At 46.6% G+C, this 144,179-nt stretch overlaps 1 protein-coding gene and 3 long non-coding RNA genes across 4 annotated transcripts; 2 read left to right on the top strand and 2 right to left on the bottom strand.

Annotated features, from left to right (window-relative positions):
* The first annotated feature begins 11,454 nt into the window (after nt 1-11,454).
* On the top strand, nt 11,455-13,247 carry LOC138663333 (uncharacterized). The gene is made up of 2 exons (XR_011318163.1): nt 11,455-11,573; nt 12,963-13,247. It is a non-coding gene; the product is annotated as an uncharacterized lncRNA (long non-coding RNA).
* A 25,618-nt stretch (nt 13,248-38,865) lies between these two features.
* Nucleotides 38,866-86,584, bottom strand: LOC138663323 (zinc finger protein 271-like). Its single transcript, XM_069749501.1, has 8 exons — nt 86,532-86,584; nt 82,534-82,715; nt 77,946-78,095; nt 77,637-77,816; nt 77,440-77,563; nt 77,263-77,360; nt 76,974-77,064; nt 38,866-42,235 (listed from the first exon to the last, which is right to left on the bottom strand). The coding sequence occupies exons 3-8, from the start codon at nt 78,021-78,023 to the stop codon at nt 40,122-40,124; spliced, it is 2,685 nt and encodes an 894-aa protein (XP_069605602.1). The 5' UTR covers nt 78,024-78,095; nt 82,534-82,715; nt 86,532-86,584; the 3' UTR covers nt 38,866-40,121.
* A 57-nt stretch (nt 86,585-86,641) lies between these two features.
* On the top strand, nt 86,642-114,399 carry LOC138663331 (uncharacterized). Its single transcript, XR_011318161.1, has 4 exons — nt 86,642-86,711; nt 110,613-110,754; nt 111,236-111,440; nt 111,762-114,399. It is a non-coding gene; the product is annotated as an uncharacterized lncRNA (long non-coding RNA).
* Nucleotides 95,195-99,072, bottom strand: LOC138663329 (uncharacterized). Its single transcript, XR_011318159.1, has 2 exons — nt 98,968-99,072; nt 95,195-96,355 (listed from the first exon to the last, which is right to left on the bottom strand). It is a non-coding gene; the product is annotated as an uncharacterized lncRNA (long non-coding RNA).
* Nucleotides 114,400-144,179: the final 29,780 nt, after the last annotated feature.

Raw genomic sequence — 144,179 nt, 5'->3', positions numbered from 1 at the left:
CAACAACGGTTTACAAAATACACTGGGGATGCCTTAAAGACACGTATTGACCCATTAAGTTTGCAATAGCTATTTTATCTGTTTTGACTGTATTAGCCTTAATTCTATGCCGCATTAAGAAAATGATGATGATAACCATGGAAACCACAGTGACCATGCATGCCAACTTTGAAGATCCCCTAGATGAAAGATGCTGCTGTTAATCCGTGAGAGGAATGCCATATCCACATCCCCCGGAATATGTCTGCCTGAAGCACACCTTGAGGGAGAAACCAGGATCTGACATCCTCCTGTGCAAAGCCCGTTAGGAGGGGGTCCATCTACTAGAGATGGGTCATCTCGTGTATACGGTGAAAATTAGTTAGTTAGATTCCAGCATTTTTTAGGCAGTTAGGCCGGGAGGACAGATCGATAGGCTCGATGAGATTAGGGTTTTGATTTTGCATATCTCCAAAGGGGGGACTGTTAAGGAGAGAATGTATGGCATATGAAGACATACTAAAATCAAACTTACATGGATGCTTTGCTTAATATTAGATTCATGTAACTTTAACCCCTTCATGACCAGGGGATTTTTCGTTTTTCCGTGTTCGTTTTTCGCTCCCCTCCTTCCCAGAGCCATAACTTTTTTATTTTTCCGTCAATTTGGCCATGTGAGGGCTTATTTTTTGCGGGACGAGTTGTACTTTTGAACGACATCATTGGTTTTAGCATGTCGTGTACTAGAAAACGGGAAAAAAATTCCAAGTGCGGTGAAATTGCAAAAAAAGTGCAATCCCACATTGGGTTTTTGTTTGGCTTTTTTGCTAGGTTCACTAAATGCTAAAAATGACCTGCCATTATGATTCTCCAGGTCATTACGAGTTCATAGACACCAAACATGACTAGGTTATTTTTTATCTAAGTGGTGAAAAAAAATTCCAAACTTTGCTAAAAAAAAAAAAAAAAAAAATTGCGCCATTTTCCGATACTCGTAGCGTCTCCATTTTTCGTGATCTGGGGTCGGTTGAGGGCTTATTTTTTGCGTGCCGAGATGACGTTTTTAATGATAGCATTTCGGTGCAGATACGTTCTTTTGATCGCCCGTTATTGCATTTTAATGCAATGTCGCGGCGACCAAAAAAACGTAATTCTGGCGTTTCGAGTTTTTTTCCCGCTACGCTGTTTAGCGATCAGGTTAATACTTTTTTTTATTTGATAGATCGGGCAATTCTGAGCGCGGCGATACCAAATATGCGTAGATTTGATATTTTTTTTATTGATTTATTTTGATTGGGGCGAAAGGGGGGTGATTTAAACTTTTATGTTTTTTTTATTTTTTTCACATTTTTTTAAACTTTTTTTTTTAACTTTTGCCATGCTTCAATAGCCTCCATGGGAGGCTAGAAGCAGGGACAGCACGATCGGCTCTGCTACATAGCAGCGATCTGCTGATCGCTGCTATGTAGCAGAATTGCACGTGTGCTGTGAGCGCCGACCACAGGGTGGCGCTCACAGCGACGGGCAATCAGTAACCATAGAGGTCTCAAGGACCTCTATGGCTACAATGGAGACGCATCGCCGACCCCCGGACATGTGACGGGGGTCGGCGATGACGTCATTTCCGGCCGCCCGGCCGGAAGCGGTAGTTAAATGCCGCTGTCTGCGTTTGACAGCGGCATTTAACTAGTTAATAGGTGCGGGCAGATCGCGATTCTGCCCGCGCCTATTACGGGCACATGTCAGCTGTTCAAAACAGCTGACATGTCCCGGCTTTGGTGCGGGCTCACCGCGGAGCCCTGCATCAAAGCAGGGGAGCCGGCATCGGACGGTATAGTACGTCCGATGCCGGTAAGGGGTTAAGGTTTTCTGATGCACTGTTATAAGACTTAATTCTATTTATTACCCTGTACCAGGATGTACCAAGATACACCTAGTATCCAGATAGACTTTAAAAGGCTGTGTAAATCCCCTAGTCTTATCAAGAGTAAATTTACCTGCACGTAGGTAAATTGATCCCCCATAAACCAAAGATCAGTAGAATGCGTGCATAGACAGATGTCAGCCTGACCTAAAGCAGCCATTAGGGCGATAACGGTACAGAAATAGACTAAAAGCAATAATCATTAGAATAATGGTCCTATAGTAATAACGATAATAACATAGAACATGTAAGATCAAAAGTGACTTGTGGTAATTATTAAGTTGGAAAAACCCATGATGTAATGTGCTGGGACTGCCTGATTTTTCTTATAAAAAGAGCGGTCCGACCAATAAAGATCAGGAATCTTTTGAGACACAATTGCTTGCATTTGTATCCTGATTTCTCCGGCCGTAAAAGCTCAATTTGGCGGCAGACAATGAAGATGAGAACACACGCATCCCGTGTGCCCTAACAATCTTACCACATGACCTTCTACATTGCCTCCTCTGGATCATCCAGATGGCCATTGGTGAACTTGTAACGGGCCTTGACATGTGCTGGCGTAAGCAGCAGGACCTTGCGTGCCCTGAAAATTCTTAATCCATGATGGCATAATGTGTTTTTAGCACTACTACGAGAACCGCTGCATGGTGTCCCCTTCCCCCTCCATGCTGGAACGCCGGCTTACTCACTGCCCCGGATCCTTGTAGCAATCATCTGCATTCTCCTGCTTCCCGGTTCTGTGAGTGCGGAAACAACCGGCGGCACACCTAGTACGCATGTGCACACACTCCCCCATTCTTAAAGGGGCACAGCAAGCATATACTAAATGCCCTCAGCTTGTTGTTCAGAGCTATTTAGTAAAATTACTACACCTATAAAATGGCTTCCAGCCAATTTCTGGGAGTCATCCTGTCTCTATTCTCTGTAGTCAGCCGTGTGTGTGAAGCTGTGGTAATAACCCCAGCGGCACTGAAAACACACTCTGACATCACACTAGCAGCAGGGCAGGCCTGCACCTCCAAGGCATATAAGGAGAGGTCTGGCCAACCGTGCAGCTTGGATAAGCGGTAATTAAATGGAACCGAAGCGTCAGGAAGGACACAGGCAGTAGCGTAGCTACTGGGGGGGCAGAGGGGGCCTTTGCCCCGGGCCTTGTCACATGAAGGGGCCCACTGGGAGCCGGCACTGCCACTTCCGTCATGAAGCACAATACAGCACAGGAGGGGAGAGCAGCAAAATGCCTGTTCTCCTGCCTGACGGAGATTCTGCACGCTGGTAGCACAGTGGCCTGTTGCAAATCTCTCTCCTGCACTGTATTGTGCTGACCTCAGGAGCTTCTCCAGGGCTGCAGGTTTCTTCCCTCTGTGTGCTCGCTGGGATTGGCTCAGGGTAGGCACGCTGGGTCCTAGTGCCCACCTGCATTTCACTCAGACACTTCCTGGTCCTGCTGCAAACGTCATTGGTAAGTGGGGATGACATGTACTAGATTGATAGACATGTCATAGTCACTGGGGGATAAATGTGAGAGGATGGGGGTATTGTGGGGCTTAGGTGGGGAGGGGGACAGGGCACTGGGGGGTGAATGTGAGAAGATAAGGGTATTGATAGGGCTGAGGTGGGTGAGGGGGCGACAGGCACTGGGGTGCTGATTATTAGATGGTTACCAGATTATATGCACTCCATCACATGTAATAGTTGCTCTCTGGGATGGGGAGGTAGCGGGCTTATTATACTAACCAGCTGGGTAAGCCATAAGCTACATCACATTTAAGCATCACTCCAACATTTTTTTTTATTTGACTGCTGGAGTGGCGCGATAAGGGTATGTGCACATATTGTGGATTTGGCTGTGGATTCGTAGCAGTTTTCCATGTGGTGTAGAGTATCATGTAAACCTATGGAAAACAAAATCCGCAGTGCATATGCTGCAGAAAATTCCGCGTGGAAACGCTGCCGTTTATTTTCCGCAGCATGTCAATTCTTTGTGCGGATTCCGCAGCGTTTTACACCTATTCCTTAATAGGAATCTGGAGGTGTAAAACCGCAGGTGAAATCCGCTCAAAACCAACAAAATCCGCAGTAAATCCGTGGGGAATCCGCAATGTGTGCACATACCCTAAGAGGTGCAGTTACAGCTGCTGCTCTATACTCAGAGCGGTGACTAAAACCGTGCCAGCGCCACCCCTGAGGCTGCAGTGAGGAATAAAGCTAATTTCCTCCTGGCAGTGTGACTCTCAGTGCAGGAGACACACAGTGTCAGAACACTGTTAACTATTATATTGTGTTTTGGGGGACCAATGGGGACATCATTCTATGTATAGGGGAACTCTAATGGACATCATACTGTATGTACGGGAGCTGTGGGCCCATCATACTGTGTATAAGAGTGCTGTGAGCACACCATACTGTGTATAGGGGAGCCGTGGGGGCATTATTCTGTGTATAAGGGAGCAGTTAGCTCATTATACTGTGTACAGGGGAATTGTGGGGGACATCATACTGTATATACAGGAGCTGTGGGCACATCATACTATGTATAGGGGAGCTACGAAGGCATTACACCGTGCATAGGTGAGCTGTTAGCCCATTATACTGTATATAGGTGAGCTCTGGGGGGCATTATACTTTCTATAGCGGAGCTCTGTCAGCATAAAACTGTGTATAGGGGAGCTGTGGGCTCACCGTACTGTGTATAGGGGAGCTGTGGGCTGATCATACTGTGTAGAGGGGAGAAGTAGGGCTCATCATACTGTGTATAGGGGAGCAGTGGTGACATACTGTGTATAGGGGAGCTGTGTGATCATTATATTGTGTATAGGGGAGCTGTGGGATCATCCTATTGTGTATAGGGGAGCAGTGGTGACATCATACTGTGTATAGGGAAGCAGTGGGGACATCATACTGTCTATAGGAGGGCTGTGGGGGCATTATACTGTGCATAGGAAAGCTGTGGGCCTACCATACTGTGTATAGTCGAGCTGTACACGGAGGCTACTTAGGGGACATTATTATATGTTAAGTGGGAACTTAAACATTATTGTTATATGGGCACTCAGAGTACTGAGACCATCAAAATTTCATGTGTGGTATTATTACTTTTTAGGGACAAAATGTGAAGAGCACCATCACAGGGCATTAATGTTTTCTAGGGGTGAATTTTATTATCTAGAGGGCACAAATGAGTCATTATTACTATGTAAGGGGCACAGTGGTGGCATTACTATGTGGGGCGGCACCATTATTGTACCACACAGCAGGTGCTGTAGGACACATATGGCAGCAGCAGCTCAGTATTGGGGTATCAGCAGAATGAGGAGTTTGTGCAGGTTGGGGATAGATGGGGACGGGGCAGGAAATGTGAGAAGTCTGATGTGTCATCATAATTTCTGCAGACGAGTCCTGGGTGGAGAAGTTGTCATGTCGGTCTGGGCCAGATGGAAAAGACGAGAAAAGTGAACAATTCTATCAGAAAGAACGTCATCTGTAAGTTATTATCTGTAACTGTGCTGTGATCTCTTATATGGTCTGTAGGACTGGTATCTACCAATATATGATCCTCATATAGTAGTATGAATGTTTATTTTTGTATATAGATATATTTTCTTTCAGTCACAGTGCGGTCAACTGCTGATATTCCCCTATGCTCACAATTAGGGTGCACCATGTAGCTGTAGTCAGGGGTACCTGGTTAGGGGCCCACTCAGATTTTTCGCCCCACCCTAAGCTGAAACCCTAGCTACGCCTCTGGACACAGGTATTGTCACTTAGATACTCATTGATCATGTTGTTCAACTTCTGCCTGCTTTACATTGTTACCAGTCCACATAGTCCTTGCTGATGAGCCGATTCATTGAAGATGGCCCAGTTTGTGGACATTTTCCCCCCACCTCTTTTGTATCTGCTGGGCGTGTCTCTCCGCATTAATGCATGCTGTTGCAAAAAGCTGGTACCTCTGCTGCCAGCGGTGTCTTAGTCTGATGTTGTCATCAAATGATCGACAACAGCCCTCTTGATGGATTCAATTGTGAAACCTCTTGGTGACTGCAACAGTAGCTAAGGAAATTTGTCCTTGTACTGTGGATCGACAAAGGTGGCCAACCAGTATAGGTTGCTGTTGAAAATGTGGATCACGCGAGGGTCTTGGGACAGACAATTAGACACGAACTGTACCATGTGTGCCAAACTGCACTGAGGCAAATGTTCTGTGGCCCCAGAAGGAGAAACAATACCCATCCTCTCCTCACACTGACTCTCCTCCTCCTCCTCTCCAGCCCATCCATGCTGGACAGACATGAAGCTGGGGTTGGGAGTCCCCTTTGTACCACATAAAAATAAGTTCTCTCCCTCCTCATCACCCAATCTTGCCTCATCATGATATTGGCTGGGCTGGGTAGGATCACCCAGTGTGTAATCTTGCTCCATACACTGATGATGGGCACTCAGATTGTATGCTTAGATTATGCAGTGATTCTTTCAACGTACATAGCATCGGGATGATAAAGCTGATAAAAGCCTGATCACCACTCACAAGGTTGGTGCAGTACTCAAAGTTATCAAGCACCTCACAAATGTCAGCGATCCACACCCACTCGACAGTTGTGTTTTGGCTGAGTCGCAGTCTGACGGGCATGTTTAAGCTGGTATTCAGAAAGTGCCCCCTTCTGCTCACTAATCCTTGCCAACATAAATGTTCAGTTCCACCATGTGGTCAGGTTGCAAATGAGTCGGTGATTTGGCAAATTAAATTGCTTTTGAAGCGCTGCAAGATCGGCAACAGCGGTAGAGGAATGGCGGAAATGGGCACAAATACAGCGCACCTTCTCAAGTAGGTATGGCAAGTCAGGGTATGTTTTGATAAATTTCTTAACCACTAGGTTCAGCACGTGAGCCATGCAGGCACGTGTACCAGCTTCACAAGCTTTAATGCCGCCACCAGGTTACGCCCATTATCGCAGACAACCAGACCAGGATCGAGCTGCAGTGGGGAGAGCCACTGATCGGTCTGTTGTTTTATTCCATTCCAAAGCTCTGCTGCAGTGTGTGATGTTTGACCTAAACAGATCAGCTTCAGCAGATCGTATTGCCGCTTTGCCGATGCCCTGCTGCACAGTTCACAACTTGGGAGTGATGTGGAGGGTAATTCAGCATAGGATGAGGAGGTGGACGAGTAGGAGGAGGAGGGGAGACGACGTATATAATGATGCAGAAACCATGAGCAAGTTTGTGCCCGCTATACGTGGCTTGGGTAGGATAACTGATGTTCTAGTTTGCGACTTTGTCCCACCCTCCACCAGGTTCAGCCAGTGTGCCGTGACAGAAATGTATCATCCCTGTCCACAACTACTTGTCCACGTGTCTGTTAGGTGGACCTTCCCAGTTACGGCATTGGTAAGAGCACGCTTTAGAACACGTGCTGGTGTAACACAGGGACGGCACACCAGGAAAAATAGTGCCGGCTGGGAACAGAGTATCGTGGGGCAGCCACAGCCAAGAGATCATGGAAAGACTGTTCCCACAAGCCTAAACGGCAAAATCTCCACGGCTAGCAACTTGGCAATGTGCGTGTTTAGTATTTGTGCTTGTGGGTGCATGGGTTGGTATTTACGCTTCCTTTCATAGATCTGGAATACGGACAACTGGACTCTTGGCTAGGACAAACAAGTGGATGGGATGGTTGTGTCCTGTGTCTCTGCAACCACAGCTTGTGAGCAGAAGGTATGAGCATCTGCTTCCTGGCCACCAGATTTGGAAGGATGGATCACAAGCGACATGGCAGTGGTTTGACCCGCACCCACTGATTTGGTACTCTGTTGTTCCGCCGATTACGGTGCTTGGCTGCCATGTGTTTACGCATACTGGTGGTGCTCTGTTTGCCTTTTCCTTGGCCTCTGCTCAGCTTCGTATGGAAGATGCTACAGATGGCAAGGTTTGGTTCAGAAGGACTATCCCAAAAAATTTCTAAACAGAGGATGAATGTCACCTTGCCTTGACTTGGGGCACAGAGGGATTGCTCTTGGCAACCATTGACACACTTCACACTCTGCTCAAACCAGTAGCCCTTGGTGCCTTTGTTGGTGCTACATATCCACCTTCTTCCTCTGTGTTGCTGTGTTGGCTATGCGTACCAACGGTCCAGGTAGGATCAGTGGACTCATCAAAAACCACTTGGTCGTACAAGTCATCCTCCTTCTGTGTTGACATTGTAGGCTGGCCAGATGGCCACTGTGTCTCATCATCAGCCTCCACCTCGAGCCGGTATAGCACGTGGCTGAAAGTGGCTTTCTTCTGACCGTGGGTTTTCAAATATTTGGCCATGAACGGACGATACCTCCTCACGTTCCCCTTCAATGTTGCGCATTGAGAGGCCAGACGCAACCAAAGGATCATATGTACCAAACATCATCGTAGTGGCCAAGCATGGGTCAAATGTTTCCTGTGACTGCTGAGGGGGGGAGGAAGTAGGAACAGGTTGAGGATTGGATGACCCAGCATTCTGTGTATCGACAGTAGATTGTGTGGTTGTGTAGGATTGGGTGCTACTAGAAAATTTCATTGAGGCCTCATCTGCCATCCAAGACTGTATCTGCTCTTGCTCTTCTGGCTTCCAGACACGTTTATGTTCCAGACTGGGAATTTTCGACAGGAACATAAGATGCATCAACCTTCTTCTGTCTCCCTGACTCAGCGCCTTGTCAGGCACCACTGACAACCTCACATCCACGTCCCTGTCCCTTCACAACAGGTTTTTTGGGAATTTGGGGTTTTTGTGACATAGGTTATAGACGTTCAGATGCAGATATTGGGGAACAAGGAACAGTTTGTGCTTTGTGGAAGGTAGCCCTACAGCCTAGTACTGCTTTGTGTTTTACAAACAGCACCGCAAGGGCAAAACAATTGAACTGAGTTTAACACCAAATATTTTGCTCGACAGTCACCACAGAAGACAACAAAGCTGGCTGCATGTCAGTTGTGCAGTAAAATGCCTGCTATTTGGTGTGCAAACAGCACTGTAAAGGCAAAAAAATTGAAATGAGTTTAACGCCGAATACTTTGCTCGACAGTCACCACAGAAGACAACGGAGCTGGCTGCGTGTCAGTTGTGCAGTAACGTGCGTGCTATTCAGTGTGCAAACAGCACCGCAAGAGCAAATAAATTGGCCTGCAGGGGTAAATGTGACCCAAAAATAGCTGAGAAAACTGTCACTACTCCTTGACCTTATACAGTACTTTCAGCAAGAGCAGAGATATTGAGGTTCTATGTATGTACTGCAACTCTCCTGCCTGTCTCCCTGTACTACTACAGTCACCTACTACTAGAATAGCTCTCACAAGAGCTTTTGCATTTTTTTAGATGATTTCTCTACGATTTCCAAAAGCACAACTCTCCCTAGCAGCTGCTCACACTCTCCCTATGCTAGCACTGGCTGTGTTTCAGATGCAATGTGCAGAAAATGGTGTCGGCAGGGCATGTATAGAGCTTATGAGTCATAGCCTACTATGATGACTCATCTATGATGCAGTGCAGCCAGCCAATCACAGTAATGCCACTCACAACTAAGAAGGCTGCGGCATTACTGTGGCTAATGCTGGGCGGAAGATACGAATATTGCAAGGCAAGTAGTGAAATACTCGCTAGGATTCGAGTACCGCATTACTCGCTGAGTACCGAATCCTAGCGCATATGCTCGCTCATCCCTAATAAGGAATCCCACCTTGACCCGATCAGAGGGGAAACTGGAAGCATTTGATTCGATGTACAGCAAGCACCGCTCCAGGAACCCTTGGCACTCCTTAGGATCTCCATAGTACTTTGGCAGATCCAAAGCGGTGTGCTTGTTGATTTCGTAAGCCAGAACTTGATTGAAGTTCACATCAGAAACTATGATTTGGGTAGATGCAGGAGTAGTCTGAACCACCATTGGGGAAACAAATTCATTCGGCTGCTCATGCAATAAATAATTATCTTGCTCCGAGAGCGAAGGACCTTGGGACTCAGAGGGGACCATGGCCTGAGCAAACTGTAAAGCTCGCGCCTGACTGGTTGGCACAAGCGTGGGGCGTGTGTTCCCACTGTGCCACAAACCAGACTACCCTGGAAGGGGCGTGACTAGGCAGCTACCTTGGTGTTCGCTGGAGCCTATGATGGTGAGGTCAGGCTTGTGCGGCAGGTAGCTGCCTGGTACCACTTCAGGGTGGTGTCTGGCTGTGGCTGCTGATCCCACTGGGAAACGGAACACTCGGATCGGTGCAGGCGAGTGTCAATAGGCAGGACTGGCAGGCAGGCAAGGCTTACACTCTGGCAAGACAGGGGAGCACAGCTGAGACTTTGGCAGGACAGACAGGCACGGTTTAGACACTGGCAGGCGGGCACAGCTAGCGGGACTGGAACTGGTACGGGTAGGGCAGGAACCTAGACAGGTATGCATGGTATATGGGATAGGTAGGGACTAGTGATGAGCGAGTATGCTCGTTGCTCGGGTGGTCTCCGAGTATTTGTTAGTGCTTGGAGATTTAGTTTTAGTTATCGCAGCTGCATGATTTAGGACTGCTGGACAGCTTGAGTACATGTGGGGGTTGCCTGGTTGCTAGAGAATCCCCACATGAAATCAAGCTGTCTGGCAGCCGTAAATCATGCAGCTGAGGTGGCTAAAACTAAATTTCTGAGCCCTAACAAATACTCGGAGACCACCCGAGCGTGCTCGGGAAAAGACGAGCAACGAGTATACTCGCTCATCACTAATAAGGACCTGTTCACACTGGATGTGCAGGATCTGATACAAGAGGGACTGGAATATGGACAGATAAGAGTGGGATACAGGAAGGGGTAGAGCAGGGACTGACTTGGAAAGGACAGAGACATGGACTGGAATGAGTGACTAATGGGGACAGGTAGAAACCTCTTCAGACTGGAGAAGCGAGGTCCTGCAGGGTGCGGGACAGGAGCAGAGCAGAACCACAAGGTTGCAGAGTGGAGAGTAGAACAGAGCCGCTGGTTGTGGAGCAACGAGCAGACCTGCAAGGAGCGGAGCAAGGCAGAACCGCAAGGAGTGGAGCAAGGCAGAATCGTAAGGAGAGGAGCAAGTCAGAACCACAAGGAGAGGAACTGAGAGCAGAGCAAAGCCGCAGTGTGCGGCGAACAAAGCAGAAATAAACACAGAGAGCGGAGCACAAGGATACACCCAGCAGGGTAGGAAAGGCTACAGACAAGGTTACAAGTACACACAGGTATAGGACTGAGTTCAGACTAGGTCAGGTACAGTAACAGATTTAGGATAGAGGGTACGGGCCAGGGTATGCAGCCCCCTGGAGGTGGAAACGAGAGTCACAACTACAGGCCAGGGTATGAAGCCCTCTGGGTGGCTAAAACAAGAGACACAGGAATACAGGACCTGGCAACTCAGCAGCAAGACACTAACTGGGAAAGAGCGTTGCTCAGGCATTCCCCTAGGGGTGGGAATGCCTTATGTACCTAAGGCCTCTTGGTAATTGGCTGGGTACATCTTAGGAAGGTGCACACTGACTCTATAAGAACCAGAAAGTACCGGCGCCGCCCCCCTATGCACACAGCCAGGAAGTATGCAAAGAACAGGCAGAAAACATGTGGCACACAGCATGGAGCCAGCAGAAGACAGAACTCACAGCATGGCCCGGAGTAGTTATGTGTAAGGTAGGTAGGGGATGGGAAGCCATGCAGTGATGCCGGCAGGATTGTTACATTGACTACTGTAATCATGTTATCCAGGTTCAGGAAGGAAGCACATGCAATGATTTCTTGTTGGTAGGTCAAATTTACCAATTGCTTGATATGTATTGGCTATGTGATGACATGAAAATTAGGCCCAGACTGTACACCCCTTGGAAAGGATGATGTGCTATGATAAAAGCCCTTATGCCCTTCCATATATTTGATCTATCCAGCTGGGATCAAGTACTCTGAGATGACCACCTACCCTAGAAGGTAAAAAGGGAACTACATACTCCGTGAGGGACCCCATATCTACATAGACACCTTTGGAGTCTCACAGGGAATACCTAATGAGTTCAAAGCTAGAAATGAGGTAACAGCTGGATTTGAATCAATCATCCCTATGATTGGGATAAACAAGAATGTAAAATGGATAAACTACCTATACTATAATCAGTAAAGGTTTGTTAATTTCACTAGTATGCTATAAGGGGACTCATTGAGCAACTAGGCCCACATCCATCATGGCCTTCCAGACCAGGATGGCCCTAGACATGATCCTGGTAGAAAAAAGTGGAGTCTGCAAAATGATAGATACTAACTCCTGCACTTACATACCTAACAACACAGCTTCAGATGGGAGCATATCCAGAACATTTAAAGGCCTTACTGACCTATCAGAATAACTAGCAGAAACTCAGGGGTAAAGGATCAATGGGTCACCTGGTTTGGGTGGTGGGATGGGTGGCAAAAAGCACTCACAAAATTTAGAATAGCTATTCTATGTATTTTGATTGTATTAGACTTAAGTCTATGATGCATATCTCCATGCCTTAAGAAAATTATGATAAAAACTAACGAAACCATGGTGATGACCATGCACACCAACTTCGATGATCTTCTAGATGAAAGATGCTGCTGTGAAACTGTAAGGAGAAGAATCCAGCTAGGTGTGCTTCCTCTGTGACAGGTCCAGGACCGTTGAGACTGTCACATATGTTGCAGGGGGGAAAGCTTAAGGCCCTGGACTGTTCCCGGTAGTTGAGAAAAGGGGGCGTGGTTAAGCTGAGGGAACTGCAGCGTGAGAATAATCTGACAGTTACGGCGGGTATGTGCAGCGTTCAAGAGGTCAGAGTAGAGGCTCCTAATGCGGAGTATCCGGAGAGAGCAGGCCTAAAACTTTAAGGCCAGAGGGCGATAAACGGAGACTGTCGTCAGAGCCTTGTACCGATATCGCTGACACTGCTGACCCTGAGACAAAGGGCCCGTGTACGGGACATAGCCTTGCAGACTGGAGAGTCGTATCACTCGTTGTGAATTTTATCCTGATAAGCTTCTAAACATTGCCTTGTGTATTCCTTCTCCTTCCAGACCCAAACCCGGCATCAGGACCAGAAGAAAACATTGCCCACAACAGGACCCAAGATGCCATCTTCTCCAGGACGCCATTCTCTCCAGGACAATACTGAATTTCCACTGCACCATTGCCTTGGCGCCTTTTGCACCCAGGGAATACACTGAGGACTGCGTCGGATTAATAAGTCTGTTTCCTCTGAACATATTGTCTTAGTTACTTGTTTTACTACAGTGTTCCTTCTTACAGTAATTTGTATTCAGAAAATTTCCACTGTAGAATTAAATCCCCTGTTAACCCTTGCTCTGACTACGTTCCGTTATTGCTTCCTATATGCCTGCTGTCTCCTTACAAAACCATGAGATGAATGTCATATCCACCTCTCCCGGAATATGTCTGCCTGAAACATGCCAAAGAGGGAGAGAGTAGGATCTGACTTCCTTCTGCACAAGTCTGTTAAGAGGGGGGGGTCTGTCTATCAGGGATGGGTCGTCTCATAAGCAGTGAAGAAAACAATTAAAAAAATACATCATGCAAAAGGACAGATCGATGGGCTCGACGAGATTAGGGTTTTGATTTTGCATATCTCCAAAGGGGGGCTGTTAACGATCTGTAAAGATTGAAGATATCCAAAAATGGACGTTTTGCTGAATATGTATAAGGCTAGGTTCACATTGCGTTAGTGGGTGTCCGCTGACGGAATCCGTTTCATAGCTGCACTAACGCTATGCAACGGATCCGTTAGCGCAACCATTGACCGCAATTATGTAGCGCATTGCTAACGCATGCCATTATTGGCATGCGTTAGTGATGTGCCGTTATTTTTGTGACGGACCTCGAACGCTGTCTGCAGCGTTTTTGGGTCCGTTCCCGCTAGCGCAGATAGAGCATCTGCGCTAGCGCGATTGCGTAACGCGATCCTTTTTGGCAATTGCGTTAACGCAGTCCGTTAGCGTATGCGCTAAACGGACTGCACTAACGCAATGTGAACCTAGCCTAAGAATCACAGATATTAATATGTGTATGTGCTCTAAGTCATACCTTTCAACAGGTTATATAACACTCAAGTGGACTCTGATATGACATGTCCACTCAGCTAATAAAGAATGAAGCAATACTTAGGAGAAAAACATTATCATAAAAGCCTATGAATATTAACTAAAGCCCTCCCAAAAGAAGGAGGACTTGGGGGTTTAACCACAGATTTACATTGATAACCTATAAAAGTATGTGCCTTCCGATCAATAAACGGATTTGCTGCTAGTGACTGTGTCGTCAATCACGAGTGGTTTTTCTCCATGCGCGTAAAATATCTCTCAGAGATACAATTTGGCCACAGATAATTAAGAAGATCACACCCTAGCGTGACCCCTTCAACAGTCCTGATGAAGAGGACTGCAGCACTTTGAAATGCGCTGACTGAATAAAGGATAAACTGCAAATACTTTCTGTCTGGACTTGGATCTATTATATGTGATATCAGCAGTGCAGATTATCAGCAAATTCTCGTTATCTGTGATTTCTTGGTCTGATGATCTGTTGGACCTGCAGCTGCTGGATTTATAAGCCATACAAATGTTGTTTATACACAGCTAAATCAGGTTAGCATAACCTTATTTATCATCTTCATCTCCTTCCGATTAAACGCTATTGCACTGTTTTTCTCCTCCTAGTTTTATCTACATCCCCTTTGGGAACCGCTTCTGCGATGTCTTGTGGTATGATCAATACAGGTCAAATGATATAAATAGGGGCAGTACACAAGCAAACTAATTATGATAACTGAACGGCAGATATTCTATTGTATACACATTATAAAAAAATAATATGAATACAGATTTCTCTGGAGTGTTACCGGAGTGTATTAGATTGAATGAAAAAAAATCAAATCCTTGGAAGATGACAACTTTATTGTATCTTATGTATAACAATAATGTACACTGCTCAAAAAAATAAAGGAAACACTTAACAGAATATAACTCAAAGTAAAATCAAACTTCTGTGAAATCAAACTGTCCACTTAGGAAGCAACACTGATTGACAATCAATTTCACATGCTGTTGTGCAAATAGAATAGACAACAGATGGAAATTATTGGCAATTATCAAGACACACTCAATAAAGGAGGGGTTCTGCAGGTCGGGACCACAGACCACATCTCAGTACCAATGATATCTGGCTGATGTTTTGGTCACTTTTGAATGTTGTTTGAGCTTTCACACTCGTGGCAGCATGAGATGGACTCTACAACCCACATAAGTGGTTCAGGTAGTGCAGCTCATGCAGGATGGTACGAAGGTTTGCTGTGTCTGTCAGCGTAGTGTCCAGAGGCTGGAGGTGCTACCAGGAGACAGGCCAGTACACCAGGAGATGTGGAGGGGGCCGTAGGAGGGCAACAACCCAGCAGCAGGACCACTACATCAGCCTTTGTGCAAGGAGGAAAAGGAGGCGCACTGCCAGAGCTCTGCAAAATGACCTCCACAGGCCACATTGTGCATGTATCTGCACAAACGGTTGGAAACCGACTCCATGAGGATGGTCTGAGGGCCCGACGTCCACAGATGGGGTTGTGCTCACAGCCCAACACTGTGCAGGACACTTGGCATTTGCCACAGAACACCAGGATTGGCAAAGTCGCCACTGACGCCCTGTGCTTTTCACAGATGAAGGCAGATTCACACTGAGCACATGTGACAGACAGGACATAGTATGGAGATGCTGTGGAGAGTGATCTGCTGCCTGAAACATACTTCAGCATGACCGGTTTGGCAGTGGGTCAGTAATGGTGTGGGGTGGCATTTCTTTGGAGGGCTGCACAGCCCTCCATGTGCTCGCCAGAGGTAGCCTGACTGTCATTAGGTACGGAGAAGAGATCCACACACCCCTTGTGAGACCATATGCTGGTGTGATTAGCCCTGGGTTCCTCCTAATGCAGGACAATGCCAGACCTCATGTGGCTGGAGTGTGTCAGCAGTTCCTGCAAGATTAAGGCATTGAAGCTATGGAGTGGCCCTCCCATTCCCCAGACCTGAATCCAATTGAGCACATCTGGGACATCATGTCTCGCTCCATCCACCAACTTCATGTTGCACCAGAGACTGTCCAGGAGTTGGCGGATGCTTTAGTCCAGATCTGGGAGGAGATCCCTCAGGAGACCATTTGCTGCCTCATCAGGAGCATGGCCAGGCATTGTGGGGAGATCATATATGCACGTGGAGGCCACACACACACACTACTGAGCATCATTTTGACTTGTCATGAGGCATTTCCACTGAAGTTGGATCAGGATGTAATTTGATTTTCCACTTTGATTTTGAGTATCATTCCAAATCCAGACCTCCATTGGATATTCATTTTGATTTACATTGAGAATTGTTATGTTTTATTGTTCTGAACAAATTCCACTATGCAATGAATAAAAATTTGTAACTGGAATATTTCATTCAGAGGTACCTAGGATGTGGTATTTGATGTTCCCTTTATTTTTTTTGAGCAGTGTATAACGATACCATGTAAAACTGAAAATATCAAAATATATGTTATACTGATGTCTCTTTGTAAAAACTGTGTAATTTTAATAAAATGATCTATTTAAAATAAATAAAGGAATTCGACCTACTGGTAATTCTGTTTCCAGAAATCCCTCAGGACAGCACCATGGAGGTAGTCCTTCCTTGACCTATAGCGTGACATGATCACAGAGAGGTTGAAAGGCCACTCCCTCGTCCACCCTCCAGTGTTTTTTCAAAGTACCACAGAAGGATGGATGGAAATGGTCTAAACTCACCCGTACAAACATCTATGTAAGAAACTCTTTAACTGCTCCATCTTAATATTGAGCCAATTTGACCTGATGGATGAACAAGTTGAGATAGAGAGGGACGGCACTCATACAATAAAAAGGGATTGAAGGTGCTCAAATAGGGTATACAGACCAAAATATCCAAAAATGGAAAAAACTTGGTACTCATATAGCAATAAAGCGTGAAAACGTTTTTTTTATTGTGCATCCATAAAGTGAATAGTTGAATGTTTTTGGTCCACATTCGGACCTTCATCAGAACTGGTTCAGTAGACAGAATGAAATCCTTGTTGTGTGTTGTCGTATCAACATTATTTTCAAGTTGCCCGGATAGGTCTTGTGTATTTCAGCTCACAGACTTGTGCGATTGAAGTCACGGAGGATATCTTCAGCGACTTCGGTCCCACAAGTCTGTGCGCTGACATAAACAGGACCTATCCTGGGATCCAGGCAACTTGAAATTACTGTTGATACGACAACACACAAGGTTTTCATTCTGTCTACTGAACCAGTTCTGATGAAGGTCCAGATGTGGACCAAAAACTGTCAACTATTCACTTTATGGATGCACAACAAAATAAACTTTTTTCACGCTTTATTGCTATATGAGTGCCAAGATGTTTTCTATTTTTTGATGGATGAATAATTTGCCAGAAAATCGATCTTGTGTAAGCCTAAAGACAAACATAAGGGAGGGAATGAGGGTGCTGTCCTGAGAGACTTCTGGAAACAGAATTATTGGTAGGTCTAATTCCCTTTTTCCATTACGTCCCTCCAGACAGCACCATGGAGAATACCAAAGAAATTTTCCCAGGGTGGATACAGAAGCCCAAGGACCAAAGTTCAAGTCAAAAACCAGGCTAGATATAGAAGTGATCTGAAAGATCAAAAGAAATATTGATATCTAAAGAAATCCAAAAAGATAAATCACCTAAGTGAGTGTCTCATATACAGCTCTGGCAAAAATTAAGAGATCACTGCACAGTTTTCTAAAAATCACCATCTCTACATGTCTGACAGCCATTCCATTCCATTTTCAGTTGAATTCCAACCAGAGTACACCTCACTCTACTTAATGTGCTTCTGATTAGGTGATCACCTGAACCAAATCTTATTTAACGAAGGAAAGTATAAAAAACACCGCTGTGGTGTTCATACTCCTCTTTGCAATAGGCAAGCAGGATAGTAAAACAAGTGCTACTAATATCCCAAAAGTAATAGGAATGAAAAAAAGAACTTTTAACTATGTCAAAGTAGTTGAAGAGTCTTGAGTGAGGAAAAGAAGGGCTCAATTCTGGCTTTACTAGCAGAGGGATACAGTGAGCGCCATGTTACCTCCATCCTTAAAATTTGTAAAATGGCAGTCCATTACAAGGTCAAGCAGCAGACATTGAGGACAACAAAGATACAGATCGACAGAGGGCAAAAGCGACTCTCCAGTGACTGGGCTGACCGTTATCTTATTTGAAGGTCACTCAGCAACCACAGGATGACATCAAGTGACCTACAAAAGGAATGGCAAATGGCAGCTGGGGTGAAGTGCATGGCAAGAACAGTTCTTAACAGGCTCCTAGAGACAGGCCTGAAGTCATGTAAAGCTAGCAAAAGCCTTTCATCAATGAGAAGCAAAGGAGAGCCAGGCTGAAATTTTCCAAAGACCACAAGGATTGGACCATAGAGGACTGGAGTAAGGTAATCTTCTCTGATGAGTCTAATTTTCTGCTTTGCACAACACCTGGTTATCTAATGGTTAGACAGAGACCTGGAGAGGCGTACAAGCCACAGTGTCTTGCACCCACTGTGAAAACTGGTGGTGGATCGGTGATGTTCTGGGGATGCTTTAGCAAGGTTGGAATTGGGCAGGTTAATCTTTGCGAAAGACGTATGAATCAAGCCGCATACAAGGTTATCCTTGAAAAACACTTGCTTCCTTCTGCTCAGGCAATATTCCCCAACTCTGAGGACTGTTTTTTTCCAGCAGGACAATGCCCCATGCACACAGCTAGGTAAATCAATGTGTGGATGAAGGAGCACAACATCAAGACCATGTCATGGCTAGCCCAGTCTCCAAACCTGAACACCATTGAAAACCTCTGGAATGTAATCAAGAGGAAGATGGATAGTCACAAGCCATCAAACAAAGAACTGCTTAAATTTTTGTGCCTGGAGCGGCATAAGGTCACCCAAAAGCAATGTGAAGACTGGTTGAAAGCATGCCAAAACGCATGAAAGCTGTGATTAAAAATCATGGTTATTCCACCAAATATTGATTTCTGAACTCTTGCCGAGTTAAAACATTAGTATTGTTGCTTCTACATGAATAAGAACTTGTTTTCTTTGCAATATTTGAGGTCTGAAAGCACGGTTTCTTTAATATTTTACTGATTTCTCATTTGCTGCAAATAAATACAACATTTTTAGCTTTAACCCCTTAGTGACATAGCCAATTTGGTACTTAATGACCGAGCCAATTTTTCCAATTCTGACCACTGTCACTTTATGAGGTTATAACTCTGGAACATTTTAACGGATCCCGCTAATTGATTGTTTTTTCGTGACATATTGTACTTCATGTTAGTCATAACATTTCTTCGATATTACTTGCGATTATTTATGACAAAAAACGGAAATATGGCGAAAATGTTTAAATTTTCGCAATTTTAAAATTTTAAATTTGTATGTCCTTAAATTAGAGATATATGTCACACAAAATAGTTAATAAATAACATTTCTCACATGGCTACTTTACATCAGCACAATTTTGGAAACAAAAAATTTTTTTTTGGTTAGGAAGTTATAAGAATTAAAAGTTGACCATCGATTTCTCATTTTTACAACAAAATTTACAAAACCATTTTTTTTTTTAGGGACCATCTCACATTTAAAGTCACTTTGAGGGGTGTACATGACAGAAAATACCCAAACTTGACACTATTCTAAAAACTACACCCCTCAACGTGCTCAAACCCACATTCAAGAAGTTTATTAACCCTTTACGTGCTTCACAGGAACTGAAACAATGTGGAAGGAAAAAATGAACATTTAACTTTTTTTTGCAAACATTTTACTTCAGAACCAATTTTTTTATTTTCACAAGTGTAAAAAGAGAAAATGAACCACAACATTTGTTGTGCAATTTCTCCTGAATACGACGATACACCATATGTGGGGGTAAACTACTGGGCACACGGCAGGGCTTGGAAGAGGAGCACCGTTTGACTTTTTCAACGCAGAATTGGCTGGAATGGAGATCGGACGCCATGATTTGCCTAAACAGTGGAAACCCCCAACAAGTGACCCCATTTTGGAAACTAGACCCTTTAAGAAACTTATGTAGATGTGTGGTGAGCATTTTAAACCCCCAGATGCTTCACAGAAGTTTATAATGTAGAGTCGTGAAGAAAAAAAAAAAAAAAAAGAAAAAAAAAAAATATCGCATTTTTTCTACAAAAATGATTTTTTTGCCCCCAAATATTTATTTTTACAAGGGTAACTGGAGAAATTAGACCCCAAAAGTTGTTGTGCAATTTGTCCTGAGTACGCCGAAACCCCATATGTGGGGGTAAACCACAGGTTGGGCACACGGCACAGCTTGGAAGAGAAGGAGTTCCGTTTGACTTTTTCAATGCAGAATTGGTTGGAATTGAGATCGGACGCCATGTCGCGTTTGGAGAGAACCTGATGTGCCTAAACAGTGGAAACCCCCCCACAAATGACACCATTTTGGAAACTAGACCCATTACGGAACTTATCTAGATGTGTGGTGAGCACTTTGAACCCCAAGTGCTTCACAGAAATTTATAACGTAGAGCCGTGAAAATAAAAAATCTTTTTTTCCCCTCAAAAATGATTTTTTAGCTCACAATTTTTTATTTTCTCAAGGGTAACAGGAGAAATTGGACCACAAAATTTGTTGTCCAGTTTGTCCTGAGTACGCTGATACCCCATATGTGGGTGGGGACCACTGTTTGGGCACACATCGAGGCTCTGAAGGGAAGTAGTGACGTTTTAAAATGCAGACTTTGATGGAATGGTCTGCGGGCGTCATGTTGCATTTGCAGAGCTCCTGATGTACCTAATCAGTAGAAACCCCCCACAAGTGACCCCATTTTGGAAACTATACCCTCCAAAGAACTTATCTAGATGTGTGGTGAGCACTATGAACCCCCAACTGCTTCACAGAAGTTTATAATGTAGAATCATGAAAATAAAAAATCATATTTCTTCCACAAAAATGATAATTTCACCCCCAAATGATTACTTTCAAAGGGTAACAGGAGAAATTGGACCCCAAAATTTATTGTGCAATTTATGCTGAGTACGCTGATACCCCATATGAGGGGGGGACCACTGTTTGGGCGCATGGCAGAGCTCGGAAGGGAAGGAGCGCCGTTTTGGAATGCAGACTTAGAATGGTCTGTGGGCGTTATGTTGCATTTGCAGAGCCCCTGATGTACCTAAACAGTAGAAACCCCCTGCAAGTGACCCCATTTTGGAAACTAGAGCCCCCAAGGAACTTATCTAGACGTATGGTGAGCACTTTGAAAGGCCAAGTGCTTCAAAGAAGTTTATAATGCAGAGTCATGAAAATAATTTTTTTTGCCCTCATAAATGATTTTTTTTAGCCCCCAATTTTTATTTTCCCAAGGGTAACAGGCGAAATTGGACCCCAAAAGTTGTTGTCCAATTAGCCCCGAGTACGCTGATACCCCATATGTGGGGGTAAACCATTGTTTGGGAGCACGGCAGAGCTCAGAAGGGAGGGAGCACCATTTGACTTTTTGAGCACAAAATTGGCTGTCACGTTTTGAGACACCTTGATGTACCTAAACAGTGGAAACACCCCAATTCTAACTCCAACCCTAACCCCAACACACCCCTAACCCTAATCCCAACCCAATCCATAATCCTAATCAAAACCCTAACCCCAAAACACCCCTAACCCTGATCCCAACCATAACCCTAATCACAATCCTAACGCCAAAACATCCCTAACCCTAATCCCAACCGTAACCCTAATCAAATCCCTAAACCCAACACACCCTTAATCATAATCTCAACCCTATCCTCAAACCTAACCCTAATCCCAACCATAATTCCAATACACCCCTAACCCTAACCTTAACCCTAATCCCAAACATAACCCTATTGCCAACCCTAATGCCAACCCTAACCCCAATACCAACCCTAACCCTATTCCAAACCCTAACCCCAACCCTAATCCCAACTCTAAACCTAACTTTAGCCCCAACCCTATCCCTAACTTTAGCCCCAACCTTAACTTTAGCCCTTACCCTAACTTTAGCACCAACCCTAACCTTAGCCCCAACCCTAACTTTAGCCCCAACCCTAACCCTACCTTTAGCCCCACCCCTAACCATTACTTTAGCCCCAACCATAACTTTAGCCCCAACCCTAACTCTAGCCCCAACCCTAACTTTAGCACCAACCCTAACTTTAGCCCCAACCCTATCCCTAACTTTAGCCCCAACCCTAACTTTAGCCCCAACCCTATCCCTAATTTTAGCCCCACCCCTAACCATTACTTTAGCCCCAACCATAACTTTAGCCCCAACCCTAACTCTAGCCCCAACCCTAACTTTAGCACCAACCCTAACTTTAGCCCCAACCCTATCCCTAACTTTAGCCCCAACCCTAACTTTAGCCCCAACCCTAACCCTTGCCCTAACCTTAACTTTAGCACCAACCCTTAACTGCCGCCGTTAAAAGGCGTATCGGCGGTCATTAAGGGGTTAAGTTTCGGAGACATGTTTTCAGTAGTTTATAGAATAAAACATCAATGTACATTTTACTCAAAAAAAATATACCTATAAAGAAAAAAAAAAATCAGAGAAACTTAAATTTTGCAATGGTCTCTTAATTTTGGCCAGAGGTGTAGGTCTATAATGGCAAACTTCAGTATGAATGTGGTAAACAAGTTATGCAGCAGAAACGGAGAGTGAAACACACCCGCTGCACCCCAACATCAATAATGAACCACAGTGAGTAATTGCAGTTATTGTGATAGATACCATATTTTTCGGACTATAAGACACACTCCAAATTTTGGGGTGAAAATAGCAAAAAAAAAAAAGATTTTTATAAGATGGGGGTCAGTCTTATTGTCTAAATATAAGGTATCTTACCTGAGGGCTGGTGGTGGTAGAGCGGGGTCACAGGATGCATGGTCCCTTATTCGGTGACGGAAGAAGTGGGGCAATGCTGCAGTCCGGGGGAATCCAAGCGGTGTGTTGCTGCGTGTCCGGTGTCGGCGGTATGGCAGATCAGAGTGCATTGCATAATGGAGCAGGGTCCCTTCCTCAGGATGCCGGTGACAAAAATGTGCCCATGCTGCGGCCCAGTGTCCATGGCGAGCAGAGACGAGTGCATCATTGGTTTCTCAGCTGCCATTTTCCTGAGGCCGCGCGTGTGCATATTGAGATCTCTGCGGCACTCGGCATCAGGAAAATGCCCGCCAAAATCTCAATCTGCGCTCGTACGGCCTCAGGTGGCCATTTTCCTGAAGCAGAGGGTCGCCGAGATCTCAGTATGCACATGCACGACACGGCTTCAGGAAGATGGCCCCAGCGAGACCAATGATGCACTCTGCACTGCTCAGCACAGACACCAAGCCTGTGTTCGGACTATAAGACGCACCACCCCCAATTTTCCTCCAAATTTTTTTTCTTATAGTCAGAAAAATATGGTACTTATAAACACTGCAGCCTCAAAATATGCCTGAAAAAAAACATATTGCCCAGCAAAAGTATGGTGATAGCCATCACCACAACACAATGAGGACTGTACCGATCAATATAGGCTGCATGTGCTTAGTAACATGGGACTACTCTCATCGGTTCTCCTGGGCTCAGATTAAACCTTGATTACAGACCAGCTTACCAATTCTACAAGGAAACAAGCAGGACAGAGACCCTGGACTTCTGGAAGATCAAACCAATAACAGTTAGTACATGGATAATGGGCAGAGCATTGGAATGCATGTACATTACTCATCCAGGAGATCACGTCTATTCCGAATCCTTAGATGTCTAGGCCTCAAGTAAGGGCGGATATTATGGAAACTAAGGAAATATGCAGTGTAGCAGGTAACATCTCCTGCCATTACCAACGTCAGGCTTCTCATTAGGACCACTGAAAGGGAAATGTGGATCATCACTCCTGTGTTAGCCCCAGGGAGACTTGACTCTGGAATTGATGAAAGAGGTGGGCGAGGGAGGTTGACACGAGATTATTTGAAACTGCCTCTGTACAAGTCATAAGTACAGACATTATACATGTTTATATATATATGTAAACATATTACCCAAACCCATACCCTCACACTCGGGGCGGGCAACACTTTCCTAAATATATCAACATACTGACCAACCAACTCGGTTATTAAACCGTGCGCTGAATCAAAAAATGTTTTTACTTTTTTTTTTATAAAAAGTTATAACTTTATTGAAACACAGATATTCACATACAAATAAATTTAAAACAATACCTCTAAACCAAATGGATAAGAATAGCTGACAGGTAAGCGTTTTACACAAATATTGTTTTAGCAGATCACTAATAATTTCATAAGAGAATTTTGATAAGCTCCTATAGTTTTGGAGAAAATATGCCACTCTTTTGTGACACTATACTATGCGAAAGGTATAGTCCCTTTGTATGCAACAAAGAATTGGCAATATACTTTAGACAAAAAATAGTCCAGACCGAAATCAAAAATACCTACAACCAAATAATAAGTAATGCAGTATTTCTAGTGCCAAAATACTTAAACTATTTTTGGGCGCTGACAAAACCATATATATGTATAGTGAGCTGGACTCTATACCGCAAAAAGCCATTCAACTGATGCTCTACTATATACGTACTCTCAAGCCAGTACATGCCATATCATCTGACAACTTATCGTCACTATAAACAGATGTTGTTAACCGCATGAGAGAAATGCATACAAAATCACAGTGCCAAATAAATCAGCTAAATGCATATTACCCCAAAGCTTGGTGATGCTTGCTAACAGCCGCGTGGCACGCTACTCCTTGCCAGACCCCGACGCGCGTTTCGCGACAGCTTCCTCCTGGGGGCCCCCAGCTTTTTGCGGTATAGAGTCCAGCTCACTATGCATATATATGGTTTTGTCAGCGCCCAACAATATTTGTGTAAAACGCTTACCTGTCAGCTATTCTTATCCATTTGGTTTAGAGGTATTGTTTTAAATTTATTTGTATGTGAATATGTGTGTTTCAATAGAGTTATAACTTTTTATAAAAAAAAGTAAAAACACTTTTTGATTCAGCGCACGGTTTAATAACCGAGTTGGTTGGTCAGTATGTTGATATGTTTATATATATGTCAATTATTTATGGTATTTATTTATTTTTACATAGCCAGGACAGGCTATCCAATCTGCGCTCAGCCGGGGTAAAAAATATAAAGGCCTAAAAGGCAATCTTCTCTGTGATATTTATACACCCAGCCTGCTATGGTACCAGGAACTCTATAGAGAAACTTAGGTTTCTTTCCATCACAGAGGGTGATTATCTACTGTGAAGCAGTGGGACTATGAGTTCTCAACTGTAAGAGTCCTGGATACAGATTCTTTATCTTAGGAGCCCTGACTGCTGTAAAAGCAGCGAGTATGGGATCCTCAGCCACATGACGCAGTGTTGCCAATTCGTGACAAGGTACAAAGAAGGCCATGATGCCGTCCCTCGTAAACATAATACTTATGGGACAAGAATCTGTCTACCGGATGTTGTTCAAGGAAACTAGTCCGATTGCCGTATGTGGAGTCAGGAAGGAGTATCTCTTTTTTTTCTTTCCATCTCGTGGGATTTCCTGCTCCTAGAACAGTAGTATATCCTTTTATAGGATGATCCCAAAAGACATAAGTCTCCCTTCAAAGCTAACTAACTATAAAAGAGACTTGCCCTTAGCACTCAAGGGCAGTAGCTCACTTGAGATTTCTGTTCCAAACAGAAGGAATACTAAATGACCAGGCCAATCTGAGCATAGCTGTTCCCTTGGTCAAGCCCAGTTGCAAAGAATGAAGCAACAGAAGCAGGATCTCAATCCAGAAACACAAGGACTCTATAACTGGAATTTAGGCCAGAAACAAAATGTGAAATGGTAGGGCAATGATACAAGGTGCGGCACAAGGCAGAATCTAAGCCAGAGTTTCACAGCTGAGGCAAAAAGGCACAAAGCCAGAGTTACTATGAAGCACAGAGGAAGTATGAAGCAAAGAGGAACCACAATGCACTATGAAGCAGAGGCATTATGATGAAAAATTATGCACAGAGGCTCTATGAAGCAATATGATGCACTATGATGTACTATGATGCACAGACAGACTAGGCCATTCTTAACGGTGCCAAAAAAGAGTCCAGGCCCACAGTTACATCAAAAGAGAGCAATATATCAGAATTAAGGATAATCCTCCACTCTGAATAGTACATCTCAATTGTCAGACTGGCCCCAACTGAAAGAGCTAATTTGTGAGCTGCAGCTGGAGGTCAGTCTTCATGAAGACAATGTGCTGCATTAACACCACGTGTTCTGCTATGGATGGAGTAGTTAAGTTTCAAAGAACAGTGAAGCACTTGTTTATTAAACCAAAAAAATGGGAAACGTGCTTCACAAGAGTCACTCTGAAGTCCAATCATAAGGCCCTTTGCAGACATGACATGCAACGTACTGAAGTCAAGTCATGAGATGTAGCCCGGACATATGGCCTTGTGTTATGATCCGGTGACCTTGGCGCAGCATGAAAACTTTCACTGGAGTAGGTGGTAACTATACTGACCGCAAATCCTGATCTTAACACCGCAACTAGAAGTAGCCGTGGGGTGTACCTAACAAGCCCTAGACACCTCGTCACAGCCGGAGGACTAAATACCCCTAAAGATGGAAATAGGAATACTATCTTGCCTCAGAGCAGAACCCCAAAGGATAGGCAGTCCCCCACAAATATTGGCTGTGAGTAGGAGAGGAAAAACACACACAGTCAAAAAACAGGATTTAGCACAAGAGGCCGCTCTAGCTAAAATAGGAAAGGATAGGACAGAGTTCTGTGCGGTCAGTATTAAAACCCTTCCAAAAATATCCACAGCAGACTATACAAAAATTCCTCCATCTAACTAAAGACGTGGAACGTATATCTGCAACTCCAGAGACTACAAAACTCAGAGCAGGAATACAATCAAAAACAAGCACACAGCTTGTGTGCAATAGAAAAAGAAACAGACACTTATCTTTGCTGAATTGGCAGCTAAGCAGTAGAAGCCAGACAGGGATCCAATACTTCACAAGAAACATTGACAACTGGCAAGGACTAATGAGTCCTGCAAACCTAAATACTCCAGTCAGAACTGCAATCAGCAGATACACCTGTCCATGACTGTAGCCCAGAGACAACTGCATTACCACCTACAACCACCGGAGGGAGCCCAAAAGCAGAATTCACAACAGTACCCCCCCCTTGAGGAGGGGTCACCGAACCCTCACCAGAGCCCCCAGGCCGATCAGGATGAGCCAGATGAAAGGCACAAACCAAATCGGCGGCATGGACATCAGAGGCAAGAACCCAAGAATTATCCTCCTGGCCATAACCCTTCCATTTGACAAGGTACTGAAGCTTCCGCCTCGAAAAACGGGAATCCAAAATCTTCTCAACAACATATTCCAACTCCCCATCAACCAACACAGGGGCCGGAGGATCAACAGAGGGAACTGTTGTGAATTCTGTGGCAGAGCTCCCTCCTGTGGTCACAAGTGGTACTTCGGCTGATTCTCTCTGTGAGCTTCTGTTGGTGGAGGGAAGTGGTACTGCGGCTTCTGAGTTTCCTCCCTCAGGTGATCTGGTGAGGTCGTTAGGTGCTTCTCTACTTAACTCCACCTAATGCTTTGATCCTGGCTTCCTGTCAATGTTCCAGTGTTGGACTTGCTTTTCCCTGGATCATTCCTGTGGCCTGCTGCTCTGCATAGCTAAGTTCTTCTTTGCTATTTTTTCTGTCCAGCTTGTCTAATTTGTTGCTGGAAGCTCTGGGACGCAAAGGGTGTACCTCCGTGCCGTTAGTTCGGTACGGAGGGTCTTTTTGCCCCCTTTGCGTGGTTTTCTTTAGGGTTTTGTGTAGACCGCAAAGTTACCTTTTCTATCCTCGCTCTGTTAAGAAAGTCGGGCCTCACTTTGCTGAATCTATTTCATCTCTACGTTTGTCTTTTCATCTTAACTCACAGTCATTATATGTGGGGGGCTGCCTTTTCCTTTGGGGTATTTCTCTGAGGCAAGGTAGGCTTATTTTCTATCTTCAGGCTAGTTAGTTTCTCAGGCTGTGCCGAGTTGCATAGGCAGAGTTAGGCGCAATCCACGGCTGCCTCTAGTGTTGTTTGGAGAGGATTAGGGATTGCGGTCTGCAGAGTTCCCACGTCTCAGAGCTCGTTCTATGATTTTGGGTTATTGTCAGATCACTGTATGTGCTCTGACCGCTATGTCCATTGTGGTACTGAATTGCCTTTCATAACAGGGAACAACGGGCTCCACATATTTCCGCAATAAAGATCTATGGAAGACATTATGGATAGCAAAAGAGGCCGGAAGCGCTAGTCGAAAAGACACCGGATTAATAATCTCAGAAATCCTATGAGGACCAATAAACCGAGGCTTAAACTTAGGAGAAGAAACCTTCATAGGAACATGACGGGAAGACAACCAGACCAGATCCCCAACCCGAAGCCGGGAACCAACACACCGACGACGGTTAGCAAAACGTTGAGCTTCCTCCTGGGACAACACCAAATTGTCCACCACATGAGCCCAAATCTGCTGCAACCTGTCAACCACAGAATCCACACCAGGACAGTCAGAAGGCTCAACCTGCCCAGAAGAAAAACGAGGATGAAAACCAAAATTTCAAAAGAAAGGCGAAACCAAAAGTAGCCGAACTAGCCCGATTATTAAGGGCAAACTCGGCCAATGGCAAGAAAGCCACCCAATCATCCTGATCAGCAGACACAAAGCATCTCAAATAAGTCTCCAAAGTCTGATTAGTTCGCTCGGTCTGACCATTTGTCTGAGGATGAAACGCAGAAGAAAAAGTCAAATCAATGCCCAGCCTAGCACAAAAGGCCCGCCAAAATCTAGAAACAAACTGGGAACCTCTGTCGGACACAATATTTTCCGGAATACCATGCAAACGGTCCACATGCTGAAAAAACAACGGAACCAAATCGGAAGAGGAAGGCAATTTAGGCAAAGGCACCAAATGAACCATCTTAGAGAACCAGTCACAAACAACCCAGATAACAGACATCCTCTGGGCAACCGGAAGATCGGAAATAAAATCCATAGAAATATGCGTCCAGGGCCTCTCAGGGACCGGCAATGGCAAAAGCAACCCACTAGCACGGGAACAACAAGGCTTGGCCCGCGCACAAGTCCCACAGGACTGCACAAAAGAATGCACATCACGCGACAAAGAAGGCCACCAAAAGGACCTACCAACCAAGTCTCTGGTACCAAAAATGCCAGGATGACCAGCCAACACGGAACAGTGAACCTCAGAAATCACTCTACTAGTCCATCTGTTAGGAACAAACAGTTTCCCCACAGGACAGCGGTCAGGTTTGTCAGCCTGAAATTCCTGAAGAACCCGTCGTAAATCAGGGGAAATGGCAGAAAGGACCACCCCTTCTTTCAGAATACCGACCGGTTCTAAGACCTCAGGAGAATCAGGCGAAAAACTCCTAGAGAGGGCATCAGCCTTAATGTTCTTAGAACCCGGAAGGTACGAGACCACGAAATCAAAACGGGAAAAAAAACAAGGACCATCGAGCCTGTCTAGGATTCAGCCGTTTGGCAGACTCGAGGTAAATCAAATTCTTATGATCGGTCAAGACCACAATACGATGCTTAGCTCCCTCAAACCAATGTCGCCACTCCTCAAACGCCCACTTTATAGCCAACAACTCCCGATTGCCAACATCATAATTGCATTCAGCAGGCGAAAACTTATGGGAAAAGAAGGCACACGGTTTCATTAAGGAACCAACAGGATCCCTCTGAGACAAAACAGCCCCTGCCCCAATCTCAGAAGCGTCAACCTCAACCTGAAACGGAAGAGAAACATGCGGTTGACGCAACACAGGAGCAGAAGTAAAACGATGTTTAAGTTCCTGAAAGGCAGAGACAGCCGCAGAGGACCAATTCGCCAAATCAGCGCCTTTCTTCATCAAATTGGTCAAGGGTTTAACCACGCTGGAAAAATTAGCAATGAAACGGCGATAAAAATTTGCAAAACCCAAAAATTTCTGAAGGCTCTTCATGGATGTGGGCTGAATCCAATCATGAATGGCCTGAACCTTAACCGGATCCATCTCTATAGACGAGGGAGAAAAAATAAAGCCCAAAAAAGAAACCTTCTGCACCCCAAAGAGACACTTAGACCCTTTCACAAACAGGGCATTGTCACAAAGGATCTGAAATACCATCCTGACCTGTTCCACATTAGACTCCCAATCATCGGAAAAAAATCAAAATATCGTCCAAATATACAAATCAAGAACTTATCAATATAAGTCCGGAAAATATCATGCATGAAGGACTGAAAAACAGATGGAGCATTAGTGAGCCCGAATGGCATCACAAGGTATTCAAAATGGCCTTCGGGCCATTCATCACCCTGCTTAATACGAACAAGATTATATGCCCCCCAAAGGTCAATCTTCGTAAACCAATTAGCTCCCTTAATCCTAGCAAACAAATCGGTAAGCAAAAGGTAAAGGGAATTGAAACTTGACCGTGATTTTATTCAAGAGGCGATAATCAATACAGGGTCTCAAGGAACCATCTTTTTTAGCAACAAAAAAGAACCCGCTCCCAACGGTGAAGAAGATGGCCGAATATGCCCTTTTTCCAAAGAATCCTTAATATAGCTCCTCATGGCGGTATGTTCAGGCACAGACAGGTTGAAAAGTCGACCCTTAGGAAACTTACAACCTGGAATCAAGTCAATAGCACAATCGCAGTCCCTGTGCGGTGGAAGGAAACTGGACTTGGGCTCATCGAATACATCCTGAAAATCAGACAAAAACTCTGGAATTTCAGAAGAGGAAGAAGAGGAGATTGACATCAAAGGATCATCATTATGAACCCCCTGACAACCCCAACTAGTCACAGACATAGACTTCCAATCCAACACAGGATTATGTACCTGCAACCACGGAAAACCCAGCACGATAGCATCATGCAAATTATGCAACACCAGAAATCGACAATCTTCCTGATGGGCTGGCGCTATGCGCATGGTCACCTGTGTCCAAAACTGGGGCTTATTTTTAGCCAAGGGTGTAGCATCAATGCCCCTTAAAGGAATAAGGTTCTGCAAAGGCTGCAAGGGAAAACCACAACGCCTGGCAAACTCAAAGTCCATTAAGTTCAAGGCGGCGCCTGAATCCACAAATGCCATGACAGAAAATGATGACAATGAGCAGATCAAGGACACAGATAACAGAAATTTAGGTTGTACAGTACTGATGGTAAATGAACTAGCGATCCTCTTTGTCCGCTTAGGGCAGACTTAAATGACATGAGAAGCGTCGCCAAAATAATAACACAACCCATTCTGACGTCTGAATCCTTGTCGTTCCGTTTTAGACAGAATCCTATCACACTGCAGTGGCTCAGGAGTCTGCTCTGAGAACAACGCCACAGCACGCACAGTTCTGCGCTCCCGTAAGCGCCGGTCAATCTGAATGGCCAGAGACATAGAATCACTCAGACCAGAAGGCGTGGGAAACCCCACCATAACATCTTTAACGGATTCAGAAAGACCCTTTCTGACAATTGCCGCCAAAGCATCATTATTCCATTTAGTCAACAGACCATTTTCTGAATTTCAGACAATACAATTCTGCCGCCTCTTGACCCTGAGACAGGGCCAACAAGGTCTTCTCAGCTTGATCCACAGAATTAGGTTCATCATATAATAATCCTAAAGCCTGAAAAAAGGAGTCTACATTAAGCAAAGCAGGATCCCCAGATTCCTGGGAAAATGCCCAAATAGTTTTCAGTTTTTAAAACTCAAAAATTTAGACCTGTCTCCAAAAAACAAATCAGGAGTAGGAATCTTCGGCTCTAAAACAGGAGTTTGAACAATATAATCAGAAATACCCTGTACCCTAGCAGCAAGCTGGTCTACACAATAAACTAATTCCTGAACATCCATGCTTGCACAAGGCTCCTCAGCCACCCAGAGATAAAGAGGGAAGAGAAGATAAAGCAGACTGAAGAAAAAAATGGCTCAACACCCTTCTTCCCTTCTTCTGAGATGCATTTAACTCATTATTGGCCAGTTGTACTGTTATGATCCGGTGACCTTGGAGCAGCATGAAAACTTTCACTGGAGTAGGTGGTAACTATACTGACTGCAAATCCTGATCTTAACACCGCAACTAGAAGTAGCCGTGGGGTGTACCTAACAAGCCCTAGATACCTCGTCACAGCCGGAGGACTAAATACCCCTAAAGATGGAAAAAGGAATACTATCTTGCCTCAGAGCAGAACCCCAAAGGATAGGCAGTCCCCACAAATATTGGCTGTGAGTAGGAGAGGAAAAACACACACAGTCAGAAAACAGGATTTAGCACAAGAGGCCGCTCTAGCTAAGATAGGAAAGGAAAGGATAGGACAGAGTTCTATGCGGTCAGTATTAAAACCCTTCCAAAAATATCCACAGCAGACTATACAAAAATTCCTCCATCTAACTAAAGACGTGGAACGTATATCTGCAACTCCAGAGACTACAAAACTCAGAGCAGGAATACAATCAAAAACAAGCACACAGCTTGTGTGCAATAGAAAAAGAAACAGACACTTATCTTTGCTGAATTGGCAGCTAAGCAGGAGAAGCCAGACAGGGATCCAATACTTCACAAGAAACATTGACAACTGGCAAGGACTAATGAGTCCTGCAAACCTAAATACTCCAGTCAGAACTGCAATCAGCAGATACACCTGTCCATGACTGTAGCCCAGAGACAACTGCATTACCACCTACAACCACCGGAGGGAGACCAAAAGCAGAATTCACAACAGTCTTGCAATAGCCTAGAGGTCCTAGGCCTAGATGCATATATGTGAAATCAAACCTTAGCACATGAGGCTCTAGGCCCAGCTTCAGCACAAAGGCATGAGACCAGCATTAGCCCAGAGGCCTAGGCCATGAACACAACATTCCACCATGCACTTACCTGTGCTGGCTCCACACCCATTAGAAAAACAGGGGGAGCTGGTAATGCCGAGAGCCCACCATGAAGGCAAGCTGCGTCACATCAGGAATGCTGCGTTACTGCCATTGATGCACAGGCTGGCTGTCGGACCTCTCTCAGAGAGGTTTCGGCCAAGGCCCGCTTGACAGGGGGAAGGGAAGGCCGAGATCCCCCTCAGGGTATGTGCACACGTCAGGATTTTTAGCGTTTTTTTTTTGCAGAATTTCGCTATAAAAACGCTATAAATCCGCATAAAAAACGCTAAAACGATGCATCCTATCATTTAGAATGCATTCCGCATTTTTTGTGCAGATGTATGCATTTTTTTCCACAAAAAAAACGCATACCGCAAAAAATCCGGACATGCTCTATCTTTTTGTGGATTTTTTGCGGATTTCTAAGCCAAAAGGACATTCCGGGAAAAAAAAAAAAAAAATCAGCAAAAAATCAGCGCAAATTCCGCGAGAAATCCGCGCAAAAAAAAAAACCGCGGATTTCTGGCAGAATTCTCAGGATTTTGTCAGGAAAAAATCCTGACGTGTGCACATACCCTCAGCCTGTGGACGCTGTATGCAGGGCTGTGAAGTCAGAGTCGTGGAGTCGGAGCCCATTTTGGTGGAGTCGGAATCGGTATAAAATGGACTGACTCATTCCTAAAATATATAATAAATTGGGTAAGTAGTTCAATACAGGTTTGTGGGGAATATTTTTTTTCAGAAGAATTTGGGAAAGTTATGAAATGTCCTGTCCCATTCCTGATCTAAGGTCTACACTTTTAGCTGAGATGAATCTGTGCTGCAGTTTATGTTCATGATAAGTAGTGAAGCTCTTCCGCTACAGATAAGGGGAAAAATAAACACACAGGGAAGGAAAGCCTACATTCATCTCAGAATTTCTGGAGTGAAAAGGAAAGCAGAATTACTTCTTAAGTACTTCTTAAAGCATATCTAAACTTGCAATAAACTGTGCATAAATCAATAGTCCAGTATATGTTGCATCTGTATGTTTGATGTTTTAGTTTGTTTTTCCTCTTAGCTCATGTTTGGAGAAATTAGATGCTCTGATGACTTATATACACTATACATAGAATATAAGGGGAAAAACGGTTTTCTAATATCTCAAATTCGGAAACACAGTAATAGGATCGATGAGGACATATATATTTGTCTGTGTGTTCTGGAATATGCTTCAGCACAAACATACTCCCTCCCTCCTCCCATATTCATAGACTGAAGAAACACCAAGGTTACTTACTGGTAGCCGTTTTTTCCGGAACCCATGACAGCACACCTGAGGGAGGGAATCCACCTGGTCAGGACTGGAACCCTACTGAAAATAAAAAGTCGGTACAGCTCCTTCACTTCAGTTGGTTCAGAGTATGAGAGGCCCCCATGGTTAGTACACTTGGCAAAACCATCACCACATTATATCAACTAAAACACCCAAACTATAGTGCACACCAAAGGAGTGATAAGGGGGAATATATGGGTGTCATGGGTTCCGGAAAAACCGGCTACCGGTAAGTAACCTTGGTATTTTCCCTTCCACCATGACAGCACACCTGAGAGACTTTTGTAGAATGAAACACCTTAGGGAGGGACCACCGCTTGCAGCACCCTTCTACCAAAGGTTAGGTCACCAGAGGATAGATCTAGCCTATAGTGTTTGAAAAAGGTCGAAGGTGAGGAAGAGGTAGCGGCCTTACAAATCTGATCAATCAATACCTCAGCCTTCTCTGCCCAGAATGTAGCCAAGACTCTGGTGGAGTGAACCTTGATGCTTTCAGGAACTCAGGAACTAGAGCACCACTCACAGCGTAGGATAAACTAATGGCCTCCCTGATCCATCTAGCAATGGTACCTTTAGCTACCCCGTACCCATTTCTGCTACGCTGGAAGGCTACAAAATGAGACTGATCTTTCCTCCATTGACTAGTCATGGACATGTATTGTAGCATGGACCTCCTCACGTCTATCTTATGGATCTTTTGCTCCCCTAGGTTCCTAGGAATATTGCAGAATGATGGTAAGGTGATCTCCTGACTCCTATGGAACTTAAGGACTACCTTGGGGAACTACTCGGTCTTTAAAAATTTGAGTATATGGAGGGCATATAGACAGGGCCTGTTAGTCACTCACCCTAGGGGCCGATCTTAAGGCTACCAGGAATACTGTTTTAAGTATGAATAACTTTGGTGATCACTCCTGCAATGGCTCAAAGGGCTCTCTGGTTAAAGCCTCCAAGACTAGATTCAGGTCCCAGGGAGGGATCTTCGGGATAATGACGGCCTAGACCTACTACAAGACTTTATGAACTGGGACAACCACCTATTGGATGCTAGGTTGCAGTTATATAGGGCCTCCAAGGCTGAAACTTGAACCTTGAGGGTGTTAGTTGCTAACCCGAGTTGAAACCCCACCTGTAGAAATTCTAGGATAGGTCCCACTGGAGCTACATTCCCTAAAGGTTCCCTCAGGAAGTCTAGGAACTTTTTCCATGTTCTACCGTAGATTCTGGATGTGATAGGTTTCCTACTCTTCAACAGGGTGGAGACTAAGCCTGGTGAGAATCCCTGGCGACTCAGTAGTGCCCTCTCAAATTCCAGGCTACCAGATGGAAGCCCTTCACTTGAGAGTAGTCGACTGGTCCCTGGGTAAGCAAGTCCGGAACCTCTGGCAAGATCCATGGATCTGTAATTGATATCTGCCTTAGAAGGGAGAACCATGGCCTCATCGGCAAAAAGGGAGCTATGAGATTTACTCTTGCTTGATCCTCTCTGATCTTCTGGACTACTGTTGGAATCATTGCGATCGGGAGGGGGACATGTAGGCCAGGGATAACTTCCAGGCTATTTGTAAGGCATCCACTGCAAATGGATGTCCCCTTGGATCTAGAGGGCAGAACTTTCTGACTTACCTGTTGTGTGAGGTGGCAAACAGGTCCATCTCTGGTTTGCCCCAAGCTTGCACTATTTGTTGGAAAACCTGAGGGTTTAAGGACCATTCCCCCTGTCTCAAGTCTCTGCGACTCAGGAAGTCTGCTTGTATATTTTCGATGCCCCGTATATGTAGTGCCGTGAGAGGTAACAGGTGTTGTTCTGCTAAATGGAATAGTAGATCTGATACCTCCATGAGGCCCCGGGACCCCATTGCTTGATTGTCCGTCATGACTCGAGTATGGCAGCCCCGAAGCAAAGGGAGAAAATGTCTCAAGGCCTTTTCCACTGCCCACAGTTCTTTCACAGTCGAAACGTGATTCCTTTCTAGTGAGGACCAGGTTCCTTGTACTGAGTGGGATCTCAGATGTGCCCCCCAACCTGTGCCACTTGCGTCGGTTGTGATAATGTCCTCAACTGTTTTTTGCCACAGGACCCCCGATATCAGATGCTCCTTTACAGTCCACCAGATTAGGGAATCTCTTACGGCCAAGGAAAGATATACTGTATATACTCGAGTATAAGCCGATCCCCCTAATTTTGCCACAAAAAACTGGGAAAACTTATTGACTCGAGTATAAGCCTAGAGTGGAAAATGCAGCAGCTACCGGTGAATTTCAAAAATAAAAATAGATGCTCCATACCGTTCATTATGGCCCCATAGATGCTCCACATAAAGCTGCCCCATATAGAATGCTCTGCACTGTTCATTATGGCCCCATAGACGCTCCATATAAATCTGTGCATCATATAATGCTGCTGCAATAAAAAAAAAACAAAAAACGACATACTCACCTCTCTTGCTTGCAGGTCCTCAGCGTCCCGTCTCGGCGTCTCTCCGCACTGACTGTTCAGGCAGAGGGCGGCACGCACACTAGTACGTCATCGCGCCCTCTGACCTGCACAGTCACTGTAAGAGGACGCGAAGACGGAGTGTCGCCCGGCGGGTGGAACGTGGACAGGTAGCGATGACATACTTACCTGCTCCCGGGGTCCCTGGCTCCTTCCCCCGGACAGCTGGTCTCCGGGTACCGCAGTCTCTTCCTCTGTCAGCGGTCACCGTTCATTAGAGAAATGAATATGCAGCTCCACCCCTATGGGAGTGGAGTCCATATTCATATCTTTAATGAGCGGTACAATGTGACCGCTGAACAGGGGAAGAGCTGCGGCACCGAAGACCGTGGGACGGGCAGGGGACAGCGCCAGGAGCGTCGGCACTAGGTGAGTATGCGACGCTCTCTCCCCCTCACCCACCGACCCCACCACCGACCGTGACTCGAGTATAAGCAGAGAGGGGCACTTTCAGCCCAAAAATTTGAAAATCTCGGCTTATACTCGAGTATATACGGTAGTTTTCCTTCTAAATGTCCTTTCAATGATTTCTATGCTGACAGAACTTCCCACTGCAGCTGTCTTAGGAGAAACTGTGCCCACTCTACATCTGGTAGGCATGATGTTAACGAACCTAGTAGGGACATTGCGTTCCTCAGTGTCATTGCTGGCTGTTGTATTGCTGTACGAGCCAGGCCCCTTATCTTGATTATTTTGCTCTCTGGCAGAAGGCAGAGCTGTTGCCCGGAGTCCAGTATTAACCATAGGAAGGATTGCACCTTTTCTGGCGCTAATCTTGGCTTGGGGGTATTCACTATCCATTCTAACTCTATTATAATTGACGTCACTTCTCTTACTTGATGTGTGCAGTGGGCCTCCGACCTCCTTACCACAAGGAGATTGTCCAGGCATGGGACGATCACTATGTCCCGGGATCGAAGGTATGACACAACTTTGGCCATCACTTTGGTGAAGACCCTGGGAGCTGTAGACAGGCCGAATGGAAGGGCTGTACACTGATGTTTGACCTGACCTTGGACATAGAGCACTACCCTCAGGTACTTTTGATACTCAACTCAAAGTTCGAGGTTTGGTTTACTGACTCCACAGCCCTGGTTGTACGGACTATCTTCACTCTAGCAGCAACCTCTCATACCACCATCCCCTGTAAGCACAGGGAAAAACCCTGGAGGGTGGAGGGGGGGTGCAACCTGTCATACAATCATCCCCTGTAAGGACAGGAAAAAAAAAAAAACTGGCGGGTGGAGGAGGGAGGGACCTTTTAAAATCTCTACAATCCTGTCCCGCTACAGGTCAAGGAAGGACTACCTCTATGGTGCTGTCTGAAGGGACGTAATGGAAAAGTGTCTCTTATAGTCCAAGAAATCTGATATTAAGTTCTAAAGTAATTTCACTTTCTCATTCAATAATACGTCTGGCTGTTCTATGTTTTTGTACAATTTGTCAATATCGTATATTGCTACTCTTGTACTCTTGTTATTTTTGATGGTCAACAACATAATATTTTCAGTAATTCAAATTTCACACTCTAGCTATGATGTCTTCTCCTCTGTGTGGAATTTTGACTTCTAATTCCTCATGTTTGGTCCCGTATAAACAAACAAACAAAACACTACTAGATACCGGTCATGAACCGGTGGTGTTTGGTTGCTCCCAGTTCCTTTATTTAGGGGATTTATTTATAGCCCACTTCCCAGTTCCGGTTTGGAACGTGCAGCTCTCTGGCACCCCCTTTACCCTCAGGTCAGACAGGGAATTGAACCTAGGATAATTAGTCGCCAGTGAGGCTGCCTTGCTATGTACTGGCTCTTGGGCACATTGCAGCGAGGGCGATAACTACTCCCACTCAAGCAGGAAAAATAATCATCAACACCGTCCGTCGCTGCCAGTTTCCCCAAAAGCTCAGGACACTTCCGCTGCCACCAGATCCTATTACTATGATTAATAGCGGGTCAGGAGCCAACCTAATCAGTAGCACTGGCTTAGGTCGGAGGACTTAAAGTACGTTTTAGAGCAAGGAAAACAACACTAGTAAATATAACTTTTACTCCAAAAAAAATTAGGCAGTGTTTACAAAAGTATATAAAAGATAATATAAAATGAGACAATTATCGTATGTACAGAGAATTACACAATAAAAGGGATTAAAGATGAAAATAAACTCACATTTGTCTTATATTATGGCTGGCCGTGCGGTGTGGGGGAGGGGAGATACATCACAATGCATCACAGAGAGTCTCTTAACTAGCTTCCTGGGCAAGGACTAAAGCAAAATGACGTTGCACTGTCTTATACCCCTGGTCATGAAATCACTGAGTGGGTTGATTTATGGAATGCACTTCTACTTTCCAAAGAGACTCAGAACTTTATTAAAACTCATATCCCTCATAGCTTAAGCTGAAAACCTTGTAGAGTGACGACGAAAGTATTACATGTCTTCTCACAAGGTTAGCTTCCATTCAAGTCTAAACATGAAGTAGGTGTATGATCCGATTAAGTAGAAATCTATATCTCGGATTCTGTTGGTATGGGAAATTAGAAAACGCACTGGTGTGTAAGTCTATTGGTGAACATTCAGTATATGTAACTGTTATATCTCTATCACTAATTGGGGTCAAGTTATTCCCTACTATTAAGTTTTACATGAACAAAAGAGCACGTTTCTAGAACTGCCTTCAACCAGCTACATCCGGAGGGAGGGGGATCAGTGGTTTAAATTACACAGTGGTTGAATTACACAGAGCTGACACGCAGAGGAGAAGTGTATTCACCCACAGGCAGCTGGGGGGGGGGGGGGGGAAGAGGGAGGTCAGAAAGCCCACAGCGTGTCTGTAAAGCCATTGAACCTTCTAGAAGTATACTCAGAATATGGCATATTTTTAGTATCTTGACAAAACCTCCAATGCTGGCGCAGATCCAGCAGTGTCAGCACTTGCGTTTTGGGGGCTCAGGTTATTATGTCACGTGAGCCCTGCTTCCAATTAACGCTGGCTTCACTGTTCTCACCTTCAGACAAAAATCGAACAATAAGTGTAAAGTCAAATAAGTTGTAGCCCTGGCTTCCTGCTGATGTTCAATACGTCTGAGGGCAGTGACAGTGAAGCTGGGTTTGATTGGGCACAGGCCTCATTTGATGTAACAACCTCATATGAGCCCCAGGAACGCGATTGCCGATATCGCTGGAACAGCAGTGGCACGGAAGGTGAAGATGATTTTTTTTTTTTTTTTTGTTTTTTTAACAAGGCCAAACATGAAAACAACCCATTTAAGAAAATACCATTTCAGTTTAAAAGATTTCCTACATTAAGAACATGAAGAAGGCTTCTCCCCTGTGTGAGTTCTCTGGTGGCTAGCCAGATGCGTTTTACGGTTAAAATATTTCCCACATTCTGAACAGGGAAAAGGCTTCTCCTCTGTGTGGGTTCTCTTGTGGTAATCAAGAACCGATTTTCGGTTAAAACATTTCCCACATTCTGAACAGGAAAAAGGCTTCTCCCCTGTGTGAATTATCTGGTGCTTAAGCAAATCTGATTTCAGGTTAAAACATTTCCCACATTCTGAACAGGAAAAGGGCTTCTCCCCTGTGTGAATTCTCTGGTGGTAATCAAGAACCGATTTTCGGTTAAAACATTTCCCACATTCTGAACAGGAAAAAGGCTTCTCTCCTGTGTGAATTATCTGGTGCTTAAGTAAATCTGATTTCTGGTTAAAACATTTCCCACATTCTGAACAGGAAAAAGGCCTCTCCCCTGTGTGAGTTATGTGGTGTATAACAAGATGTGATTTCTGTTTAAAACATTTCCCACATTCTAAACAGGAAAAGGGCTTCTCCCCTGTGTGAATTCTCTGGTGCTTAACCAAGTCTGATTTCTGGTTAAAACATTTCCCACATTCTGAACAGGAAAAAGGCTTCTCCCCTGTGTGAGTTCTCTGGTGGCTAGCCAGATTCGTTTTACGGTTAAAATATTTCCCACATTCTGAACAGGAAAAAGGCTTCTCCCCTGTGTGAATTCTCTGGTGCTTAACCAAGTCTGATTTCTGGTTAAAACATTTCCCACATTCTGAACAGGAAAAAGGCTTCTCCCCTGTGTGAATTATCTGGTGCTTAAGTAAATCTGATTTCTGGTTAAAACATTTCCCACATTCTGAACAGGAAAAAGGCTTCTCCTCTGTGTGAATTATCTGGTGCTTAAGTAAATCTGATTTCTGGTTAAAACATTTCCCACATTCTGAACAGGAAAAAGGCTTCTCCCCTGTGTGAGTTATGTGGTGTATAACAAGATGTGATTTCTGTTTAAAACATTTCCCACATTCTAAACAGGAAAAGGGCTTCTCCCCTGTGTGAATTCTCTGGTGCTTAACCAAGTCTGATTTCTGGTTAAAACATTTCCCACATTCTGAACAGGAAAAGGGCTTCTCCCCTGTGTGAATTCTCTGGTGCTTAACCAAGTCTGATTTCTGGTTAAAACATTTCCCACATTCTGAACAGGAAACAGGCTTCTCCCCTGTGTGAATTATCTGGTGCTTAAGTAAATCTGATTTCTGGTTAAAACATTTCCCACATTCTGAACAGGAAAAAGGCTTCTCCCCTGTGTGAATTATCTGGTGCTTAAGTAAATCTGATTTCTGGTTAAAACATTTCCCACATTCTGAACAGGAAAAAGGCTTCTCCCCTGTGTGAGTTATGTGGTGTATAACAAGATGTGATTTCTGTTTAAAACATTTCCCACATTCTAAACAGGAAAAGGGCTTCTCCCCTGTGTGAATTCTCTGGTGCTTAACCAAGTCTGATTTCTGGTTAAAACATTTCCCACATTCTGAACAGGAAAAGGGCTTCTCCCCTGTGTGAATTCTCTGGTGCTTAACCAAGTCTGATTTCTGGTTAAAACATTTCCCACATTCTGAACAGGAAAAAGGCTTCTCCCTTGTGTGAATTATCTGGTGCTTAAGTAAATCTGATTTCTGGTTAAAACATTTCCCACATTCTGAACAGGAAAAAGGCTTCTCCCCTGTGTGAATTCTCTGGTGTATAACAAAATCTGATTTCTGGTTAAAGCATTTCCCACACTTGGAACAAGAAAATCTATTGTCTGCTGTGTGAATTATTTGATGTTCAAGAAAAGACTTTTCAAGGGTTAAGCTATTTCCATATTCTGAAGGTGAAAACGGCTTCTTTGATTTAGGAGCAGTTCGTTTTTTAATGCTTATTTTACTAATTTGATGTTCTTTAGTAGTCGGTAATGAATCAGAAGACAGGACCTGTTTCAAAGGATCAGATGACAGATCTTTGCTGTGAAGGGATGATGGTATATCTGGAGTAATGGCATTCATTTCAATTGTATCCTGTGGGATTTCAAGATTATCTGATTTAAAAATTGAAGATGTCAGCTGTCCCTCTGATCTCCTGGTAAAGTTATCTGCCAAAAATAAAACCAATTATTTTTCAATTAATAAATATCCACAAACTTAATATTTTTGAACATTTCTATTTAAACTGTCAGTGGAAATGGCAAATTATGTAAACCATTTGAATTATTCACCAAGAAAATTACAGTTCTCAGTCTAATAGAAAACCTCATAGGATGAACCAGTAGAGCATGATGTTCAACGGTTTCTTCATTCTGCCTCCTAAATATGGAATAAAGAGCCACCAAACATTGTTGTTATGTAGAAAAAAAAATACTACCAATAAAAATTTCTACTCATCTTACAAAAAACACAAGTCCCCACTCAGGTCCACCATCTGTCAATGGAAAAAAAAGACGTTTCTAAATTATTAGTGGCTCAATGGCTTTTTAGAAAGCAACATAGCTTTTATAAACCAATCCAGCAAAATCCACTCTCCCAAAGTTAAATTTCCCCCTTGCTTCGGAGTTTTGCAGTGTGCCCAAACCACCTTTAGCATCAATGTATTTGGCATTTACAGTCTAGAAACGGAGTGCTCACTATTGAATGGGTACTCTGGAGTAAAAAGTAAATAGATCAAAATGGTAGAACTCCAGCATACGATAAAAATATATCTAACGTTTTGTTGTGCTGAAACAAGAAAATCCAAAATTCCGGATAATAGACCCATATGAATATAGATGTGTTTAAATCATCGATATTTTGGTGCGAATCTGCCTTTCTCAAGATACATCTGTTTTTACAAATTCAGGGTCCCCGAGTGGTAGAGTAAGATGTCCATGTGCCATGTGGACACCAATGCACATGTCCACCTTAGGCTGGTTTCACATTTGTGGTTCTGTCCGTAGCGTTGCTGACGCATACAGCCGCATGTGTCTTGATTTCATATCTTTAACATTGTAGACGCAGGTACATGAGCTCGCCCGTATTTGGTTACACATGCGTATTTTCGCAGTGTGCAGGTGGGAACGGCTGATGCACCATGATATTTTGTGGCGTCAAATTTCCACCGCCATACGCATGCGGAAGGAGTGCGTCAAATAAACGCATTACAGTCTATGGGAAAGCATGCGTACGTACGATTGCGTTTAAGTACGCATGCGTTTTTATGAGTAAACATGTCTAGGAACTTGTTTTAAGCCACCCTCCAAACAAAGCTTATAAAAGAAGGTGTGGGCAGTGGAAGTCTAGTACTCAAGATTCTGGAAGCGAGACAAGCCTTGCAGCATCAAGTTTGGAAGACTATCAAAATGTAAGTATACAAGCTATATGTCTGCCTGTGTTTTTCTCCCTGCAGTCTTTAATCATTTCTGTCTTTCTTGCAGCATTCTTCATCATGTCCTCCACTGAAGACCAGAGCTCACATAGTGGACAGGAGACTGTAGTGAGTACATTTGCTCCTGATTAAGTATTCATTGTCACTATTTTACTAATGTGGCAAAATATTTATTTTTCTTTTTACAGAACCATTCCAGTGCAGAAGAACAGGAGCAGCAGGTTCGATCCCAAGTTTCGGTGGCATGACGGCGTGTAAGTATTTTTGACTGTTTTAGCTTTATAACAATGTCTTTGTCTATAAAATCCTCCTCCTGTTGTGGGACCTAGAAATGAAACAATGACCTCATCACCTTGGTGCACGAGCGAGCTCCGTTGTGGGACACCCGGGAGCATCAGCACTCGGACGCTGTGGTGATTGGGCGGTTGTGGACTGAGGTGACTCAAGCGCTGATGGATGACTTAACCGTCTGGAAGCTGACCTCCAGAGACCAGCACACCATTTTTTTTATTTTAACAAGAGAGCAGGGCATATCGCAACACCTTACGCCTGAACTCCAGCTCAACGTGATGCAGGCCTGCAATGCTGCTTACGTTCAGGCTATGCAACAGACTCGGTACTTCCACCAGCCACAGGTGGTATTTCCACCTGTGCCACAAATTACACACTTATCAATACCGAGTTCTGCTGCATACCACTGTATGGCCACCATGCCCAGTCCTACCGCGCACCACTACACCGCCACCTCCAAGCCGGGTGTTGCTCAAAGCCACTCCACCACTATGCCGAGTCCTGCTCCTGCACGGCTGACCACCGCCACTAGGCAGCCAGAAGATCCTGCACGGCTGCACAATGCCACCACAAATAGGCTGCCTGAAGATCCTGCACGGCTGTCTACCGTCACCACCAGGCCGACATTGTGAACGACCTGCTAACCTCACCACCCCTAAGAAGACAAAAAATATCGTAGTTACTTACTGATAACGGTATTTCTCTGATCTCATGACGGCACCACGGAGAGAGAGGGATCCGCCCTCAGGGACAGGAAACCCACAGGTTAAAAAGGCGGGACCTCTCCTCCACCTCAGTTTGGTTTACAGAGCCTTGCAGGGAATTTCTGCTGTAACTTAATTGGTTATTATACACAAAAAACAACTATACATTTATAACTTATATAAGCTCCTTTTTTTTTTTTTTTTTTTTTATTATGCACACTTCGTGACTTAAAATATTAGTAGTGTGGACACCCATACGTGAAGGGAGGGAATATACAGGTGCCGTCATGGGATCAGAGAAATACCGTTATCGGTAAGTAACTACGATATTCTCTTACCCCATGACGGCACCACGGAGAGAATTTCAAAGAATGAGTATCTAGGGTGGGACTACTGCCTCAAGAACTCTCCTACCAAAAGTTAAGTCTGAGGCAGAGGATAGATTAAGCTGATAGTGCTTGAAGAATGTAGAGGGGGAAGACCAGGTGGCTGCTCTACATATTTGATCTATTGATGCTCCACCACGTTCTGCCCAAGAGGTTGCCACCGACCTGGTTGAATGGGCCTTAATTGTGTCTGGAGCTTGTTCCCCGGATGAGATATACGACATCTTGATGGCGTCTCTTACCCACCTTGCCAATGTGGCCTTCGATGCTTTGTGACCCTTATTTGGTCCCTGAAAGCAGACAAACAGAGCCCTCCCTTTCCTTCACTCCCTTGTAGCTGATAGTGTGTTAGGCATCTCTTTACATCTAGTGTGTGTAGAGCTTCCTCTTTTTTGTTTTTAGGGTTAGGACAAAAAGATGGTAAGGCTATCTCTTGAGATCTGTGGAACTTTGACGCCACTTTAGGGAGGTAAGAAGGATCAGTTTTAAGGATTACTCTGTCATCTAATATTTGGGTTAGAGGCGGGTAAGCTGATAAGGCCTGCAGATCACTAATCCTGCGAGCTGAGGTTAGGGCTACTAATAAACAGGTTTTCAAAGATATTATTTTTAATGGAGCCTGAGATAAAGGTTCAAACGGTGCTTTAGTTAGTGCTGAAAGGACTAGGTTCAGATCCCAAGGAGGAGAGGTGAGATGTACAATTGGTCTAGACCTAGTAGATGCTCTAATAAACCTTTTTACCCAGTGATTCCCCGCCAAATCCTGGTTATAAAGGGCACCCAATGCTGCAATCTGAACTTTCAGAGTGTTTGTTGCCAGGCCTTTCTCTAATCCTTTTTCAAGAAATTCTAGAATTTCTTGAATTGGGATTTGATCTGATAGGATAACCCCTGAAGTGGAGAGGAACTTTTTCCAAACTTTACCGTACGCTCTGGTGGTTATTAGTTTTCTACTGGCCAGCAGGGTAGAAATTAGATTAGAAGAAAAACCCCTTTTTGTTAACAGTTCCCTTTCAAAAGCCAGGCCGTCATATGTAAACTTTTTATTTGTGGGTGATTCAGTGGCCCCTGATGCAGAAGGTCTGGGATATCTGGTAGTACCCACGGATCCGCTATGGACATTAGGCGTAACCATGGGAACCATATTCTTTTCGGCCAGAATGGGGCTATCAATATGACTTTGGCTCTGTCCTCCCTGATTTTCTTCAAGACCAAGGGAATAAGAGCTATCGGAGGAAAAACGTAAGCTAGATGGAAATTCCATGGAATTATCAATGCGTCTATAGCCACTGGACTCTCCCGAGGATCTATCGAGCAGAAGGCCTCCGTTTTCCGATTTTGATTGTTTGCAAATAGATCTATATCCGGGGCCCCCCAAAGATCCACTATGCGTTTGAATATTTTTGGATTTAATTCCCATTCCCCCTGTTTTAATTGAGTTCTGCTTAGAAAATCTGCAGTTTGATTTTCTGACCCTTTTATGTGAAGGGCTGTCAGGGAGGACAGGTTGGCTTCTGCTTGTGACATGATGAAATTTGTTACTTTCATTAGGGATTGAGACCTCGTCCCTCCCTGATGATTTAAGTATGCTACTACCACCCTGTTGTCCGTCAGTACTCTCACGTGGTGGGAACGGAGGGATGTTAAAAAATGATTGATGGCGTACTGAACTGCCAAAAGCTCTTTCATGTTTGAAGTAAAATATTTTTCTTCCCCTGACCAAGGACCTTGGGCAATTTGCCTGTTTAGGTGGGCCCCCCACCCCCAAGGACTTGCGTCTGTGGTCAGGATTACAGAGACCGGCCACAACCATGGGACCCCCCCTCCTGAGATTGGACGGATCCGTCCACCAAGCTAAGGAAGCTTTTGTCCGCGAGGATATTTTTAATCGCTTCTCTAAATTTCCTCCTGCGTGGGGTACCGCCTCTAGTATTTCCCACTGGAGATCTCTCGAGTGGCTCTGGGCCCACTGGACCGCTGGGATACAGGATGTCATTGACCCCAGTATGGACATGGCTTTCCTTAGAGTGACCAGAGGAGAGAGACTCAGATGATTCGCTAGGTGTATCATGTTGGATACTTTTTCTTCCGGCAGACGACACTCTTGCTTTGTTGAGTCTATTACTATCCCTAGGTACAACTGTACTTGAGACGGGATAAGTCTGGACTTTTCCAGGTTCAAAAACCATCCTAGATTTGATAGGGCTACCATCACTCTGCTTAGTTGTTGGCTGCAATGCAGAGAGGAACTGCCCATCACTAGAAGGTCGTCCAGATAAGGCACAATCAATATGTTTTGTTCCCTTATATGGGCCATTACTTCCGCCATTAATTTTGTAAATACCCTCGGGGCAATGGCTAGACCAAACGGAAGAGCCCTGTATTGGTAATGTTTTAATTTCCCTTGTATCATCACTGCAACTCTGAGGTATTTTCGGAACTCCGATGGATTGGCACATGATAGTATGCGTCTTTTAAGTCTATAACAGTCATGAAACAAGACGGGATAAGGGATCTGACACATGATTTTATTGTTTCCATTTTGAATTTTTCTATCACCAGGTATTTAATTGTTTCAAATTTATTATTACCCTGAAAGTTCCGTCCGGCTTTGTTCGAAGAAAAAGCGGAGAATAAAACCCCCTCGTCTCTTCCTGTTGCGGAACTTCCTGTATGACTTTCTTTTCCAGAAGACTGAGAACTTCTCTCTGGATACTTAGCTGCTCGATCTCCGACTTTCTTTGTGGTGTAACTACAAACTGATTGTGCGGTATTGTGTGGAAAATTGGTCTTAGGCCCGTCTTCATGATGTTTAAAGTCCAGGCACTTCCAGAAATTTTTTCCCAGGTTTGAAGAAAGTGAGTCAGTCTCCCTCCTACCTGGGGCGCACCCTCATTGTGGCTGTTTTTTATTATCTGGTTTGTTAAACATGAAACCTCCTCTTTTGAATTTTCTGTCTTCCCACCCCTCCTTTTGGTTTTTTGGGGGGCGCCTTTGTGTGAACCTTCTCCCTCGAAAGGGCCGCCTATAGGACTGATTTAGGAATCCTGGAAAGGCTTTCTTTTTATCGACCGCTTTTTCGAGGACATCGTCTAGGGTGGGACCGAACAAATATTCACCTTCACATGGTATGGAACACAACTTGGCTTTAGTTTGCAGGTCCCCCGGCCAGCACTTCAGCCATAGTGCTCTCCTAGCCGCATTTGAGAAAGAAGCTGATCTTGCCGTCAGCCTAACAGAGTCTATTGAGGCATCTGCCAAGTATGCCGCGGCACCTCTCATTGCTGACACGGAGTCTAATATATAGACTCTCTCGGAGTTTTATTCTTTAATTGAGTCTCTAAATGATCCAGCCAGACCATGAGCGCTCTAGCTGTACAAGTAGCAGCTATACCAGGTTTTAGCCCCCCGCTGGCGGCCTCCCAGGACCCCTTTAAGAAGACATCGGCCTGCTTATCCATAGGGTCCTTGACGGTCCCCATATCCTCAAAAGGCAGGGCGAATTTTTTAGAGGCTTTCGCAATGGCGACGTCTAGTTTTGGCGCCTTTCCCCATGAGGCGCAGGCTGGGTCATCAAATGAATATTTTCTTTTGGGTGTTAACAGTACTTTTTTGTCCGGTCTCTTCCACTCCTTTTTTATTAGGGTTTGTATTTTTTCGTTTAATGGGAACACCCTGTACTTCTTTTGTTCCAGGCCACTAAACATAAGATCTTGCACAGATTTTTTGGAACGAGTACCTGCCAGACCCATAGTCGCCCTAACCATTTTTACCAGCGCATCCGTTTCATCTATTGGGAAACAGTTGCGGCCGCTTTCTGAAATGCGGAGGAGGACTCTGAAGCTGTAGAGCTATCTGAATCCTCACTCGTGCTATCTCCCTCGCTGGAGCTGTAATCTGGAGTTTTTTCTTTACGTTTTCTCTTACGGTTTTTTATGCTTTTTAGTGCGTCTGCCACTTGGGTTTTAATTAAGTCTTTTAGTTCAGACGTGAAACTCGGAGTCTCCTCATTAATGGTGTTCTTAATACATGACGCACAGAGTTTTTTAACCCATGAATCCGGCAAATCTGCTGAACAAAGCGGGCACACTATGTTTACTTTTCCCCTGGCATTTCTTTCCCTAGGAAAATAATAAACCCCTATTAGAATATACACTTTCACGGAGTGTCACTTACCCCATCATGAGGAAGATACCGGTTCTGGTCTTGAGGACGCCTCCTCCACTTGAACCACCGTCTCCCTCCTGGATCCACCAGAGCCTCTGCTGCGCTGGGATCCTGAGCTGCTGCGCTGTGTAGGTTTTCGCGAAGAACGGCGCTCCTTCGGGTTTTTTGTCACAGGGGCCTGTGAAATTTCTTCCACCGACTGCTCTATTCCACTCATGGTGGTGTCTTCTGAGCAGCGGTATGCCCCTTCTCTTCCGGATATATACTAACAGTGCGGCGCAAGGCAACTTCCGGCTTACCCAGAGGTCCCCTGCGCCGCCCCGGAAGTGACCGCCGCCCCGGAAGTGACCCCCGCGCCTGCGCAGCAAGTCGTGCCGGCCTCGCGCGCGCTCCATTAGCCGCCGGCTACACAGAAGGGACGGAGGGATCCCCGCAGCCGCCGCTGCCCATACCAGAGCCTCCTGTTGGTGACCGGCGTCACCCCCTTCTTTGAGCTCCTCAGACCGGCGGTTTCCCCAGGTTACCGCCGCTACCTATTACTGGCTGGTTTGTAGGAAAGAGAAGAAGCAGACTTGCTCCTCTTCACTGCTTCTTTCTCCACACATACCAACAGGGCCCGCCGACCCCGGAATGTGGCCTCAGGGAGGATATCCACCCGGAACCGCGGCAGGGCCCCCCGCTGCCTGAATTCGGTCCGATGGTCCCTGGAATCCCGCGACGAACGGTGAGCTGTGGGTTCCCCGTCAGGGACAGGAAACCGAACTGAGGTGGAAGAGAGGTCCCGCCTTTTTAACCTGTGGGTTTCCTGTCCCTGAGGGCGGATCCCTCTCTCTCCGTGGTGCCGTCATGGGGTAAGAGAAAAGCAAGCTGCTGCATAAATCTGGACAGAAAGGCTAAAGGACTCGTGGCAGCAGAAGTGTCGTGCTACCTCCACCCTCACCTCCCAATGTGTCGGTGTTGTCCACATTTTTCCTGTACCTTCCAATGTGTCTCTCCCATCTCATGCTTCTACTCCTAATGTGACTACTTCCATCCTTGACCTCCCAGACCCCACAAGTTTAGTTACCCCTTCCCCTGGAACCCCTTCATCGTCCACTTGTAGCCAATCCTCCCAGCTCCACAACCCCCAGGTACATAACATTTCACCCTCATCGTTAGTAAAAGTTAATTTTTTATTTTAAATAAATTTGTGTTGTTTTTCCCCAATCACTGCTTCATCTTTGTCTCTTTCGCCGTCGGCAACACACGTCGCCGGGTACACACACTGGGTTTTTTTGCCACCTCATAGCTCCATGACACACAACCTATTGCCTCTCCTCTTTATTTGCTTTACACTGCAGCTTTGGAAAAATATTTTTTATAGTTAAAGTACTCGGATCAAGTTCCAGCCGATTTGGTAATCCGGATATGTTTTCCCATCCACTGCTCCCAAACAATTGGGGAAATTACAAACTTTCCGTGGTGGGTAGGGGGATAAATTACGCACAGAGAACATTCCACAAAGCCCGGCAGGTGTCTGCGACAATCCCAGAAAATGTTGAAATTCCTATCCGGAACTGGAAATGGAGCGATGATAGGCTCTCTCCAGTAGCCAGGAATCTGCCGAACAGAGAAAGAAAAAAATAAATCAGAACAATAATATTTATGACTGGGGTTTTGCTAACCAAAGAAAAAAAAAAAAAAAAAAGAAGAAGAATATGGCTTTTATAACAATAATATTTAGCACAGTATTTTAGCAAAAGAAAAAAACGGAAAAATATTAAGTACATTGCCGAACAATAATAATTATGACAGGCGTTAATGTTTAAATATTATTTACCTTAGTGTCACCAGCAGACGTTCCTCAGCAGGAATTGCTCTACGGAGCTGGGTGTCCTTCCAGCTGATGGCTCCTTGTACACGATCCAGCAATTCCATGAAGCTGTCTTGAGACATCCTAGTATACTCAAAATATTTCTCTGGGTTTTCACGGAGCTCGCTGAATAAGGAGTGGTAGGCTCCATGGCTCTGTCGAGTTCAACAATCGGGTGCTACCAAATGTGCCGACTTCTCCGTTTTTCTCTTTTCCATTCTTGCTCACAAGCAAATGCAAAGGAAAGAATCAAGTTGACATCCAGATTCTGATAGAAACTCTCCATGCAAAGATCCATCTTGACACAGGAGCAAAATGCGAGGATTTCAGCTGTACAAGGGTTTATATACAGAAATCTCATGAGCCACGCCCAATGGGAGTGGCTTGTATCAAAGAAATTCTCCTTGAAAACATTTTTCCTATCAAACGCATGCGCATAAAACACCCGAACGCATGCAAACATTGCGTTTTTTTATCCGTCATGCGCAAGTTGATGCGGATAAAAAAAAAACGCAGCGTTATCATGTGTTGCCATGCGTTTACACACGAAACGCTGCGGACACAACCGCAAATGTGAACCTAGCCACTCTACCATTCGGGGACCCTGAACCTGTAAAAACAGATGTATCTTTAAAAAGACAGATTCGCACCGAAAAGTGGATGATTTAAACCCATCTGTATTCATATGGGTCTATTATCCGAAATTGTGGATTTTCTTGTTTCAGCACAATAAAACATTAAAAATGTATCTATCGTGTGCCGGAGTTCTACCATTTTAATGTATTTGGCATTACTATAGCGAGAAGAACCCACTTAATTTATGGTGCGTGTGTTTCTGGAGCACAATCTGGGCACTGTGTTAAGTAGTAAAGTGGTATGTTTTCAATTTTTACTCTCCAACATCCACTGCGCGCTAATTACCAGAAAGTGGCTGTGGAGTCAAAATTGTCAATACGCCTATAGATTAACTCACTGAGGGTTAGACTGTCCAAAATGGAGTCACTTTATAGGGATTTCTATTGCTCCGATTTTCTGACGTTTTGTCATATTAGACCTTTTACAAATGCTGTGTCCCATCTCCTCTGGGATATGACATCTGCTTATTCAGGGGGGTGCTGGTAATGGAGGAGACATCAGAACCAGAAGCTCTGGGGGTGCAGACTCTGTGCAGCCACTAAGATTAAAGTGCTTGCGACCTGTGGTACCATCCATTCTGGCAGTTTGGGTGTGTACGCTGTCCAGTTAAAATAATCTGCTCCCTACTTCAGCCAATTGGAAATAATAATAATCTTTATTTATGTAGCATCAACATATTCCGCAGCGCTTTACAGTTTAACAGTTTCAGACACAACAGTCATAGGTAACAACGTTAACAATACAATAATAAAGCAAAAAGACAAAATAAGACGACCCTGCTCGTAAGAGCTTACAATCTACAATGAGGTGGGGGAGACATAAAGTACAGGTGTGTATTTACAATGATGTATTTACAATTATGGTCCAGCCATCTTCAGGGGGTGGGAGGGGGGGTAGATGGAGATAGTGAATGGGCTACACACACACACACACACACACAAATATAAAAGGAGTTTGATTAGGAAACGCGATAGGCTGCTCTGAACAAATGTGTTTTGAGCGAGCGCCTAAAACTATGCAAGTTGTGGATGGTCCTAATATCTTGGGGTAGAGCATTCCAGAGGATTGGCGCAGCACGGGAGAAGTCTTGTAGTTGGGGTGGGAGGTACGGATTAGTGCAGAGGTTAGTCGAAAGTCATTTGCAGAGCGCAGCGGTCGGCTAGGCCTATAGACAGAAATGAGGGAGGAGATGTAAGGGGGTGCCGCACTGTGGAGAGCTTTGTGGGTGAGAACAAGTACTTTGAATTGTATCCTGTAATGAATGGGCAGCCAGTGTAATGACTGGCGAACAGCGGACACGTCCAAGTAACGATTAGCCAGATGGACGACCCTGGCTGCCGCATTAAGGATAGACTGGAGAGGGGAAAGTCGAGTAAGGGGGAAGCCAATTAATAGAGCATTGCAGTAGTCCAAGCGGGAGTGGATTAGGGCGACAGTGAGAGTTTTTGTTGTCTCCATGGTGAGAAAAGGGCGGATTCTAGAGATGTTCTTTAGATGTAAGCGGCACGAGCGGGCAAGAGATTGTATGGGGGAGGTGAAGGAGAGATCAGAGTCAAACATAACACCCAGACAGCGTGCCTGCTGCCGGGGTGCTATTATGGTGCCACCCACGGAAAGAGAAATGTTAGATTTAGGAAGGTTAGTAGAAGGCGGGAGCAGAAGTTCAGTTTTGGAGAGGTTGAGTTTCAGATAGAGAGCGGAGATGATGTTGGAGACAGACAGTCAGTGGCGTTCTGTAGTACAGCGGGGGTAAGGTCAGGGGATGACGTGTATAGTTGTGTGTCATCAGCATAAAGATGGTGCTGAAAGCCAAATCTGCTGATGGTCTGTGCAATTGGGGCTGTGTAGAGGGAGAAGAGAAGGGGGCCAAGGACTGAGCCCTAAGGTACCCCGACAGTGAGAGGAAGAGGAGATGAAGTGGAGCCAGAGAACAGAACACTGAAGGAGCGGTCAGAAAGGTAGGAGAACCAGGAGAGAGCAGTGTCCTTAATGCCTAGTGACTGGAGCCTAGAGATTAGGAGAGGGTGGTCAACAGTGTCGAAAGCTGCAGAGAGGTCGAGGAGAATGAGCAGAGAGTGATCAGCGTTACATTTTGCTGTCAGAAGGTCATTGGTCACCTTGATGAGTGCAGTTTCCGTCGAATGTAGGGGGCGGAAACCGGACTGTGAAGGGTCTAGGAGGGAATGAGTGGAGAGGCAATGGTAAGGCGGGAGTAGATCAGGCACTCCAGGTGTTTTGAGATGAAGGGGAGATTGGAGACTGATCTGTAGTTTGTGCAGGATGGGTCAGGGGTGGGTTTTTTTAGTACTGGAGTAATGACAGAGTGTTTGAAGGAGGAGGGGAAAACGCTAGAGGAGAGGGAGAGATTAAAAGTTGTAGTAAGGCGAGTTGTGATGACTGGAGAGAGAGACTGGAGGAGGTGTGAGGGAATGGGGTCGGTGGTGCATGTAGTCGGACGAGAAAAGGAGAGGAGCTTGGAGACTTCTTCTGTGATGGGATCGAATGTGGAGAGTGAGCCAGGGCTGTTTCACTCTGTTTGGAGGTTCTGTGGGTGAGGGGAGCTACTTGGTCAAGGGTGCTTCTAAGAGTGTCGTTGTAGTGGCGTACAGCCAGATCAGGACAGGAAAAAGAAGAGATTGGGGACAATGATGAGTGTAGGGAGTCTGAAAGTGTATGAGGGTTAATGGCATGTAGATTTCTGAGTGTGTGGTAGGTAGGAGAGTGCTGGGGTGGGGTGGTGAGTTATCTAGGTAGGAGACTGAACAGAGCCGGACAAAGACCAGGTCCAGGGTGTTACCGTCTTTGTGTGTTTCAGAGGTTGAGAGCTATGAGAAGCCTAGAGAAGTGGTTAGTGATAGAAGCTGGGATGCAGATGTAGAACTGGGGCTGTTAATGGGAATGTTGAAGTCTTCCAGGATAAGGGTTGGTAGTTCTGAGGACATGAAGTGCGGAGCCAGGCTGAGAAGTGGTCCAGAAAGTGGGTGGGTGAGCCTGGGGGCCGGTATATGACCACTACTCTGAGGGAGAGGGGACGAAAGAGCCTGATGGTATGGACCTCAAAAGAAGGGAATGAGAGTGATGGAGTTGGGGGTATAACCTGGAATGTGCATTGGGGGGGGCAAGAGTATGTCGACTCCACCACCAGGTCTGTTTGTGGGTCTTGGGGAATGGGAGAATTGTAAGCCACCATGGGAAATGGCAGCAGGGGAAACGGTGTCAGAGTCCTGGATCCAGGTTTCTGTGAGGGCCAACAGATTCAGAGAGTTGATCACAAAGTAGTTGTGCAGGAAAGGAAGCTTGTTACATACACACTGTGGATTCCAAAGCGCACAATTGAAAGGGAGAGATGAGGGAGTGCGAGTAATATTAATAAGGTTAGTATGGTTTTGATATGAGGTAGGGTAGCGGTTGAGGTTGGGGAGATGTCCCCCGAAATCAGTAGGAGTAAGAAGATAAAAAGCAAGTAGTTTTGGAAGTGTATGAAGTTTTTTTGTGCAGTGTGTTTGGGTAAGATGGACTGAGGTTTTTCAGGAAGGTGAGAAGTGCATGGGAGCTGTACATGGGAGAGGAAAGGAGTGAGGAGCTGATGTATATGAGTCGTGGTGGAGGGAGGATTGGGCGGTGAATGTGGATTGCAAGGGAGCATAGGAATAAAGTACATGGATAGAAGGGAGTGCAGAGTGTGGGTTATACCTGACTCCTGCCCTGACTAACTGCCATGGAATAACTGCTGTATCACGACGTTTAGCTCCGTGACGCGTGCACCTCCACGGATGGTTCTACATATAAAGTCCAGAGTGTTGGGTCAGAAGAGATTGATTGTGGGACCAGGGTGGGGATAATTTGGCAGCTGGGGCCAGCACACCAGGGGGAGGTTAAAAGATCAAACACATTGTGGCTGGCAACATGCTATAACACCTTCCAACTGATAGTATCTAGAGTGGCCACAGTCATGGATATACATCAAACAGTGAGTAAATCGTACAATGCAATGAATTATACCAAACATTAAGCAGGAAATAATCGCACCCTACTAAAGCTCGAAATATATTGCCGGAAGCTGCGAGATAAAGGCTCGTTCTCCTCTGGTTCTGTCCTCTGTACTTAGCTCCCAGCTTGTGCATTTGTTTCCTGTTGTGACCCTGGCCTGTTTACTGACTACTCTTGAGTCTTCTGATTTTGTATTTTTTCTCTGCCCTACCATTTGCAGCCAGACTACCTGACTTTTGTTGCCATCTCATAATACAGAAAAGCAAGTTTCAATGTGGCCCAAGCCTAGGGGTCTGTGTGTAAGTCCAGATGTAGAGGGGTTAAAGTTAAAGGATGATAGGCAAAACTGTGACTATAGACAATAACACATCTACTGAAATAATCAAGCTGAACAGTCTTTTTAAAGTATATTAAAAAAAAAAAAAAAAGTGTAACTAATGGTAAAACCTCTTAGGGGTTATTAGAGTGTGGGTGTCAGTGGCTCTTGGCAATACACTGTGTGCAGAATTATTAGGCATGTTGTATTTTGATCACATGATACTTTTTTTGTCCTACTCCAATCTGTTCAGGCTTGAGAGCCAACTACCAATTAAGTAAATCAGGTGATGTGCATCTCTGTAATGAGGAGGGATGTTGTCTAATGACATCAAAACCCTATATAAGGTGTGCTTAATTATTAGGCAACTTTCTTTCCTTTGGCAAAATGGGTCAGAAGAGAGATTTGACGGGCTCTGAAAAGTCCAAAATTGTGAGATGTTTTGCAGAGGGATGCAGGAGTCTTGAATTTGCCAAACTTTTGAAGCGTGATCACCGGACAATCAAGCGTTTCATGGCTAATATCCAACAGGGTCGCAAGAAGTGTGTTGGGCAAAAAAGGTGCAAAATTGAGGAAAATCAAGCATGAAGCTGCCAAGATGCCATTTGCCACCAGTTTTGCCATATTTCAGAGCAGCAACATTACTGGAGTAACAAAAAGCACAAGGTGTGCGATACTCAGGGACATGGCCAAGGTAAGGAAGGCTGAAAAACAACCACCTTTGAACAAGAAACATAAGATAATACGTCAAGACTGGGCCAAGAAATATCTTAAGACTGACTTCTCAAATGTTTTATGGGCTGATGAAATGAGAGTGACTCTTGATAGGCCAGATGGATGGGTCAGAGGCTGGATCAGTAAAGGGCAGAGAGCTCCACTTCGACTTCGACGCCAGCAAGGTGGAGGTGGGGTACTGGTAAGGGCTGGTATCAAAGATGAACTTGTGGGACCTTTTCTGGTTGAGGATGGAGTGAAGCTCAACTCCCAGACCTACTGCCAGTTTCTGGAAGACAACTTCTTCAAGCAGTAGTACAGGAAGAAGTTGGTATCGTTCAAGAAATACGTACGTTACTCACCTGGTAGCAGTGTTTTTTCAGGAGCCATGACAGCACAATGAGAGAGGGGATCCGCCCTTCAGGGACAGGAAACCTCAGACATAAAAAGGGTGGCACCTCACTCCCCCACCAGTTGGTTTACAGAGTATGAAAGGACTTTCTAGGTTATTAGCACATAAACAATATTAATATATGGTACAATTCACCCAGTGAATAAACTTAGGATTAACTAAAGGAAGTGTTGAACCCATAAAGCACAGAGGGTAGGGAATATAAGGGTGCTGTCATGGCTCCTGAAAAAACACTGCTACCAGGTGAGTAGCGTACGTATTTATTCAGTCGCCATGACAGCACAACGAGAGACTTTCAGAGAAGTGAAAAGTGACTAGGGAGGGACTACTGCCTCCAGCACCCTTCTCCCAAACGTGAGGTCGGAGGAGCCACCTAGATCTAATCTATAGTGTCTAAGAAAGGTAGATGGAGAAGACCATGTGGCCACCTTACAAATGTCCTCAATCGACACTTCTGCTCTCAGCCCAGGATGTGGCTACCGCACGAGTGGAGTGAGCCTTTATACCTTCTGGAATTTCCACGCCACCTGCGGTATAAGCAAGAGATATCGCCTCCCTAATCCATCTGGCTAGCGTATTTTTTGATACTCTAAGCCCCTTCCTAACTCCCTGGTATGATAAAAATAAGGAGTGATCTTTTTTCCAGGCGTCTGTTACTGAAATGTATTTGAGAAGACACCTTCGTACGTCCAAACAATGAAATCTCTGTTCCTTGTCGTTAGAGGGATTAGGACAGAATGAAGGTAGGACCACCTCTTGGGATCTATGAAATTTTGAAGCAACCTTTGGAAGATAAAGAGGGTCAGGTCTCATAACCACTCTATCTTCCCTGAATTGCATATATGGATGTTGTCTGGACAATGCCTGTAGATCACTAACCCTTCTCACGGATGTGAGGGCAACTAAGAGGGCCGTTTTGACCGACAGGATCTTGATTGAGACAGAGTCAATAGGCTCGAATGGGGCTTGTGTTAGAGCTGAGAGCACAAGATTTAGGTGCCATGGGACTATTTTTTGTTTAATAACCGGCCTAGATCTGGTAACCGCCTTGAAAAATCTTGTTATCCAGTGATTACTGGCTAAGTTAGAATTATATAGCGCCCCTAGAGCTGAAACCTGAACTCTAAGGTTGCTGGTGGCTAAGCCTAATTCTAGGCCCTTTTGTAAGAATTCTAAGATTTGAGTAATATCAGGTCTTTGATTAATTTGTGCCCCTGAACTCGATAGGAATTTTTTCCAAACCCTAACAAATGTTAGTCGTGGAGGTTTTCCTACTTTTAAGCAGCGTATTTATAAGATTTTGAGAAAATCCCTTCCCTTTCAGAAGTGACCTCTCAAATTCCACGCTGTCAGGTGTAAGTTGGTTACTCGTGGATGCAGGACTGGACTCTGGGAAAGGAGGTCTGGTGTTTCTGGGAGAATCCATGGCTGGGAAATGGACATGCTTCTCAGCCATGGGAACCACGACCTTCTGGGCCAGAACGGGGCTATTAATATCACTCGGGCCCTGTCTTCCCGAATTTTCCTCAGAACTATAGGAATCAGATTCAGAGGGGGAAAGGCATAGGCGAGACTGAAGTTCCAGGAGATTAGAAGAGCGTCGACTGCATACGGGTTGTCCTCTGGATTTAGGGAACAGAATTGATGTAGTTTCCAGTTTCCTCGACTGGCAAAAAGATCTATTTCTGGACATCCCCATAAACGTACGATCTGATTGAAGACAGCCGGTTTTAGAGACCAGTCCCCTTGTTTGAGCTCGTTGCGGCTTAAATAATCGGCCATGGTATTTAGTTTTCCCTTTATATGAAGGGCCGTAAGGGAGAGTAGGTGATTTTCGGCCATCTGAAAAATACGAATTGTAACGTTCATTAATGACCTAGACCGCGTACCTCCTTGGTGGTTAACATAAGCAACGGTCACCTGGTTGTCAGAGAGTAGTCTGACATGTCTACCCTGCAGAGGTATAAGGAATCCATTCAAGGCGCGTTCTACCACCAACAATTCTTTTAGATTGGAAGACATGTCTCGCTCAGACTGGGACCACAGACCCTGAATGCAATTATCTTCCCAGTGTGCCCCCCAACCCGTGGGGCTAGCATCAGTTGTTATTACTCGCGTTATTTGATTTGTCCAGGGTACCCCTTTACGTAGATTTGGAATGTGCGTCCACCAAATTAGTGAATCAGTGGCCTCAACAGATAGAGAAAATTTCTTATCGAGGTTAGCGCCCAGCCGACGAAAATTATGTAGAACATCCCACTGCAGAGACCTGGAGTGAAACTGTGCCCACAGCACCGCCGGAAAACAAGAAGTAAGAGAACCCAAAAGTGACATAGCACTTCTTAAGGAGACTACGGGATTATTAATTGCTCTGGAGGCCAGCCGATGAATACTATCAACTTTTGAGTCTGGCAGGCGACATTCCTGCTGACCCGAATCTACAATAAGACCCAAAAACTGCTGTGATGTTAAGGGCTGAAGACGCGATTTTTTGAGATTGATAATCCATCCTAAGTTATGTAATGCTGCCATCACTTTCTCCAATTGCTCTTTACAGTGTGACTCTGAACGCCCAACGATCAATAAGTCATCCAGGTAGGGGATTAATAGTATGTTTTGCTCATGAAGGGGTGCCATAACCTCTACCATAATCTTAGTGAAAACCCGTGGTGCGACTGCAACACCAAAGGGGAGTGCCCGATATTGAAAGTGCTCTACTGTGCCGGCAAGAGAAACCGCCACCCTGAGAAAGCGCTGATGATTTACATGTATCGGGACATGGTAATAGGCGTCTTTCAGATCTAAGACAACCATGAAGCAATTGTGAAAAAGAAGCTTTATTGCCGTTTTCACAGATTCCATTTTAAAGGATGGGACCAGCAAGAATTCATTCAGGCCTTTCAGATTGATGATGGTACGATATGACCCATCTGGCTTCTTTACCAGGAATAAAGGGGAATAAAACCCCGTACCTTGTTCTTCCGTGGGTACTTTAATAAGAACCCCCTTTTGTTGGAGATCTTGAACCTCTGACTCCAATGCCAACTGTTCTGCAGGAGAAGAACGGATAGGAGTTAATTTAAATTTGTCCTGAGGGATATGATGGAACTGGAACTTTAACCCCTCTTTAATGATACTGAGTATCCATGGACTATTGGTGATCTTTAACCAGGCTGGGTAGTAGGCTAAAAGCCTACCGCCCACCTGGACCGCCAGTCATTGAGGTTTTTTAGAGTCTCTAGAGGAGTTAAACATATAACCTCTACCTCTTCTTCTGTAAGAGTTATATCTGGTTGATTCTCTATTTGAATCTCTGTCCGATCTTCGGCGATACGGCCCTCCTCTGTTGTAATCCCGCCTATAGAAGGGTCTTGTCAAAAGAGGGAAACGTTTTTTGCTGTCACCCGCCTTTTCTAGAAGTTCATCTAGTACTGAGCCAAACAAATGAACACCTTCACAGGGGATGCCACATATCTTCGATCTGGCCTTTAAGTCTCCTGGCCAGCATTTTATCCAAAGAGCTCTACGGGCTGCATTAGACAAGGCTGAGGACCTTGCGGCCAGCCTAATGGAATCTGCATCCGAAAGGAAGGCTGCTGCATCCTGAATCATGGACATAGACGATAGGATCTCGTTCCTAGGAACTTTATCCTTGAGTTGGTCTTCTAGGTGACCCAGCCACACCATCAACGACCGGGCTGTGCAGGTGGCCGCAATTGCTGGCCTCAGGGATCCCACTGACGTCTCCCAAGCTCCTTTAAGGAACACCTCGGCCTTCCTATCAAGCGGGTCCTTTAGGTTTCCCAAATCCTCAAATGGGAGAGAAGTTTTCTTACATGCTTTGGCCACCGCTGCATCTAATTTCGGGACCTTGTCCCATGAGGATGAAGCTTCTTCCTCAAAGGGATACCTCCTTTTAAATGCTGGTGGGAGTGATCCCTTTCTTTCAGGTTTCTTCCATTCTTTTGTAATTAGCGTCTTAATTTTATCAACTACAGGAAAGACCCTTTGGGATTTGCAATCTATGCCTTTAAACATTATGTCCTGGATGGAACATTCCGTCTGGGTCTCCTCAATGCCCATAGTGTTGTTGACGGCTTTGACTAGGTGGTTAATCCTATCCAGTGACAGACAGGCTCGGCTAGAATCCATGTCCTCTGATGATGATGATGGACGAAAATCTGAGCTTACACCACCTGTGCCTGAATCTACATCTGAAGCTGGAGATAATATCTCCTTCCTCTTTCTGGAAACCGTCTTCTGAGACCTAATGGAATCTCTGACCTCCTGTCTAACAAAATCCCTAAGAGTAGACGTAAGGTCAGGGGCCTCCTCCTCAATTAACCGTTGTATGCAGATGCTGCACAACTTCTTTTTATGCCCATCTGGAAGTGGTTCAGTACATATGGCCTCATTCCAATGTTTAAATCCATCCCCCTGGGTACCACCCCCAGATGGGGTTCAGCAGGGCTTCCTCCAGGTGTCGCTAATCGGTATTAACACCGATAGGCTCCGTCCACTGTGAGCCGTGCCCCCCGCTGAGCGCCGGACTCCCTGCGGCCAAAATCCCCCCACCGCCCCTGGGCGACGCCATTAGCCGGGAAAAGAGCGCTACCGCGCATGCGCGGCCGCGTCATCACCCCGCGCCGCTCGCCGCGTCATCCGGACACGCCCCTTCCGGTCACAGCTGCGGCGCTGAGGGCAGACGCGCCGAACAGGGCCGGCAGCGTCCCCCGGCCAAGACGGACCACAGCGGTAGCGGCGGACAGACCCCAGAGGCTCCGCAGACATGGTTCTACGGCCTACTTACCAGGTAACGCGGACACCCAAGAAGCTAACCCCTTCCCTTGGGTTGCTTCCTCCTGCTGCCACCGACACCAACAGTCCCCCTGCCGTGTGGTGCTACCAACCTCCTGACCAGGCCGAGGCAGGGGACCCCCGCTACCTGTATCGGCCCGACAGGAGTGGGATAGCTTCTTTTCTTCAACCTTCTTCCGAAAGGTCTGTCTGAAGAGGTTCCGCTGTCAGGGACAGGAAACCAACTGGCGGGGGAGTGAGGTGCCGCCCTTTTTATGTCTGAGGTTTCCTGTCCCTGAAGGGCGGATCCCCTCTCTCGTTGTGCTGTCATGGCGACTGAATAAAAACATGATTTTCATGCAAGACAATGCTCCATCACATGCCTCCAACTACTTCACAATGTGGCTGGCCAGTAAAGGTCTCAAAGAAGAAAAAATAATGACATGGCCCCCTTGTTCACCTGATCTGAACCCCATAGAGAACCTGTGGTCCCTCATAAAATCTGAGATCTACAGGTAGGGAAAACAGTCCACCTCTCAGAACAGTGTCTGGGAGGCTGTGGTGACTGCTACACGCAATGTTGGTCGTAAACAGATCAAGCAACTGACAGAATCTATGGATGGAAGGCTGTTGAGTGTCATCATAAAGAAAGGTGGGTATATTGATCACTAATTCTTGGGGGTTTTGTTTTTGCATGCCAGAAATGTTTATTTCTAAATTTTGTGCAGTGATATTGGTTTACCTGGTGAAAATAAACAAGTGAGATGGGAATATATTTGGTTTTTATTAAGTTGCCTAATAATTCTGCACAGTAATTGTTACCTGCACAAACAGATATCCTCCCAAGATAGCCAAATCTAAAAAAAAAAAAACACAACTTCTAAAAATATTAAGCTTTGATATTTATGAGTCTTTTGGGTTGATTGAGAACATAGTTGTTGATCTATAATAAAAATAATCCTTGCCTAATAATTCTGCACACAGTGCATAAACTGTCGTAAAGGCCAATATTTTCTATCACAGAGTTTCAACAAGAAATACACTTTTAAATAGAACTATTTATAATAGTGCAGAGCTGACGTGTGTTAAATTTAGATTTTAAGCATTTGGAAGAGGCAATGGAGACTTTTCTTTAACCCCTTTACCCGGTCATTAACGTGCAATTCTGACCACTGTCCCTTTATGAGGTTATAACTCAAGAATGCTTCAACGGATCCCGGTGATTCTGACAATGTTTTCTCGTGACAGATTGCACTTTATGATAGAGGTAAAATTTCTTTGATATTACTTGCGTGTATTTGTGAAAAAAGGAGATTTTTGTGTACTCGCCGTAAAATCTCTTTCGCTTAGCCTCTAATTGGGGGACACAGGACCATGGGTGCTATGCTGCTGTCCACTAGGAGGCGACACTATACATAATCTGAAAAAGATTAACCGTGGCTCCTCCTCTGCAGTATACACCCCTGGACGGCGTCAGCCTTCTCCAGTTTTGTGCAAAAGCAGTAGGAGGAACGTGACATGAATAACAACCATGCCTATAAGAAGGCAACTATGTGCGAGCTCAAGCAAACAATATGAGAACTCGACAGTAACAACATCCCGGAAGGGCAACAGGGTGGGAGCTGTGTCCCCCAATTAGAGGCTAATAGAAAGATTTTACGGTGAGTACACAAAAATCTCCTTTACTCTGTCGCCTCATTGGGGGATACAGGACCATGGGACGTCTCAAAGCAGTCCCTGGGTGGGAAGCAATGGACGAATATTCTGCAGACCGGCCGCTACACTTGGGGCACCGCCGCCTGCAGAACACATCTACCCAGGCTCATGTCTGCTGAGGACTGGGTATGAACCCTGTAGTGTTTAGTAAACATGTGTAGGCTAGTCCAAGTGGCCGCCTTACACACTTGTTCCGAAGCCTGGTGCCGAATGGCCCAGGAGGCCCCTACCGCCCGTGTAGAGTGTGCCGTAATACCGGATGGAAGAGGAGAATTCTTAAGGCGGTAGGTGTCTTGTATGGTGGATTTGATCCACATGGCAAGGGTAAGTTTGGAAGCTGGCAGACCCTTGCGGCCGCCTTCCGGAAGAAGGAAAAAGAGTCAGACCTCCGGAAGGACGCAGTCCTAGACAATATATACGCAATGCTCTGACAAGGTCAAGCTTATGCAGAGCCTTCTCCACTCTATGAACCAGAACAAGGGATGGCAGTGAAATTTCCTCACTGAGGTGGAAGTGGGACACAACCTTCGGAAGGAAGGATGGGACCCTACGGAGAACTACCTTGTCCTGGTGAAAAACCAGGAAGGGCCGTCTGCAGGAGAGTGCTGTCAGTTCAGACACCTTGCATAGCGAGGTGATTGCCACCAGGAAAACCACCTTCTGGGATAGAAGGCGGAGCGGGACCTCCTTAAGGGGCTCGAAGGGTGGTTCCTGCAATGCTGTCAGGACCAGGTTGAGGTCCCACGTTTCTAGTGGTCGTCTGTAGGGGGGAACCAATTGGGAAACCCCCTGAAGAAAAGTCCTTACTTGCGGCTTGGTAGCAATGCGCCTTTGAAAAAGCACTGAGAGGGCTGACACCTGGCTCTTAAGAGAGCCCAGGGACAGCCTGGCCTCCAGACCCGATTGGAGAAAACCAAGTACTTTGGGTAAGGAATAAAGGAGTGGAGTCTGGCGACGAGATTCGCACCAGGTAAAGAAAGCTTTCCAGGTACGGTAATAGATCTTGGCAGAGGCTGGCTTCCGTGCCCTGATCATGGTTCCAATGATGTCTGGCGAGAGCCCTGCCTGGGTTAGAACCCAGGTCTCAAGGGCCACGCCGTCAAATTGAGAGCCCCTGAGTTCTGGTGGTAGAACGGGCCTTGTGACAGAAGATCGGGGCGGTCAGGGAGACGCCAGGGGGCGTCTGCTGTAAGTTGTACGATGTCGGCGTACCATGTACGTCTGGGCCAGTCCGGTGCGATGAGGATGGTTGGAACTCCTTCTTGCTTGATTTTCCTCACCACCCTGGATATCAGGGGGAGAGGTGGAAAAATGTACAGAAGCTGGAACTGGGTCCAGTCCTGAACCAGAGCGTCTGCTCCTAGCGACTGCGGATCGTGTGTTCTGGCCATGAAGTTGGAGACCTTGGCATTGAAGTGGGATGCCATTAGGTCTACATCCGGGGTCCCCCAGCGATGGCAAATCTGGCGAAAAATTTCATGATGGAGAGACCACTCTTCCAAGTCTAATTCTTGTCGGCTGAGGAAGTCTGCTTCCCAGTTGTCCACACCTGGAATGTGGATCGCTGAGAGAACCGACCCTGTGTCCTCTGCCCAGTGGAGGATATGTGACACCTCTCACATCACCTGGGTACTGCGGGTCCCCCCTTGGTGATTCACATATGCCACAGCCGTGGCATTGTCCGACTGTATTCTGATGTGAGAGGCTGCCACTAAGTGATGAAAGGCTCTCAATGCCAGGAGGATGGCACGAATTTCCAGGATGTTGATGGGCATGGTCGCTTCCACTGGGGACCACTTGCCCTGTGGTGTAGGTGCACTGCACCCCAACCAGTCAGGCTCGCATCGGTGGTCAGAACCTTTACAGAAGGCGGAATTAAATGTGAGCTGCTTTTTCACTTCCTGGTGTGGCGCTGTCCTCTTTTTCATTTATATTTGGATTCTCTTTCTGGGATGGACCCCCTGGTGAGGACGTGCGCCCTGATGTCCATAGAGACGGTACTGTTGTAGGGTGCGGCCAGACGAAATCTTTTTGGATACTAGAACCTTTACATTGACCTGTGAGAAAGGATTTCCCTTTTGCTAGCGAGGTTGGCTTGAGCTACCAGTGCAGGGACCTCTTGGTTGACGACGTTAGCCGGAACTCCCTGTCGAGAGAGAAAGGGTTTTTGTCCCAGGACTGGAGGATGGCTAGTTGGAGAGGCCTGAGGTGAAACTGGGCAAATGGGACGGCTTCTATTGCTGCCCCCATCCTGCCGAGGACTCATGGCAAACCGGAGAGATCGAGGGGGTTTGCGGAGGGTGCGAACTCCTAGGCAAAGAGCCAGTGCCTTGTCCTTGGGAAGGAGCACTAGACCCCTGGAGGTGTTAAATAGCATTCCCAGGAAGGTCAGAGACTGACTCGGGGTTGGTGATGACTTTTGTAAATTGACTAACCAGCCCATGCGACTCAGTGTTGATTGTAATTGAGACGTTGAGCTCGCAGTCCTTGAAGGTGGGAGCCTTGACGAGTAGATCGTCCAAGTATGGAACGACTACTATGCCTCTGGAATGCAGGACGTCCATGGTGGCTGCCATGACTTTGGTAAACACTCTGGGAGCCGTGGCGAGTCCTAACGGGAGGGCCAGGAACTGGTAGTGGTCCTGGTCGATTGCGAACCTGAGAAACCTCTGATGGGCAGGTGCAATCGGTATATGCAGGTATGCGTCTTGTATGTCTATGGAGGCAATGATGGACCGAAGAGACTCCATGCGGAAGTGACGGACCCATACATATTTGTTGAGTTGTTTTAGGTCCAATATGGGCGGCACACTTGGGGGACTACGAATATATTGTAGTTGAACCCTCCGAAGCGCTCGGCCGTGGGGACCAGTACTATGACTCCTGCTTGAAGAAGCGAGGAGACCGCTTGTCGGAAGGAAGGCACGAGCCTTGGCCGGTGGTTTTGGGAGGACAGAAAGGAAGAATCGGTCCGGTGGGTTGGAGGTGAACTCTATCTTGTATCCGGAAGACACCAGTTCCCTGACCCACCTGTCTTCTGTAATAGGCAGCTAGACTTGATGAAAGAGCAAAAGTCGGCCGCCAACGGGTGTGGTGTCTTCCGGAGTCCGTGAGTCATGATGAGGACAAAGTCTGAGGTTTTCCTCCTCTGGGCTTAGACTGGGCTGCTTTTCACTGCCAGGTCTTGTCCGACCTTTGCGTCGACCGTGAGTGGTCTCTGCGTGGGGAACGGTTACGATTTTGTGCTGGACGCGAGACGGACCAGCCCGAAGAATTCCGAAAGGATCGGAATCGAGTTTGGTTACGTTTCTTGTAAGTGCGTTTAGGTTTCAGTTGGAGAAGAGAGGTGGCGTTGGATATCATCGTGTCCAACTGTTCACCAAAAAGTCGACCACTGAGGTAGGGGAGGTGCGTGAGGGACTTCTTTGAGGCTGCGTCTGCTTTCCATTCCCGCAGCCAGAGGATACGCCAAATTGTGATGGCATTTGATGCTATCCCCGCTACACCGCTTGCTGAATCCAGAGCTGCATGAAGCATGTAATCTGCTACGACTGCCATTTGAACGGCTTGGTCCGACAGCTCAGGAGCGGATGCTTGGAGGCCAGCTTGTAAATTTTTGGACCAGGCCAGAATGGCCTTGGCAGCCCAAACTGAAGCGAACACAGGAGCCAGGGATGCCCCTGCAGCCTCGAAAATTGAACGAGCCATGCATTCTACCTGCCGGTCTGCTGCATCCCTGAGGGTTGAGCTGTCTGGCAGTGAAAGAAGGGTCTGTGCTGCTAGTCTAGAGACTGGGGGATCCACTTCGGGTGGGTCTGTCCATTCCTTGGTATCCTTCTGTGGGAAGGGGTACCTAGCCTCCAAATATTTGCGATTAGCGAATTTTTTCCTCAGGCTGTGAAAGCCGTTTAAGGATTGCCTTAAACTCTGGGTGGTTAGAGAAAGCCTTAGGTGGCTTCAGAGGTCCTTCAAAGGAAATCTTGTGTTCTGGGGCCTCTGGTGGCGGATCAGAAATGTCCAGCACTCGATGGATGGAAGAGATTAAGCCCTCAACTAGCGCTGTATTGCAATGAGGGATGGAGATCAGGGCCCCCTCAGTTTCCTTGTCTGAGTCGGAGTCACAGATGCCTTCCGAATCCAGTGTATCACTGAGGCGTCCCCTGCTGGGTGAGCTGGGGCGGTGGCCTTCTCTGGTCGGGGATTGCAGAGATCTGCATTGTCTGTCCCTGGAAGGGGACGGTCTAGATGACCTAGAACTACGGTGTCTTTCCCTAGAAGGGGATGACCGTGTGCTATGGGATGACGCAGATGGACTTAACCTATGGGTCAGCTTGCGTCCTGACCTAGACATGGATGTGCCAGGGTCGTCCTGTCCCTGAGTCAAGCTCTCCCTTTGCTGGGTAGCGGTCATAGCCGAGGCATGACTCTGCAGAGCCTGAAGCAATGTGGAGGTTAGGTTATCTATAGGTTATTTATAGACTGCGTCATAGATTGCGACATCTGAGTGACCCATTCCGGCGTGGCATTAGACACTGAGGCATTAGCAGGGGCCTCTTGGGGCTCCGACCCAGTAGTCTGAGTGCAGCCCTGTTAGTGCGGGTACATGTTGCCGCTGGGAAGAGCTGTCCCGCAGGCTGTGCAAAGTGCATAATAGCAGTCCTGCCTGGTTCTCTTGGACCTTGAGCTCGGCATAGTGCACAGAGTGCAAAAGGGCTGGCTATGCAGAGGAGCCTTATAGGGAATATGGATTCACAGCCAAGTAAAACAACCCAGCTGTGATCTTACCCCACCAGTTTGCTCCTAGGTCCAGCGCCGAAGAGCCACAGTCCTGTGCCTCCCGGAGACTGGCTGGTCTGGTCCTGCTGACAGGGAGATGCAGGGTTAATCCTTGCTGCAGTCCGAGAGGAGAAGAGCAGGGAGAGAAGGGGGCAGAGAGTGAGGAAAAAGGCGGCAAAGCTGTGTAAAAGCGCGCCCTTTCTGTCTCGATCCACCCCCTCTGTGACACTGTAGAGTCATATTTGTCAGGAGGCTGCAGCTTCAGCTAGGCCGAAGTTGGGGCCTAAATTAGATGCATGATGCCCAGAAAGGCTCCAGGCCGGCGCTTAAGTCCGGGAGGGGGTCGGATCTGAACCGAAACCCCCCCGGATTTGAAGGCAGGATAGCGGTGGGGCTATAAGCGGAAGGGGGGCCCTGTAAGGGGTCCCCCTGAGGCAGTATAGAGCTGGTGCTGCCGCAGATACAGGGTCGCAGGGAGCCCTGTGTCTATTGTGCCATGCCTGCCTGCACTCCCCCCGTCCCCGACAGGAGCCCGCAGCTGTGCTGGGGTCCCTGGATGCAGGCGCAGTGCTGGCCCAGTGCTGGCCCATTGCTGGGAGCTGCAGAGTGCTGCCTGTACAGGCCCTACCTGAGGCGTCTCAACCTAATGCCCCCAGAGGGGGAATAGGGAGGGTGCTGCTTTCACCTTCAGGGGGTTTTATCCTCGCCTCGACCTCAACCCAAACCAAAAGGAATTGGGGAAGGAGGGGGGGTTCTCGACTTCGAACCAGCACCCGAGGGACTGGGGAAGGAGCGAGATAGGGAAGGAGCGACATAGGGAATAGCCATCTCGACTTCAACCGGGCACCCCGTAATAGGGGGCCGAGGAAGGAGCCATGCCGGGAGTCTCACAGGAGACCCACTTTTCTTCATCTGTAATCCGTCGGAAAAAAATAGAGTAAAAAAAAAAAAAATCTTAGGTGTGCCTCCTATGCGACACTAAGCAAAAACTGGAGAAGGCTGACGCCGTCCAGGGGTGTATACTGCAGGGGAGGAGCCACGGTTAATCTTTTTCAGATTATGCATAATGTCGCCTCCTAGTGGACAGCAGCATAACAGTCCTGTGTCCCCCAATGAGGCGACAGAGTAAAATGGAAATTCGGCGAAAATTTCGCATTTTTCCAACTTTGAATTTTCATACCCTTAAATCACAGAGATATGTTACACAAAATACTTAAAAACTAACTGTGATGGTGGTATATGTTATGTGGGTATCATTTTGTGTATATTTGCATTTTACTGATTATCATGGTGTTCTTTGTAGGATGAGTCATTTGCCTATTGATCAACTGTCAGTGAATAATGTTGTTTGCTAATATGCTAATAACATATTGAACTAGCTTGTTGAAACAATGAGCCCCTGAGACCCACCCCCATAACCTGTGAATGAGGAGGGGGACTTGTAAATATCAGGTAGGTGACACACAGTCAGTCCTGTGTGGAACCATGATGTGAAGACAGCGCCTGAGAGAGAAAGAAGCCAATATGGACTGTTATCCTTTGCTGGATTGTTGGACTCATCTCCCAGGGCCTTTGTCTTCTTACTGAACTGCATTCGAATTCTGGACTATTTTATCCTTTGTGTGGTGGATTATATATGGGCCTTTCGTATTTTTGCCTAAATAATTGTCTTGGAATTGTTTACTATACTCTAGCTCCATTGATTGTGTGATACCTGAGAAGGACCCCGTGACACTAACATTTCCCACATGTCTACTTTACATAAGCACAATTTTGGAAACAAATTTTCTTTTCTGTCGGAGTTATAAGGGTTAAAATTTCACCAGCGATTTCTCATTTTTACTACACATTTTATTTATTTTATTTTTTTTTTTTTTTAGAGACCACACCACATTTGAAGTCACTTTGAGGGGTCTATATGATAGAAAATATCAAAAAGTGACACCATTCTAAAAAACTGCACCCCTCAAGGTGCTCAAACCCATATTTAAGAAGTTTATTAACCCTTCAGGTTCTTCATAGGAATTTTTGGAAGGTTTAAAAAAAAACAAAAAAAAAAAAAAACGAACATTTAACTTTTTTTTCTTTACAAAAAAATTACAGTGTATACTCGAGTATAAACCGACCCCCCTAATTTTGCCACAAAAAAAACTGGGAAAACTTAATGACTCGAGTATAAGCCTAGGGTGGGAAATGCAGCAGCTACCGGTAAATTTTAAAAATAAAAATAGATACCAATAAAAGTAAAAGTAATTGAGACATCAGTAGTTTGAGTGCTTTTTAATATCCATATTGAATCTGGAGCCCCATATAATGCTCCATACAGTTCATGATGGCCCCATAAGATGCTCCATACAAAATACGCCCCATTTAATGCTCCATACAGTTTATGATGGGCTCCATAAGATGCACCATATTAAAATATGCCCCATACAATGCTGCACAAATGCTGATTATGGCCCCATAAGATGCTCTATAGACACATTTGCCCCGTATAATGCTCCACAAATGCGGATTATGGCCCCATAAGATGCTCCATACAGATAATTGCCCCATATAATGCTGCACATGGTCCCATAAGATGCTCAATACAGATGTTTGCCCCATATGCTGTTGCTGCGATTGGAAAAAATAAAAAAATTACATACTCACTAGGGTTGAGCGACTTTTCCTTTTTTGAGGTCGAGTCGGGTTTCGCGAATCCCGACTTTCTCAAAAGTCGAGTCGAGTGAAATCGGCCGATTATCTTGAAAAGTCGGGGTCGGGGAATCGGCCGAAACACGAAACCCAATGCAAGTCAATGGGAAATATCTATACATTTATATTTACTTCAGCGCGATACAGCAGAAAAGCCGGTAATTCAATTGCTGGCTTTTCATTTCTCCTTCCTAAACCCGACATGATATGAGACATGGTTTACATACAGTAAACCATGTCATATTCCCATTTTTTTGCATATTCCACACTACTAATGTTAGTAGTGTGTATGTGTAAAATTTGGGCGCTGTAGCTATTAAATTTAAGGGTTAAATGGCGGAAAAAATTGGCGTGGGCTCCCGCGCAATTTTCTCCGCCAGAGGGGTAAAGCCAGTGACTGAGGGCAGATATTAATAGCCTAGAGAGGGTCCACGGTTATTGGCCCCCCCTGGCTAAAAACATCTGCCCCCAGCCACCCCAGAAAAGGCACATCTGGAAGATGCGCCTATTCTGGCACTTGGCCACTCTCTTCCCACTCCCGTGTAGCGGTGGGATATGGGGTAATGAAGGGTTAATGTCACCTTGCTATTGTAAGGTGACATTAAGCCAGATTAATAATGGAGAGGCGTCACCTATCCATTATTAATCCAATTGTATGAAATGGTTAAAAAAAAACACAATATTGCAAAGTATTTTAATGAAATAAAGACACAGGTTGTTGTAATATTTTATTGCACTCTCAATCCACCTGAAGATCCTCGACATGTAACAAATTAAAAATAATAAGCCAACAATATCTCATACCTTCCGTCGATATGTCCCACGATGTAAATCCATCTGAAGGGGTTAAAATATATTACAGGCAGGAGCTCTGCTATAATGCAGCTGTGCTCGTGCCTGTAAAACCCTGGGGAATGAAGGTAATGTAGGTCAATGACCTGTAGTTACCTTCATTCGCAGTGATGCGCTCTCTGCTGGACGTCCTCATATGAACTCGAGCCTGGGAACTTTTCTGAATATTTTCCCACGCTAGAGGTCATATGAGGACAACCAGCAGAGGGCGCATCACCGTGAATGAAGGTAACTACAGGTCATTGACCTAGTTTCCATTCATTCCCCGGGGTTTTACAGCCACGAGCACAGCTGCAATAGCAGAGCTCCTGGGTGTAAAATTATTTAACCCCTTCAGATGGATTTACAGCGTGGGACCTGACAGATCATCGGAAGGTATGGGATATTGTTGTTTTTTTATTTTTCCTTTGGTGCAGAGCGAGGGTCTTCAGGTGGATTAAGAGTCTAATAAATTATTACAACAACCTGTGTCTTTATTTCATTAAAAGACTTTGTAATAATGTGTGTGTTTTTTAACCATTTCATACAATTGGATTAATAATGGATAGGTGTCATAATTGATGCCTCTCCATTATTAATCTGACTTAATGTCACCTTACAATAGGAAGGTGACATTAACCCTTCATTTCCCCATATCCCACCGCTACACAGAAATGGGAAGAGAGTGGCCAAGTGCCAGAATAGGCGCATCTTCCAGATGTGCCTTTTCTGGGGTGGCTGGGGGCAGATGTTTTTAGCCAGGGAGGGGCCAATAACCATGGACCCTCTCCGGGCTATTAAAATCTGCCCTCAGTCACTGGCTTTACCACTCTGGCAGAGAAAATTGCGCGGGAGCCCATGCCAATTTTTTCCGCAATTTAACCCTTAAATTTAATAGCTACAGCACCCAAATTTTGCACACACACACACACACACTAATAACAGTAGTGTGGAATATGCGAAAAAAATGGGGATATGACATGGTTTACTGTATGTAAACCATGTCTCATATCATGCCGGGTTTAGGAAGGAGAAATGAAAAGACGGCAATTGAATTACCGGCTTTTCTGCTATATCGCGCTGAAATTATATATTTAAAAATTGGAACAGCATCTACAAAGTACCTGATAAAGTGCAAAGCTTCCCCAGTCAGTAGTCCAATGACTTCCAGCAATATGAAGAAAAAACGGAGCAGCACCAAGAATATAGAAAAAAGTGGACTTTATTGCCTGGATGGCGTGGCGACGTTTCGGATACCAGATCCTTTTTCAAGCCTTGAAAAAGGATCTGGTATCCGAAACGTCGCCACGCCATCCAGGCAATAAAGTCCACTTTTTTCTATATTCTTGGTGCTGCTCCGTTTTTTCTATATATATATATATATATATATATATATATATATATATATATATATATATATATATATATATATATATATATATATATATATATATATATATATATATATATACACACACACACATATATACACATATATACACATATATACACATATATCTCAATTACATATATATAAAAAACGAAACCCGACTTTGGAGCGAAAATCGCCAACCTCCAACCCGATCGGGTTTCATGAAACCCGACTGCCAAAAGTCGGCGACTTTGCCAAAAGTCGGCGACTTTTGAAATTGGCCGATCCGTTTCGCTCAACCCTAATACTCACCTCTCAGGCGTCCGGCACTTGCTCTATTCACCTGTCCCCTTCCAGTGCAGAGCGCCGCTGTATCTTCCCCGTCCTCCGCACTGACTGATCAGGCAGGGGGCGGCGCTCACACTAATCGCGCCCTCTGACCTGAGCATCACTGCAGAGGACGGGGAAGACGAAGCGGCGCCGATGGTGGAACTGGGAGCAGGTGAATATTGCGCACTGCGCTATACTCACCTGCTCCTGGCGCGGTCCCTGCACGTCTGTTCCCCTGCGCCGGCAGCTTCTTCCTGTAGTGAACGGTCACATGGTACTGCTCATTACAGTAATGAATATGCGGCTCCACCCCTATGGGAGTGGAGTCGGGTCCATATTCATTACTGTAATGAGCGGTACCATGTGAGCGCTCACTATAGGAAGAAGCTGCGGCACCGGGGAACCAGGGACGTGCAAGGACCGTGCCAGGAGCAGGTGAGAATTATTACACAGCTGCCGCTATCCCTCCCCTGCCGACTCCTGGGTAGGACTCGAGTATAAGCCGAGAGGAGCAATTTCAGCCTAAAAAAAAAAAAAAAAAAAAAAAAAAATGGGCTGAAATTCTCGGCTTATACTTGAGTATATACGGTAATTCAGATCCAATTTGTTTAATTTTCCCAAGGGTAACAGGAGAAATTGGACAGCAAAAGTTGTTGTCCAATTTGTCCTGACTACGCCGATACCCCATATGTGAGGGTAAACCACTGTTTGAGTGCACGGCACAGCTCGGAAGGGAAAGAGCCGTTTTACTATTTCAACGCAGAATTGGCTCGAATTGAGATCAGACGCTATGTCGCGTTTGGAGAGCCCCTGATGTGCCTAAACAGTGGAAACCCCCCACAAGTGACCCCATTTTGGAAACTAGACCACCTAAGAAACTTATCTACATGTGTTGTGAGAAATTTGAACCCTCAATTGTTTCACTAAAGTTTATAGCGCAGAGCCGTGAAAATAAAAAAAAATAATTTTTCCCCACAAAAATAATTTTTTTAGCCCCCAGTTATGTATTTTCCCAAGGGTAACAGGAGAAATTGGACCCCAAAAATTGTTGTCCAATTTCTCCTGAGTACGCCGATACCCCATATGTGGGGGAAGCTACTGTTTGGGCACACGTCGGGGCTCGGAAGGGAAGAAGTGGCGTTTTGGAATGCAGACTTTGATGGAATGGTCTGCGGGCGTCACATTACGTTTGCAGAGCCTATGATGTACCTAAACAGTGGAAACCCCCAAATTCTAACTCCAACCCTAACCCCAACCACACCCCTAAACCCCAACCCCAACACACCCCTAACCCTAATATCAACCCTAACCATAACCCTAACACACCCCTAACCCAACCGTAAACGTAATCCAAACCCTAACGAGAAAATGGATATAAGTACATTTTTTTTATTTTATTATTTTTCCCCTAACTAAGGAGGTGATAAAGGGGGTTTTTGTTTACTATTTATAGTGGGTTTTTACAGCGGGTTTTTATATTTGGCAGCTGTCACACACTAAAAGACGCTTTTTATTGCAAAAAAATAGTTTTTGCGTCACCACATTTTGAGAGCTATAATTTTTCCATATTTTGGTCCACAGAGTCATGTGATGTCTTGTTTTTTGCTGAAGAATTGAGTTGACGTTTTTATTACTACCATGTTCGGGCACATGAAATTTTTTGATCGTTTTTTATTCCGATTTTTGTTAGGCAGAATGACCAAAAACCAGCTATTCATGAATTTCTTTTGTGGGAGGCGTTTATACCATTCCACTTTTGGTAAAATTGGCAACACAGTTTTATTCTTCGGGTCAGTACGATTACAGCGATACCTCATTTATATCATTTTTTGTGTTTTGGCGCTTTTTATAAAAACTATTTTATATAAAAGTAGTTGTTTTTGCATCGCTTTATTCTGAGAGCTATAACTTATTTTTTTAGCTGATGGCGGCTCGTTTTTTTGCAGGACAAGATGATGTTTTCAGCTGTGTTTGTTTGATCGCAGTGTTCCGGGGGTTAATGTGCCAGGAGCGGTCCGTGACCGCTCCTGGCACATAGTGCCGGATGTCAGCTGTGATAATCAGCTGAGACCCGGATGCGATCCCCCGTGAGCTTGGTTGATCGCATATGACGTACTATCCCGTCGATGGTCATACGGGCCCAGGTCACCTCGACAGGATAGTACGTCTAATGTCAGAAAGAGGTTAAGGACTACCACGGAGTAAAAGACTCATAACTGACAGGGCGATCCCACCACAATCAAACTATCATACAGATGAACATTTAAAGAAAATACATATTTTTTTATTCTAATACATCCCTAACAATAATGTATGTATGAGGGGAGAGCTCCAACACTTAACCAGAGTTGCATTCATTTATGGTGGACCATTGGAGCCACTATGACTCCTGACCAGAAGAGTAGAGAAAGTATTAGTGGCCCCATTTTAGGAGAGATTGTGTAGTAATCTGAATTCCTCTTCAGATTTTAATGACGTGGAGTGAATCCATGAAACCAGGGCTTGAACCATGGTAACATAGTTATTAAGGTTGAAGGAAGACTGAGTCCATCTAGTTCAACCCATAAAACCATGCCAACACATCTCCTGCATGGGTGAATAAATGTATATTACAGCCATCAGACAAACACAGCTTAGAGATATATCATGGCACAGGAGTAATGGTTTTTATTTAGTTTATCACAATCCTTCTTGAAGTTAGTTGGTTTTAAAAGAAATTGAGAAGTCAGGATAAAGGGAAACTCTGCTGTTATTGTACAGAAATTCACACTTGGCCTCACTGCACATTTAATGCTGTTGAATATAAAAGTGAAGTTTGGCCAGAAAGACTGGACCAGGTCTTGTAGGGACCACATGAGCACATTCAGCAGCTCAGAAGGGAGAGAAGGGAGATTCATCCATTAAGATATCAGGGTTCTAGGAAGCCAACAGCATCATTACCCTCCACTTTCTCTTACAGGCCTATTACAATCATTTTCGTCAAGTGATTTTCTAAGGCTGCCGTCACACTAGCAGTATTTGGTCAGTATTTTACATCAATATTTGTAAGCCAAAACCAGGAGTGGGTGATAAATACAGAAGTGGTGCATATGTTTCTATTATACTTTTCCTCTGATTGTTCCACTCCTGGTTTTGGCTTACAAATACTGATGTAAAATACTGACCAAATACTGCTAGTGTGACGGCAGCCTGACTTGTCAAAACTTTCTACATACGCAGTTTGACTTTGTAGTTTACAGATCTGGGCAGATAAGTCGGCGTCTCCTAAACCAAGGGGGAGGTGGATCCTCCAGGCTATACGTTCTATAGAAAATGGTTTTTAATGCCCAAAGTGATTTGAACAGTTTTGGGTGGAGGACAATGTTATGGTGTAGAGGCAAAATGGTGATCATGGTAATATGGCCGGACTTCACCACCGATAAAGCAGCCACAGCCGGTGACTGAGAAGAATCTGTGAATTCTCTGCATTTAGTAATTTTTACTCACCTGGATAGTCATATGTAGGAATCTCCTCTTTACACCGCTCATCACCCCTCACATATGTCTCTGTAGTATTAATATGGGTCAGATCTTCACCCTGAAACAAATATTGTAAAAGTCACAGACAGATGGAGAAGTCACATCTATGATCAGCTCTAATCCTGCCATCTCCACCATTCTCATTACTCAAGTATAAAACATATAATACTGGTGGATAAAACAAGACCGAGCATGAAACCTTCACAGCCGTCTACACATCATAGGGGAGATCTTATGACACCATCTCTCCATCTACCTGATGATCCCGAGGAACATTGGGATCTTCTTGATTCCAGTCCTGTGGAAGAAGAGGACGGGGACATCTCTCTGGTGTTGTCCTCTTACTGGATAGATCTGGAGGAAACACACACAGGGACTGAATTCATTCTTTACATACAGATAATTATAGACCTTGTGTATTACTGTCTATTACCTGGTGATGTGAGGGGATGGGGAACCTCCATCATGACGTCCATGTACAGATCTTTGTGTCCTTCTAAATACTCCCACTCCTCCATGGAGAAATAGATGGCGACATCCTGACACCTTATAGGAACCTGACACATACAATAATATTGTCATCCCCCGATCCCTTCATAGCATTATTGTATAATGTCCCAGCAGTGTCACCTCTCCAGTCAGCAGCTCAATCATCTTGTAGGTGAGTTCTAGGATCTTCTGGTCATTGATGTCCTCATGTATCAGGGGGTGAGGTGGAGGCTTTGTGATTGGGTTCAGGGGTCTTCTGCATTCCTCAGACACAGGGTCCTGACAGCGTTCACTAGTGGTCTTCTTCACTACTGTGTAATCCTGGTTATGGAGAGACACATTAATAAATCTCACTACAGACATTTCCAGAGTCCTCACCTCTCCAGTTCTGTCCATCTGTTATTCCCATAGATAAGAATGATATAATGTGACGTCATCAGAATCTCTCACCTCTCCAGTAAGACGGAAGAGGATCTCTAGGGTGAGGTGTAATATCCTCTCCGCCATCTTGGCTCTGTCCATATCCATCCTTGATGGGTAAATTAGAAAAATTCTCTTATACAGAAGATTTTCACTGAGAGGATCCGATATTGTAGAGACCTGAATGAGAAGATGAGCCGATGTAACATCATAAAATCCTGTGTAATAATACAATTACTGGAGATAATAAGGGAAACATATGAGGAGCTTTATTATTTTACAGTATTTAGTTTCCTTCTTTACATCTACTAATAAAACCTATATATTTAGGTCACAGACAACAAGCAGTTTCTTCCTCGGAGTCGGCAGCTGAATACGTTCCTCATAGACTCATCTTCCATAACGCTAATTCTCGTCTCATTTACCGACACTGGAATCGGCATTAGCAATACTGCAGGAGATATTCATTACACGTGACAGGAGAAATAACTACTTGATGATGAGGACGACATCTTCATCTTCTACTACGGCTCTAGAAACAGATTTGTCCAGAGTCCGTCACTGACTCCATCACCACCGGCCGTCTATATGAAGGTTTCCCGTCTTCCCCGCACTGTAATCTTCTATCACGTTAGATCTCAGGTCTGATTCACACACACAAGTTTGAGGCTTTTAGAAAAGATTGTAAGAACAACAAGACAGTTGTCTCCATGTAGAGCGTTTTGATTTTTTTAGAACTTTTGCTTTGGATTCCATATAACGTATATACTCAAGTATAAGCAGAGGCACCTACTTTTGACACGAAAAACTGGGTAAGCTTATTGATTTGAGTAGAAGCCGGGTATGCGTGGCTCCCCAGTCCCTGTCCTAGTGTGCATAACTCTTCCTGTACTGAACGATCACGTGGCCCTGCTCATTAAAGAAGTTGTCCAATACAATAAATGTTTAGTTTGTTTTTTTCATAAATCTTGCTATTATGTGCCACTGAAAACATCCACTGTTTATTTTAGCAATATTACATTTTATCCTGCTGTAGCAGCACATCTTCAGTGCTGGATTCAGCTCTCATGGGATTAATCGACAACTTCCTTTCTCCTGAGTTATTGTGCTCTAATACTACAAGTTCCATGATGCATTGCACTTGCCTGTAACTCTGCACCTGGCACACCCACTCCAAAACACACCCAAACCCCTCCCTCCTCTCCCTCCAAAAAGATTTGTGATGTCATTTCTTTCCAACCTCCTCTTTTACATTTGTCCAACCCACACTCCATGACAGATAGATAGATATGGGATAGATAGATACATACAGATATATCTATATATCTATTTCCATAGATATGTCCATATCCATGTTTCTAAACCCCTTCACCCCTGGAGCTTTTTTCGTTTATCGCTCCCCTTCTTTCCAGAGCCATAATGTTTCGCTCAATGTGGTCATGTGAGGGCTTATCTTTTGCGGGACAAGTTCTACCTTTGAACGACACCATTGGTTTTACCATGTCGTGTACCAGAAAATGTGCAAAAAATTCAAAGTGCGATGAAATTGCAAAAAAAGTGCAATCCCACACTTGTTTTATGCTTGGCTTTTTTGCTAGGTTCACTAAATGCTAAGGCTGTGTGCACACGTTGCGGATTTGATTGCAGATCGCAGCGTTTTTTGCCGTACGGAATTGCATCAAATCCGCAGTGTAGTGCACAACCAATGTAAGTGTATGGGAGCCGCAGACTTGTTGTGCACATGCTGTGGAAAAGGCCGCACCGAAACGCAGCTTTTTTTTCCCGCAACATGTCACTTCTTTTGTGCCGGACAGCAGCGTTTCTGCACTCTTAGACCTTCATTGAGTCGGGCACATCCGCAGCAAAACCACAGATGTAAGAAAGATCTGCAGTTTTGCTGCGGATGTGGGTCCGAGAAACACTGCAGTTCGGGAGGGAAGTGTGTGGACGGTGACTGTGTGTGCGGGGCTGTTCGGGGAGTCTTTTGGGGTGTGTGTGCAGGCATCATCCGATGGGACTACAAGTACGCAGCATCCAATCTGCAGCTAATTCGGATGTAATCCGTATAGTGGACACGCACTCTACACTAGCCATACATCGTCGCATGGTGCACGTCGCATGTTCTGTATGTTGTATGTATGTTTTTTTTTTTTTACATTCAACACATTAGCCGGGTGATGGGACTACTACTGTCCCATCATTGGCTAATGTGTCACTCACTATCAGTGTAGCAGGCAAAGCCCGATGGGACTACAATGCCTGCACAGAGACACACACACCAGTTACCCCACCGCACAGCCCCGCAGACCCCAGCCCGCACACACCTTTGGCAGATTCACTGTGCAGACCCCCACCTCCCGCCACCACCGCACTGACCACAGCACCGGCCACCGCCGGAGCTAAAGGCCCCTTCACATTAAGCGACGCTGCAGCGATACCGACAACGATCCTGATCGCTGCAGCGTCGCTGTTTGGTCGCTGGAGAGCTGTCACACAGACAGCTCTCCAGCGACCAACGATGCCGGTAACCAGGGTAAACATCGGGTAACTAAGCGCAGGGCCGCGCTTAGTAACCCGATGTTCACCCTGGTTACCATCCTAAAAAGTAAAAAAACAAACGCTACATACTTACCTTCCGCTGTCTGTCCTCGGCGCTCTGCTTCTCTGGTCTGGCTGTGAGCGCCGGGCAGCCAGAAAGCAGAGCGGTGACGTCACCGCTCTGCTTTCCGGCTGACCGACGCTCACAGCCAGAGCAGGAGGAGAGCAGAGCACAGCGCTGGAGGACAGACGCGCCTAGTAACCCGATGTTTACCCTGGTTACCTTCCTGAAAGTAAAAAAAACAAACAGTACATACTTACCTAACGCTGTCTGTCCTCCATCGCTGTGCTCTGCACTCCACCTGTACTGTCTGTGTGAGCACAGCGGCCGGAAAGCAGAGCGGTGACGTCACCGCTCTGCTTTCCGGCTGACCGACGCTCACAGCCAGTACAGGAGGAGTGCAGAGCACAGCGCTGGAGGACAGACAGCGTTAGGTAAGCATGTACTGTTTCTTTTTTTTACTTTTAGGAAGGTAACCAGGGTAAACATCGGGTTACTAAGCGCGGCCCTGCGCTTAGTTACCCGATGTTTACCCTGGTTACCAGTGAAGACATCGCTGGATCGGTGTCACACACGCCGATCCAGCGATGTCCACGGGAGATCCAGCGACGAAATAAAGTTCTGGACTTTCCTCAGCGACCAACGATCTCCCAGCAGGGGCCTGATCGTTGGTCGCTGTCACACATAACGATTTTATTAACGATATCGTTGCTACGTCACAAAAAGCAACGATATCGTTAACAATATCGTTATGTGTGAAGGTACCTTAAGTCAGCACATGATGAGCGCGGCCGGACAACAGACCCCCAGCCCCGCCCGCCCACAGATCCCAGCACAGCCCGCCCGCCCGCACAGCCCCAAAGGCAGCCCCCAGCGCCGCCCACAGCCCAGTCACTCTTGAGTGACCGCTGACTGTGAGCCTGGGTCACGCCTGCTGCTGATGTCACGTCAATTTCAAGGGTCTAGAAATTGACGTGACGTCGGCGGAAATTAGCAGCGGCTGCAGCGTGGGGGTCACGTGACCCGGACTCAGCCACCGCCATAGCGCCACTCACAGGCGAAAACGGCAACAGAAGGTATTTAGAAAATTCATAAGGGGCCCTGGGGGGAATAACTGAAAGTAGTGGCCAACACCTTTAAGGTAATGAATATGCGCCCACACCTATGGGAGTGGAAAGATGTGCATATGCATTACCTTAATGAGCGGTGCCATGTGATTACTCAGCAGGAAGAGCTCCAGGCGCCGGCGGCAGATATGAGATGCAGTGCCAGCACAGTACTCACCTACCGGTGCGCCGTCTATGTGTGACTGGAAGCCGGCTCCTGCCTCTGTGACCCGCCACTCCCCCTCCGGCTTTCTGGGACCGTGACTTGTGTATAAACCGAGGGGGCGTTTTCAGCACACAAAAAAGTGCTAAAAACTCTGCTTATACACAAGTATATACGGTATTACATGAAAAACACCAAAAAATAAAATAGTGGATGGATGTACTGGGGGAACCAAAAAAGTGGCACTGTAAGGCATCAAGAATGGGGAAAAGGGAGAATTTATTATCATCTAGTGGTTTGGGTGGAAGCGGATTGAGTGGGGCTTCTTGTATTAGTATAATGTGTGGGGGGGAATGGAGGTAATGTGGGAACATGGTGTCTGGGGGCCAATAAAGAGGCCCCTGTACTATAAGAGTAATAACGGTTCCTCGGTTCCCACCTTTCATAGTTGGGTCGTTTGTATCTATCAGTGGAAAAGGAACAAAACCATTGTGATTCTTATAAGGAGACAATACAAACCCCCTAAATATAACATTTTATAACAACCCCACAATCTGTGACTCTTCAGGGTAAATCGCTCTCTCACCATTGGATTAGAGCTGATACTACGAAGCTAAAGGGACTAAACAGACTTTCTGTCACCTCCATAAAGGGGCACTTTACTGTGTTTGTCAGAACTGTCCGAGGATTATTAGAGGTGATAGTTTCCCCCCAATTAGAAGGGACACCTGTGGATATTGGGGTCTTTACCTGCTACAGTCCTGGTGGGATTTACTCAGTAAAGTGCTGGAATCACTTTCTCCCAAAGGGTTAAATGGCGTCTGTAACTTCAATGTCTTTCTATGAAGCTTCTTCTCTGAACTTTCGTCCTCTGTTTCCTGCCGTATTTCTATTACTCTCCGGAATCAGGAATGTATTAAGTCCCATAGAAACTGCGGAGAAAGAATCATTTCTAATTCTGTGTTTCCAGGGAATTGGCTGCGATATCCCCTGTGCAATATATTTCTAGCATTAATGCGCCAGTAATGGGGAATCTCCACATCCCTCCACCCGCAGAGCCGCACTGCACATAGAGAATAATGGAGCCTCCAGCACCGCCCTCCACCCGCAGAGCCGCACTCCACATAGAGAATAATGGAGCCTCCAGCACCGACCTCCACCCGCAGAGCTGCACTCCACATAGAGAATAATGGAGCCTCCAGCACCGACCTCCACCCGCAGAGCCGCACTCCACATAGAGAATAATGGAGCCTCCAGCACCGACCTCCACCCGCAGAGCCGCACTCCACATAGAGAATAATGGAGCCTCCAGCACCGACCTCCACCCGCAGAGCCGCACTCCACATAGAGAATAATGGAGCCTCCAGCACCGACCTCCACCCACAGAGCCACACTCCACATAGAGAATAATGGAGCCTCCAGCACCTACCTCCACCCACACTCCACATAGAGAATAATGGAGCCTCCAGCACCGACCTCCACCCACACTCCACATAGAGAATAATGGAGCCTCCAGCACCGACCTCCACCCGCAGAGCCGCACTCCACATAGAGAATAATGGGGCCTCCAGCACCTACCTCCACCCGCAGAGCCACACTCCACATAGAGAATAATGGAGCCTCCAGCACCAACCTCCACCCGCAGAGCCGCACTCCACATAGAGAATAATGGAGCCTCCAGCACCGACCTCCACCCGCAGAGCCGCACTCCACATAGAGAATAATGGAGCCTCCAGCACCGACCTCCACCCGCAGAGCCACACTCCACATAGAGAATAATGGAGCCTCCAGCACCGACCTCCACCCGCAGAGCCACACTCCACATAGAGAATAATGGAGCCTCCAGCACCGACCTCCACCCGCAGAGCCGCACTCCACATAGAGAATAATGGGGCCTCCAGCACCTACCTCCACCCGCAGAGCCGCACTCCACATAGAGAATAATGGGGCCTCCAGCACCTACCTCCACCCGCAGAGCCGCACTCCACATAGAGAATAATGGAGCCTCCAGCACCTACCTCCACCCGCAGAGCCACACTCCACATACAGAATAATGGAGCCTCCAGCACCAACCTCCACCCGCAGAGCCGCACTCCACATAGAGAATAATGGAGCCTCCAGCACCGACCTCCACCCGCAGAGCCGCACTCCACATAGAGAATAATGGAGCCTCCAGCACCGACCTCCACCCGCAGAGCCGCACTCCACATAGAGAATAATGGGGCCTCCAGCACCTACCTCCACCCGCAGAGCCGCACTCCACATAGAGAATAATGGGGCCTCCAGCACCTACCTCCACCCGCAGAGCCGCACTCCACATAGAGAATAATGGGGCCTCCAGCACTGACCTCCACCCGCAGAGCCGCACTCCACATAGAGAATAATGGAGCCTCCAGCACCGACCTCCACATAGAGAATAATGGAGCCTCCAGCACCGACCTCCACCCGCAGAGCCGCACTCCACATAGAGAATAATGGAGCCTCCAGCACCGACCTCCACCCGCAGAGCCGCACTCCACATAGAGAATAATGGAGCCTCCAGCACCGCCCTCCACCCGCAGAGCCACACTCCACATAGAGAATAATGGAGCCTCCAGCACCGACCTCCACCCGCAGAGCCGCACTCCACATAGAGAATAATGGAGCCTCCAGCACTGACCTCCACCCGCAGAGCCGCACTCCACATAGAGAATAATGGAGCCTCCAGCACAGACCTCCACCCGCAGAGCCACACTCCACATAGAGAATAATGGGGCCTCCAGCACCGACCTCCACCCACAGAGCCACACTCCACATAAAGAATAATGGGGCCTCCAGCACCTACCTCCACCCGCAGAGCCGCACTCCACATAGAGAATAGTGGAGCCTCCAGCACCGACCTCCACCCGCAGAGCCACACTCCACATAGAGAATAATGGAGCCTCCAGCACCGACCTCCACCCACAGAGCCGCATTCCACATAGAGAATAATGGAGCCTCCAGCACCGACCTCCACCCGCAGAGCCGCACTCCACATAGAGAATAATGGAGCCTCCAGCACCGACCTCCACCCGCAGAGCCGCACTCCACATAGAGAATAATGGAACCTCCAGCACCGACCTCCACCCGCAGAGCCGCACTCCACATAGAGAATAATGGAACCTCCAACACCGACCTCCACCCGCAGAGCCACACTCCACATAGAGAATAATGGAGCCTCCAGCACCGACCTCCACCCGCAGAGCCGCACTCCACATAGAGAATAATGGAGCCTCCAGCACCGACCTCCACCCGCAGAGCCGCACTCCACATAGAGAATAATGGAGCCTCCAGCACCGACCTCCACCCGCAGAGCCGCACTCCACATAGAGAATAATGGAGCCTCCAGCACCTACCTCCACCCGCAGAGCCGCACTCCACATAGAGAATAATGGAGCCTCCAGCACCGACCTCCACCCGCAGAGCCACACTCCACATAGAGAATAATGGAGCCTCCAGCACCGACCTCCACCCGCAGAGCCACACTCCACATAGAGAATAATGGAGCCTCCAGCACCGACCTCCACCCGCAGAGCCGCACTCCACATAGAGAATAATGGAGCCTCCAGCACCGACCTCCACCCACAGAGCCACACTCCACATAAAGAATAATGGGGCCTCCAGCACCTACCTCCACCCGCAGAGCCGCACTCCACATAGAGAATAGTGGAGCCTCCAGCACCGACCTCCACCCGCAGAGCCACACTCCACATAGAGAATAATGGAGCCTCCAGCACCGACCTCCACCCACAGAGCCGCACTCCACATAGAGAATAATGGAGCCTCCAGCACCGACCTCCACCCGCAGAGCCGCACTCCACATAGAGAATAATGGAGCCTCCAGCACCGACCTCCACCCGCAGAGCCGCACTCCACATAGAGAATAATGGAGCCTCCAGCACCGACCTCCACCCGCAGAGCCGCACTCCACATAGAGAATAATGGAACCTCCAGCACCGACCTCCACCCGCAGAGCCGCACTCCACATAGAGAATAATGGAACCTCCAGCACCGACCTCCACCCGCAGAGCCGCACTCCACATAGAGAATAATGGAACCTCCAGCACCGACCTCCACCCGCAGAGCCGCACTCCACATAGAGAATAATGGAGCCTCCAGCACTGACCTCCACCCGCAGAGCCGCACTCCACATAGAGAATAATGGAGCCTCCAGCACCGACCTCCACCCGCAGAGCCACACTCCACATAGAGAATAATGGAGCCTCCAGCACCGACCTCCACCCGCAGAGCCGCACTCCACATAGAGAATAATGGAGCCTCCAGCACCGACCTCCACCCGCAGAGCCGCACTCCACATAGAGAATAATGGAGCCTCCACCACCTACCTCCACCCGCAGAGCCGCACTCCACATAGAGAATAATGGAGCCTCCAGCACCGACCTCCACCCGCAGAGCCGCACTCCACATAGAGAATAATGGAGCCTCCAGCACCGACCTCCACCCGCAGAGCCGCACTCCACATAGAGAATAATGGAGCCTCCAGCACCGACCTCCACCACAGAGCCGCACTCCACAAAGAGAATAATGGAGCCTCCACCACCAACCTCCACCCACAGAGTCGCACTCCACATAGAGAATAATGGAGCCTCCAGCACCGACCTCCACCCGCAGAGCCGCACTCCACATAGAGAATAATGGAGCCTCCAGCACCTACCTCCACCCGCAGAGCCGCACTCCACATAGAGAATAATGGAGCCTCCACCACCTACCTCCACGGTAGCGTCTAGATTGGAGTTGATTTCTTGAGGGGGAGGAGTGATTCCTTGAAATCGTGATGTCACCGTAAGGGGCGGGGCCTCCTTTATTGACGAGCCGATAGCAAGGAAGGAAGCTGCTGGAGAAGAGACGCGGGAAATGGGTTGAGCCTAGAGTGTTTGGGCTCCTTCCAGGTCCTGACTGCAGCCCATACAATGTAGCAGGCTCAGTACTGAAGATGCTAGAGTGTATGGGCTGCAGTCAGGTATATATTCTTGAAGATAGCAGACTTTATGGGCTGCTGCCTGGCCCTGACTGCAGTAAATACATGACACTAGACTGTATGTGCTCCTTCAAGGTATAAATTATTAAAACCAGCAGAATATATGGGCTCCTGCCAGGTCCTGACTGCAGCCCATACAGTCTAGTCAGCTCACTGGTGAAGACACTAGACTGTACGGGCTCCTGTCAGGTATATATTATTGTAGATACAGACTGTACGGGCTCCTGTCAGGTATATAGTATGGTAGATACAGACTGTACGGGCTCCTGTCAGGTATATAGTATGGTAGATATAGACTGTACGGGCTCCTGTCAGGTATATATTATTGTAGATACAGACTGTACAGACTCCTGTCAGGTATATAGTATGGTAGATACAGACTGTACGGGCTCCTGTCAGGTATATAGTATGGTAGATACAGACTGTATGGGCTCCTGTCAGGTATATATTATTGTAGATATAGACTGTACGGGCTCCTGTTAGGTATATATTATTGTAGATACAGACTGTACGGGCTCCTGTCAGGTATATATTATTGTAGATACAGACTGTACGGGCTCCTGTCAGGTATATAGTATGGTAGATACAGACTGTACGGGCTCCTGTCAGGTATATAGTATGGTAGATACAGACTGTACGGGCTCCTGTCAGGTATATAGTATGGTAGATACAGACTGTACGGGCTCCTGTCAGTTATATAGTATGGTAGATACAGACTGTACGGGCTCCTGTCAGGTATATAGTATGGTAGATACAGACTGTACAGACTCCTGTCAGGTATATAGTATGGTAGATACAGACTGTACGGGCTCCTGTCAGGTATATAGTATGGTAGATACAGACTGTACGGACTCCTGTCAGTTATATAGTATGGTAGATACAGACTGTACGGGCTCCTGTCAGGTATATAGTATGGTAGATATAGACTGTACGGGCTCCTGTCAGGTATATATTATTGATGTCAGAATGTACGGACTCCTGTCAGGTATATAGTATGGTAGTTACAGACTGTACGGGCTCCTGTCAGGTATATATTATTGTAGATACAGACTGTACGGGCTCCTGTCAGGTATATAGTATGGTAGATAGACTGTACGGGCTCCTGTCAGGTATATAGTATGGTAGATACAGACTGTACAGGCTCCTGTCAGGTATATAGTATGGTAGATATAGACTGTACGGGCTCCTGTCAGGTATATATTATTGTAGATACAGACTGTACGGGCTCCTGTCAGGTATATATTATTGTAGATATAGACTGTATGGGCTCCTGTCAGGTATATAGTATGGTAGATACAGCCTGTACGGGCTCCTGTCAGGTATATATTATTGTAGATATAGACTGTACGGGCTCCTGTCAGGTATATAGTATGGTAGATACAGACTGTACGGGCTCCTGTCAGGTATATATTACTGTAGATATAGACTGTACGGGCTCCTGTCAGGTATATATTAATGATGGTATCAGAATGTATGGGCCCCTGTCAGGTATATATTAGTGATGATATCAGAATGTATGGGCCCCTGTCAGGTATATATTACTGATATCAGAATGTACGGGCCCCTGTCAGGTGTATATTAGTGATAATATCAGAATGTATGGGCCCCTGTCAGGTATATATTACTGATAATATCAGAATGTATGGGCCCCTGTCAGGTATATATTACTGTAGATATAGACTGTACGGGCTCCTGTCAGGTGTATATTAGTGATGATATCAGAATGTATGGGCCTCTGTCAGGTATATATTACTGATGATATCAGAATGTATGGGCCCCTGTCAGGTATAGATTACTGATGATATCAGAATGTATGGGCCCCTGTCAGGTATATATGCTGCGATTGTTCTCGTATGCCGATTCGGCATGAAAAAATAATCACAGATGTGATCTGCCCCATAGATTAACACTGGTCCGAGTGCCATGCGATGTTTTCTCACATAGCGCTCGTCCGTATTCTACGCTAGTGTGACCCCGGCCTTAAACTTATGAAGAGACACAGACCACCTGCAGCTCAGCCTTCATCAATATTTAAATTACAAGTTTTTCACCATCCAAAAAATGCTATTTTTTACCTAGTTCCATAGGTTTCTTAAAGGGAACCTGTCACCAGGTCTTCCCCATATATAGTACCACCAGAACCTATATGCCCTTATACACACCCTTCTACAGTGCTGTACCGTACATACTCGAGTATAAGCCGAGATTTTCAGCCCACTTTTTTGGGCTGAAAGTGACCCTCTCGGCTTATACTCAAGTCATTGTCGGCGGGGGAGGGGGAGCGGCGGCTGTCACATACTCACCTGCTCCCGGCGCGGTCCCTGCATGTCCGATGGTCTCCGGGCAGCTCTTCCTTTGTTCAACGGTCACGTGGAACTGCTCATTAATGAATATGGATGCATATTCATTACTTTAATGAGCTGTTCGTGACAGCTGAACATAGGAAGACGCTGCCGACTCCCGGAGACCATCTGACAGTGAGAAGCTGCCAGGGACCGCGTCGGAAGCAGCTGAGTATGACGGGGGAGGTGAGCATTGCGCGATATTCACCTCTCCCCTTTCCACCGCTGCGGGCCGCTCTGTCCTCTGGCTGTGACTGTTTAGGTCAGAGGGCACGATGACGTAATTAGTGTGCGCGCCGCCCTCTGCCTGAACAGTCAGTGCAGAGGATGGAAGACAGAGCAGCGCGCAGCAGTGGAAAGTGCCGGGGGCCTGAGCGAAGAGAGGCGAGTATGTGTTTTTATTTTATTCGCAGCAACAGCAAATGGGGCATAATCTATGGAGTAAAATCTATGGAGCATCTTATGGGGCCATCAACCTTTATGCAGCATTGTATGGGGCAAAAGTTTCTATGAAGCATCTTATGGGGCCATTATTAACATTTGTGCAGCATTATATGGGGCATATTTTAATATGGAGCATCTTATGGGGCCATCATAAACTTTATGGAGCATTATATGGGGCTCCTCATTCAATATGGATATTCAAAAACACTTAACCTACTGATGTCTCAATTAATTTTACTTTTATTGGTATCTATTTTTATTTTTGACATTTACCAGTAGCTGCTGCATTTTCCACCCTAAGGCTTATACTCGAGTCATTAAGTTTTCACAGTTTTTTGTGGCAAAATTAGGGGGGGTGGTCAGCTTCTACTCGAGTATATACGGTATGTCCCTAAGCCAATGTGCATAATGTAAATAACTTCTTATACTCACCTACGGGGCGGTCCGGTGTTATGTTTAGCGCTGGTCTTCATCCAGCACAGTCCTTCCCGTGGATGATGTGTTCTACATCATCCACACAACCTCCCTCATCACGCTTCTGTGCAGGAACACTTCTCTGCCGAGCACAAAGCAAAGTACTGCAACGGGCAGAAAGAAGTGCGATGCACAGGAGCATGATGGAAGACACCGTGTGGATGACATAGGACGCGTCATCGACTCAAAGAAAGAAGGACGGTGATAGAAGAGGAGAAGGCCCCGGATTAAGACTAGCAAAGCCCATTGTATAGGGATAGGCAAGTCTTAAGGGCATACAGATAGTGGTTGTGCTTTATAAAATGCTGTATATAAGGGTATACAGGCAGTGGGCCTTCTATATATACACAGCATTCTAGAATGCTGTATATAAAGGCATATAGATAGTGGTCGTACTTTATGTGGAGGGGGGGGGGACAGAAACAATGATTGAATACCCGGTAGTAAGTGAACGGCTACAGTGCAAGAAAATAAAGGGTACTTAGTTAACACTTTTTTGGGGGCCTGAGAAAGGAGTCAGAAAAGAGCATCGGGGCGGACGCGCTGCTGTGAATGTCCGTGTCTATATCTAGCACGGCATAATTTTCATAACCAGCAGAGGGAAAGCTGACAGCTGATGTTAATATTCTGGAAAGGAGCCAATAACCATAAAGGTTCCCAGGCTATTAATATCAGCTCACAGCTGTTTGCTTAGCCTTTACAGGCTATTTTACAGTGGGACACAAAATATTGACATGGGGTCCCCCTATAAAAGCTGTAGGCTGATATTAATAGTCTGTGAAGAGGCCATGGATATTGGCAGCCCCAGAGGCTAAAAACCATCAGCTCTCAGCCATCCCAGAAATGGCGCATCTTATACAGGTCCTTCTCAAAAAATTAGCATATAGTGTTAAATTTCATTATTTACCATAATGTAATGCTTACAATTAAACTTTCATATATTATAGATTCATTATCCACCAACTGAAATTTGTCAGGTCTTTTATTGTTTTAATACTGATGATTTTGGCATACAACTCCTGATAACCCAAAAAACCTGTCTCAATAAATTAGCATATTTCACCCATCCAATCAAATAAAAGTGTTTTTTAATAACAAACAAAAAAAACATCAAATAATAATGTTCAGTTATGCACTCAATACTTGGTCGGGAATCCTTTGGCAGAAATGACTGCTTCAATGCGGCGTGGCATGGAGGCAATCAGCCTGTGACACTGCTGAGATGTTATGGAGGCCCAGGATGCTTCAATAGCGGCCTTAAGCTCATCCAGAGTGTTGGGTCTTGCGTCTCTCAACTTTCTCTTCACAATATCCCACAGATTCTCTATGGGGTTCAGGTCAGGAGAGTTGGCAGGCCAATTGAGCACAGTAATACCATGGTCAGTAAACCATTTACCAGTGGTTTTGGCACTGTGAGCAGGTGCCAGGTCGTGCTGAAAAATGAAATCTTCATCTCCATAAAGCATTTCAGCCGATGGAAGCATGAAGTGCTCCAAAATCTCCTGATAGCTAGCTGCATTGACCCTGCCCTTGATGAAACACAGTGGACCAACACCAGCAGCTGACATGGCACCCCACACCATCACTGACTGTGGGTACTTGACACTGGACTTCAGGCATTTTGGCATTTCCTTCTCCCCAGTCTTCCTCCAGACTCTGGCACCTTGATTTCCGCATGACATGCAAAATTTGCTTTCATCAGAAAAAAGTACTTGGGACCACTTAGCAACAGTCCAGTGCTGCTTCTCTGTAGCCCAGGTCAGGCGCCTCTGCCGCTGTTTATGGTTCAAAAGTGGCTTTACCTGGGGAATGCGGCACCTGTAGCCCATTTCCTGCACACGCCTGTGCACGGTGGCTCTGGATGTTTCCACACCAGACTCAGTCCACTGCTTCCTCAGGTTCCCCAAGGTCTGGAATCGGTCCTTCTCCACAATCTTCCTCAGGGTCCGGTCTCCTCTTCTCGTTGTACAGCGTTTTCTGCCACATTGTTTCCTTCCAACAGACTTACCATTGAGGTGCCTTGATACAGCACTCTGGGAACAGCCTATTTGTTGAGAAATTTCTTTCTGGGTCTTACCCTCTTGCTTGAGGGTGTCAATGATGGCCTTCTTGACATCTGTCAGGTCGCTAGTCTTACCCATGATGGGGGTTTTGAGTAATGAACCAGGCAGGGAGTTTATAAAAGCCTCAGGTATCTTTTGCATGTGTTTAGAGTTAATTAGTTGATTCAGAAGATTAGGGTACTAGGTCGTTTAGAGAACCTTTTCTTGATATGCTAATTTATTGAGACAGGTTTTTTGGGTTATCAGGAGTTGTATGCCAAAATCATCAGTATTAAAACAATAAAAGACGTGACAAATTTCAGTTGGTGGATAATGAATCTATAATATATGAAAGTTTAATTGTAATCATTACATTATGGTAAATAATGAAATTTAACACTATATGCTAATTTTTTGAGAAGGACCTGTAGATCTGCCAATTCTGGTACTTAGCCTCGCTCTTCCCACTTGCCCTGTAGCAGAGGGGCTCAGATTTGTGGGGTTGATGTCACCATTTTATTGTCAAGTAACATCAAGCCCACAAGTTAGTAATGGAGAGGCATCTATCAGGCACCTCTCCATTAGTAAGCTGGCCTACTGTCACCTTACAATACAAAGGTGACATTAACCCCTTATTACCCCATATGCCACCGCTACAGGGCAGTGAGAACAGAGGCTGAGTGCCAGAATTGGCGCATCTTACAGATGCACCTTTTCTGGGGTGGCAATAACCATGGTCCCTCTCTAGGCTATAATATGTCCTCAGTCACTGACTTTCCCTCTGTGGCACAGAAAATTGTGTGGGAGCCCACGCCAGTTTTTTCAGTGAAAACATTTTTATTAAATACATACAGGTCCCAAATTTTACACACACATACTACTAACCGTATTAGTCACTGACCTATATAAATCTAACCGTTCTGCAATGGTTTACTGTATGTAAACCATGTCTCCTATCCTGCAATGATTTGACAGAAGCCGACAAATTAACTATTTGTAAATATTGTAAGCTGTCAGTGTGATTTTACTGTACACTGCACCTGAATTGCAAGCCTTTAAAAGGACACCATTGCGTATTTCTTGCAAGTCAAACTGATGGTCCGTGTGGTGCGAGTTTTTCTTGCATAAACAGACTTTCATTGGGGATTCTCGGCTGATATACGGTGCAAATCGCAGCATAGTGCAATTTCACTTGCACATATAATACGGCCGTGAAAAAAAAAAAAAAAAGTGATGGGAGCTGCCCAACAGATTAACATTGGTCCGAGTGGTATGCAATTTTTTTTTTCTCGCATAGCACTCGTCCGTATTCCTCTCTAGTGTGACTCCGGCCTTAAAGGGAAAATCATTCAAAATTTGAAAATTTCTATTTTTTAAAATTTGATATTTTTACAAAATAAAGCAAAACATACTAACCCACGTTTATCATTAGCCCAAGTTTACCATTATCAAAGTCTAATATGTCAGGAAAAAAAACAACCTCAAAATCAATGGAATATGTTGAAGCATTCCAGAGTTATCTAATATATAATTGCCTAGAATACTACTTCCTGCAATTTGTGCCAACTTCCTGTCCGGAGCTAAGTGACGTCAACAGTGTCCAGTGTCTGATTGGTCGCTCGCAGCAGGCGGCAACCAATCAGAAACGTGCCGTACTGTGACACACTCCGCCCACCATTTTGGTGTGATTTTTGAATTTTTACCTCACAGCAAGTTTCTACTGCGTGGAGGCGGGCCCAGTGACGTTGCTCTTCAAGCTCCTGCCGAATTTCGTCAAAAAAATGATAATACCATTTACCAAAACTATATATATTTAGTTGTGAAGTGGTTCAGTGACATTTTCACACCAATTTTGAACTTTTGTTTGGTGTTTTCTCCATATACTGCCTATTATTCACTGACTGTTATACTGAGAGACTGCCGTTTATTAACCTCTTCTTTGCCACATTGGGTATATTGCTCTATTATTTGCCACATAAGGACATTGTCCATTATTGCCCAGCAATTTCTTAAATTACAAGAATTGTCAAGAGCTGGTAAGTGCAGCCATTTTTTGTTCATTCTTACTATTATTTATTAATTGTATTATTCTTACATTTGAATAAATAAAGTATATATGGATTCTAGACTCCCGATTCTTTAGAATCGGGCTGCCATCTAGTTACTACATAAAGTTACACTGGTCAGATTTTAAAAAAATTGGCCCCGTCACTGAGGGGTTAAATGCTTGTACAAGTGAACATTGTTTCAAAAGTGGTTTACCTAAGACTTGTTTCACACCAGCGTTCGGCAGCCTTCTTCCTCCGTTAAGCCCCACCCACTGCTACACCTCTTCTTTCAGCTCCGCCTACATGCATCCCCTATCTTTAACATTGGGTACACAGGCACGTGTCGTTTTGACAATGCGCTGAACTGCGTCGAACGCAACATGTTGCATTTTGTTGCGGTCGGCGCAGCGTTAAAACAACGCATGCAGCGGCATCCGCTTGGCCTGCGTACCCAATGTTAAAGATAGGGTATGCAGGACGCATGCAGACGTAGGCGGAACTGAAGGAAGAGGTGCGGCATTGGGCGGGGCTTAACGGAGGAAGAAGGCTGCCATCCGCAGCCCTGCCGAATGCTGGTGTGAAACCAGCCCAAGGCTGTTATTATAGCACCTTGTCTTACGCTAGGTTCACATTGCGTTAGTGCAATCCGTTAAGCGCATAGCGCTAGCGGATTGCGCTAACGGAATGTTTCTAGAGGGTCGGCGTTCACCCTCCCCGCTAGCGCAGATCCCCGATCTGCGGTAGCAAGGAACGGGCCTCGGACACACCTCGGACGCTGCAAGCAGCGTCCGAGGTCCGTCACAAAAGAACGGCACATCGCTAGCGCGTGCCGAAAATGGCATGCGCTAGTGATGCGCTTCAGCTAAAAGTAAAATTGCTGTCAATGGGTGCGCTAACGGACCCGTTGCACGGCGTTAATTTCGACATTTTTGCCGTGCAACGCAGTCCGTTAGCGTTAACCCATTAACGCAATGTGAACCTAGCTTTACACAGATACAACATGGGCTTGTCCTGCCCTACGCATGAAATGAAAGACAAATACAATGTGGAGAAATAATCAGAACAATGTTTTATTTACATTCAGAACTGATTTAAGAGGTAAACAATTACCATTTCTCACAGAAATCTCAGACTTTTACTTATAGAAATACTGGATAAATATCATTTTAACATTAGATATAGAAATATTTTTAATTTTATAAAACTGCCTTTTTTGCATAGAAAAACTTTATGCCTTTGCTTGGTTCATTTTATGCATTTCTAAAGTATTGTAAAAATGTAATATGCTGTTGGTGCATGCGGGCAGGACTGTCGGTAGGGTATGCGGCTCTGAAGCCCCCCCCCCTCAGGCCTGCCTCCGGTGTCTGAGGTTTCGGTGTCCCGGACCAGAGATCATAATACCGGCCTTGAATTGTGAAGGACACGGCAGCCGATCCTGAGAAACATCCAAGGTGGGAATGCCCCATCATGTCGAAGAGAGTCTGCTAGATCCAGGCCTAGCAGACCAGTGCTAGTGGGTTCATGGATGCCAGGAGGGAGCTGGCCTAAAGGAAGGTCTCGTCTTTTCCTGGTGGGTCAGAGAGTTGTCCCGTCTTTTTTTTTTTGGACAGAACATTTCCAAAACAACCAAATTTGAACAGATCTCTTGGGAGGCAGACTTTAGTCCTCTGTTGCAGAAGCGAAGTACTCTTAAACTGATAGGCGCAGAGTAGGACGCACTAGAAAGTTGGCGTGCATGATTGTTCAGGGCGCTGGCGGTGTGGACCGGCCACCAGAGAAGGCCTAGACCAAAGCCTGGATATTTTAAGAGCAAGGTCACAGGAGCCTCTGGAAAACGTGGAGGCTGCATGAATAGGAAGGTTTCCTCAGGAGACGTCCACATTGCTCAGGGGAAAACTAGGACATATTTGTTCTGTGTTTTTTTTTTTTTTTTTTAAAGTAGCCCCCTTACTGCCTCATAGGATATACCAGTCCTTAAGATCACAAATCCTTTTTCGCAGAGCGATGATGAAGATGGGCATGGAATAACCTGGACGCAGAGAGGCGAGAGGGTAGGGCGATTCGTGGCATGAACGGTCCTCCGGGGAACCCCAAACACTCTTGATGTGTTAGGGCCTTGCCTCGTAGAGCACAGATGATATGGTAGTGACAATTCTAGGTGGGAGATTAGAGTGACAATTCCACTGTCGCCCTCAAAAGCCATATCTGGGAAGAAAAAAAAAAATGAAAAAGAAAAATCGTTAATAAAAAAAACCTCCCAAAACCTAAGGCCTAAACTGGGCTGGGCGGTCCAGACCCAGGTCTTCCTCCTACTGACATTAAGTTAAAACGGATTAGCTTCGTGCTAGTTGGTGGTGTACCCTCCTCTACAGGAAATACCTTAAAAAAATTTTTTTGTATAGCATAAGCAGCATACACCCATTTTTTTTTTGTGTACCCCAATGAAGCATTAGCTTCCCCACATCAACCAGAAGGCCACACAGTATAACCTCGCTCCCCCAGTCAGAAACCTCCACCTCACATTAACCAGCGTACCCCACAGGATAAACCCACAGCCCACCAGACATTCCCTCCCACAAGCGTAAATCCCCATATGACGCCCCCAACCATAAATCCCATCAGACACCCCCCCCAATCGGATGCCACCCCAGCTTAACCCCCCAGCATAAACCCCCATCGGACGTCCACCCCTCCTCCAAGCATTACTCCCATCGTACACCACGCCCACCCAATAATAAACCCCCACCGGAGGGCCAAACCCCCACAGGACGTGGACCCCCCCATCCAGCACACACCCCCATCAGACGCGGACACCCCATCCAGCACAAACCCCCCATCGGACGTCCACCCCCGACCCAGCCTAAACTCTTATCGGACGTCCACTCCACCCAGCCTAAGCCCTCATCAGCCCCCCAAACCCAACCCATAAGCAGGTCGCCCCCCAATAAAGGGGATCCCTCCGTAAGCGGTAGGTCGCCTCCCCACGTCCCACCACCCCACAGGCAGGTCGCCTCCCCACGTCCCACCACAGGCAGGTCGCCTCCCCACGTCCCACCACAGGCAGGTCGCCTCCCCACGTCCCACCACAGGCAGGTCGCCTCCCCACGTCCCACCACAGGCAGGTCGCCTCCCCACGTCCCACCACAGGCAGGTCGCCTCCCCACGTCCCACCACAGGCAGGTCGCCTCCCCACGTCCCACCACAGGGGTCCCGCAATAGCCTGCAGCAGGTCTCCCCCCACATCCCACAAGCAGATAGCCCTCAAATCCCACAACAGGGGTCCCCCCCAATAGACAGGTCACACCCCCCCAAACCGAACCACAAGCATGTCACCCTCAAACCCCACCACCACAGGTCTCCCCCACTAAAAGGGGTCCACCCCGTAAGCAGCAGGTCACCTCCAAACCCCACCACAGGGGTCCCCCCCAACAGCCAGCAGGTGCCCCCCAAAATCCAACCACAGGGGTCCCCCACAATAGTCAGCAGCAGGTGCCCCCCAAAATCCCACCACAGGGGTCCCACCACAATAGCCAGCAGCAGCAGGTGCCCCCCACAACAGCCAGCAGCAGTAGGTGCCCCCCCCCAAATCTCACCACAGGGGTCCCCCCACAACATCCCACCACAGGGGTCCCCCCACAATAGCCAGCAGCAGGTCCCCCCCAAAAAGCCCACCACGGGGGTCCTCCACAACAGCAGCGGTGCCACCCCCCAAAAAGCCCACCACAGGGGTTCCTTACAGTAGCAGCGGTGCCCCCCAAAAGCCCATCACAGGGGTCCCCCACAGCAGCAGCGGTGCCCCCCCAGAAAGCCCACCATGGGGGTCCCCCACAGCCCACCACGGGGGTCCCCCACAACAGCCAGCAGCAACGGTGCCCACCCAAAACGCCCACCACAGCGGTCCCCCACAACAGCCAGCAGCAGCGGTGTCCCCCCAAAAGCCCACCACAGGGGTCCCCCACAACAGCCAGCAGCAGCGGTCTCCCCCAAAAAGCCCACCACAGGGGTCCCCCACAACATCCAGCAGCAGCGCCCCCCCAAAAGCCCACCACGGGGGTTCCCCACAACAGCCAGCAGCAGCGGTGCCCCCCCAAAAAGCTCACCATGGGGGTCTCCCACAACAGCCAGCAGCAGCGGTGCCCCCCAAAAAACCCACCACGGGGGTCCCCCACAACAGCCAGCAGCAGCGGTGCCCCGTCAAAAAGCCCACCACGGGGGTCCCCCACAACAGCCAGCAGCAGCGGTGCCCCCCCCCAAAAAGCCCACCACAGGGGTCCCCCACAACAAGAGCGGTGACCCCCCCCACAAAGCCCACCACAGGGGTCCCCCACAGCAGCAGCGGTGCCCCCCCCAAAGCCCACCACGGGGGTCCCCCACAACAGCCGGCAGCAGCGGTGCCCCCCGCCACAGAGCCCACCACAGGGGTCCCCCACAGAAGCAGCGGTGCCCCCCCACAAAGCCCACCACGGGGGTCCCCCACAGCAGCAGCGGTGCCCCCCCCCCACAAAGCCCACCACGGGGGTCCCCCACAGCAGCAGCGGTGCGCCCCCCCCCACAAAGCCCACCACGGGGGTCCCCCACAGCAGCAGCGGTGCCCCCCCACAAAGCCCACCACGGGGGTCCCCCACAGCAGCAGCGGTGCCCCCCCACAAAGCCCACCACAGGTGTCCCCCACAGCAGCAGAGGTGCCCCCCCCACAAAGCCCACCACGGGGGTCCCCCACAGCAGCAGCGGTGCCCCCCACACAGACAAGCAGGTCGCCCACCACAGAGCCTCCCCCCAGAGCGCAAGTAGCATTTTTTCACCCTGACACCACTAACCTCCATGTGGCATGGCGTCCACAAGCTATAATCATGCTGCTTTGCTTTGCCGCCTTCATGATGTGACTGAAAACACGCCCCCTCCCGATAGGACACGCCCCCGGAAATGACGTCACACCTGGAAGGAGCCCATACACTCTAGCATTTACCCTTCCAGGTATATATTCTTGAAGATATCAGACTTTATGGGCGGCTGCTTGGCCCTGACTGCAGTAAATACATGACACTAGACTGTATGTGCTCCTTCAAGGTATAAATTATTAAAACCAGCAGAATATATGGGCTCCTGTCAGGTATATAGTATTGTAGATATAGACTGTACGGGCTCCTGTCAGGTATATATTATTGTAGATATAGACTGTACGGGCTCCTGTCAGGTATATATTATGGTAGATACAGACTGTACGGGCCCCTGTCAGGTATATATTATTGTAGATATAGACTGTATGGGCTCCTGTCAGATATATATTATGGTAGATACAGACTGTACGGGCCCCTGTCAGGTTTATATTATTGTAGATACAGACTGTACGGGCTCCTGTCAGGTATATATTATTGTAGATATAGACTGTACGGGCTCCTGTCAGGTATATATTATTGTAGATATAGACTGTACGGGCTCCTGTCAGGTATATATTATTGTAGATACAGACTGTACGGGCCCCTGTCAGGTATATATTATTGTAGATATAGACTGTACGGGCTCCTGTCAGGTATATATTATGGTAGATACAGACTGTACAGGCTCCTGTCAGGTATATATTATGGTAGATACAGACTGTACGGGCCCCTGTCAGGTATATATTATTGTAGATACAGACTGTACGGGCTCCTGTCAGGTATATATTATTGTAGATATAGACTGTATGGGCTCCTGTCAGGTATATATTATTGTAGATATAGACTGTACGGGCTCCTGTCAGGTATATATTATTATAGATATAGACTGTATGGACTCCTTTCAGGTATATATTATTGTAAATACAGACTGTACAGGCTCCTGTCAGGTATATATTATTGTAGATATAGACTGTATGGGCTCCTGTCAGGTATATATTATTGTAGATATAGACTGTACGGGCTCCTGTCAGGTATATATTATTGTAGATATAGACTGTACGGGCTCCTGTCAGGTGTATATTATTGTAGATACAGACTGTACGGGCTCCTGTCAGGTATATATTATTATAGATATAGACTGTACGGACTCCTGTCAGGTGTATATTATTGTAGATATAGACTGTACAGGCTCCTGTCAGGTATATATTATTGTAAATACAGACTGTACAGGCTCCTGTCAGGTATATATTATTGTAGATATAGACTGTATGGGCTCCTGTCAGGTATATATTATTGTAGATATAGACTGTACGGACTCCTGTCAGGTATATATTATTGTAGATACAGACTGTATGGGCTCCTGTCAGGTATATAGTATTGTAGATATAGACTGTATGGGCTCCTGTCAGGTATATATTATTGTAGATACAGACTGTACGGGCTCCTGTCAGGTATATATTATTGTAGATACAGACTGTACGGGCCCCTGTCAGGTATATATTATTATAGATATAGACTGTACGGGCTCCTGTCAGGTATATATTATGGTAGATACAGACTGTACAGGCTCCTGTCAGGTATATATTATGGTAGATACAGACTGTACGGGCCCCTGTCAGGTATATATTATTGTAGATATAGACTGTACGGACTCCTGTCAGGTATATATTATTGTAGATACAGACTGTACGGGCTCCTGTCAGGTATATATTATTGTAGATATAGACTGTATGGGCTCCTGTCAGGTATATATTATTGTAGATATAGACTGTACGGGCTCCTGTCAGGTATATATTATTATAGATATAGACTGTATGGACTCCTGTCAGGTATATATTATTGTAAATACAGACTGTACAGGCTCCTGTCAGGTATATATTATTGTAGATATAGACTGTATGGGCTCCTGTCAGGTATATATTATTGTAGATATAGACTGTACGGGCTCCTGTCAGGTATATATTATTGTAGATATAGACTGTACGGGCTCCTGTCAGGTGTATATTATTGTAGATACAGACTGTACGGGCTCCTGTCAGGTATATATTATTATAGATATAGACTGTACGGACTCCTGTCAGGTGTATATTATTGTAGATATAGACTGTACAGGCTCCTGTCAGGTATATATTATTGTAAATACAGACTGTACAGGCTCCTGTCAGGTATATATTATTGTAGATATAGACTGTATGGGCTCCTGTCAGGTATATATTATTGTAGATATAGACTGTACGGACTCCTGTCAGGTATATATTATTGTAGATACAGACTGTACGGGCCCCTGTCAGGTATATATTATTATAGATATAGACTGTATGGACTCCTGTCAGGTATATATTATTGTAGATATAGACTGTACAGGCTCCTGTCAGGTATATATTATTGTAAATACAGACTGTACAGGCTCCTGTCAGGTATATATTATTGTAGATATAGACTGTATGGGCTCCTGTCAGGTATATATTATTGTAGATATAGACTGTACGGGCTCCTGTCAGGTATATATTATTGTAGATATAGACTGTACGGGCTCCTGTCAGGTGTATATTATTGTAGATACAGACTGTACGGGCTCCTGTCAGGTATACATTATTATAGATATAGACTGTACGGACTCCTGTCAGGTGTATATTATTGTAGATATAGACTGTACAGGCTCCTGTCAGGTATATATTATTGTAAATACAGACTGTACAGGCTCCTGTCAGGTATATATTATTGTAGATATAGACTGTATGGGCTCCTGTCAGGTATATATTATTGTAGATATAGACTGTACGGGCTCCGGTCAGGTATATATTATTGTAGATATAGACTGTACGGGCTCCTGTCAGGTGTATATTATTGTAGATATAGACTGTACGGGCTCCTGTCAGGTGTATATTATTGTAGATATAGACTGTACGGGCTCCTGTCAGGTATATATTATGGTAGATACAGACTGTACGGGCTCCTGCCAGGTATATATAATTGTAGATATAGACTGTACGGGCTCCTGTCAGGTATATATTATTGTAGATATAGACTGTACAGGCTCCTGTCAGGTATATATTATTGTAGATACAGACTGTACGGGCTCCTGTCAGGTATATATTATTGTAGATATAGACTGTACGGGCTCCTGTCAGGTATATATTATTGCACATACAGACTGTATGGGCTCCTGTCAGGTATATAGTATGGTAGATACAGACTGTACGGACTCCTGTCAGGTATATATTATTGTAGATATAGACTGTACAGGCTCCTGTCAGGTATATATTATGGTAGATACAGACTGTACGGGCTCCTGTCAGGTATATATTATTGTAGATACAGACTGTACTGGTCCCTGTCAGGTATATATTATTCTAGATACAGACTGTACGGACTCCTGTCAGGTATATATTATGGTAGATACAGACTGTACGGGCTCCTGTCAGGTATATATAATTGTAGATATAGACTGTACGGGCCTCTGTCAGGTGTATATTATTGTAGATACAGACTGTACGGGCTCCTGTCAGGTATATATAATTGTAGATATAGACTGTACGAGCTCCTGTCAGGTATATATTATTCTAGATACAGACTGTACGGACTCCTGTCAGGTATATATTATTGTAGATACAGACTGTATGGGCTCCTGTCAGGTATATTATTAGTGATATCAGAATGTATGGGCCCCTGTCAGGTATATATGCTGCGATTGTTCTCGTATGCCGATTCGACATGAAAAAATAATCACAGATGTGATCTGCCCCATAGATTAACACTGGTCCGAGTGCCATGCGATGTTTTCTCACATAGCACTCGTCCGTATTCTACGCTAGTGTGACCCCGGCCTTAAACTTATGAAGAGACACAGACCACCTGCAGTTCAGCCTTCATCAATATTTAAATTAGAAGTTTTTCACCATCCAAAAAATTATATTTTTTAACTAGTTCCATAGGTTTCTTAAAGGGAACATGCCAGGTTTTCCCCATATATAGTACCACCAGAACCTAGATGCCCTTATACACACCCTTCTAGAGTGCTGTACCGTACATACCATATATACTCGAGTATAAGCCAAGATTTTCAGCCCACTTTTTTGGGCTGAAAGTGACCCTCTCGGCTTATACTCAAGTCATTGTCGGCGGGGGAGGGGGAGCGGCGGCTGTCACATACTCACCTGCTCCCGGCGCGGTCCCTGCATGTCCAATGGTCTCCGGGCAGCTCTTCCTTTGTTCAGCGGTCACGTGGAACCGCTCATTAAAGTAATGAATATGGATGCATATTCATTACTTTAATGAGCTGTTCGTGACAGCTGAACATAGGAAGACGCTGCCGACTCCCAGAGACCATCTAACAGTGAGAAGCTGCCAGGGACCGCGTCGGGAGCAGGTGAGTATGATGGGGGAGGTGAGCATTGCGCGATATTCACCTCTCCCCTTTCCACCGCTGCGGGCCGCTCTGTCCTCTGGCTGTGACTGTTTAGGTGAAACTCCCACCTGAAGAAGACGGTGTTTACCGTTGAAACGCGTTGTGGCAAACGACATATGTTGTCTGAGTTTCCTTCAGCGCTCCTGGGACTGATTTCTGTTTGACACACATTCTTATCCTCCTTTGGAGGTATTCAGCTGGAGCTGCGGTGGTGCTCGAAAACTCCCTTTCATCTCCCCTTCCCTGGGTCAATTCCTCTGCGCTCCCCTCTGACTGCTTTCACTTATCTTGTTTAGGTCAGAGGGCACGATGACGTAGTTAGTGTGCGCGCCGCACTCTGCCTGAACACTCAGTTCAGAGTATGGAAGACAGAGCAGCGCCGGGGGCCTGGGCGAAGAGAGGCGAGTATGTGATTTTCTTTATTTTATTCGCAGCAACAGCAAATGGGGCATAATGTGTGGAGCATCTCATGGGGCATAATCTATGGAACATTTTATGGGGCAAAATCTATGGAGCATCTTATTGGGCCATCAACCTTTATGCAGCATTGTATGGGGCAAAAGTTTCTATCAAGCATCTCATGGGGCCATTATTATTATGCAGCATTATATGGAGCATATTTTAATATGGAGCATCTTATGGGGCCATCATAAACTTTATGGAGCATTATATGGGGCTCCTGATTCAATATGGATATTCGAAAACACTTAACCTACTGATGTCTCAATTAATTTTATTAATTTTACTTTTATTGGTATCTATTTTTATTTTTGACATTTACCGGTAGCTGCTGCATTTTCCACCCTAGGCTTATACTCGAGTCAATAAGTTTTCCCAGCTTTTTGCGGCAAAATTAGGGGGGGGTCGGCTTCTACTCGAGTATATATGGTATGTCCCTAAGCCAATGTGCATCATGTAAATAACTTCTTAGGCTGGAGTCACACTAGCGAGTTTTACGGACGTATGAATGCAGAAAATGCGTCCGTAAAACACGCCTAACAAACGTCCCAATTATTCTCTATGCCCTTGCTCCTATCTGCCGTATTTTACTGATCAGTATTATACGGCTTTCTACGGCCGTAGAAAATCGCAGCATGCTGCGTTTGTCACCGTATTGCGCAAAAAAACGCCAATGAAAGTCTATGGAAGCCAGAAAAATACGGATTACAAACGGACCAGCAGTGTGACTTGCGAGAAATACGCAGCGGTGTTAGAGAGAAAAGCCGGCAATTCAGTGCGGTGCACAGTAAAATCACACTGACAGCTTACAATAGAATAGGTAGAATAAATGTGTACACATAGAATAGGTATATATATATATATATGTCAGTGAGACACATATATGTATATATATTATTACTTCATACAGCGCTAGATAGCTTTAAAGCCGGTAATTGAATTCCCGGCTTTAAAGCTATCTCCTTCCTAAACCCGACATGATATGAGACATGGTTACCTACAGTAAACCATCTCATATCACCTTTTTTTTGCATATTCCACACTACTAATGTTAGTAGTGTGTATATGCAAAATTTGGCCGTTCTAGCTATTAAATTAAAGGGTTAAATGGCAGAAAAAATTGGCGTGGGCTCCAGCGCAATTTTTTCCGCCAGAGTAGTAAAGCCAGTGACTGGGGGCAGATATTAATAGCCTGGAGAGGGTCCACGGTTATTGGCCCCCCCCCTGGCTAAAAACACCTGCCCCCAGCCACCCCAGAAAAGGCACATCTGGAAGATGCGCCTATTCTGGCACTTGGCCACTCTATTCCCATTCCCGTGTAGCGGTGGGATGTGGGGTAATGAAGGGTTAATGCCACCTTGCTATTGTAAGGTGACATTAAGCCAAATTAATAATGGAGAGGCGTCAATTATTACACCTATCCATTATTAATCCAATACTAGTAAAGGGTTAAAAAAAACAACCACATTATTAAAAATTATTTTAATGAAATAAAAACAAAGGTTGTTGTAATATTTTATTCTACGCTCAATCCAATCACTGAAGACCCTCAATCTGTAACAAAAAAAAAACAAAACAACAATATCCATACCTTCCGCAGATCTGTAACGTCCATCTGAAGGGGTTAAAATATTTTGCAGCCACGAACTCTGCTAATGCCGCGTTGTTCCTGGCTGCTAAACCCCGGGGAATGAAGGTAAAGTAGGTCAATGACCTATATTTACATTCATTTGCGGTGAGGCGCCCTCTGCTGGTTGTCCCTAGATCGTGGGAACTTTCCTAGAAAGCTCCCAGGCTCGAGTTCATATGAGGACAACCAGCAGAGGGCGCCTCTTATGAACTCGAGCCTGGGAGCTTTCTAGGAAAGTTCCCACGATCTAGGAACAACCAGCAGAGGGCGCCTCACTGCAAATGAAGGTAAATATAGGTAATTGACCTACTTTACCTTCATTCTCCGGGGTTTTGCAGCAAGGAGCAGCGCTGCATTAGCAGAGCTCCTTGCTGCAAAATACTTTAACCCCTTCAGATGGATTTACATCGTGGGACCTTACAGATCTTCGGAAGGTATGTATATTGTTGTTTTTTTTTGTTACAGATCGAGGGTCTTCAGTGAGTGGATTGAGCGTAGAATAAAATATTACAACAACCTTTGTGATTTTTTTCATTAAAATACCTTTTAATAATGTTTGTGTATTTTTTTAACCCTTTACTACTATTGGATTAATAATGGATAGGTGTCATAATTGACGCCTCTCCATTATTAATTTGGCTTAATGTCACCTTACAATAGCAAGGTGGCATTAACCCTTCATTACCCCATATCCCACCGCTACACGGGAATGGGAAGAGAGTGGCCAAGTGCCAGAATAGGCGCATCTTCCAGATGTGCCTTTTCTGGGGTAGCTGGGGGCAGATGTTGTTAGCCAGGGGGGGGCCAATAACCGTGGACCCTCTCCAGGCTATTAATATCTGCCCTCAGTCACTGGCTTTACTACTCTGGTGGAGAAAATTGCGCGGGAGCCCACGCCAATTTTTTTCCGCCATTTAACCCTTTAATTTAATAGCTAGAACGGCCAAATTTTGCATATACACACTACTAACATTAGTAGTGTGGAATATGCAAAAAAATGGTGATATGAGATGGTTTACTGTATGTAAACCACGTCTCATATCATGTCGGGTTTTAGGAAGGAGATAGCAAAAGCCGGCAATTGAATTACCGGCTTTAAAGCTATCTAGCGCTGTATGAAGTAATAATATATATACATATATGTGTCTCACTGACATATATATATATATATACCTATTCTATGTGTACACATTTATTCTACCTATTCTACTGTAAGCTGTCAGTGTGATTTTACTGTACACCGCAATGAATTACCGGCTTTAAAGCTATCTAGCGCTGTATGAAGTAATAATATATATACATATATGTGTCTACTGGATCCCTTGTATAGCCGTATGTTGGTTTTGCAAGCCTGCGAGAAAAACACGCAGTATGGATGCCATACGGATTACATACGGAGGATGCCATGCGCAAAAAACGCTGAAACACCCTGCCTACGGAGGAGCTACGGACCACTATTTTGGGGACTTTTCAGCGTATTACGGCCGTAATATACGGACTGTATTGTCTTACGCTGAGTGTGACTCCAGCCTTATACTCACCTACGGGGCGGTCCGGTGTTATGTTTGGCGCTGGTCTTCATCCGGCGCAGTCCTTCCCGTGGATGATGTGTTCTACATCATCCACACAACCTCCCTCATCACGCTTCTGTGCAGGAACACTTCTCTGCCGAGCACAAAGCAAAGTACTGCAACGGGCAGAAAGAAGTGCCTAGCACAGGAGCACGATGGAAGACACCGTGTGGATGACATAGGACGCGTCATCGACTCAAAGAAAGAAGGACGGTGATAGAAGAGAAGGCACCAGATTAAGACTAGCGAAGCCCATTGGATGGGGCTAGGCAAGTCTAATATGCCACTGTCTTAAGGGCATACAGATAGTGGTTGTGCTTTATAAAATGCTGTATATAAGGGTATACAGGCAGTGGGCCTACTATATATACACAGCATTCTAGAATGCTGTATATAAAGGCATATAGATAGTGGTTGTACTTTATATGGGGCGGGGGGACAGAAACAATGATTGAATATCCTGTAGTAAGTAAACGGCTACAGTGCAAGAAAATAAAGGGTACTTAGTTAACACTTTTTTGGGGGCCTGAGAAAGGAGTCAGAAAAGCGCATTGGGGCGGACGCGCTGCTGTGAATGTCAGTGTCTATATCTAGCACGGTTCTCTTAAGGTAATTTTACAGGAATAGTTTATTCTGAGCATGTTCTCATAGAAGGGTATATTACCCTTAGTGGTAGGATGTAGCCGGGGGTGGGTGGAGAAACACAGGAGTGAACATGTCAGATATATATTGGGAGTTGGATTTTTGGCACAACTATGAGATATTTTGTAACTACATAGATTAACAGTTTGTTTTATCTTTCCTCCTGGGTATTATTTATGTATTTACTATTAGCCACCCACCCTGGTTGATTTGTGTATATTAGCTTTGTGTCATCCATAGCGGCGCGTTCCTTATGGGTGACTGATGAGCGGGAGGTTTGTTTCTGTTTCACCTTGGTAATGTGGTTTTAAAATGATGCTTTTCCCAAAATTTTTTTTTTTATTATTATCTAATAATTTGATGCGTTTTTGTAAAGCCAGAGAGCTAAAGATATATATATATATATAAAAAAGGAATTGTGATGTATTTTCCTTATTCAACCTCTTCACAAGATACCCTCATTAATATTAACTAAAGACACACACACACCCCCATGTAGGAGCATTAACATAATTAACCTACATATGCTGTAAAAAAAAAAAGTCAACTAAGAAACCTGCGTGAAATATAATGCTTATTTTTCAAAAAATAAAAAAACCTCCATGGACTCCCGCATAATTTTCATAACCAGCAGAGGGAAAGCTGACAGCTGATGTTAATATTCTGGAGGAGCCAATAACCATAAAGGTTCCCAGGCTATTAATATCAGTTCACAGCTGTTTGCTTAGCCTTTACTGGCTATTTTACAGTGGGACACAAAATATTGACATGGGGTCCCCTTATAAAAGTTGTAGGCTGATATTAATAGCCTGTGAAGAGGCCATGGATATTGGCAGCCCCAGAGGCTAAAAACCATCAGCTCTCAGCCATCCCAGAAATGGCGCATCTTATAGATGTGCCAATTCTCGCACTTAGCCTCGCTCTTCCCACTTGCCCTGTAGCAGCGGGGTTCATATTTGTGGGGTTGATGTCACCATTTTATTGTCAAGTAACATCAAGCCCACAGGTTAGTAATGGAGAAGCATCTATCAGACACCTCTCCATTAGTAAGCTGGCCTACTGTCACCTTACAATACAAAGGTGACATTAACCCCTTATTACCCCATATGCCACTGCTACAGGGCAGTGAGAAGAGAGGCTGAGTGCCAGAATTGGCACATCTTACAGATGCACCTTTTCTGGGGTGGCAATAACCATGGTCCCTCTCTAGGCTATAATATCTGTCCTCAGTCACTGGCTTTCCCTCTGTGGCACAGAAAATTGTGTGGGAGCCCACGCCAGTTTTTTCAGTGAAAACATTTTTATTAAATACATACAGGTCCCAAATTTTACACACACATATACTACTAACCGTATTAGTCACTGACCTATATAAATCTAACCGTTCTGCAATGGTTTACTGTATGTAAACCATGTCTCCTATCCTGCAATGATTTGACAGAAGCTGACAAATTAACTATTTGTAAGCTGTCAGTGTGATTTTACTGTACATTGCACCTGAATTGCCAGCCTTTCAAAGGACACCGTTGCGTACTTCTCGCAAGTCACACTGATGACCCGTGTGGTGTGAGTTTTTCTTGCATAAACAGACTTTCATTGGGGATTCTCGGCTGATATACGGTGCAAATCGCAGCATGCTGCAATTTCAATTAAAGAAGAAGAGAAGCAGCGTCAAGCTATAAAATGGGGACCACCACTTATTAATAAAGGTTTAATTTATTAGTCAACCAACAAACCACATGAACACCAACAATAAAAACATTTAAAACCTCAACTCAAGTGAGTCCTGGGTACCAAAAAAGGAACCACCACCCCTGGACATGGTGAATAAGAAGAATATACTAGGATATACAGATAATATGCACACTGTGTAGAATACAATATACAATATATATGGTAATAGATAACTTAATACACACATATGTATAACCTGTAAAAAGGTCTCAAAAACATTTATAACAGCATGTCACAGCTCGCCTAGAACATGATGTCAATATGGAAAAGTTGTCATTATATGGATACAGACATACATATGTTGCAACAAAAATATGCACACAAAGTCTCCCAGTAATGGATAGATAAATGATGGAACCGATGCTAAATAATTATTACCGTACACACATATCAACGCACCATGGGCTGGGAAGACTGGTGACCTAGTCAAATACCATAGATTATTGCATAGATAAGTTGCATAGATGTAATAAGCAAACCCCAGCATATATACCGAACCCTATAGAGTTCTATAGCTACTAGGTGCGCACATGTAGCAGGTGAAAATCACGAGACTGTGTCAGGCTAAACCCATATAACCATATAGAGAGAACATGACCATAACCACCTATCACCAGGGGGCAGGAGGCCCAACGCGTGTCGCCACCTAGCGTGGCTTCGTCAGGAGCAAGTGCCTGTGTGGACAGTTAACTACTAATATATACAAATCCAAAGTGTACCTTATCACCGGAAACTTCCAAGTAAGGATGAAAATAGGGCTTTACAAAACTTGAAGAAGAACAAGGAATTTGTGATACGTGAAGCAGATAAAGGGGGCAATGTAGTCCTGTGGCCCCATATGCTATATCTTAAAGAGATCACAAGACAATTGAGCAATGGTCAATGCTATACGGTGTTACCCTCAGATCCAACCAGCTTCTTCAAAAATCAACTCGATGAGATTATCTATTCAGCTTTGGATAACAACATAATCACCAAGAAGGAAGCTGATTTCCTCACAACACCTACCCCTGTTATACCAACATTTTATGCATTACCGAAAGTACACAAATCCCTTGTTGAACCCCCTGGCAGGCCTATTGTTTCAGGGATTGGAAGCATTTTTGAACGCCCGTGTATTTATGTTGATCATTTTTTACAGCCGTTGGTCACGTCTTTGAAATCTTACACCAGGGACTCCACCCACCTATTACAATTGATTGAAGACTGCGTGGTGCCTGAGGATATACTTCTTATCAGCATGGATGTAGAAGCTCTATACACCAGCATCGCACATTCGGCAGGTATCCACGCGGTTACATATTTTTTGGCAAAATCTACAGGTGGCATCACGGAACATGACAGGTTCATCCTTAGACTGTTGTATTTCATTCTTGACAAAAATTACTTTGTCTTCGACAGAAAATTCTTTAGGCAGCTGTCCGGTACTGCCATGGGTGCCCGTTGTGCTCCTTCCTATGCCAACCTTTTTCTTGGTTGGTGGGAGGAGACAACAGTATTTTCACATCATTTATTTGGCACCATGGCACGTACCTGGCAGCGCTATATAGACGATATCCTGATGATATGGACTGGCTCCCTGGAGGACTGTAACCAATTTATTAATGATCTTAACATCAATAATTTGAACATCAGGCTCACATCGGTGATCTCGACTACCTCTATTGACTTCCTTGATCTGAGACTTTCTGTGATGGATTCAAGAATTTCATGTAGATTATATCGTAAAACGACTGCCACTAACAGTCTTCTTCATTTTACCAGTTTCCATCCATATCATCTGCGAAAAGGGATCCCTAAGGGCCAATTTTTACGTCTTCGAAGAAACTGCAGTACGGATATCGAGTTTACACATCAAGCAAGAGATTTGTCCAACCGGTTTAAACAAAGGGGATATCCTCATAAACTAATCTCGGATTCGTTTCGTCATGCATCACAGCAAAATCGCAAAAAACTTTTTGACAAAAAGGTACGTGATTCCACTCGACCTCTGGCCCTTATCACCACGTACAATAACCAGTGGGCAGATGTACGCAACCTTTTGATTAGGAACTGGGATATCCTATTGAGTGATAAGAGGATTCTTCCTATAGTATCTAATTCACCTTGTTTGGTGGCTAGAAGAGCTAAGAATCTGAGAGATGATCTGTGTCATAGCCATTACCAAAGACCCACCACTAGACTCAATCAGGGCACCAGAATTTTTGGTTCCTACCCTTGTGGTAACTGTAACATCTGTCAATTCATGATCTCCCAGGATGGTTATTCCGTTTCTACTCTTCCCTTCCAGATTCGCCCTAGGGAATACTTCAACTGCAAATCGCGGAACCTGGTATATGCAATTTTTTGCAATTGCCCCAAGATCTATGTGGGCCAGACCACACAACAACTGAAGAGAAGAATGCAGCAACACCTGTCAAATATCTCCACGGCCGCCAGGGATCGAGAGAAAAATAAGACATTATCTTCTGTAGCAGCACATTTTTTGGACCATCATCGCTGCAAAGTCTCTAATTTTAAGGTTATGGGACTGGAAGGTATACATCTCAACATTAGGGGTGGGGATATTATCCATCGCCTCTTACGTTGTGAAACCAAATGGATTTTCAATTTGAGGAGCACTGCCCCTTTGGGCCTTAATGAAGAAATCCTATTCACCGGCTTTTACAAACAACTTTGAGGACAGTAAACAGCCATTCGTTTGAATATATATCTGTTCGAGCACAGCCTTCTGTACCGCATTTGGTAGAATAACATGGATATATTGTACCTGCTTGTGACATATCCTCTATGTGGGTTTTTTATATATATTTTTTCTGTCATGTGGTTGCAATATGTTTGCTATGACCCCAGGCTATGATATTCACGCAGCAGCATTGGTAACAGCTCGCCTGTCTTTGAACATCTGATAATCCGAAATCGGTATATTTGTTTTGTATTTTGGGTATCTAACTTGGCCATTCTGGTGCTGTGACGGAAATCATCCCATACCCTTTAAATCTATTCTCCCCGTCTTGGCGGTTGCCATTTTTTAGTACAACTTCTGGCACTATGTAAACGAGTCAATGGTTTAATGTAATTTTTTGACACTATGGGAATTGTATAGCAGATTAGGGATATCCTGACCTACCTGATTGGGGGTCTGAATAAATAATGTATGAATATTTTATGGTAATTTTACATATATACAATCAGTTTTTTCCATGAACGACTCTTTTCTAGAACATGTGTTGTTTAATGGCATGTGTCAGGGGGTGATTGAACTTTTGGAGCCATTTCTCATATATTTTGTCTATTATTCGCTCTTGGTTCAATTATCACAATATCTGCTCAGCGCCATTTTCCATTCTCTTGCACTGTGTTCCATGTTTGTTAAGAAGAAATATACGCGCCTTTATTAGTCAGTGTTCTTTTTGTCTGTACAGACTAATATATACTATGGGATTTTTTTCCCATATATATATATACCAGTTTGACTATGCGTACCTACTTGAGTTGATATAGTGTTTATACTTATTTATGGGTTACAACGCAGGTTTATTATTGTATGTATGGGCATAAGGATATTGGTCTTTAGCTCTCTTTTTGCACCGTTAGTTACGCTTACCATTATGGAGCGTTTCGTATGCGGCGGACTTATCTCTGTAGCTGCACTAGCTTTCTTTGGATTAATGGCTGACATTCATCATGTGCTTTGGCGCATGCGCAGTAGTCGTATGTGCGACCTTATTGGCACCCGCATCTCGGCCGGCTACAGACATGTTTTGGCGCGTGCGCAATAACCACAAGGACGGCCATTCTATTTGTACTCTAGTTTATATAGTGGCGTCACGTTTTGGTTTCCAGGATGCCAACAAATGGTATGATGGCATTATGCCGTCTTTCTCCAGTTGTTTGGAGTCTTCTTCTATTGATTAGATAAATACTGGATCTGCATATATGTGCCTTAACGCATGCGCAGTAGCCGCATGTGCGGCCATATTGGTACTCGCAGTTTGGCCGGCCATAGATGTGTGGGGCGCATGCGCAGTAATTACACACACGGCCATATTGGTACTCGCATTCCAGCCTGCTTAGGAGCGTCATGTCCGGTTTCCGGGACGCTAGCAGGGTGCATGAGGTCTCCATGCCGTCTCTTTCTCCAGCTGTTGGAAGTTTCCGGTGATAAGGTACACTTTGGATTTGTATATATTAGTAGTTAACCGTCCACACAGGCACTTGCTCCTGACGAAGCCACGCTAGGTGGCGACACGCGTTGGGCCTCCTGCCCCCTGGACCTCTGGTGATAGGTGGTTATGGTCATGTTCTCTCTATATGGTTATATGGGTTTAGCCTGACACAGTCTCGTGATTTTCACCTGCTACATGTGCGCACCTAGTAGCTATAGAACTCTATAGGGTTTGGTATATATGCTGGGGTTTGCTTATTACATCTATGCAACTTATCTATGCAATAATCTATGGTATTTGACTATGTCACCAGTCTTACCAGCCCATGGTGCGTTGATATGTGTGTACGGTAATAATTATTTAGCATCGGTTCCATCATTTATCTATCCATTACTGGGAGACTTTGTGTGCATATTTTTGTTGCAACATATGTATGTCTGTATCCATATAATGACAACTTTTCCATATTGACATCATGTTCTAGGCGAGCTGTGCCATGCTGTTATAAATGTTTTTGAGACCTTTTTACAGGTTATACATATGTGTGTATTAAGTTATCTATTACCATATATATTGTATATTGTATTCTACACAGTGTGCATATTATCTGTATATCCTAGTATATTCTTCTTATTCACCATGTCCAGGGGTGGTGGTTCCTTTTTTGGTACCCAGGACTCACTTGAGTTGAGGTTTTAAATGTTTTTATTGTTGGTGTTCATGTGGTTTGTTGGTTGACTAATAAATTAAACCTTTATTAATAAGTGGTGGTCCCCATTTTATAGCTTGACGCTGCTTCTCTTCTTCTTTAATTGTACTTAGATTGTCGAGTTTGGGTTGACCCCCCTTTTTCATTCTTGCATGTTATTTCAAGATGGATGGTGCCCTCCACCCTCTTTGTGTATGCTGCAATTTCACTCGGACATATAATACAGCCGTGAAAAAAAAAAACGTGATGGGAGCTGCCCAACAGATTAACATTGGTCCGAGTGCTATGCAATTTTTTTTTCTCGCATAGCACTCGTCCATATTCCTCTCTAGTGTGACTCCGGCCTTAAAGGGAAAATCATTCAAAATTTCTATTTTTTTAAAATTTCTGATATTTTTACAAAATATCAGAAATACATATTTGCCCAAGTTTACCATTATCATAAAGTCTAATATGTCTGGAAAAAAACAGCCTCAAAATCAATGGAATATGTTGAAGCATTCCAGAGTTATTACTACATAAAGTGACACTGGTCAGATTTTAAAAAATTGGCCCCGTCACTAAGGGGTTAAATGCTTGTACAAGTGAACATTGTTTCAAAAGTGGTTTACCTGTCTAAGACTGGTTTCACACCAGTTTGTCAGCCTTCTTCCTCCGTTAATCCCTGCCCACTGCTGCACCTCTTCTTTCAGCTCCGCCTACATCTGCATGCATCCCCTATCTTTAAAGGGACACTGTCACCTGAATTTGGAGGGAACAATCTTCAGCCATGGAGGCGGGGTTTTTGGGTATTTGATTCACCCTTTCCTTACCCGCTGGCTGCATGCTGGCTGCAATATTGGATTGAAGTTCATTCTCTGTCCTCTGTAGTACATGCCTGCACAAGGCAATCTTGCCTTGCGCGGGCGTGTACTATGGAGGACAGAGAATGAACTTCAATCCAATATTGCAGCCAGCAGGTAAGGAAAGGGTGAATCAAAAACCCCAAAACCCCGCCTCCATGGCTGAAGATTGTTCCCTCCAAATTCAGGTGACAGTGTCCCTTTAACATTGAGTACACAGGCACGTGTCGTTTTGACGATGCGCTGAACTGCGTCGAACGCAACATGTTGCATTTTGTTGCGGTCGGCGCAGCGTTAAAACAACGCATGCAGAGGCATCCGCTTGGCCTGCGTACCCAATGTTAAAGCTGGGTATGCAGAACGCATGCAGATGCAGGACGCATGCAGACGTAGGCGGAACTGAAGGAAGTGGTGCGGCATTGGGCGGGGCTTAACAGAGGAAGAAGACTGCCATCCGCAGCCCTGCCGAATGCTGGTGTGAAACCAGCCCAAGGCTGTTATTATAGCACCTTACGTCTTACGCTAGGTTCACATTGCGTTAGTGCAATCCGTTAAGCGCATAGCGCTAGCGGATTGCGCTAACGCAATGTTTCTAGAGGGTCGGCGTTCAACCGAAAATGGCATGCGCTAGCGATGCGCTTCAGCTAAAAATAACATTGCTGTCAATGGGTGCGCTAACGGACCCGTTGTACGGCGTTAATTGCGACATTTTCGCCGTGCAACGCAGTCCGTTAGCGTTAACCCATTAACGCAATGTGAACCTAGCTTTACACAGATACATCATGGGCTTGTCCTGCCCTACGCATGAAATGAAAGACAAATACAATGTGGAGACTTAATCAGAGCAATGTTTTATTTACATTCAGAACTGGTTTTAGAGGTAAACAATTACCATTTCTCACAGAAATCTCAGACTTTTACTTATAGAAATACTGGATAAATATCATTTTAACATTAGATATAGAAATATTTCTAATTTTATAAAACTGCCTTTTTTTTGCATAGAAAAACTTTATGCCTTTCCTTGTTTCATTTTATGCACTTCTAAAGTATTGTTAAACTGTAATATGCTGTTGGTGCATGCGGGCAGGACTGTCGGTAGGGTATGTGGCTCTGCCCCCCCCCCTACCCCCCGGGCCTGTCTCCGGTGTCTGAGGTTTCGGTGTCCCGGACCAGAGATCATAATACCGGCCTTGAATTGTGAAGGACACGGCAGCCGATCCTGAGAAACATCCAAGGTGGGAATGCCCCATCATGTCGAAGAGAGTCTGCTAGATTCAGGCCTAGCAGACCAGTGCTGGTGGGTTCATGGATGCCAGGAGGGAGCTGGCCTAAAGGAAGGTCTTGTCTTTTCCTGGTGGGTCGGAGAGTTGTCCCGTCGTTTTTTTGGACAGAACATTTCCAAAACAACCAAATTTGAACAGATCTCTTGGGAGGCAGACTTTAGTCCTCTGTTGCAGAAGCGAAGTACTCTTAAACTGATAGGCGCAAAGTAGAACGCACTAGAAAGTCGGCATGCATGATTGTTCAGGGCGCTGGCAGTGTGGACCGGCCACCAGAGAAGGCCTAGACCAAAGCCTGGATATTTTAAGAGCAGAGTCACAGGAACCTCTGGAAAACGTGGAGGCTGCATGAATAGGAAGGTTTCCTCAGGAGACGTCCACATTGCTCAGGAGAAAACTAGGACATATTTGTCCTGTTTTTTTTTTTTTTTTTAAAGTAGCCCCCTCACTGCCTCGTAGGATATACCAGTCCTTAAGATCACAAATCCAGATCACAAATCCTTTTTCGCAGAGCGATGATTAAGATGGGCATGGAATAACCTGGACGCAGAGAGGCGAGAGGGTAGGGGGATTCGTGGCATGGACCGTCCTCCGGGGAACCCCAAACACTCTTGATGTGTTAGGGCCTTGCCTCGTAGACCACAGATGATACGGTAGTGACAATTCTAGGTGGGAGATTAGAGTGACAATTCCACTGTCGCCCTCAAAAGCCATCTCTGGGAAGAAAAAAAAAAAATCGTTAATAGAAAAAAAAAAAACAAAACCTAAGGCCTAAACTGGGCTGGGCGGTCCAGACCCATGTCTTCCTCCTACTGACATTAAGCTAAAACGGATTAGCTTCGTGCCAGTTGGTGGTGTACCCTCCTCTACAAGAAATGCCTAATTTTTTTTTTTGCATAGCATAAGCAGCATACACCCATTTTTTGTGTGTACCCCAATGAAGCATTAGCCCCCCCACATCAACCAGAAGGCCGCACAGCATAACCTCGCTCCCCCAGTCAGAAACATCCACCTCACATTAACCAGCGGACCCCACAGGATAAACCAAAAGCCCACCAGACATTCCCTCCCACAAGCGTAAATCTCCATATGACGCCCCCTGCCCCCAACCATAAATCCCATCAGACACCCCCCCCCCCCCCCCATCGGATGCCACCCCAGCTTAACCCCCCAGCATAAACCCCCATTGGACATCCACCCCTCCTCCAAGCATAAACCCCCATCGGACGTCCACCCCTCCTCCAAGCATTACTCCCATCGTACACCACGCCCACCCAAGAATAAACCCCCATCGGACGGCCAACCCCCCACCGGACGTGGACCCCCCCACCCAGCACAAACCCTTATCGGACGTCCACCCCCGACCCAGCCTAAACCCTTATCAGACGTCCACCCCCGACCCAGCCTAAACCCTTATCAGACGTCCACCCCCGACCCAGCCTAAACCCTTATCGGACGTCCACTCCACCCAGCCTAAGCCCTCATCAGCCCCCCCAAACCCAACCCATAAGCAGGTTGTCCCCCAATAAAGGGGATCCCCCAGTAAGCAGCAGGTCATCCCCCAATAAAAGGGATCCCTCCGTAAGCAGCAGGTCGCCTCCCCACGTCCCACCACAGGCAGGTCGCCTCCCCATGTCCCACCACAGGCAGGTCACCTCCCCATGTCCCACCACAGGCAGGTCACCACCACAGGGGTCCCCCAATAGCCTGCAGCAGGTCTCCCCCCACATCCCACAAGCAGATAGCCCTCAAATCCCACCACAGAGGTACCCCCCAATAGACAGGTCACGCCCCCCAAACCGAACCACAAGCATGTCACCCTCAAACCCCACCACAGGTCTCCCCCACTAAAAGGGGTCCACCCCGTAAGCAGCAGGTCACCTCCAAACCCCACCACAGGGGGCCCCCCCAACAGCCAGCAGGTGCCCCCCAAAATCCCACCACAGGGATCCCCCCACAATAGCCAGCAGCAGCAGGTCCCCCACAACAGCCCACCACAGGGTTCCCCCACAACAGCCCACCACAGGGGTCCCCCACAACAGCCGGCAGCAGCGGTGCCCCCCCAAAAGCCCACCACGGGGGTCCCCCACAGCAGCAGCAGTGCCTCCCCCCCCACAAAGCCCACCACAGGGATCCTCCACAGCAGCAGCGGTGCCCCCACACAAAGCCCATCACGGGGGTGCCCCACAGCAGCAGCGGTGCCCCCCCCACAAAGCCCACCACAGGGGTCCCCCACAGCAGCAGCGGTGCCCCCCCCACAAAGCCCACCACGGGGGTCCCCCACAACAGCCGGCAGCAGCCGTGCCCCCCCACAAAGCCCACCACAGGGGTCCCCCACAGCAGCAGCGGTGCCCCCCCACAAAGCCCATCACGGGGGTCCCCCACAGCAGCAGCGGTGCCCCCCCACAAAGCCCACCACGGGGGTCCCCCACAGCAGCAGCGGTGCTCCCCCGCAAAGCCCACCACAGGGGTCCCTCACAGCAGCAGCGGTGCCCCCCCCCCCACAAAGCCCTCCACAGGGGTCCCTCACAGCAGCAGCGGTGCCCCCCCCACAAAGCCCACCACGGGGGTCCCCCACAGCAGCAGTGGTGCCCCCCCACAAAGCCCACCACGGGGGTCCCCCACAGCAGCAGGTGACGTCACACCTGGAAGGAGCCCATACACTCTAGCATTTACCGCGGGAAATGGATAAATGCTAGAGTGTATGGGCTCCTTCCAGGTGTGACGTCATTTCTGGGGGCGTGTCCTATCGGGAGGGGGCGTGTTTTCAGTCACATCATGAAGGCGGCAAAGCAGCATGATTATAGCTTGTGGACGCCATGGCACATGGAGGTTAGTGGTTTCAGGGTGAAAAAATGCTACTTGCTGCTCGCTATTGGGGGGAGGCTCTGTGGTGGGCGATCTGCTTGTTTGTGTGGGGGCACCGCTGCTGCTGTGGGGGACCCCCGTGGTGGGCTTTGTGGGGGGGGCACCGCCGCTGCTGCTGTGGGGGACCCCCGTGGTGGGCTTTGTGGGGGGGGCACCGCTGCTGCAGTGGGGGACCCCCGTGGTGGGCTTTGTGGGGGGGGCACCGCTGCTGCTGTGGGGGACCCCCGTGGTGGGCTTTGTGGGGGGGCACCGCTGCTGCTGTGGGGGACCCCCGTGGTGGGCTTTGTGGGGGGGGGGGGGCACCGCTGCTGCAGTGGGGGACCCCCGTGGTGGGCTTTGTGGGGGGGGCACCGCTGCAGCTGTGGGGGACCCCCATGGTGGGCTTTGTGGGGGGGGCACCGCTGCTGCTGTGGGGGACCCCCGTGGTGGCTTTGTGGGGGGGCACCGCTGCTGCTGTGGGGGACCCCCGTGGTGGGCTTCGTGGGGGGCACCGCTGCTGCTGTGGGGGACCCCTGTGGTGGGCTTTGTGGCGGGGGGCACCGCTGCTGCCGGCTGTTGTGGGGGACCCCCGTGGTGGGCTTTGTGGGGGGGCACCGCTGCTGCTGTGGGGGACCCCTGTGGTGGGCTTTGTGGGGGGGCCCCGCTGCTGCTGTGGGGGACCCCCGTGGTGGGCTTTGTGGGGGTGGGCACCGCTGCTGCTGTGGGGGACCCCCGTGGCGGGCTTTTTTTGGGGGGTCACCGCTCTTGTTGTGGGGGACCCCTGTGGTGGGCTTTTTTTTGGGGGGGGCACCGCTGCTGCTGGCTGTTGTGGGGGACCCCCGTGGTGGGCTTTTTGAGGGGGGCACCGCTGCTGCTGGCTGTTGTGGGGGACCCCTGTGGTGAGATTTGGGGGGGACCTGCTGCTGGCTATTGTGGGGGACCCCTGTGGTGGGATGTTGTGGGGGGACCCCTGTGGTGAGATTTGGGGGGGGGCACCTACTGCTGCTGGCTGTTGTGGTGGGCTGTTGTGGGGGGCACCTGCTGCTGCTGGCTATTGTGGTGGGACCCCTGTGGTGGGATTTTGGGGGCACCTGCTGCTGACTATTGTGGGGGACCCCTGTGGTTGGATTTTGGGGGGCACCTGCTGGCTGTTGGGGGGGACCCCTGTGGTGGGGTTTGGAGGTGACCTGCTGCTTACGGGGTGGACCCCTTTTAGTGGGGGAGACCTGTGGTGGGGTTTGAGGGTGACATGCTTGTGTTTCGGTTTGGGGGGGTGTGACCTGTCTATTGGGGGGGACCCCTGTTGTGGGATTTGAGGGCTATCTGCTTGTGGGATGTGGGGGGAGACCTGCTGCAGGCTATTGGGGGACCCCTGTGGTGGGATGTGGTGGTGACCTGCTCGTGGTGGGACGTGGGGAGGCGACCTGCCTGTGGTGGGACGTGGGGAGGCGACCTGCCTGTGGTGGGACGTGGGGAGGCGACCTGCCTGTGGTGGGACGTGGGGAGGCGACCTGCCTGTGGTGGGACGTGGGGAGGCGACCTGCCTGTGGTGGGACGTGGGGAGGCGACCTGCCTGTGGTGGGACGTGGGGAGGCGACCTGCCTGTGGTGGGACGTGGGGAGGCGACCTGCCTGTGGTGGGACGTGGGGAGGCGACCTGCCTGTGGTGGGACGTGGGGAGGCGACCTGCCTGTGGTGGGACGTGGGGAGGCGACCTGCCTGTGGTGGGACGTGGGGAGGCGACCTGCCGCTTACGGAGGGATCCCCTTTATTGGGGGGCGACCTGCTTATGGGTTGGGTTTGGGGGGCTGATGAGGGCTTAGGCTGGGTGGAGTGGACGTCCGACAAGAGTTTAGGCTGGGTCGGGGGTGGACGTCCGATGGGGGGTTTGTGCTGGGTGGGGTGTCCGCGTCTGATGGGGGTGTGTGCTGGATGGGGGGGTCCACGTCCTGTGGGGGTTTGGCCGTCCGTTGGGTGTTTATTATTGGGTGGGCGTGGTGTACGATGGGAGTAATGCTTGGAGGAGGGGTGGACGTCCGATGGGGGTTTACGCTGGGGGGTTAAGCTGGGGTGGCATCCGATTGGGGGGGTGTCTGATGAGATTTATGGTTGGGGGCAGGGGGCGTCATATGGGGATTTACGCTTGTGGGAGGGAATGTCTGGTGGGCTTTGGGGTTATCCTGTGGGGTCCGCTGGTTAATGTGAGGTGGAGGTTTCTGACTGGGGGAGCGAGGTTATGCTGTGTGGCCTTCTGGTTGATGTGGGGGAGCTAATGCTTCATTGGGGTACACAAAAAAAAATGGGTGTATGCTGCTTATGCTATGCAAAAAAAAAATTTAGGTATTTCCTGTAGAGGAGGGTACACCACCAACTAGCACGAAGCTAATCCGTTTTAGCTTAATGTCAGTAGGAGGAAGACATGGGTCTGGACCGCCCAGTCCAGTTTAGGCCTTAGGTTTTGGGAGGTTTTTTTATTAACGATTTTTCTTTTTAATTTTTTTTTTCTTCCCAGATATGGCTTTTGAGGGCGACAGTGGAATTGTCACTCTAATCTCCCACCTAGAATTGTCACTACCATATCTGTGGTCTACGAGGCAAGGCCCTAACACATCAAGAGTGTTTGGGGTTCCCCGGAGGACCGTTCATGCCACGAATCGCCCTACCCTCTCGCCTCTTTGCGTCCAGGTTATTCCATGCCCATCTTCATCATCGCACTGCGAAAAAGGATTTGTGATCTTAAGGACTGGTATATCCTATGAGGCAGTAAGGGGGCTACTTTAAAAAAAAAAAAAAAAAAAAAACAGGACAAATATGTCCTAGTATTCCCCTGAGCAATGTGGACGTCTCCTGAGGAAACCTTCCTATTCATGCAGCCTCCACGTTTTCCAGAGGCTCCTGTGACCCTGCTCTTAAAATATCCAGGCTTTGGTCTAGGCCTTCTCTGGTGGCCGGTCCACACCGCCAGCGCCCTGAACAATCATGCATGCCGACTTTTCCCTTTCGCCACGACAGCACCCCACTGGAGAGAGGGATCCGCCCCGCAGGAACAGGAAACCTACCGAGAAATAAAAGGGGGCGGTCCGCCTCTCCTCCTCAGTTTAGGTTTCCTGTTCCTGCGGGAACAATCCAGGAACGACAGGACGACTTCAACATACCTGGGCTAGCATGCCGCCTGTGCGGTGTCTGTGAGAACGGCAGGGGCTGCAGCTCAGAAGCAGCGTCGGGGGAGTTCCGTTAGACGGCTCCCTCCTCAGCTGGTGGATGGAGCAGACGGCCGGGTCCGGGGAGGGCCGCCCGGCGTCTTCTCCGGCGTGCGGTGCGGCAAGGAGCCGGGTAAGAGAACCTCCATTGCGGTCCGGCGCTGAATCCCGGACCGCGCATGCGCCGACCGCCGCAATACTGGCTACCCCGGAACTGAAGGAGTCACTTCCGGGGCGCCTAGGCCGGATCTGGGGCGGGGGAGCCAGCGGCAACCCGCGCATGCGCATTGCGCAGCGGGGAAAAAAAAAAAAGAGGACAGTGTAGGGCTCTGTTTATTTCCTTCCAGGGTCACAAGAAGGGTCATGGAATAACGAAAAGCTCGTTATCCCGGTGGATCAGAGAGTCTATCAGACTGGCCTATTCCGCGAGTAAAGAAAACCCTCCGGAAGGCATAACAGCGCACTCTACCAGAGCTATGGCATCCTCCTGGGCAGAAAGGGGAGAGGTCCCAATTGAGACTATATGTAAGGCGGCAACTTGGTCAAATCCCTCTACATTCTATAATCACTATAGGCTTGACCTATCATCAACTTCTGACCTAGACTTTGGCAGGACTGTCCTCAGCACGGTGGTCCCCCCCTAGGTGATGGTCTCTGTAAGATCTCCAGTGGGGTGCTGTCGTGGCGAAAGGGAAAAAGCCGGATTACTCACCGGTAATACTCTTTTAGTGAGTCCACGACAGCACCCTCTTATATCCCTCCCTATATTAATATAGTACTTACTATTGAGTAAAATTCTTTTAATCATATATGAGCAAATAAGTTTGAAAATGAAATAAATTATATTTGCCTAATACTGGCGGTCCTCCGGGTACTCTGAAATCAAAACTGAGGAGGAGAGGCGGACCGCCCCCTTTTATTTCTCGGTAGGTTTCCTGTTCCTGCGGGGCGGATCCCTCTCTCCAGTGGGGTGCTGTCGTGGACTCACTAAAAGAGTATTACCGGTGAGTAATCCGGCTTTTCTAGTGCGTTCTACTTTGCGCCTATCAGTTTAAGAGTACTTCGCTTCTGCAACAGAGGACTAAAGTCTGCCTCCCAAGAGATCTGTTCAAATTTGGTTGTTTTGGAAATGTTCTGTCCAAAAAAACGACGGGACAACTCTCCGACCCACCAGGAAAAGATGAGACCTTCCTTTAGGCCAGCTCCCTCCTGGCATCCATGAACCCACCAGCACTGGTCTGCTGGGCCTGGATCTAGCAGACTCTCTTCGACATGATGGGGCATTCCCACCTTGGATGTTTCTCAGGATCGGCTGCCGTGTCCTTCACAATTCAAGGCCGGTATTATGATCTCTGGTCCGGGACACCGAAACCTCAGACACCGGAGACAGGCCTGAGGGAGGGGGGGGGGGGGGGCTTCAGAGCCGCATACCCTACCGACAGTCCTGCCCGCATGCACCAACAGCATATTACATTTTTACAATACTTTAGAAAGGCATAAAATGAAACAAGCAAAGGCATAAAGTGAAACAAGGAAAGGCATAAAGTTTTTCTATGCAAAAAAAGGCAGTTTTATAAAATTAGAAATATTTCTATATCTAATGTTAAAATGATATTTATCCAGTATTTCTATAAGTAAAAGTCTGAGATTTCTGTGAGAAATGGTAATTGTTTACCTCTAAAACCAGTTCTGAATGTAAATAAAACATTGCTCTGATTAAGTCTCCACATTGTATTTGTCTTTCATTTCATGCGTAGGGCAGGACAAGCCCATGATGTATCTGTGTAAAGCTAGGTTCACATTGCGTTAATGGGTTAACGCTAACGGACTGCGTTGCACGGCGAAAATGTCGAAATTAACGCCGTGCAACGGGTCCGTTAGCGCACCCATTGACAGCAATGTTACTTTTAGCTGAAGCGCATCACTAGCGCATGCCATTTTCTGCACGCGCTAGCGAGGTGCCGTTCTTTTGTGACGGACCTCGGACGCTGCGAGGTGCGTCCGAGGCCCGTTCCTCGCTACCGCAGATCGGGGATCTGCGCTAGCGGGGAGGGTGAACGCCGACCCTCTAGAGACATTGCGTTAGCGCAATCCGCTAGCGCTATGCGCTTAACGGATTGCACTAACGCAATGTGAACCTAGCGTAAGACGTAAGGTGCTATAATAACAGCCTTGGGCTGGTTTCACACCAGCATTCGGCAGGGCTGCGGATGGCAGCCTTCTTCCTCCGTTAAGCCCCGCCCAATGCCGCACCTCTTCCTTCAGTTCCGCCTACGTCTGCATGCGTCCTGCATACCCTATCTTTAACATTGGGTACGCAGGCCAAGCGGATGCCTCTGCATGCGTTGTTTTAACGCTGCGCCGACCGCAACAAAATGCAACATGTTGCGTTCGACGCAGTTCAGCGCATCGTCAAAACGACACGTGCCTGTGTACCCAATGTTAAAGATAGGGGATGCATGCAGACGTAGGCGGAGCTGAAAGAAGAGGTGTAGCAGTGGGTGGGGCTTAACGGAGGAAGAAGGCTGCCGAACGCTGGTGTGAAACCAGTCTTAGACAGGTAAACCACTTTTGAAACAATGTTCACTTGTACAAGCATTTAACCCCTCAGTGACGGGGCCAATTTTTTAAAATCTGACCAGTGTCACTTTATGTAGTAATAACTCTGGAATGCTTCAACATATTCCATTGATTTTGAGGTTGTTTTTTTTTCCTGACATATTTGACTTTATGATAATGGTAAACTTGGGCTAATGATAAACTTGGGTTAATATGTTTTGCTTTATTTTGTAAAAATATCAGAAATTTTAAAAAATAGAAATTTTCAAATTTTGAATGATTTTCCCTTTAAGGCCGGAGTCACACTAGAGAGGAATACGGACGAGTGCTATGCGAGGAAAAAAAAAATTGCATAGCACTCGGACCAATGTTAATCTGTTGGGCAGCTCCCATCACTTTTTTTTTTTTTTTTTTTTTCACGGCCGTATTATATGTGCGAGTGAAATTGCACTATGCTGCGATTTGCACCGTATATCAGCCGAGAATCCCCAATGAAAGTCTGTTTATGCAAAAAAAACTCACACCACACGGGCCATCAGTGTGACTTGCGAGAAATACGCAACGGTGTCCTTTGAAACGCTGGCAATTCAGGTGCAGTGTACAGTAAAATCACACTGACAGCTTACAATATTTACAAATAGTTAATTTGTCGGCTTCTGTCAAATCATTGCAGGATAGGAGACATGGTTTACATACAGTAAACCATTGCAGAACGGTTAGATTTATATAGGTCAGTGACTAATACGGTTAGTAGTATGTGTGTGTGTAAAATTTGGGACCTGTATGTATTTAATAAAAATGTTTTCACTGAAAAAACTGGCGTGGGCTCCCACACAATTTTCTGTGCCACAGAGGGAAAGTCAGTGACTGAGGACTGATATTATAGCCTAGAGAGGGACCATGGCTATTGCCACCCCAGAAAAGGTGCATCTGTAAGATGCGCCAATTCTGGCACTCAGCCTCTGTTCTCACTGCCCTGTAGTGGTGGCATATGGGGTAATAAGGGGTTAATGTCACCTTTGTATTGTAAGGTGACAGTAGGCCAGCTTACTAATGGAGAGGTGTCTGATAGATGCCTCTCCATTACTAACCTGTGGGCTTGATGTTACTTGACAATAAAATGGTGACATCAACCCCACAACTCTGAGCCCCACTGCTACAGGGCAAGTGGGAAGAGCGAGGCTAAGTACCAGAATTGGCAGATCTATAAGATGCGCCATTTCTGGGATGGCTGAGAGCTGATGGTTTTTAGCCTCTGGGGCTGCCAATATCCATGGCCTCTTCACAGACTATTAATATCAGCCTACAGCTTTTATAGGGTGACCCCATGTCAATATTTTGTGTCCCACTGTAAAATAGCCAGTAAAGGCTAAGCAAACAGCTGTGAGCTGATATTAATAGCCTGGGAACCTTTATGGTTATTGACTCCTTTCCAGAATATTAACATCAGCTGTCAGCTTTCTCTCTGCTGGTTATGAAAATTATGCCGTGCTAGATATAGACACTGACATTCACAGCAGCGCGTCCGCCCCGATGCTTTTTTCTGACTCCTTTCTCAGGCCCCCAAAAAAGTGTTAACTAAGTACCCTTTATTTTCTTGCACTGTAGCCGTTCACTTACTACAGGGTATTCAATCATTGTTTCTGTCCCCCCCCCCCCCCCACATAAAGTACGACCACTATCTATATGCCTTTATATACAGCATTCTAGAATGCTGTGTATATATAGTAGGTCCACTGCCTGTATACCCTTATATACAGCATTTTATAAAGCACAACCACTATCTGTATGCCCTTAACACTTGCCTAGCCCCATACAATGGGCTTTGCTAGTCTTAATCTGGGGCCTTCTCCTCTTCTATCACCGTCCTTCTTTCTTTGAGTCGATGACGCGTCCTATGTCATCCACACGGTGTCTTCCATCGTGCTCCTGTGCATCGCATTTCTTTCTGCCCGTTGCAGTACTTTGCTTTGTGCTCGGCAGAGAAGTGATCCTGCACAGAAGCGTGATGAGGGAGGTTGTGTGGATGATGTAGAACACATCATCCACGGGAAGGACTGTGCCGGATGAAGACCAGCGCCAAACATAACACCGGACCGCCCCGTAGGTGAGTATAAGAAGTTATTTACTTTATGCACATTGGCTTAGGGACATACCGTATATACTCGAGTAGAAAAAGACCCCCCCCCCCCACTCTAATTTTGCCACAAAAAACTGGGAAAACTTAATGACTCGAGCAGAAGCCTTAGGGTGGAAAATGCAGCAGCTACTGGTAAATGTCAAAAATAAAAATAGATACCAATAAAAGTAAAATTAATTGAGACATCAGTAGGTTAAGTGTTTTTGAATATCCATATTGAATGAGGAGCCCCATATAATGCTCCATAAAGTTTATGATGGCCCCATAAGATGCTCCATATTAAAATATGCCCCATATAATGCTGCACAAATGTTAATAATGGCCCCATAAGATGCTTCATAGAAACTTTTGCCCCATACAATGCTGCATAAAGGTTGATGGCACCATAAGATGCTCCATAGATTTTACTCCATAGATTATGCCCCATGAGATGCTCCACACATTATGCCCCATGAGATGCTCCACACATTATGCCCCATGAGATGCTCCACACATTATGCCCCATTTGCTGTTGCTGCGAATAAAATAAAAACACATACTCGCCTCTCTTCGCTCAGGCCCCCGGCACTTTCCACTGCTGCGCGCTGCTCTGTCTTCCATCCTCTGCACTGACTGTTCAGGCAGAGGGCGGCGCGCACACTAACTACGTCATCGTGCCCTCTGACCTAAACAGGCACAGCCAGAGGACAGAGCGGCCCGCAGCGGTGGAAAGGGGAGAGGTGAATATCGCGCAATGCTCACCTCCCCCATCATACTCACCTGCTCCCGACGCGGTCCCTGGCAGCTTCTCACTGTCAGATGGTCTCCGGGAGACGGCAGCGTCTTCCTATGTTCAGCTGTCACGAACAGCTCATTAAAGTAATGAATATGCATCCATATTAATTAATGAGCGGTTCCACATGACCGTTGAACAAAGGAAGAGCTGCCCGGAGACCATGGGACATGCAGGGACCGCGCCGGGAGCAGGTGAGTATGTGACAGCCGCCGCTCCCCCTCCCCCGCCGACAATGACTTGAGTATAAGCCGAGAGGGTCACTTTCAGCCCAAAAAAGTGGGCTGAAAATCTCGGCTTATACTCGAGTATATACGGTATGTACGGTACAGCACTGTAGAAGGGTGTGTATAAGGGCATATAGGTTCTGGTGGTACTATATATGGGGAAAACCTGGTTACAGGTTCCCTTTAAGAAACCTATGGAACTAGGTAAAAAATAGCATTTTTTGGATGGTGAAAAACTTGTAATTTAAATATTGATGAAGGCTGAGCTGCAGGTGGTCTGTGTCTCTTCATAAGTTTAAGGCCGGGGTCACACTAGCGTAGAATACGGACGAGCGCTATGTGAGAAAACATCGCATGGCACTCGGACCAGTGTTAATCTATGGGGCAGATCACATCTGTGATTATTTTTTCATGTCGAATCGGCATACGAGAACAATCGCAGCATATATACCTGACAGGGGCCCATACATTCTGATATCACTAATATATACCTGACAGGATCCCATACATTCTGATACCATCATTAATATATACCTGACAGGGGCCCATACATTCTGATATCACTAATATATACCTGACAGGGGCCCATATATTCTGATATCATCAGTAATATATACCTGACAGGGGCCCATACATTCTGATATCATCAGTAATATATACCTGACAGGGGCCCATACATTCTGATATCATCAGTAATATATACCTGACAGGGGCCCATACATTCTGATATCATCACTAATATATACCTGACAGGGGCCCATACATTCTGATACCATCATTAATATGTACCTGACAGGAGCCCGTACAGTCTATATCTACAGTAATATATACCTGACAGGGGCCCATACATTCTGATATCATCATTAATATATACCTGATAGGGGCCCATACATTCTGATATCATCAATAATATATACCTGACAGGGGCCCATACATTCTGATATCATCACTAATATATACCTGACAGGGGCCCGTACATTCTGATATCATCAATAATATATACCTGACAGGGGCCCATACATTCTGATATCATCACTAATATATACCTGACAGGGGCCCATACATTCTGATATCATCACTAATATATACCTGACAGGAGCCCATACATTCTCATATCAATAATAATATATACCTGACAGGAGCCCATACATTCTGATATCATCAATAATATATACCTGACAGGGGCCCGTACAGTCTGTATCTACAATAATATATACCTGACAGGGGCCCATACAGTCTGTATCTACAATAATATATACCTGACAGGAGCCCGTACAGTCTGTATCTACAATAATATATACCTGACAGGAGCCCGTACAGTCTGTATCTACAATAATATATACCTGACAGGAGCCCGTAAAGTCTATATCTACAATAATATACACCTGACAGGAGCCCGTACAGTCTGTATCTACCATACTATACACCTGACAGGAGCCCGTACAGTCTGTATCTACAATAATATATACCTGACAGGGGCCCATACAGTCTGTATCTACAATAATATACACCTGACAGGAGCCCGTACAGTCTGTATCTACAATAATATATACCTGACAGGAGCCCATACAGTCTATATCTATAATAATATATACCTGACAGGAGCTCGTACAGTCTGTATCTACCATACTATATACCTGACAGGAGCCCGTACAGTCTATATCTACCATACTATATACCTAACAGGAGCCCGTACAGTCTATATCTACAATACTATATACCTGACAGGAGCCCGTACAGTCTATATCTACAATACTATATACCTGACAGGAGCCCGTACAGTCTGTATGTACCATACTATATACCTGACAGGAGCCCGTACAGTCTATATCTACAATACTATATACCTGACAGGAGCCCGTACAGTCTATATCTACAATAATATATACCTGACAGGAGCCCGTACAGCCTGTATCTACAATAATATATACCTGACAGGAGCCCGTACAGCCTGTATCTACAATAATATATACCTGACAGGAGCCTGTACAGTCTATATCTACAATACTATATACCTGACAGGAGCCCGTACAGTCTGTATCTACCATACTATATACCTGACAGGAGCCCGTACAGTCTATATCTACCATACTATATACCTAACAGGAGCCCGTACAGTCTATATCTACAATACTATATACCTGACAGGAGCCCGTACAGTCTATATCTACAATACTATATACCTGACAGGAGCCCGTACAGTCTGTATGTACCATACTATATACCTGACAGGAGCCCGTACAGTCTATATCTACAATACTATATACCTGACAGGAGCCCGTACAGTCTATATCTACAATAATATATACCTGACAGGAGCCCGTACAGCCTGTATCTACAATAATATATACCTGACAGGAGCCCGTACAGCCTGTATCTACAATAATATATACCTGACAGGAGCCTGTACAGTCTATATCTACAATAATATATACCTGACAGGAGCCCGTACAGTCTGTATCTACAATAATATATACCTGACAGGAGCCCGTACAGTCTATATCTACAATACTATATACCTGACAGGAGCCCGTACAGTCTGTATCTACAATAATATATACCTGACAGGAGCCCATACAGTCTAGTGTCTTCACCAGTGAGCTGACTAGACTGCATGGGCTGCAGTCAGGACCTGGCAGGAGCCCATATATTCTGCTGGTTTTAATAATTTATACCTTGAAGGAGCACATACATTCTAGTGTCATGTATTTACTGCAGTCAGGGCCAGGCAGCAGCCCATAAAGTCTGCTATCTTCAAGAATATATACCCTACTGCAGCCCATACACTCTAGCATCTTCAGTAGTGAGCCAGCTACATTGTATGGGCTGCAGTCAGGACCTGGAAGGAGCCCATACACTCTAGCATCTTCACAGTGAGCCGGCTACACTGTATGGGCTGAAGTCAGGTGACCTGGAAAGAGCCCATATACTCTAGCGTCTTCAGTACTGAGCCGGCTAGAGTGTATGGGCTGCAGTCAGGAAACCAGGAAGGAGCCCATACACTCTAGGCTCAACCGCGGGAAATGAGAGGCTGAACCATGGAGCCCTGTGAGGAGAGGACCGAGGAGCTGTAGCATGGAGCCGTGTGAGTAGAGGACTGGGGGGCTGCACTGTGGAACCGTGTGAGGAGAGGACTGGGGGGCTGCAGCGTGGAGCCGTGTGAGGAGAGGACCGGGGGGCTGCAGCGTGGAGCCGTGTGAGGAGAGGACCGGGGGGCTGCAGCGTGGAGCCGTGTGAGGAGAGGACCGGGGGGCTGCAGCGTGGAGCCGTGTGAGGAGAGGACCGAGGGGCTGCAGCTTGGAGCCGTGTGAGGAGAGGACCGGGGGCTGCAGCGTGGAGCCGTGTGAGGAGAGGACTGGGGGGCTGCAGCGTGGAGCCGTGGGAGGAGAGGACTGGGGGGCTGCAGCGTGGAGCCGTGCGAGGAGAGGACCGAGGGCTGCAGTGTGGAGCCGTGTGAGGAGAGGACCGAGGGGCTGCAGCGTGGAGCCGTGTGAAGAGAGGACCGAGGGGCCGCACCATGGAGCTGTGTGTGGAGAGGACTCGGGCAGCACCATGGAGCCTTGTACAAGGGAATGAGGATGCAGGAATCAGTGTGAGTGCTCTGAGGTTGTAATTTGCTGTGAGAAAGCATGGGGTATGTAGAGGGGCATCCAGGGGGCCTTGTGGCTGTTGTGAGGTGGTATGTAGAGGGGCATCCGGGGGCTGGTGTGAGGGGGGCATGTAGAGGGGGCATCCAGGGTTCCTTGTGGATGTTGTGAGTGGGCATGGGTTATGTAGAGGGGCATCCAGGGGGCTGGTGTGAGGGGGCATGGGGTATGTAGAGGGGCATCCAGGGTGCCTTGTGGCTGTTGTGAGGAGGGCATGGGGTATGTAGAGGGGCATCCAGGGGGCTGGTGTGAGGGGGTATGTAGAGGGCATCCATGGTGCCTTGTGGCTGTTGTGAGGGGGCATGAGGTATCCAGGGGGCTGTGTGAGGGGGGGCATGGGGTATATAGAGGGGCATCCAGGGGCTGGTGTGAGGGGAGGGGGCATTGGGCATCCAGGGGGTTGTGTGGTGTGAGAGGGGGTATCCAGGGGGCTGTGTGGCTGGTGTGAGGGGGGCATGGGGTATGTAGAGGGGCATCCAGGGGGCTGGTGTGGGGGGGGCATGGGGTATCCAGGGGGCTGTGTGGCTGGTGTGAGGGGGGCATGGGGTATGTAGAGGGGCATCCAGGGGGCTGGTGTGAGGGGGGGGAGGGCATGTAGAGGGGGCATCCAGGGGGCTGTGTGGTGTAAGAGAGGGCATGGGGTATCCAGGCGGCTGTGTGGCTGGTGTGAGGGGGGCATTGGGTATGTAGGGGGGCATTGGGTATGTAGAGGGGCATCCAGGGTGCCTTGTGGCTGTTGTGAGGGGGCATGGGGTATGTAGAGGGGCATTCAGGGTGCCTTGTGGCTGTTGTGATGAGGCATGGGGTATTTAGAGGGGCATCCCGGGTGCCTTGTGGCTGGTGTGAGGGGCATCCAGGGGGCTGGTGTGAGGGGGCATGGGGTATGTAGAGGGGCATCCAGGGGGCTGGTGTGAGGTGGCATGGGGTAAGTAGTGGGGCATCCGGGGTACCTTGTGGCTGGTGTGAGGGGGCATGGGGTATGTAGAGGGGCACCCAGGGGGCTGTGTGAGGGGGCATGCATGACTACCGCAACCCCCCTCAGTAAAGGTACCTTCACACATAACGATATCGTTAACGATATCGTTGCTTTTTGTGACGTAGCAACGATATCGTTAAGGAAATCGTTCTGTGTGACAGCGACCAACGATCAGGCCCCTGCTGGGAGATCGTTGGTCGCTGAGGAAAGTCCAGAACTTTATTTCGGCGCTGGACTCCCTGCAGACATCGCTGGATCGGCGTGTGTGACACCGATCCAGCGATGTCTTCACTGGTAACCAGGGTAAACATCGGGTTACTAAGCGCAGGGCCGCGCTTAGTAACCCGATGTTTACCCTGGTTACCAGCGTAAAAGTAAAAAAACAAACAGTACATACTTACCTACCGCTGTCTGTCCCCGGCGCTCTGCTTCTCTGCACTCCTCCTGCACTGGCTGTGAGCGTCGGTCAGCCGGAAAGCAGAGCGGTGACGTCACCGCTCTGCTTTCCGGCCGCTGTGCTCACAGCCAGTGCAGGAGGAGTGCAGAGAAGCAGAGCGCCGGGGACAGACAGCGGTAGGTAAGTATGTACTGTTTGTTTTTTTTACTTTTACGCTGGTAACCAGGGTAAACATCGGGTTACTAAGCGCGGCCCTGCGCTTAGTAACCGATGTTTACCCTGGTTACCCGGGGACTTCGGGATCGTTGGTCGCTGGAGAGCTGTCTGTGTGACAGCTCTCCAGCGACCAAACAGCGACGCTGCAGCGATCGACATCGTTCTCGGTATCGCTGCAGCGTCGCTGAGTGTGAAGGTACCTTAAGTGTTTTTTTTGGTTTTTTTTTGGTTCAGATTATAAGATGCACCCTGTTTTCGCACCAATTTGGGGGGGGGGGGGAATGTGTGTTAAAGTATGTGCACACAATGCAGATCTGCCTGTGGAATTTTCTGTGCAGATTCTGCATCTCTTGGCAGAAAAATCTGTGCAGATTTGATGCTGATTTTCATACGGCTTTGTCTGCGTTTTTGTAAGCTAAATAAAGATCTATTATTTAACCAAAAAAAAAAAGAATTGTGATGTCATTTCTTGTTCAACCTTTTCCTTTAAATACTCCATTGAAGAATTGTTTACACACACATAGATAATAGATAAATCTATAGATATAGTCACAAAAAAGGAACAGCACACCACTACTTATCTCTGGGTGCAGAGCCTCCAGGCAACCTGTCCATGGTCATCCACATTCAATAGAATAAAAAAGGAAGGGAGCACTCCATTTCTTCAGTGAATGAGCAGGATTTATTCAGACCCACATAACAATGCGACGTTTCAGCTCTAGTGAGCCTTTCTCAGGCATTGAGAAAGGCTCACTAGATCTGAAACGTCGCATTGTTATGTGGGTCTGAATAAATCCTGCTCATTCACTGAAGAAATGGAGTGCTTCCTTCTTTTTTTATTCTTCTAAATCTATAGATAGATATATAGATAATACCAAGCCCGGTGTTTAGTAATGAACATAATAAAATGGTACATAGAGAGTTAATCCGACCTGTGACGCCTATGTGGCGTCATGGCAGGATCGCGTTCCTGCAGATCGGGTGAAAGGGTTAACTGAAAATTGGTGAAATATTACAATCCAGCCATGGCCGATGCTGCGATATCATCGGGCACGGCTGGAGACCCCGATCTGCCCCCTCCACCGACTGACAGCGGCGATCCGCTGCTATCAGTCTTCTCTCTGCCCGCGCCCCCCCCCCCCCCCCCCCCCCATGCTTACCAAGTCCCGGTGTCCCTCCGGGTGTTCGTCCGTCTTCTCCATGGGCGCCGTCATCTTCCAAAAGGGCAGGCACATGTGCAGTGCGTCCACCGAATCGGCCGGCAGATTAATTCCAGGTACATTTTGATCACTGTGATACAACCTATCACAGTGATCAAAATAAAAAAAAATTGTAAATACCCCCCCCCCCCCTTTTTCACCCCCATAGGTAGGCAAAATGATAAAATAAAGAAAATATATTTTTATTTTTCCACTAGGGTTGGGGTTAGAATTAGGCTCTGTGCACACGGTGCGGATTGGCCGCTGCGGATTCGTAGCAGTTTTCCATCACGTTTACAGTACCATGTAAACCTACGGAAAAACAAATCCACTGTGCCATAAGGCTAGTTTCCAAAATGGTGTCACTTGTGGGGGTTTCCACTAGAGTTGAGCGACTTTTACTTTCTTAGGATTGAGTCGAGTTTTGCGAAACCTTACTTTGTCAAAAGTCGGGTCGGGTGAAATCGGCCGATTATTTCAAAAAGTTGGGGGCAGATCGAAACACGAAACCCAATGCAAGTCAATGGGGAATCAAAGTCGGCAGTGACTGGAGGACAGGAAAACCCCTACAGTGCCCATTTAAATGCCAAAAACATCAATTCTTATTACTGAAGCTTGTCAATCTTAATTTACTTTATAATAGGCATTGAAAACAGGGGGTCATTTGGCTAAAGTTGGGGATGGGCTGGCTCAAGATTTTCGGGGGCCCAGGAAGCGCGGAATACGTCACGGCGGTGGAGCAGGGAGAGGTAAGTATTTCAACTTTGGAAGTGCTGTGATCCAGAGCAAGCAGGGGGGGCCCACTAGTTGGCACTGGCACAGGGCCCCTCATAGTACGGCGGTGTGTTTGACGGGCGGCGCCTCCCACTGCCAGAGACACTTTTGCGTACTATGAGGGGCCCTGTGCCAGTGCCAACAAGTATGCCCCCCCCCACCTGATGAAGGAATCTGCACTTTCATCTGCACCTTCCTCTTTGTCCCCATGTAAGGTGGTATGCGGGAAGGGGAACTTGACTTTCAGCAGGGTCAGATTCTGGCTGTGTATAGTGCAAGGGGAATGTAGTGGTCTGGGTCAATGTACCAGCAGACTCATCTAGCAGTGGCTGGCCAATGGGCAGGACGAGGAGGAAACACAGATATAGGCCCAAATAAGAAAGTAGGCTAAATCCAGTTCAAAATTGGCAACAGGACTAAACAGGCGGCATTGCTTTGTTCAGCGGAGGACAACTGTAATGAGAGGCTGACACAGTTAGTAGGCCCAAATAAGTAAGTAGGCTAAATGTAGTTCAAAATAGCTAAAAGGAGTAAACAGGCGGCATTGCTTTGTTCAGTGGAGGACAACTGTAATGAGGGCCAGACAGTAGGCCAAAAAAAAGTAAGTAGGCTAAATGCAGTTCAAAATTGGTTACAGGAGTACACAGGCAGCATAGCTTAGTTCAGTGGAGGACAACTGTAAGGAGTGGTGCAGACAGACTTAGTAGGCCTAAAATAAAAATAAAAAGTAGGCTAAATGCAGTTCAAAATTGGTTACAGGAGTGGACAGGCGGCATTGCTTTGTTCGGTGGGGGACAACTGTAAGGAGTGGCACAGACAGACACAGGTAGTAGGCCTAAAATAAAAAAGTTGGCAAATTGCAGTTCAAAAATGGTCACAGGAGTACACAGGCGGCATAGCTTTGTTCAGTGGAGGACAACTGTATTGAGTGGCGCAGACAAAGTAGGCCCAAAATAAAAAAAGGCTAAATGCAGTTCAAAATTAGTAACAGGACTAAACAGGTGGCATAGCTAGGTACAGGGGTGGGCTCCTCTGCTGAGTAGCAGACAGTGGTAGTAGGCGCAAAGTATTAACTGGTCTAAATGGAGGCCAGGGCCCCTGTATATTTTAACATCTATCATTTCAACAAATTTGTATTGGCAGTGCCATTGAAGGATTTAACAGCACAGACTACACAGTAGTGGAGCAGGGAGAGGTAAGTATTGCAAATAGTAGAGCACTGTTCGAGCTGGGGGGAACACTCGTGGGCGGCGGTACTGGCACAGGGCCCCTCATATTACGACGGTGTGTCTGATGTTGGTTGTGCACCACCACCGTCAGAGACACTTCATTGTGCTATGAGGGACCCTGTGCCAGTGCCGACGCCCAAGAGTGGGCGCACCCACCTGTCCAGGTAAACTGCACTCGCACGGGTGCTTGCACCAGGTGGTGACCACGGCCCCGTGGGGGGAGTCAGCCGATTTAGGGAGGTATAAAAATGGCTTATGGTGGACTTTCAGCAGCTGCAAATGGAGGAATTGGAGCAGTCAGTAAGAGGAGGCCAAAAGCAAGACATTTTTCAGGTAAGTTACGTGTCAGCAGGAGAAGGTGGGGCAAAATAATTTGAAATCCATGAGTGGTTCATTTTTATGAAGGTTAGATCATCAACATTCTGGGTAGCCAGACGTGTCCTTTTTTTGGTCAGTATTGAACCAGCAGCACTGAAGACTCTTTCTGATAGCACACTAGAAGCAGGGCAAGCAAGCTCCTGTAATACATATTCTGCCAATTCAGGCCAGGTGTCTATTTTAGATGCCCAGTAATCAAAGGGGAAAGACCTGTGAGGGAGAACATCGATAAGGGAGGAAAAATAGTTTGTAACCATACTGGACAAATGCTGTCTCCTGTCACTTTGAATCGATGCAGCAGTACCTGTCGTGTCTGCGGTCATTGCAAAATCACTCCACAACCTGGTCATAAAACCCCTTTGTCCAACGCCACTTCTGATTTGTGCACCTCTAACACCTCTGCCATGTTGTCCCCTACAGCTTGTGTGAGAACCATCACCGCAGCTGTGTGCTGGGAATGCCTGAACCAAACGGTCTACAAGAGTTGCTTGTTTGGTAGCCAATATTTGCTCAAGGTTCTCATGTGGCATGATATTTTGTAATTTCCCTTTATATCGTGGATCCAGGAGGCAGGCCAACCAGTAATCGGTCATCATTTTGATAAATGCGGGGGTCCCTTTTTAGGATACGCAAGGCATAGTCAGCCATGTGGACCAATGTTCCAGGTGTCAATTCACTGCTTATGCTGGGTTGAGGAGCACTTTGGCTACGTTCACATTTGCATTGTTGGGCGCAGCGTCGGCGACACAACCAACAACACATGTACATAACGCACCGTTGTGCGACGCATGCGTTGTCATAAGATCCTACAGGTCAGGAATTTCGGCGCAGGGAACATACTACAATTAGCATCCTCTGCACCCTGTCTTGTGCGTCTATATGACGCATGCGTCGTAAAATGCAGTACAACGCATACCGGCGCATGTCCATGCGCCCCCATGTTAAAGATAGGGGCGCATGACGTATGCGTCGACGACGCTGCGCCCAACAACGCAAATGTGAACGTAGCCTTTCTTGCAAATCAACATCACTTGTGGCCCGCAAAAACCCTGTACCTGACCTTGCAACGCCACCAGTTTCTATTGCCCCCTGAGAAGCATCCTCCTCCCATAAATATTCATCCCCATCATCATCCTCTTCGTCCGCCACCTCGTCCAGGAGAGTTCCCTGAGCAGACAATGGCTGACTGTCATCAAGGCTTCCTTGGCCGCAGACGCCTGCTCCTTAATGTGCATCAAACTTTGCATCAGCAGACCCAATAGTGGAATGCTCATGCTTATGATGGTGTCATCTACACTTACTAGCCATGTGCATTCCTCAAAACACTGAAGGACTTGACAGAGGTCTTGTAGCTTTGACCACTGCACACCAGACAACTCCATGTCTGCCATCCAACTGCCTGCCTGTAAATGTGTCTCCTCCCATAAATACATTACAGCACGCCTCTGTTCGCACAGCCTCTGAAGCATGTGCAGTGTGGAGTTCCACCTTGTTGCAACGTCGATTATTAGGTGGTGCTGGGGAAGCTTCAGCGATCGCTGATGGTTGAGCATACGGTTGGAGTGTACGGGCGACCGGCGAATGTGCGAGCAAAGTCTTCGCACCTTCAGGAGCAGGGCTGGTAACTCCGGATAATTTTTCAGGAAGCACTGCACCACCAGATTCAAGGTGTGAGCCAGGCAAGGTATGTGTTTCAGTTCTGAAATGGCTATGGCAGCCATAAAATTCCTTCCGTTATCACTGACTACGTTGCCTGCCTCAAGATGTACACTGCCCAGCCATGAATGAGTTTCTTGCTGCAAGTACTCGGCCAGTACTTCCGCGGTGTGTCTGTTGTTGCCCAAACACTTCATTTCCAACACAGCCTGCTGACGCTTACCACTAGCTGTTCCATAATGTGACACCTCGTGTGCAACACTGGCAGCTGCAGATGGAGTGGTCGTGCGACTGCGCTCTGGACGAGCTTTTGCTTCTGGAGGAGGAGGAGGGGTGAGGAACGCCTACAGCCAACTGTTTCCTAGACCGTGGGCTAGGCCCACTATGGCTGTCCCCTGTAGACCCTTCATCCACCACATTAACCCAGTGTGCTGTGATGGACACGTAACATCCCTGGCCATGCCTACTGGTCCATGCATCTGTTCTGAGGTGCACCTTTCAAGTGACTGATTGCCTGAGTGCATGGACAATGCGGTCTTTGACATGCTGGTGGAGGGCTGGGATGGCTTTTCTCGCAAAGAAGTGTCGACTGGGTAGGTCATTGTTATGAAAGGCAATTCAGTATCACAATGGACATGGAGGTCAGAGCACATACAGTGATCTGACAATAACCCAAAATAATAGAACGAGCTCTGAGACGTGGGAACTCTGCAGACCGCAATCCCTAATCCTCTCCAAACACAACTAGAGGCAGCCGTGGATTGCGCCTAACGCTACCTATGCAACTCGGCACAGCCTGAGAAACTAACTAGCCTGAAGATAGAAAATAAGCCTACCTTGCCTCAGAGAAATACCCCAAAGGAAAAGGCAGCGCCCCACATATAATGACAGTGAGTAAGATGAAAAGACAAACGTAGGGATGAAATAGATTCAGCAAAGTGAGGCCCGATATTCTAGACAGAACGAGGATAGGAAAGATAACTTTGCGGTCTACACAAAACCCTAAAGAAAACCACGCAAAGGGGCAAAAAGACCCTCCATACCGAACTAACGGCACGGAGGTACACCCTTTGCGTCCCAGAGCTTCCAGCAAAACAAATAGACAAGCTGGACAGAAAAAATAGCAACAAATAGCAAAGAAGCACTTAGCTATGCAGAGCAGCAGGCCACAGGAATGATCCAGAGAAACACAAGTCCAACACTGGAACATTGACAGGAAGCATGAATCAAAGCATTAGGTGGTGTTAAGTAGAGAAGCACCTAACGACCTCACCAGATCACCTGAGGAAGGAAACTCAGAAGCAGCAGTACCAGTTTCCTCCACAAACGGAAGCTCCCAGAGAGAATCAGCCGAAGTACCACTTGTGACCACAGGAGGGAGCTCTGCCACAGAATTCACAACAGTACCCCCCCCTTGAGGAGGGATCACCGAACCCTCACCAGAGCCCCCAGGCCGACCAGGATGAGCCACATGAATGGCACAAACAAGATCGGGAGCATGGACATCAGAGGCAAAAACCCAGGAATTATCCTCCTGAGCATAACCCTTCCATTTAACCAGATACTGGAATTTCCGTCTTGAAACACGAGAATCCAAAATCTTCTCAACAATATACTCCAATTCCCCCTCCACCAAAACCGGGGCAGGAGGGTCAACAGATGGAACCATAGGTGCCACGTATCTCCGCAACAAAGACCTATGGAAGACGTTATGTATGAAAAAAGAATCTGGGAGGGTCAGACGAAAAGACACAGGATTAATGACCTCAGAAATCCTATAAGGACCGATGAAACGAGGTTTAAACTTCGGAGAGGAAACCTTCATAGGAATATGACGAGAAGATAACCAAACCAGATCCCCAACACGAAGTCGGGGACCCACATGGCGTCTGCGATTAGCGAAACGTTGAGCCTTCTCCTGGGACAAGGTCAAATTGTCCACTACATGAGTCCAAATCTGCTGCAACCTGTCCACCACAGTATCCACACCAGGACAGTCCGAAGACTCAACCTGTCCTGAAGAGAAACGAGGATGGAACCCAGAGTTGCAGAAAAACGGCGAAACCAAGGTAGCCGAGCTGGCCCGATTATTAAGGGCGAACTCAGCCAAATGCAAAAAGGACACCCAGTCATCCTGATCGGCAGAAACAAAGCATCTCAGATAGGTTTCCAAGGTCTGATTGGTTCGTTCGGTCTGGCCATTAGTCTGAGGATGAAAAGCCGAGGAAAAAGACAAGTCAATGCCCATCCTACCACAAAAGGCTCGCCAAAACCTCGAAACAAACTGGGAACCTCTGTCAGAAACGATATTCTCTGGAATACCATGCAAACGAACCACATGCTGGAAGAACAATGGCACCAAATCAGAGGAGGAAGGCAACTTGGACAAGGGTACCAGATGGACCATCTTAGAAAAGCGATCACAGACCACCCAAATGACTGACATCTTTTGAGAGACGGGAAGATCTGAAATAAAATCCATAGAGATATGTGTCCAAGGTCTCTTCGGGACCGGCAAGGGCAAAAGCAACCCACTGGCACGAGAACAGCAGGGCTTAGCCCGAGCACAAATCCCACAGGACTGCACAAAAGAACGCACATCCCGCGACAGAGATGGCCACCAAAAGAATCTAGCCACTAACTCTCTGGTACCAAAGATTCCAGGATGACCAGCCAACACCGAACAATGAACCTCAGAGATCACTTTATTTGTCCACCTATCCGGGACAAACAGTTTCTCCGCTGGACAACGATCAGGTTTATTAGCCTGAAATTTTTGCAGCACCCGCCGCAAATCAGGGGAGATGGCAGACACAATTACTCCTTCCTTGAGGATACCCGCCGGCTCAGATAAACCCGGAGAGTCGGGCACAAAACTCCTAGACAGAGCATTCGCCTTCACATTTTTAGAGCCCGGAAGGTACGAAATCACAAAGTCAAAACGGGCGAAAAACAGCGACCAACGAGCCTGTCTAGGATTCAAACGCTTAGCAGACTCAAGATAAGTCAGGTTCTTATGATCAGTCAATACCACCACGCGATGCTTAGCTCCTTCAAGCCAATGACGCCACTCCCCGAATGCCCACTTCATGGCCAGCAACTCTCGGTTGCCCACATCATAATTCCGCTAAGCAAGGCGAAAACTTCCTGGAAAAAAAAGCGCATGGTTTCATCACTGAACAATCAGAACCTCTCTGCGACAAAACAGCCCCTGCTCCAATCTCAGAAGCATAAACCTCGACCTGGAACGGAAGAGAAACATCAGGTTGACATAACACAGGGGCAGAAGAAAAACGACGCTTCAACTCTTGAAAAGCTTCCACAGCAGCAGAAGACCAATTGACCAAATCAGCACCCTTCTTGGTCAAATCGGTCAATGGTTTGGCAATACTAGAAAAATTGCAGATGAAGCGACGATAAAAATTAGCAAAGCCCAGGAACTTTTGCAGACTTTTCAGAGATGTCGGCTGAGTCCAATCATGGATGGCTTGGACCTTAACAGGATCCATCTCGATAGTAGAAGGGGAAAAGATGAACCCCAAAAATGAAACCTTCTGCACACCAAAGAGACACTTTGATCCCTTCACAAACAAAGAGTTAGCACGCAGGACCTGAAAAACCGTTCTGACCTGTTTCACATGAGACTCCCAATCATCCGAGAAGATCAAAATGTCATCCAAGTACACAATCAGGAATTTATCCAGGTACTCTCGGAAGATGTCATGCATAAAGGACTGAAACACTGATGGAGCATTGGCAAGTCCGAATGGCATCACTAGATACTCAAAATGACCCTCGGGCGTATTAAATGCAGTTTTCCATTCATCGCCTCGCCTGATTCGCACCAGATTATACGCACCACGAAGATCAATCTTGGTGAACCAACTAGCCCCCTTAATCCGAGCAAACAAATCAGATAACAAAGGCAAGTGGTACTGAAATTTAACAGTGATCTTATTAAGAAGGCGATAATCTCTACAAGGTCTCAACGAACCATCCTTTTTGGCTACAAAAAAGAACCCTGCTCCTAATGGCGACGATGACGGGCGAATATGCCCCTTCTCCAGGGATTCCTTCACATAACTGCGCATAGCAGTGTGCTCAGGCACGGATAAATTAAACAGTCGACCTTTTGGGAATTTACCACCAGGAATCAAATTGATAGCACAATCACAATCCCTATGCGGAGGTAGGGCATCGGACTTGGGCTCATCAAATACATCCCGGTAATCAGACAAGAACTCTGGAACCTCAGAAGGGGTGGATGACGAAATTGACAAAAATGGAACATCACCATGTACCCCCTGACAACCCCAGCTGGACACCGACATGGATTTCCAATCCAATACTGGATTATGGGCTTGTAGCCATGGCAACCCCAACACGACCACATCATGCAGAGTATGCAACACCAGAAAGCGAATATCCTCCTGATGTGCAGGAGCCATGCACATGGTCAGCTGGGTCCAGTATTGAGGCTTATTCTTGGCCAAAGGCGTAGCATCAATACCTCTCAATGGAATAGGACACTGCAAGGGCTCCAAGAAAAACCCACAACGCTTAGCATATTCCAAGTCCATCAAATTCAGAGCAGCGCCTGAATCCACAAACGCCATGACAGAATATGATGACAAAGAGCAGATCAAGGTAACGGACAGAAGAAATTTTGACTGTACCGTACCAATGGTGGCAGACCTAGCGAACCGCTTAGTGCGCTTAGGACAATCAGAGATAGCATGAGTGGAATCACCACAGTAGAAACACAGCCCATTCAGACGTCTGTGTTCTTGCCGTTCAACTCTGGTCAAAGTCCTATCGCACTGCATAGGCTCAGGTTTAAGCTCAGGTAATACCGCCAAATGGTGCACAGATTTACGCTCACGCAAGCGTCGACCGATCTGAATAGCCAAAGACATAGACTCATTCAAACCAGCAGGCATAGGAAATCCCACCATGACATCCTTAAGGGCTTCAGAGAGACCCTTTTTGAACATAGATGCCAGCGCAGATTCATTCCATTGAGTGAGCACTGACCATTTTCTAAATTTCTGGCAATATACCTCTATCTCATCCTGACCCTGACAAAGAGCCAGCAAATTCTTTTCTGCCTGATCCACTGAATTAGGCTCATCGTACAGCAATCCGAGCGCCAGGAAAAACGCATTGATATTACTCAATGCAGGATCTCCTGGCGCAAGAGAAAATGCCCAGTCCTGAGGGTCGCCGCGCAAAAAAGAAATAATAATCAAAACCTGTTGAACTGGATCACCAGAGGAACGAGGTTTCAAGGCCAGAAATAACTTACAATTATTTTTGAAACTCAGAAACTTAGTTCTATCTCCAAAAAACAAATCAGGAATAGGAATTCTTGGTTCTAACATAGATTTCTGATCAATAGTGTCTTGAATCTTTTGTACTCTTGCCGAGAGCTGATCCACAAATGAAGACAGACTTCTAATGTCCATCGCTACACCTGTGTACTGAACCAC

This window comes from Ranitomeya imitator, chromosome 2 (assembly GCF_032444005.1).
Source record: "Ranitomeya imitator isolate aRanImi1 chromosome 2, aRanImi1.pri, whole genome shotgun sequence".
NCBI lineage: Eukaryota > Metazoa > Chordata > Amphibia > Anura > Dendrobatidae > Ranitomeya > Ranitomeya imitator.
The sequence above is the reverse complement of the archived record's forward strand: the minus strand, read 5'-3'. Positions and strand labels throughout refer to the sequence as shown.

What these genes read in the sequence shown, in the direction of transcription:
- LOC138663323 (XM_069749501.1), bottom strand. Translation starts at nt 78,023, where the DNA reads ATGGATATGGACAGAGCCAAGATGGCGGAGAGGATATTACACCTCACC. An exon ending in TTGAGCTGCTGACTGGAGAG is followed by an intron (nt 77,564 to 77,636) that starts GTGACACTGCTG and finishes TGTATGTGTCAG; the next exon opens with GTTCCTATAAGGTGTCAGGA. An exon ending in TCCTACATATGACTATCCAG is followed by an intron (nt 42,236 to 76,973) that starts GTGAGTAAAAAT and finishes TATTTTTGGCAG; the next exon opens with ATAACTTTACCAGGAGATCA.